Source organism: Microtus pennsylvanicus, chromosome 19 (genome assembly GCF_037038515.1).
Source record: "Microtus pennsylvanicus isolate mMicPen1 chromosome 19, mMicPen1.hap1, whole genome shotgun sequence".
NCBI lineage: Eukaryota > Metazoa > Chordata > Mammalia > Rodentia > Cricetidae > Microtus > Microtus pennsylvanicus.
In genome coordinates, this window is record NC_134597.1 from 35,987,519 (window position 1) to 36,131,697 (window position 144,179).

Genomic DNA, 144,179 nt, shown 5'->3' on the forward strand with positions numbered 1-144,179 from the left:
TGTGAGGTCGAGGCCAGCCTGGTCTACCAGAGCTAGTTCCAGGACAGGCTCCAAAGCCACAGAGAAACCCTGTCTAGAAAAAGAAAAAAAACCCTGCTTAGGTAAAAGCAACTCAAGTGGGCAGGGGTAGGAGACTTTTTGGGCTGTGAGCTTGTTAAGCTTTTGAGCTGGTCTACGTGGTAGGTATGGAGTCCAGTTCAACATGGGCGCCAGATGAAGAAGGATGTTAAAAAGAAATCCCACACTAGCTCAGAATTGAGTTTAATAGAGGGTTATTTATTTAGGGATAGACTTACAGATTACAATCCTCTGCACGAACGGGGAACAAGAACTGAATCATGCCCATGGAAAAGAGGCCGGATGTGCATTTTACATCGGCATTTATAGCATAAGAGGCCATGTCCAAATGGGTGGGTAACTTAAAGGTTATTGGCTGTAGGAATTCCTACAGCAATTTGTGAGTGATTATCATTTGGAGATAACTTCTGGCCTAGGGATGGGGCTTGTGTCCACTTCTCCCCCTCACACTGGAGGCTCCTAGGCCCAAATCTGTGTAGGTTCTGTGCATAGTGCAACAATCTCTGTGAGTTTATATGTGCATTGCTCCTGCTGTGGTTAGAAGATCTTTCTTTCCTCGGTGGTTTCTGTCCTCTCTGGCTCTTACACTCTTTCCTCCTCCTCAGAGTTCCTTGAGCTGTGAGTGATGGGAATTGATGGAGACACCCCAGTTAGGACTGAGTGTTCCATGGTTTCTCACTCTCTGCACCTTGTCCAGCTGGGGGTCTCTTTTTTTTTTTAGTGTTTATTTCTGTCTGTTTCAGGAAGAAATTTCTTTGATGATGGCTGAGCAAGGCACTGTTCTATGAGTGTAGCAGAATGTCGTTTTATCATTATGTCCCCTTAGCAAAATAATAGTATTTGGTTTGCCTCTAGATCCCTGGCCTAGCTAACTGTGGGTTCTTGGCCACTCAAGCAGTATCAGGAATGGGTTCTAGTGGACTTTAAAATCAATCAGATATCAGTTGATTAGTCTCATGAGATTTGTGGCACATCTTGCATGCAGCTCACCATTGCAGACTGAAGAATTTGTAGCTCAGTTGGTGGTTATTTTTCTCTTTGGTTGTATGCTGAGTACCTTCCAACACTGTTGACATTAGTCAGCAGGTATGAATGTTCTATGTTAGCATCAGCTCAACTTCTCCATATTCAATGAGTTGTGTAGGTGTTTTCTCCAGCAATAGTGCCTTACATCTGTTTGCAGAGAGCAACTTATAGTCTTCGCATAGGCCTAGGTTGTCTGGAGGTTCCCATGGGGTACATTTGGCCAACAATGTGGTTACATGCAACTCATTCCTGGTACTGGAGGCTTCATTTGATGGTGAGAGATGCAATTCTGATTTCCCTGTTATTAGGTAATTCGATTTAGATCACCTTGATATATGTATATGTTTTAGGAAATTTCTACTGTATTAGTTTTCCATATAATCCCTCCAATGGCCATTAGTTTCAGCTGTTCATTGTGTATATATACCACATTTTCTTTATCCATTCTTCAATGAGAAACACTGCCATTGTTTCCAGGCTCTAGATGTTATTAATAGAGCAGCAATAAATGAGACTGAGTCAGTGTTTATGTAGTAGGATGAAGTTTTCTTTGGGTTTATGCCCAAGAGTGGTAGAGGTGGAGCTGGGTGTTGAGGTAGATCAATTCTCAGCTTCCTCAGGAACCACCACACTGATTTCCATAGTGGTTACACAAGTTTGTACTCCCATAAAGAATGGATGAGTGTTCCCCTTCCTCTATGTCCTCACCAGTGTGAGCTGTAATTTGTTTTATTGATCTTGGTTATTCTGACTAGTATAAGATAAGATCTCAAGTAGTTTTGATTTTTATTTCCATGGTGACTAAGGATTTTGAGTATTTCTTGAAGAGCCTCTCAGCCATTAGTGCTTCCTCTCTTTTGAGAATTCCTAATACCTGTACTAGATTTTTAAACTGGGTTATTTATTTCCAATTTTTGAGTTCTTTATATTTTTAGATATTAGCTCTTGTGACAGCTATTCTTGGTTGCCAATTTGACTACATCTGGAATTAACAAAAACCCAAATTACTGGACATACCTGTGAAGGATTTTTTAAAATTAAGTCAATTGAAGTGGGAGGACCTACTTGTAATCTGGATATTTAAAGTGGGGAAATAAACTTAATCCATAACTATTAGCTAGGAAGATCTACCTTCAGTCTGGACCACACCTTCTGCTGGCAGCCTACCTTAAGAACATGGAAGAAGGAAGCCCTTCCTAGCAAGTCCATTTTTTCATTTGTGGTTCTGCTTCTTCCCTGGGACCATTGACTGCATTGGTCCAGAAGGATGGAGGGTGCGGAAGTGGGGAACAGGGTTAGAACGACTGTGTGTGTGACAGAGACAGCCTTCAGGAATCTGATGTGACAAGCTGGGACCCTGTGCTCCCTTCTGCAAGTAAATCAATCCCTTCCAAAACAGCTTGACCCTTTCTACTGCACACACAGGAGAACTGATGGGACTTTGACTCCAAGAAAGAAGGTGGCTCATGAGAGAGACCCAATCCAAAAAAAACCAATGCCCTGTACAAGAGGTGACCAAACAAAAGTGTCTAGTTTAAGAGAAATCACAAGAACAAACTCCCATCTAGAAAAGCTGGGTGCATCTAGCTTGTTCTTTTTTATTGTTTGAGAATTCCATACCTGCATATAAGATGCTTTGATCAAAACCACTCCACATTTCTTTTCCACATGCCCCATCCCCAGAGATATCTATTCCCCCCACATTCATATGCTCATTAATTAAATGCACCAAGTCCACTTAGAGCTGCCTGTATGTGAGTGGTGTAAGTCATAGGTAGCCTCTTGGGGGCTACAACTCTGAAGAAAGCTGACTCCTCTCCCAGCAGCCATAGATTGCCACAGCTCTTCAGTTGGAGGTGGGACTTCATGACCCCCCCCACACACACACACTCACACTGGGACTTTGTCATAGAGCTTACTGTTCTCCAACATTTTCTCCTAATACGGTTTCTAACCTTAGATCAATAATACTGCGAGCGGAGAATGGGTTTTTGCATCCAAGATTAATCTGTGGATGTTGTAGCCACAGACTCAAAATCACGAGCGTTAAAACAAGAGGTTAAGGCAGCATTCGGAAGCACAAGTGAGAAGAAACCACCACAGGGCTCAAAGTCCTACAAACAGTTGGTGTGTACAAGCTTAGGTTTTGGTTTTGTCTCCTAGGTAACCTGCTAATTCCAGCATTATCCCTCGACTCAACCCTTCTTCAAATCATGATTTAAGAATACTATAAGTTAGGGAACTGAAACACCTTGGTTCAAATTTCTTCTGAAGGCTCGTCCCCCTAAGCCAGATGAGCTTATGCTCAGGTTAAAAATATTAGATACTAAAACCATTGAGAGATTCAATCTGATATTTAGTCAAAATGCAACAATGAACATAGGAAAAAATTAGAGATCTTTCATCTCTCTTTTGGGAAAATTTTTGTTAAAATTACAAATCTGTTGAGAATACGCTCTACAGTTTATCATTTTTATGGACATCTGTCAAACCATGAATCTTTCTCTTCTCAGTTTTGATTCCAGAACTTGTTTAATATCCATGTCATTTTCTCCTATATGGTGAGGTAATGTTAGCTGTATCGGCCTTGGAAATCTGCTGGAATTATTATCCATTTAACTCAGAAAACACTGTGCACAGTTTCTAGAAAATTGGACTGACTGTTCCTTTTATGTCAGGAAACCTTGGTGTTCTTTCATGTAGCATGAATTCCTTAACACCTTTCATGTGCAAAACAACTGTCAACTATCTAAGGAATGTCAGTATCTAAAAACATGGTCCCTGAGTTGGGGATGTGCTGATGGGATGTCAGAAGGGACATTCTTTAAGTTCATTTTACAGGAGCTCTGGACTCTAAAGAGAGACTGGAATTATATTGAAAACAACCCAAAATACATTTTAAAGACAAATGGTTGAGAACAATAGTTAAGACAGTGAGAGTCTCAAGCCAGAACGCAGTGGTGAAGCTGGCAGTGTGGTCCTTTCTCATCCCACCTCACCACTGACCCTCCTGCTCCACATCCCTCACTTCTCCACACTCATGTACACCTTCATGGGGTGATCCTGCCAGGAGGGCAGGTGGGCCAGGCTCTCAGACAATTCCTTCTGGACAGGCCAGCCCCAGGCTTCAAAGAAAGGGACCAGGTTTTTCTGCACGGTTTCAGAGAACTTCTTCACCCATAAATTCATCTTGCTCTCATTGTCGTTGGGGAGGCCAAAGAGGGTTTGGTATTCAGCAAAGAGCTGGATGAATGGTTCCCACCCAAAGGTCTCCTGGAGCTGGAAAGACAAAGAAAGGGAGGAATATGATGTTGAGCTTGCGAATGTGAATGCTGCCTGTGTGCATAGTCCTAGGTATATCTTGTTATCAGCGACTGCTTCCCATCACCTTCAAACCTGTTGTTTGTCCCATCTCCAATCCTGTGTTTCCATATAAATGCTGCTTTTTTGGATCACAACAGCCCTTGAGAGTCAAACTCTATCCCACAATCTAGGAAAGATGCTCTCTAAAACCCTAATGGATAAAGAGTCACTCAATAAAAGGCAGTTATTATTATTAGCTTTATTTTTTAATGTATTATCCAGATCTTAAGATTTTTCCCCAACCTGACTGAGTTGAGTTGCTCATTGACTGAGACCATATCTCACCCAGTCTTCAAAATCAGTGAAGGGAAACATTAGAGTGTAGCAGCAGGGCTTGCTGTTAAATCCCGACTCTGTGTTCTAGATCTGCTGTTTAAGTGGGTGCTTTTGAAAAAATTGGCTAAATTCTCAACTTACGGTTTATGAACCTCTGTGACTTGTTAGCTCTATAAGTCCCCTGAACAGGGTTGGAATAGACAGTGCAAAAGGTCTGCTGTGGCCAGAAGCTTTGATGACTGACCAGGAAACCAGGAAGCATGTTTTTTTTGGGGGGGAGGGGCAAAAATAGATGCTTACTCACAAAAAAAAGGACTAATTTTATGACATCATTGTTCTCCTATTGCTTGGTTATCATTTATTCAAACAATGCTTCTGCTTCTGGTGAGGTAATCAAATTAGTAGGTATATTTCCTACAATACCAACTTGTAGATATATCTACAGTTATACATAGCAAGTAGATATTTCTCTGCTGTTACAGAGGCTGGTTCCAGTTACTAAACTCTAAAGGTAAGGAAAACAAATTATAACCAAACAATGGCTATTATGGAAGAATTATTAGGAGATGAAGGGCAAAGCCAGTGAGAAGAAAAGTCTGGAATATGACCCTGGGCCTTCCCTTTATGTCAAAGATCAGGATAGTACAGAAAAAAAATGCCATGTAATTTCTCAATATGCTTTCCATTACCTTGTATATTCCAAAATCCTGGGTCTGGAACTGGGAGAGGTTTCACTTTTATCATACAAGTATATGAGCTAAGAGGAGCTATCAATGATCCACATCAAGGGGTGGTGGTAGTGGTACCAGGTTTGGGGGTCATGTAGGAATTGGAGCACTCTTAGGAGGCAGGATACTACATGACTGATTAGTCTGTCAGCATCATCTCCTTGAATTTGTGCTCCATACCTGCAGATATGTCTCCAGCGCTGTCCAGACATTCCAGTTATCCAGGGGTGCTCCCTTCTGAAGATGGTCTCTGATCCTCTTCTCTCGTTCTTCAGGTTTCAATGCAGGGTGGGCCTGAGCCCTGGGAATCCCCAGGACTGTCTCATGCACATAGACTGACCAGAGATTGCAGGTGGCCTCGGTGGTGTGGGGAGGGAACTCCCAGCCACGGCGCTGCTGATTGTGACCCAGCTCATGGATGGGTCCCCACAGGCCCGTACTTTTCATGTCTTCCAAACTGACGAGCTCCTGCACAGACTCCAGATGGCACATGATGGGGTACCCTGAATGCATCCAGCCTGAGGATGCAAAGACAAAGATGGAGCATGAAAGCACAGTTTGCCTCCACTTTCTCCTTCTACTGTTGAGCTTTTCCTCCACAATTCTGCTCATATCCACCGATTCCAGAATATCTGTGCTGTTTGACTTTTCTTCAGCAATTGACACCTTCCCAGATTCAACCAATTAAGGTTTGTCCTCATCCTCACTCTGACTCTAAAGGGTGGGAGGATACTTTACAGAACTGTCCTTGCTGGAATTTAGATCTTCCTTTGCCTGTGAGGTTATGACATGATGCCCTATTGTCCAGACTAGAGAAGCCAGGGTAATGTCAGTTTTCCCACAAATCAGCATTGTTAACCAGAGTTGCATGTCATGATAGAGATAGCTTTGTAGATAAAAATTTAGCTTCCCTATCATAGGGAGCAGGACTCTGAATTGATTCCCTACATTTATGTATCTTCTCTGCAAAGTCCTTGGTTCCCATATCTACCTCAGACTGCTTTATGCACCTCCCCTCCATTTCAGTTTTGATATATGTCTGAGGAAAGTAGTCCATCTTAAATACTCTTTTTGAAAAGATCTTGACAGCCACTGGAGACCTCCCAGCGCCGAGTTTCTGGTCATAATTACTGTCTTAGGAAATTGCATCTTGTAAGATGCCAACGATTGACCATTTATTTGTAAACTTCTTTCATTCACATTATGGTCCACACATTTAGGTCCTTCCCTCTTGCAGTTTAATAATGAAATTATGCTTTACAATGCTTGTGCACTACAAGAAAGGCAAAATAATAACAAAACAGAGTTTGCTTACAGGGAGCACTCCCCTGGAGCACTCACCAGCTGAGATCTGCACATCAGCGACGATTCTCTCAGGTCTTTGGAAAGGGAAGGGCTGGGCTGCCAGCCTTGCCACAGCCTGCATAATCTCATCCCAGAACTGGAGCAGAGGCTCTGGGTCCTCCAGAGTCTTGAGGTTTTCAGTTGGTACTGTCAGGATGATGTTGTCTGTAGCCAGTTCTCCCCAGGGGCCCACGTTACCCTGGATACAGCTCTTCCACTCCTCCAGGGTTGTCTTCCCTGGAAGTACATAGCATGGAACATGGGTACATTTCCCATTGATTGGAGAGGCAGAGAAAAATAGAGAGACAGACATAAAGATGGAGACAGAGATGGAGGGAGGGGGCGAGGGGGACACAGAGGAGTGGAATTCCAGAAGGAAATCCTCGAAAGAATGTCCTGCTAACATTCAGGCCCATAGGCTGTAGGTGAAGGACAAACTACTAGACCCCTCTCTTTTGTACCAAATTCTCCATTGACAAGGGTGATTCTACCTCCTGCCTGCAGATTCATGATGAATACTTCTGTCGTTTCCCCTCTGTTGATCCTTGTTATTCTCCCGCTTCAATCACAACCCTCTAGTCACCAAGACACCTGATGTAAATCTTCCCACAATGCCCAGTACACTCACCTAGCTTGTAGTATGGGGCAGGCACTGCTTTCTGGATGGTAACAGAGACAGAGCCCATCTGACAGTCCTTGGGCACAACGACGTACAGGAGACCACCCCAGAGGCAGGAGACTGACCGCTGGGTTCTGTCCATACAACACTTATAAGTTATCACAGGGGCTCGAGACAGCTTCTCGGCCTCGCTTAGGTCATCAGTGTGACATCCAATCTGCACCTGCACAGGCAATTGCACCACAGGAAGGGAACTGGAGCACCCAAGAAGCATACAGTGTTTTGTTAGGGGCATAAGGAGGGTGGACTTCATATGTAAAATCCCAGCTTCCTCTTTCTGTGATGTTTGCAATCTGTGAAACTCTAGTACTCCAAAGTCTTCCCGACTTCAACATAAGTTTAAGGTTTTCTAGGGGTGTGAAACAGTCCAACAGTGGATTGTTCTTTGATGTTCATTGGATAATTATGAGGCATAGCTGATGAGGGACTCATGGAGTCACACTACTAGGGAGAATCCTGGACTCTTACATTGAACTTAAAATACAAGGTGGCTCAGTTGTTTTATGTGAGGCAGGGCATCCCAGTCAATCCATCATGAACAGATAGTAGCCCTTTCACATGCTACAGAGTCTAGCCAGGAAGCAGAAAACTCCAGAAAACTATCAGCTCTCCAGCTCTCCTGCTCTCCTTTTCCCAATTCATCGCTAAGTGCTCCCTCCGTGGGGTTTCCTCTTTGCCTTTGTCAGAGTGAAGTAGATATTTGGAATGCCAAAATAAGAGCCCCTAACTGTAGTAGGAAATGAGGCTCAGAACTGAGAGGGCAGAAGAATTTAACTTCTGCATAAGTTCATTTCTCTTCATGATACAGGTAATGGGATTAATCACATCCTGTAGGAGTCAAGGTGAAGGGAACAAACTCAGGCCTCTGCATTCAGGAAAAATGGTCAGTACTGGTAGGTAAAATCACTCTTCCTTATTCCTCTAAGGAGGTAAAATTGGAAATCAGGCTTAGGAATGACCTTGCATGATTAATAGCTTGCAGTTTCTGCTGTTCCATCTATAAAAGGGACAGAAGAACCCGCCCCTGGAATCCTTCTGGTTAAAGGAGGGAGATATAACTGTGGTGTGAGAGAGTCTTGGCTATGTTTGGGGCTGTGCTGGTTCCAAGTGTCTAGCCTTACCTTCAGGCCAGCAGAGGCAGCAGCTTCAGAGAGAGAGACCTCTGCGCTTTGTCCTCCCAGAAGGTAGAGACCAGTGCTCATCCAGGCATCACTATCACCTGACAAGACACAGAGAAGGCAGAGTTCTGTGTTCCTACAGGACTGACTCTACCTGGAGCCTCCCACAGACACAGCTTTTCTTCCATGACCTCCAAGTCATCATCCACACTTTTTGTACCCTTTCCTCCGTGGCCTTAATTAAGCACCACCCCAGCTTCCATTGTCTTGGAAGTATGTACCAAAGCAAGGAGCTATCCTTGTTGAGGATCAAAACCTCCCAGGTTCTGCAAAGTCAGCCAAACCCACCTTCTCCCAGGCCAAGAATATTGCCAGCATTCTCTGCCCACTCTGTACCTGGATTGGTTCCATTGATCTCCACAGTGATGGGGTGCTCCGACGGGCAGAGATTGGAGGAGCTGGTCTGAGAGCAATGGCCCTGAGCTAGCTGGGAGCAATCAGTCCCAGAATGTGCCAGCTCTGTGGCCAGATGGAGCATTGCAGCCTCACAGGAGTGACTGGAAACTGGATTTTTCTTGCTCACAGCTGGAAGGCCTGCCTTTCTAAGCATCTTCCTCAGGAGCCGGTGCAGAGACGTGTAAGCAGGAACACCCTGTGCAGGAATCTGGAGGAAGCCTGCGGCATCTACTCCCAACCTTGCCAAATACTTCTTTTCCAAGTCCCCACCCTCTTGGTTCAACACAGCCTGGAACGTAGAGAGAGCCCTTCGAAAGTGATAGTTCCTTATCTCTGTAGGAAGAACGGGGAAAGAGCCTGGGCTGAGGGTACGAGGCAGGATGCTGAGGCCAAATGTGTTGAGGATGATATTTCCAGGGAAACCAGCCAAAGCAGAACTGCCTGTGTTTTGCGAAGCCCACCACCAGGACTGACCACCAATGAGCAACCCCCCACCCTCAGCAACAAACTCCTGTATTTTCTTGGCATCCTGGTCACTATAAGCCCCACAGCAGTAGACACACATGTCATTGGTCAAATGGGACTCCAGACTGCAATTCAAGCCATGATCCAACAATAAGGAATGCAGATTCTTTAGACTTTTGTTCACCCCAATTTTGTCCTTCTGATCTCTAGCCAACCAACGTACAGCATTGAACAAAAAGGGCTCCATCTTAGGAGCTGAGAGCATGGCCTCGTGGGCAGCCAATACCACACGACCACGGCCATAGTGGGCAGCTGCTAGGAAGCAGCCAAGGGAGGAATTGAGCCCCAGAGGGAAGGCCAGGGACCCATGCACCAACAGCTGTGAGGGGACACCTCCAGTCTTGATGTCCAACTCAGAGATGCCATCCAGAAGCTGCTCCTGGTCACGCTCAATCTCCTCCCAACACCTGGGAAGAAAGTGCGAGAGCTGAAGAGACTGTATTCAGCTGATGAGCCGCTCATTCTAGTCCACCAAGTAGAGAAAGATGACATGGTTCACAATCTTTGTTTTTTTACTAATGTTATTTTGGAATTTAATAATGTGTGCCTTATCAACATAGTGTATTTTTCATCATCTCACAATTAATCACATATCATTCAAGTTTGCTATTCCTTAGCAACACACGGAACACCAGTGCTACTCATAATTGAGATTATCATAAATTTGAAGACAGAGGTAGTGGTCTTATTCATATATATTAAAATTCACATTCTCCAAATAAACCCCTTCAATATTTCTTGACTTTAGCTGTCCAAGGGAATATTGTAGCTCAAATTTCATGTGTCTCGAACATTCTCAAAGTGTATAAACAATGCTGGAAAACCCACCATATTGGAGAAAGACAAAACTCATGCTATGCTTCCCCTGGAGTAAGACACATCACACTGGACTCTCCACAGGCTTGCTCAGAAACAGGAGCATGTTACAGTAAAATTGCTCTTTGCTTCTACTTATTTTATATAGCCATATATCTTTTAGAAATCTTACTTAGGGCAGGTGAGATAGCTCAGAGGGTAAAGGCACTTGTCACCAACCCTGATGACCCAAGTTTAATTCCTAGAAGGAGTGAACCATTTCCTGAAAGTTCTCTGACCATGGCATGTGCACCCACTCACCCACACACACATATATGTACATCACACACACACACACACACACACACACACACACACATGTACATCACACACACACACACACACACACACATGTACATCACACACACACACACACTAAGTAAGCGCAAAAATATTAAAAATTCTTACTTTATTCTGACAGGAGTATTTTCTGTCTTTTACTGAGAAGTGGTTAACATTAAACATATATTTTTAAAAGGTTTTGTATTTCAAAATTTAAAAAAAATAATTTCTAGATGCATTAAGAATGAAACGATAGGAGATGGATAAATAAGTCATGTTAACACTATATAGTAAGCAAGTAATTATATGGTATTGGGAGGGCTGAATGGAATGTAAAAATTAGACCCCCCAAGACACTATGCCAAATTTAAAATATGCTAAACTTCAAAAAATAATAAAACTAGACTTTGAAACAAGATCTAGCCCATATTTGTCAAAATGTCTTCTGGGATCATCCTGACTATTAGAACTATAGTTTATTTAAATCATTTTATATAATTTTATCATTTCAAGTTGAAAAACAGTGTACTTTTAAATCAAATACTTTCAAAAGTAAAATTAGTAAGCATGTTTAAGCAATAAGTTAAACACTACTGAAAGGAAGTCTATCCTGTGCCGTGTTCCTCCTTAATTCCACGTCAGCGCAGAGAAAAGCAAACATGGTGTCTCATTTCATCATCTCATTTTCAAACAGACACAGCAAGTGTCATGTGGGTTCAGGGTTCAGTTTTGGTTTTTTCCCCTTTTAGAGGCTCAAGCCTTACTCTGAGTTGTTCTGACACCAGGCTGCAAGAACCGGCAGTAAGACAGGTCACCCTCAGTGTTCCCCACCATCAGGCTTCTGGAACTCTGAACTGCTGGTGGAGAGCTTTCGGAGGAGTGGTCGTTACAGCTACCTGAAGGTTTGCATTCCATGCTGGCACACAGCTGCTATGATCCAGGAGTGGGTCACTCATTGTATTTTAGCAAAGTAACTTGATAACTGTCGTAAGCCACACTTTTGGGGTGATTTGGGTGATTTCTGTCATGGTTCAGCCATGATGGGTTCATATGTTCCAGGGCAGAGACGTGTGGATTAGAAATGTTAGGTAGGAGGACCAGAGACATGGAAGAAACACAGAGAAACAGGATAGTACCGGGAGGGCAACTTCAGTGTATACTGTATACTGAATTCACCCGTGTTTAATTTTCATATGCTTTTATGGGAGGGCAACTCAGTGTATACTGTATACTGAATTCACCCGTGTTTAATTTTCATATGCTTTTACATCCCAATACAAAAGGGGCCGGGGAGTAGGCAAAAGACTGCTTTAACATCTCACAAAGGACAACCAGAACAGTTACTTGCTTCAATATTTGAGACATCATGTCATTACTTCCTAAGTAAAACATCTGATGTTTTGGGCAGGATATGCAGTGAATACACTCTAGACCAAGTATCCTGTGGGGAGCCACTCCTTATATTAAATTTCTTGTTTTAAAATGAAGGACCAGGAATAGGTTTGAAAGAGTAAAGTAAGCTCAAATTCTCTGACCTTTAGTCAAGGTGGAACAGTCTCATATCAGTGCTAAAAGAACTCACTGATGCACTAGTTAATATAGTGTCTGATATACAGTAAGCCACTAACATGCTAGTGATTGTTTAATGCATATGAATACACTAAGAAGATCTGATTATTAGGGACTCTGTACCTGATAAACAAGGAATACAATAATGGTTGTTTTTACGGTCTGAATTTCACCCCACCCTAAATCCATATGTTAAAGTGTAGACTGCAGCACCTCAGAATGTGACCTTGACTGAAAATAGCATCATAGTTAGCTAGGTAAGGACCAAACCTTCTTCAAGTAGGGTGTCTCAATATGGTTGGTGTTCTTATAAAGAATGGAGACCAGAACACTGAGCAAGCATCAAGAAGAATACCAAGGGTCAGTGATGTCCCTAAGATGATGCCTCTAGATGTCAAAGGACAGGGCAGCAAAGATGGCCTTCAACTGCACAGCCTTTCCCACATGCTCAGGAGGGATTAACCTAAAACCATTTTCATCTAAGGTAACACCTCCAAAACCCACGAGATCGTCAATTTCTACTGCTTTAGAAGTGTGCCCTTTGTTACAGCAGCTCTAGCAAAGTAATCCAGGCCTTGGCTAGGTGCAGCATGTACCTTAGCCATCCACAGCATCGTTAGCAGAACCTTCCATGTCCACCTGCTTATGTGCTATTCCCCAGTCACAGTTTTAAGTTTTGCATTACCATTGGTTGTGAATCTTTTTACAGGACCTTGAGCCATTTGTTTCACACAAATTCCTACCTGGTAATGGTCAATGCTTATGGATTATATGAAATACAAAACTCTGAAAGAAGAACCAAGCTGATTACAACCTGAGGTCCTTGGACAAAGGTCTTTCTGCTCCACAGGACTGTGCTGAGGTCAATCAGTACAAACAGGTAGTCAGCTGCTCTTGGAGCCAGGAGGGAAGAAACTTTGTGAATTTATGGCCCTACCCTTCCTTTTAGCAGATGAAGCTGGGTGGGTGATGCAGAAAAGAATCTCCTTGCCTTCAGGACCTTTCAGCAATGATTTGCAGATAAGGAACCTGTCAGGTTTGGGGAGGGAGGTGCTTTGGCCCAAGACTTCTCAACAGGGAACTTTATAGAAACCTCAACAGCAAGGCTGTAAGAAGCAGAACCTAAGCTAGAGATCTTTTCAGAGTTCAGAGTTTAAAGGTGTAGTCAGCCTTTTTCATTGTTTACTGAAACTCAGTCTTGTACTATCTTCCATAATGCAAAGTTCTCTGCAGAGCTAACACTGGAGGCACAGGCCACCCTTTCTCCCGTGATAGCTTTGCCTAAAATGTTTTTCATTAATTTATACAGTTTACAAATACTGTTGAGCTCTGCTTTTTCACACATGGGGCACTAAGGATTGAGGGACTAGGATTTAGTTTCCCTGGTAGGCAGAGAGTTAGGACAGAAGGCATAGCAAAATAATAAAAATGCTGAAATTCCACGTGGCTGGTTTCTTCCTCACCTTCCTAACCAGAGACAAAAGTCTCTCAGTTTAAAAAAAAAAAAACACATGGTGGCTTTTGCTCCTATCAGTAGGGGCCCTGCCAAGGGTCTGACTCAACAAGTTCAGGTCTGATTGCAATGATAAAAGTGGCACAGGTCCCCAAGTGGCCTCAAGCAGTGGGTGGGAGACCACAAAAGGAGAAGTGGGAAGGGGAGAAAAGAGAAGAGCAGAGAGGCAGAGAGAAAGAGAAGGGGGAGGTGTGAGATCAGGAGAGAAACAGAAAAGAGAGAGCTAAGGCTGAAAGCTAAGGGAAAATCTGACTGGGGTGGAGGTGCAGGGCTTGTCTCTTAAAGGGACTGGACAGACCACTACACTGATGTGGAGCTATGGGTAGATCTGCTATTCTGTCTTTTTTTCAAACTGACCAACCACAAGCTAGGGAAGGAAGAATCTTCAAATATTAAAAAAAAAAAAAAAAAACCCACCCCAGACCTCCAGAACAGGCCTCCCTGCTCTGCTTTGTGAAGGGTTTTTTGCTGTGTATTTCTGTGTATATTTGGCCTTTTCACCCCTTATAAAAGCCTTACTTTAGCAGTTGAATCTGTCTGCCGCTATCTGCTATGTTTGAGATTTTGTCTCCTAGAGACTTTTCTTGCCTTTTAATTTTTAACTGACAGGGAAAACAAAACCAATCAAGACCCCAAGGTGGTGACGAAATGAAACATTGGGCAGGACAGATGACATTCAGACCTTGTCCAAGCTGTACATTCTGGTAGACTAGAAACATTAGCAAGTAGTGGTCAGTGGCTAACATGGAGACAGTGCTAGGTGATGTGCCCAGGAGTTGGGAACTATGGTAAAGTGGAACTCCAAGACACTTCTGGTTTAATAGGGCTGGGAGAGGGCTCTGTCCTCAGGGTGTTCATGTTGAGTTTGTATAAGGAGGATCTGCATCTTAAGAGCTAAGAGATCCATGAGAGAGAAAGCACCTTGAAAGTCAAGTGTTGACATATATTGTTTAGATTTTTTTTAATAACCAGGTTTCCAAATACCTTGATACCTTAAATTTTTTAATAAAACAAGACATTTTACGTTGCATGTTATCGTGTTTGCCTTGCTAGAGAAAGCCAGACTATTTTAAAGATGTGTCGTGACCATGAAATGATTCCTTTCCTTCTCCCTCAAAGGACAAAATTATAAAGTCCTGCACATTCAGCAAAAGAAATTGATTAAATTGTTATGAAAAATTTTGACATTATATTGTGACTAAAAATTCTCATTCAGGAGATTCTTTTTAAACATCAAATTGTTTTTAAACAGAACAGAAAGCAGGAGTGTGCAATGCACAGAGACTGAAGACGCATGTGAGTAATTCCTTTGTGAGCAACATGAATGATGATTTCAAACATTCAACCGCTGCAGTGTGGCACTGCTCTTTTTTCAGTTGTTTTTTTTAAATTATGAAAAGTAGCAGTGTGAAAACTTACATTCATAGAAATCGTCTGTGTTAAGGTCTAAATACCCTTGCCAAGAAGGAAGTGTGGAATTTAACAGGCATTTAGCAAACTACATATGAACAAAGTAAGAGATACGGTATACCAGAGAGACAGAATAACAAGAAAATCCATCTGGGGTTGTTTCTTTCTTAGCTTTCAGCACTCAAACACGTAGCATCAATTAGTCAATGAATGGTGCTTAATGAGGTCAGCCAACTTCCTCATGGGCAAAAGGCCAAGAAAAGTGCAAAACTGGGGTTCAGATCCAGGCCTCTCTGACTCAAACATCATGACTTTAGTAAGTATCTCAGAAATACTACCAAGAGATTAAGTGAATAGTTACATAGTAACACATCTAAAAATGCATTCTTCATATCAAAGAATAACATTATGGAAGCCAAGAATGAAACACAAAAATTCTACTAACATTAATTGATCTTTATGAAATGAACTAAAAAAAATAAATTACACCTAAAGTTGCTTGCTAAGGGGAATATATTTTCCTAGGACAACAAAAAACGGAGTGAGATCTACCGACTGCTGATGATTATGACTTATACCTATGAAAACCACTTTTCAAAGTTTTGTTTTTGCTCTAAAATTATAAAAATAACACCTAATGTCATTTTTATTTTTGAAAGTTAATACATTAAAATTCAATTGATAAAGATTAGTGAGTATTTTAATTTTTTGTATTTTTATGGACATATGTAAAATGTATGCTTATATAAAATATATAGATTTTATATTAACAGAAATTATAACACATTTTTATATTATTTGGCAACTTGCATCTTCTGCATATCAATGCTGCCAAATATGACTTTGAACTGTCCTAAACAGATTATAACTTTCTATTCATATCCTTATTAGCTAAAGGTAAAAGTTTAAGTTAGACAGAGTCAGTTCTAGTGGCCTATCACAAACCATGATCACAATTATAATACTGCTGTGTACTTCAAAATTGCTAAGAGAAAATTGCAAATGTCCTCACTACAAGCAGGGATAAACATGTGAGGTAATGGATATGCCAATTCTTTTGACTTAAGCATCCCATATTTATAATACACACACACACACACACACACACACACACACACACACACACACACACACATCATGGCTTCATAATGTACTCCAGATATACATACACATAATTAAAAAAATTTAAAAAGAAATCTCAACATAAATTGTGTTAGCCAGCTTTTGGTCATCATGACTAAATCCTTGGAGAAAATAGCTTAAAGGAGGAAAGTTCATTTCAGCTCTTGGTTAGCTCAGGTCAGATGGCTCCCTTGTTTTGGGCCTGTGCTGAGGCAGCACATCCAAGCTGGAAAAACACCTTGGAGCAACCCTGCTCATCTCAGGATGGCTGGAAGCAAAAGGTAAGACAGAGAAAAAGAAAACGACAGTGAACAATCTACGCCCTTCCAGGGAATGCCTTCAGTGTTCCAGTAGCCCATGTTCTAGTTTCTACCACTCCCCAATAAGGCCAACAAATTATTACTCCATCAGCTGATTAACCTACTTGCAAGGTTAGGGCCCTCATGAGCCAAAAATTCAGGCCTTTGATGCATGCACCTGTGAGGGACATTTTAGCCTGACATCAGGTGAAAGGATGGCGCCTTAACGTGATCAAGAAGCATTTTCCTATTGTCAAGGGCTTTAATAAGGAAAAGTTATTTAAAACGTAATTTTAATGTTGTAATTATAGGGAAACCGCTGAGAATTTAACATGTTTTTAGTTGAAACAATCACCAGTTATACACTGCCTGTTTCCACATTTGTTTTCTCATGTTCATATTCCACCTGCACATGTACCAGCTCCATGAATTTGGCATCGTTTTAATAGAACTGCATGTCTTAATATTGTTTACTGTACTGTGAGTATTTTCTCTCCCCTTGAGGTCTCTGAACACATGATTTCTAATGGCCACATAGTCATCCACTCTATAACTGCAGTATTCACCACAGATTATTAGAGTCCTCTGTTGCAGACAATGTGTCTTTCTGTGTTTCACTGGATAGTGACAGTGTCACTAAGAAATATGTACTGAATACTGCCTCATCCCTTACCTTCTGTCCCTGCCCTGTATTTGTTCTTTATCTCCACTGGGGATGCTTCTTAATGAGGGCTCTGCATACCAATCTCTGTCTCTGTGTAAGCTCCTTAGGAGCCCAGTCTCTAACAGTGGTAACTTGGCAGTGCTAACACATTACACATGCATGCCCATCAGCCAGCCATTCCAATTCCACGGACATAGTGAGGTCATAAAGATGTATCTATCATGATATTCATTGCAGCCCCTCTATGGGAGTAAAAATACTGGAAAAATAAAAACTCATATTGGAAATTCAAGTCTGTCATTAAGGAACTTAAGAATAGATTATATGGTAACTATGCATGGAAACACAATAGATCATTCAGGGTATCTTGGTATTCTGTTTTTTAGCCATGCCCAACTTGATAATCCAGCGTACTGTTAAGTGGAAAGAGTAAGTGGAGAAAAATGGATAGTGTGCTCCACCGCTTCTCAAAGAAGTAGAAAAATACTGATACATATGTAAATGTCTGCTCATGTATATAAAGAAATGATGCAGCATTAATTGACTTAAGCGGGGGAGGGGAGGAGGGAATTGCATGTGGGGATAGAATATAGGTTTAAACTTTTATTTTTGCACTATAGAACTATTTGGCATAACTCTAAAGAGTTAAACAGGAAAATCAAATCAACAAGTGACCAGACATTTCCAGGTACTCAGTGATGTAAGCACAGAAAAGGGAACTATTTTAAAAAGCATCAAAGTTCAGTGACCTAAGTTAATCTATCCCTAGGAAAATATGCTGCAGGGATGAAAGGCACAGGAAATAATCATTGCTATGATTTATTGCTACTAAATATATGTTGCTAATTGCCTTCCTCCCCCCCCCACCAATTGCATCCCGTCCCACTTTTCTTTCTTCTTTTTCCACACTGAAAGCAGTTTTTAAGGAACTTCCCCCACACTATTCTCTGTACAGTCAACTTCTTGGGAAACCCTCCCTGCAAAGGGGAATTCTCTATTTCTCTATACCTGTTCTTAGGAAACCAACAAAGCAAACTTGGCAATCTAGCAAATACTCCTTGGAATTCCCATCAGTCAGCAATCCCACAATTATTTTGCTGTTGCTAGTTTTATCATTTGGATTTTGCAACTGTTGGGTGTATATTATGGTAAAGCAAGTAGTTTATTATGTTGGTGTCTTACAAAATGGGAAAAAATAAAAACGGATCTCTAAAGAGATTATGGAGATGAAATAAAATCCCTGTTGTTCTGAATTCAAATAAGAAGCACCAGTGTGAACTCTGATGTAATTTTTGCTCCAAAAACAGAGAGATCTTTCTTAGTTTTGATCACTCGGAAGGTCTATAGACAATGGCATAGTACAAATATATATGTCCCACAAAAGGAACAGAATCCCATAAGGAATCACTGACACCAGCTCTGAGTTAAGAAATGCACATGAATGACCTGAAACCTCACACACAAAACTATAAGGAAGCCTGGCAATAGTTGTAGGAAGGATTGGTGACATCGCTGTGGTTGTGTTCACAAGAGTTTATGTCTGTGGAGCAATACAGCAGTGCAAATAGAGGGTACCAATATGTGCTATTTGCTCCAAATTAATCTGAAGTGAAACTGTAGATTAAAGGAAAACTCCCTACCCTGAAACCGGAGCTATAAAACAGGCTTACAGAAACCTGCTGTCCACGGAATTTGAGAGCCTGGAGCTAGTTAGTGGCAAAGCAGGTGGTCTGGTTTATTGCTTATGTGCCTGTATCTGCTAAGGGCCTGCTGAAGCCAGACCCTCCCAACTCTCAGTATAGAAGGTGATTCTCAGACTCTGCTTATCATGTTTTCCTGGACCTTCCAGTACTGAGTAGCAGGGCTTGGGGGAGTCAGCTCCTCAGAGCAATCAAGTCTGCTCTTACCATTCTGAGGTCGAACTGCATGTATTCTTCCGTTTTCCTTTGCTGACCAATTTCTTGCTGTAGATGGTAAGACTGACCAGAAGCTGACCATTCTCAGGGGTGGGCCACAACTGCCCAGAGGAATAGTTTACTGCCTCTCTAGTTCTGTGAATACTTACGTTTCATAGAAAATGAAACTTTAAAAAAAGAAAGCCAGGAAGCTTCAGGGTTAGTAGCAGAGATGGAAAATGTAGGTGGAGATGAGGAAAAACAGGTTTCCTTTGTTGAGAGAGGGAATTCTTTGAGGCCACTGAGAGAACTAGGTGCTGAGACTTAATGTCAGGAGACATTTAAGGTGTCAGATCAATGCTTTGGGGCTCATGTTTTCTGCTGAAAGAACGAGTGTGACTTGGAAGCAGGCACAAGCAATTTAGGGATAAAACATCATAGTTGGTCTCCAGTAAAACCCTATGTACAAACACAGGGGCTGGCCCGCAGGTCTGAGCGTTAAATGGGCTACAGAATCAAAGCTTAGGCCAAATCAGATCCGTCTTGGTGTGGGTGTGCCCGGTTAGCCCCTCACCCCCACCCTCTCTGCAGGGAAGGAACCTCAGGCACCTTCCTGGGGTTGAGGGCCCTGGGCACTGCTTCCACTTAGTCACCACTGACATTCCCTTTCTCCCTTGGGGCAGGATTTTGATTTTTTCAGAGAAGTCCATTTAAAAATACCCTCTGCCACCTGATTAAGTTTTCATCACTAGACTATAACTAGAGGTCCATGTAATTTCCAGGACTGCAATGAAATAGGTTCTTTTCTAAAACAGATAAACCTGTGTAGCGTGTATGCTCCAGGAATCACGCCCGGGTGCCAGTATCGAGCCTGGAGCCATGCTGCTGTTCAGGTCGTAACAAAAGGCAAAAACAGCAATGGAAATGCGGACAGAGAGGGAAGCATGGAGCTGGGACATCATGGAGAAACTGCCATAATCCTGGACACCATTTTCTTCAGTCTGTCCTGCTATTTGGACAGAGGTCCAGTCCTGTGTACTTTCTAATATTCTCTCACCTGAACTGTGTGTTAAATTTCTTCTGCTTGAAATACCATAGAATTCCAAACAAGCTTGATTGATGCCTTCCCTGAAGAGCCTAACCAGCCTTTCCTCTCCCACTAATTGTTTATCTCAGGTCATGCCCTTTTCCCTGGGGCTCCTATCAATATCTGATAGAATTCTTATCTATTGCTTTGCTCCCCTGCTGATCTTTCTACTGATATGCTTGGTAGCTCACAGCCTATTCTGGACTTCTGCTACATTCCCATCTGCAGTAGGCTGGGCCCAACTGCAGAAGTCCATATAGATACAACTGTGTTTTAGGACTTATTTAGGACACTGACATCTACGTTTCAGGCACTCCATGTGGAGAAACAATGGCAAATAGGGCGAGCTTTTCTCTGAAGTGTGATTGCTTTCCCAGAGCAGGGAGTGGCCAGGTGGACTGGCTTTTCTTGTGCCTTGAGGCATTTTCGTGACCATGTTTTTGATTTTCAGCAGTTAGAATAATGAGTAAAAATAATCGCTTGCATTTAAATGGACATTCACTGAAGAGGGGACTCCAGCGTTATCTACAAAGAGTTAGAATCTACAAGGGGTTGTAGTGGCACACTCACCTGAGGTGGAGTGGGATCTTGGGTACCTTCTTAGAGACCTTGAATCTGTCTATATCTCCACAGACATCTGTGAAGTACACGCCAGCCACACTTGTCACCTGGTTGCCGGGGAAACTGGACAGCACTTTGTCATGGCCATGTTGACTGGCCCAATACCAGGCCTGGCCCCCGATGAGCAAGCCCCCACCACGCTTCACAAACTGGACCAGCTTCTCAGTCAAACTGTCATTGTAGGCATCAGTGCAGTAAACACCCAGAGCCTCTCCAGGCTCAGGCTGAACCAGCGCCTCTAGACCAGAGTCACCTAGGATGTTTACCAGTGATGCCAAGGAGGAGTGCACTGTGATGGGAGCCCCTGGCGAGTTGAGCCAGTTCACTGCATTGACAAGAAATGGGGCCAAGCCAGCATGCAGCAGGTAGCCCTCATGGGCTACAACAACCAGGCGGCCTTGGCCATAGGAAGAAGCAGCAATGAGCACCTGGCCCTTGTCATTCACCATCACTGGGAAGGCAGCCTCCCCAATAAGGAGGAGTTCACTAGGAATGGGTTCTTTGGGAAGATCCCAGCTGGTCACTCCATTCATGAGGGTCTCAAAAGCAGCATCAGGATTTGTTGCCATGGTTCTTGCAGATGCTGCAGAGGAAGCAGAGACTCGGGTAGGTCAAAATGGATTGAGGAACCTGTTTTAAAAAAAAAAAGCAAGAACGTTATTACAATCCCAATTTCATGACTCAAATACACAAGAAGAGTAAGGATGATAAATAAGGCGGGATAATAAATAAATAGGCATCAATTTCCAGATGCTATGTGGTGATGAGATACAGACCTGCCAAGTGGAAGGCTGCTTTAGACTGACTGACAGGAAAGACCTGGTAAGAATGTGGCCTTGAAGCTGAAACCTGAAATGCTGTGGGAATGGGAAGAACATTTTGGTAAGAGGCACACCAGGGTACCCATAGACTCAAGGGCAAAGGCCGAGGTTGGAGGTTCAAGTTCCTGAATGGCCTGGTGGATCAAATGCAGGAGCTGACCTAGTGTTTCTTATATTTGGTCAGACAAAAGGGTCACATGACTTGTCAGGCTGTTGCCAATGGCTTCCAGATGATCAAATCTGCCCACTCTCTGGCCAGTGATCTTTACAAACCTGCTGAAGGCTGTCTGCTGGCAGCTGAGCTTCTCCAGTACTCCCTGCAAGTTTCTCCCGTGTTTTACAAATTAGACTACAGAGTACTGGCACAGTGAGCCCACCTTGAGGGACCCTCTCTTCTTCCCCTTCTCATCTCCATGAGTGCTGCCGTGGATCGTAGCTGCTACCCCACACAACTTCTCTATCCCCACATCTGAATAGCTCCCCATGAGGGACCTCCTTTCCACTCACATGACTGGCTGGGCAGTCCTTCAATGGCTGTGAGCTGATATCCCAAGTTAGCTTCAGGTATACTGGAGGGAACCATGAACACCTGCCCAGTGCCTTCCTGAGGAGCGTCCTGGGAGGGTCCCTGGCAGGGCTGTGCTCTGCAGGCTCAGTTCCAGGCAGCTAACACTCACCTTGTTCCATTCCCTCCTTCCTTGTCCCCCTCCCCAGGTTCTTCTCTTGGATTTTTAGGGCTTTCTTCCCCCCCAAAAAAAGCCTCCAAGGAGTGGGAAGAACCTGAACAGATCAGACTCAAGTGCCCCTCTTGTCTCCTTTGTTCCTCCTGTTCTCATGAACTGTCAAGAGCTTAAGCTGTCCGTCTCCACTCATGATCACAAGCAGGCTGACTAACCCTGTCTGAGCCTGTAGTATGCATTCCACTTTCATTCAGCACGCTTGCCTAAGAACTCCAGAGCCCTCGGTTCAGCCACTCCCTGTGCGGTGAAAGTCTGTTATGTTAGCCTTGGCATGTCTGTGTGTGTTTCTTCGCCACCGCCACTCCCACTTTCCATCCCGTTTCACCGCGGAGCAATTTTCAGGAAAGTGAACAGTGGGAAATTCAGATGGATCAGCAACTCCAAGTTCAATGTAAAGTCATGTTACGTTTGTCTGAGAAGAAAGTTCTCTCACAAAAACCACTTGGGCAATCTGTTCAGAAACAACAGGCCCACCCACCACTCTGTAACTAAATGCGCTTGCACGCGCGAACACACACCGCTCCAGTGTAAAGAGCAGAGATGAATCAGTTCTGAGTTAAGTAGAAAATTGTACCAGATACATGAAATTAAAAGAGAAACAGACCTGTGGAAGATACACTGTCGGGAATGGCGTCCGGTAGCCTTCTGACACTTTAGGGGTTCCCTCCCAGAGTCGCCCAGGTGCTCGAACATCCAGCCCCACTCTAGAACACGCGAGGACTAAAATACTCACGCGAGGAGGCCGCTGTGCCTGCAGATTTTAGCAGCAGACTGGAGGAGCGCAGTCCGGGTGAGGCCGGCACAGGGGCGGGACCTCCCGGGGACCGGACGCGGAGGGCTGGGCTGTCACCGAAGCAGGTTAGGTTCTCCGGAGAAGAGTTTCCGAGCTGGGTTCCCTGGGCGGGGCTTCCCTGGGCGGGGCCGTGTTGGGTATCCTGGGTGGAGCTTCTCAGGGGCGGATTTTTTCCCGGAGCCTTGCTACCAGGGGACAAGGCTGGTTAAGGGTGTTCTGTTCTGCCTGGTGGTCTATCCAGGGAACTGGGCTGGTTAAGGATGGGCTGTCCTGTGGGGTGGGCTATCCAGATAACTGGGCTGGGTAAGGATGGGCTGTCCTGTGGGGTGGGCTATCCAGGGAACTGGGCTGGGTAAGGATGGGCTGTTCTGTGGGGTGGGCTATCCAGGGAACTGGGCTGGGTAAGGCTGTCCTGTGGGGTGGGCTATCCAGGGAACTGGGCTGGGTAAGGCTGTCCTGTGGGGTGGGCTATCCAGGGAACTGGGCTGGGTAAGGCTGTCCTGTGGGGTGGGCTATCCAGGGAACTGGGCTGGGTAAGGCTGTCCTGTGGGGTGGGCTATCCAGAGAACTGGGCTGGGTAAGGCTGTCCTGTGGGGTGGGCTATCCAGGGAACTGGGCTGGGTAAGGGTGTTCTGTCCTGCGGGGTGGGCTATCCAGAGTAAGGATGGGCTGTCCTGTGGGGTGGGCTATCCAGAGAACTGGGCTGGGTAAGGCTGTCCTGTGGGGTGGGCTATCCAGAGAACTGGGCTGGGTAAGGATGGGCTGTTCTGTGGGGTGGTCTATCCAGGGAACTGGGCTGGGTAAGGCTGTCCTGTGGGGTGGGCTATCCAGGGAACTGGGCTGGGTAAGGGTGTTCTGTCCTGCGGGGTGGGCTATCCAGAGTAAGGATGGGCTGTCCTGTGGGGTGGGCTAGCCAGAGAACTGGGCTGGGTAAGGCTGTCCTGTGGGGTGGGCTATCCAGAGAACTGGGCTGGGTAAGGATGGGCTGTTCTGTGGGGTGGTCTATCCAGGGAACTGGGCTGGGTAAGGGTGTTCTGTCCTGCGGGGTGGGCTATCCAGGGAACTGGGCTGGGTAAGGATGGGCTGTCCTGTGGGGTGGGCTATCCAGAGTAAGGATGGGCTGTCCTGTGGGGTGGGCTATCCAGAGAACTGGGCTGGTTAGGGGTGGGGCTGTTCCTGAGGCAAGGCCCTCGGGAAGCTGAGCTGTTCCTGTAACCGGGAGGGGTGACTGCCCTCGGAGCGCTTCCTGAGGCGAACCTCTTCCTGAGAAGGCTGACGCAACCTACCTGGAGAGAGGACTCTCTGCAAAGCTCTTGATGGACCAAGAGATAAAATTCAAACTCCAAATCTCCAATTAATCAGATTTCGGGGCGAACATCACCCAACAACTGCGCCAGAGCCGGAATCTGGCTCCAACCGACACTGTGCCGAGTCAGAGCTTCACTGTGTTGTTAACCGGCTTCCTGGCTCGGGCGTCAGGGCCTGCCCCCTGGTGGTTGACACTGGCCGTGCATCTGTAGGGATCTGAGGGGAGCACATACTAGACATTTTGGTCTGAGTATGCATAGAAATCTATTCCAGAGACATTGCTACTGGGCGTGATCTACACAGGCAAGACCAAGGTTAACCAAAGTTAAAGCTTCGATACTGCCCGAATTTCTGCCCAAAGGGGGTCAGAAAAATGAAGGTGAAGGGCAGATAAGTGTGTCGGTTTGAGCACAGCTTTGTATAGCAGTGTGTTGTTTATACTTTTGTAATATATTGTATGATTTTGTTTTCTGATGAAAAGGAAGGGGACCGAAAGAGAGGTAAAAAGATACGATGAGAATACTTACAAAGAGACGTTTTAGCTCATTTGGTCTACCACTAGCTATACATTCAACCATTGAGGTTTTTACAATTATGCATTTATTTTTAAAATGACTTATGTGCTTCGTCTTCTATTTGCATTATTAAAAAGCACTAGTTATTATCATAAACACCATGCTGAATTTTCCCAGCAGTCTCTCCGTCTTGTCAAGGCAGATTCCTAGCTCATTCCCTTCATGAGTGAACAGCATCTACCCCAGGACCTTGCTGAGAAGTTGTCCATCGCTTTGCATTTTTATTTTGTGATACCTGGCAGTTTACTTGGCTAGACTCTCGTCCACGCTTTTCTGTGTACACCAGGCACTCTTTCCTGCCATCCACTCTGTGGGGGGAGGGTCAGCACTATAACCAGCTTCTGTTCTAGCACTTCATGTCCTTCCGTGGTCACCGGGGGTTGCCTTCCCTCCTTGACTTCAGCCCACAGCTGGCAAATGTTGACTGTGTTTCTTTTTGGGACTTTATCCAATATATCTTCAGTTAAGTTAAATTTAGTCCAGGGCTGCCTCTCTAGTACAACATCTCATAATAAACTATTAATAATATTAATATTTTGTGCCCCTACCCAAGAATTTTCAAATAAATTTGTAATGCTCAGTATCTCGTAATATAACTATATTTTCAGGGACCGTCTTTAAAGAAATGATTTAGTTGAAAGGAAGCCATTAATGTAGCATCCTCACCCCCTAGACAATAGCCAGTGTCCTTATGAGAAGAAAAGGAGACAGGAATGCAGAAGAAATACTGTGTGATGCCACAATGGCTACCCACCTGTGAGCCGAGGAGGAAAGCCTTAGGAAAAGCAGACCCTGCCTGTCCCCTGATCTCAGACTGCCAAGCTCCAGAGCTGCCAGAAGTGCCTTTGTTAAACCACGCTGCCTGTGATAGGTTATGTCTTAGACAAGGAATAAACATGCCCTCCCCTTACTTTAAACAAGCTAGCGAATGTTAAAGGTATATTCCTAGGAACATTAAGCAAGTAGTTTTGTATTGCTTTCTGGACCTGCACAGACCCAGAAGCAAAGGGAGGGGGTAGTTGGTAAAGTGTTTACATCCCTAACATTTAGATATTCTATACCCAGAATCTGCATGAAAATATTATGTGTGGTGGTTCATCCTTATGATCACAGCGCTGTAGAGGCAGCAAGTGGAGGACCCCTGAGGCTCTCTGGCCAGTCTAGCCTAATTGGCCAGCTCCAGGTCAATGAGAGAGCCTGTATCAAAGGAGGTGGATAGCATCCTTGATGAGGCCATCCTTGGGCCTCCATATGCATGTGCATACACACTTTATCCCCACATGTGTACACACATACATATACATACATACTATATGGGGGTATTTGTATTGTTTGAAGATATATTGTTGTGATTGTTTAACAAAGAGCCAAATGGCCAACAGCTAGGCAGGAGGTATAGTCAGGACTTCTGGGCAAAAAGAAGGACTGAGGATGAATCTAGACATTCAGGAGAGACGGCAGGGAGAGGAAATGGGAGGTGCAAGGTGGAAGAGAGGTAGCACCACATATAAGTAGTTGGTTTATGGCATAGTTAAGGCTAGTTAGGAACAAACCTGAGCTATATGCTGAGATTTCATAATTAATAAAAAAAGTCTTCATGTCACTATTTGGGAGTTGGCCGGTGGGACAGAAAAAGACGCATTACATCATACAAATTGTGTCCAGTTACTGATTTGGTTTTAGGGTGGAAAATACATTTGCAAGGCTCACTTTTATAACCAAACCATGTCTTCCTTCCACTCACTGCCATGAAGAACCAAAAAATAAAGTCTAAAAGAGCAAGTGTTATTAGCAGTAAGAATAAGAAAAGCCAGGGATGTTTATTAAAGTGTGTATATGCATGCATGTTTTCCATGGCCTAGCAATCTCAGTTATAGAAATTTACTCTATGTAAATGGATACATGGCTATTTAACAGAAGATACTCATGGCCAAGTTATTTTAAACAAAGTGACAGTTCAGAATTACTTATTCAAATATCCATACAGTGGTCAGATTTGCAAGTTGTATAACCAGCACTCTTACCACCAAAGCATCTTGGCATCATTACAGTGTCCATCCCAAAGTTCAGTGATGATCACATTAGCTGCCGTGCACTGACTCCCTATAACTCTGGGATCCTAACCTAGACACATGCCATCCACATGGGTAATTTCTGATTGGGCCTCCACCTTTCATTGACACCTTGGTTCCTATCTTCTCCTAGGATTCTGACCCAATTGATTCCTTTAAATTTACTGAATGCCCAGTGCTCCCGCCTCCTTTGTCAAAGAGGAAATTCCCTCTAGAAAACAAGACTTCTTTTTTTTTTTTTTGCTATGTACTATTAGTCATTGCTTCCAGGAATACAGTCCAATGAATTTTGACTAATTTTTTTTTAAAAGTCGTATAGTGGACAACATTAGTTTCTTTTTTAAATGATTTTTGTTAATTATTTCAAATGTATGTGTAAGCTTGAATATATGTATGTTCTGTTGGGATCCAACCTCAACAGGTTCATACGTTCCAGAGTAGGGGCATGTGGATCAGAAATGTTAGGCAGAATAGACAGATACAAAAGAGAATCAGAGACATAGGATAAAGTCTGGAGGGCAACTCAGTGAATGCTGAATCTGCCCTTGTTTATTTCTCATGATTTCTAAATAAATACTCCAATCCAGAGGAGGGGAAGAAAGCAAAAGACTTTTTTGTTTGTTTGTTTTTGAGACAGGGTTTCTCTGTGTAGCTTTGATGCTTGCCCTGGAATTCACTTTATAGACCAGGCTGGTCTGGAAATCACACAGATCCACCCACCTCTGCCTTCCAAGTGCTGCGATTAAAGACAAGTGCCACCATCATCCAGCAACAAAAAACATTTTTACCATGATGCAAGGAACAAACAAAGCAATTAACATCTTAATATCCAAAGCACCTAGTAACCACACCCTAGGTCAAGAGATGTTGGATATTTTAAAAGATGGAAATTTTAAAGTGTTTGACATTCTAAAGGCTGTGGAAGTTTCTAGGATGTTTATATTTTATGCTGTGATGATGTGGGATTCCCTTCTGTCTGCTGTGAATATGTCTTATTATCATTTGTTAATAAAGAAACTGCTTTGGTCTATATCAGGGAAAATATAGCCAGGCTGGAAGAGATATATAGAGAAAGTAGGCTGAGTCAGAGAGACACCATGTAGCTGCCAAAGGACACAGATATCAGATCCTTACTTGTAAGCCACAGCCCATGCCAATACACAGATTAATAGAAATGGGTTAATTCAAGATGCAAGAGCTAGAAAGAAATACAACTAAGCTATTGGTCAAATAGTGTTGTAATTAATTCTGTATAACTATTCAGGTCAGAGCAGTTGGGAAATGGACAAATAGTCTCCTTTTACAAATGGCGCCTGAACATTTGGCAATGTACATTCACATAAAACCTAAGAAAGCTTAAAATGAGTGCTTCTAGACCCCCAAAACAGGAGCCAAATGCAGCTTCTTGGTAGCCACATTATTTCCAGAAAGGCCCTGTTTGCTGGCTGAAAGCAGAGATGCAACCCCTTTAAAAATAATGACTTCCTGGTTCATTCTGGCAGGAACAGCTCTGGCTCTTTTGGGGGGTCTGGCTATGGAGCATTTAAATGGAGTTTGTGAGCAGAGTACTACAACTTGCTTAATGGCGACATAGACCTACAGCATCCCTGAATGTGGGCGGTAAGCATGTCTCATAGAGCTGGCGGTTAACCTACTTTGGCCAATGTTGGATGAGGTGGAGCCAATTAGTCCTAGCCATGCTTCTTAGCATTTTAAAAAACATTCCTGGTCAGACAATGATTACAGATACACAAGAAAAACAGATTTAGACAGAAATAAACCTCTGGATGGGTCACAGTGTGTTTAAAAATGTACGGAGGCTTGGGAGAGAGAAGAAAAAGAGTATAGACAGTTATAAAAAAGTTTAAAAAAATAAAACAAAGTTTTTGAAGAGACAGTAGCAGTAGTATAAAAGAGTACAGACAGTCATAGAGTAAAAGAGGACATACCTAAATAGAGAACTCTCAACAGAGGAACCTAAAATCACTGAAAGATACTTAAGGAAATGCCCAACATGCTTAGTCATAAGAGAAATGCACATCAAAACAACTCCGAGATTCCATCTTACACCTGTAAGAATGGCTAATATCAAAAACACTGATGACAGCTTATGCTGGAGAGATTGTAGGGTAAAGGGAACACTCCTGCATTGCTGGTAGGAGTGCAAGCTGGTACAGCCCCTTTAGATATCAGTATAGCAATTTCTCAGAAAATTAGGAAACAATCTTCCTCAAGACCCAGCAATACCACTTTGGGGTATATATCCATAGGATGCTCAATTGTACCACAAGGATATGTGTTCAACTATGTTCATAGCAGCATTGTTTATTATAGTCAGAACCTGGAAACAACCCAAATGTCCCTCAACTGAAGAATGAATAAGGAAAATGTGGTATATTTACACAGCAGAAAAAATAATGACATCTTGAAATTTTCAGGCAAATGGATGGAGCTAGAAAACATCATATTGAGTAATGTAACCCAGACCCAGAAAGACAATTATCACATGTACTCTCTCAGAGGTGGTTTTTAAACTTAAGGCAAAGAAAACCAGCCTACAAATCACAATCCCCGAGAACCTAGATAACAATGAGTACCCTATGAGAGACATACATGGATCTAATCTACATGGGAAGTAGAAAAAGACAAGATCTCCTGAGTAAACTGGGAGCATGGAGACCAAGGGAGAGGATAGGAGGGAAAGGAAGAGGCAGGGAGGGGAGCAGAAAAAAATGTATAGCTCAATGAAATCATTAAAAAAGTGAAAAAAAGAGTAAAGAAAAATAAGCCAAGTAAAAATGGAATATACAGATAGAGTCTAGATTTGGTATATCATTGTGTTTTCTTTGAATTTTTTTGACTGCAGAGAGATAATTGATTCTGGGGGCTGTGAAGTTAAACCAAAATAAGGGTACATTGACTTCAAAATTTGAGTCTAAGGATATGTTTCTTCGGAAAGAGGTTCTGCTTTTGTTTCAACAGAAGATGAGAATCAGTGGATTCCTTCTGGGATAATGTGGTTTGATGGAACAAGACCTCCTGAAAATTCTCCATGACTCCTAAAACTACTTAATTGTCCACTATATAACAGAAAATTTGAATAGCTGTTGTTACTTTTGATATGTTGGTGTAGTTTTGTAGACTAGAAGACATTATCTGTAGTTATTCCAGTTTATCACTAAACCGAATGATATAGCTTCATATAAATGTGTTGTAATTGTGAACTATAACTAATAGTCCTTGCCCTTCTTCAATTATTTTTAGCCACGAGTTTAACTTAATGTGATCTTGTATATTCTTTCCCATAATGTTCTCAAGAATGTGGAAAAGATTAGCTCTGGTCTAATTTAAGAGACGAAATGACTGAATCCACCGATGTGCTTTGACTGGTGTGAGTCACTGGAGAGATTCACTAAGCCACAGAGATGTTCCAAAACAGGTGTCTCCAGCTGTTTTTAATAAAAAATAATGTGCTGGCCATGAAAGTGCTGCTCTCAGATTTCCAACTGCAGGACATACAAGAGCCAGTCGGTCTCAGCTGGTGTGTCCTTGAAACCTTGGCACCAATACTGCCCAAGGGTTCTCCCAGCCAGTGAGTGAATATACCAGGAATTATAAAGCAGGCCTGGGCACTTCTGGAAGACAAGGGATGCTGCTGATGGTAATTTTAGCTCAAGGACTCCACAGTGGTCTTGAAGAAACTCCATGAGATCTGTATGCAATGTCAGCCTTAGCTTTCTTCTTTCTCCTACATTGCAGTCTAGTGCTACTCCCAGCCTCCTCTCGGCCCCTCATCAGATCAGCTAACAACCACTTCCCTCAATAAATGTCTAACACATGGGATCCTATCTTGGCTTCTTCCTCTTAGAGGAGAGAGACAAGCATAAGCACTATTATAAATATAGCTCCACACAGTCTGATTTTCAAGTCTATTTATGAAAGTTGTCTTCTAATAGGAGCAAGGGGAAAATTATTAACTTGAGCATTTATGGGAGACTCACTATTTCACATTTTATTCTCTGCTACATTTGTGATAACTTTTATTCAGAGTACCTCACAGTCTGTCTCCAAGGATAAGCAATCTGCTTCATTGGAAACAACGAACCTGAGCTCCTTAGCTTCTTTTGGCAGGTGGTCAGTCCTAAGTTCTGGTTAGGAAAACTTTCACATTCTCCTTTGGTAGATCTGTGAAATTAACTAGAACCTATGTTTTCTGTCTGATTGTATTGGAAATGCATGGAACATCTGTGGTGGAAGCCGCTAATACTCTAGTGACAGATTAGAACACATTATTGCTGCAGAGATACAGATTGCTGTCTAGATTTCTTCCTCTAGTAAGAGACAAGGGTGGTCTTACATCTGTAAACTCTGCCACCTCTAGTCATATATAAACCTTAGTATTTATGGAAGACTTGAACTTTTGGGAATCAGCAAAATTATGTCAGTTTGAACCTAACAATTGATGTTTCTCAGACTCTGAAATATCTTATTTACTAGCCACAGTAGACAAATTATCTTTACTCAACAAAACCGATATGATGCCCATATTTTCACAGACATTTCTATGCACAATTTTATTCATGCTGAAGGTATTGAGATACCAGAGGGGTTAGAGGGTGGGAGCTGGCACTCACTAATGGTCAATGTGCCCACAGAAAGGATGGGAAAAATAGTTTAGGGATAGATTGTTTACCTAACCATGTTCAAACCTCTTGGTCCTCAGCACTACAAAACAAAGTTTCTTTGCAAAAACCAAAAACCTCTTGCAGAGGATGAGTAAGTTAATATCCATATGCCTGATGATTAGCACTCTTTTCTGAAAATATAATTATTGATTTCTCTCCCAAAATTTCTTATGATATTAAAACCAATTCTTTTAAATTCTCTTATTATACTGAGATTTTCTGATCATGGGTGTCTTTAATTTCAGCTGAAGCTAAATAGACACCATTCTGGTCGGTGGGATGACGGTGGATGTGGAACGGGAAGCCTGGTATCATGGGACCTGAGTTACCCAGTACTCTAATCTTAGGTCCAGATGAACTCCAATACATAAGACTAAAATGTCCATGTCTGAGTAAACCAAATCATATTTTTAATCAATCTTCTTCATAAGAATTTGGTTTAAATTTCCATTTTCCTGAATGCATCAGATCATCGATAAGGACCCAGATATTATTGTGCTAATGGATAGAATTGTGTTTCCATTTGGCAAAAAGCATAGCAACCACTAAAATGAACCTATTTTGTTCCCTATTGGACAGTAATTTCAGAATGGAGAAGCCAAAAATTTTACTGAAAAATGCAATTTAATTTTGCAGTTTCACAATTGAAACTCAAAAGTTGTGAGTTTCCACTAGGTCAGTGTGTTGGTCAGCTATGCGTTGATGTGACAAGATATCCAAGATGATGAACTTGAAGAAAAGAGGGTTTGTCTGGGCTTAAAGTTTCAGACATTTCTGCTTATGGTCCATTTCCTGTTGCTTTTAGACAAGGTAGACCATGTGTAGTGTAGCATGCTTGTGATCCTCATGCCATCTGGGAAACAGAGAAAGGGAGGAGCTAAACTTCCAACACTTCTTTCAAGGCCACATCTTTAAGGAACAACTTTCTACTAGATCCCTTCTCTTAAAGGGACCTAATTTGTTGGAGTTCAAGCTTTTAACACAGGAGTGTTTTCGGGGGTGGGGATGGGGGCACGTTCATTCTTAAAACTGTAACAGTCAGTGAATCCTACTAATGGTTATTCCTCATTTCAAGACTTTCATTTGGTGGGGGCTGAAATGATGGGTTGGGCATTGCGATTGCTTTCTGTTCTCAAAGAGGAACCAGAAATCAGTTCCCAGCACTCATGCTGGGAGGCTAACACGTAACTCCAACTCCAGGGGATCTGAAGCTCTTTTCTGGTCTCCTTGGGAACCTGCAGACACATGACAGATACATGCGAAGATATATACAAATGCAGAGCGATAAAAATAAATATCAGCATAAAAGATTTACATCTGGAAAAGTAGCTGTTTGCTGATGGCATTCCAAAGCGTCTGCTTTAGTGTTTCCTCTATGTGTTCCGCATACTGTTACTTCCCTACATTATGAGTTAATTGCATGGTGTGCTGCACCATCCCTTTTTAGGATCTGCTTAAATATCACCCTCAGAAGCCTCCCTAGATCACATTACATAAGGCAGCAAATGTGCCCATTTTATGGGCCTCACCCATCCGTCCACTTCCATCCTTAACTACAATATTTTTCTTCGTAATACTTCATACACGACTTCACATCTTCTTCTAGATATTTATGTCCATATTAGAACAAAGCACCCTGAGGACCAGTGTCCTAGTCAACATTACCTTAACTGTACCTGAGAAGGGAATCTCAACTGTGGGATTTCTCACATCAGCATGGCCTTTATTATTATTTGATGTAAAGGGCTCAGTTCCCTGAGGGTGGTATCATTCCCAGGGCAGGTAGGTCATCCTGGTTTGCATAGGAAGGATAGCTAAGCACGGGGCAGTGAGAAAGCCAGCAATCAGAATTCCTCCATGGTTTCTACTTCAAGCTCTTACTTGAGGTTTTATACTCACTATCTTCAATGACAGATAATGCCCTGGAAGTATAAGCCAAATAAACCCTTTTCTACTCAAGCTGCTTTTGATCAGGGTGTTTTGTGATGGCAACTAGAATTGCAAAAGGTTTGTTTTATTAGTTATATTTCTAGGCCCTAGAACAATTGTGATTAAAGTATATGTAAATGCAAATTGTGGTAAATGTAAATATGTATGAATGAATTTACTTGCTGGACTAAAATAGGGTGCTCAAATGTTGGGTAGTTATTGTACAAAAGTCCTAAATTTATGATGATTCTGTGATTTTTTTTAAAATTATTTTTAAATGTGTAACAGTGTTTTGTCTGCAGGTATGTCTGTGTACCATGTGTGGGCATAGTTCTGCAGAGGCCTGAAGAGGGTATTAGATTCCTCTAAACTAAAGCTACAGACAGTTGTGTGCTGTCAAGTGAGACCTGGGAATTGAACTTTGGTCCTCTGGTTGAGTAGCAAGTGCTCCTCAGTGCTGAGACATGCCTCTAGAGCCCCATATAAAGCAGTTTTGATTTTACTTGGGGACGTAATTATCCTGTGGTTTAATTTAGTTTACCAGAGAAGTTGAAAGTCAAATGAAGTCAAAACTTTTACCAACCTAGTTTCCAGTCATACACAGGTTATAAAGTCAGGGAGGTAATTTGAGTACTGATGAAAATATTTTCTAGTACCCTTTATTAGGTTATGCACACGCGCGCACACACACACACACACACACACACACAATCTAATGGAAATGAATATTCAGGTTTATTTTGTGTGGGGCCTACAGAAGTGGGTCCATTCCACTTTGACTGAAGGTCAGAGAGCTTACGCCTACTCTTGCTCTTTGAAAGTTATTGACAAGAGGTCTGCCTTGAGAAGCGACTACAAACAAGATATCCCAACCTAGGGTGCGGTTACTTGGTTTTTAGATATTAAGACTGCCCATAGAGGTGAATCTGCTCCATCTTGATCAAACGTCAGAGAATTCAAGTTCATTCCTGCTCTTTCAGGGAAATGACAGGAGGTTTAACCCAGGGAGTGGCTGCCTACAGAATACTTGGTCTCAGGTGTAGTTGCTGCATATCCTGCCCAAAACAACAGAATGAGTAATTTTTCATTTGTATTTTAATAAATAAATTTGCCTGAAATCCGAGAGTAATACAGCCCCACGGTCAGCGTTATAGACACTCCTTCATTCTAAAGTACTGCAAGCCTGTTAGGCAGGAAGCTTAATCACAAGGCCTGTGAGAACCGCAGGAGGCTTTGTGTTCTGTTGAATATCCACAGAAATAAGAGGAGGTGAAATGTGCTTGAATCTTGCCGACAGAGTAGCTAGAATTACAGGGTCATGGGGTGTTGTGGGGAGCTGCGGGTTGCATTCCGCCACCCAACTCCTGCCACCGGCTAGCTTTACCCGAAATAACAACACACAAACTGTATTCTTTTAAACACTGCCTGGCCCATTAGTTTCAGCCTCTTAACCCATTTCTAATAATCTATGTAGCACCACGAGGTGTGCTTACCAGGAAAGATTCAGCATGTCTGACCTGGTGGCTGGCTGCAGCACCGTCTGCCTCAGAGAGCAGAGCTATCGCGTCTGCCCACGAGAGGGGAGCATGGCGTCTCTGCTCCAGAGAGCAGAGCTGTTGAGTCTGAGCTCACTTCCTCTTCCTCCCAGCATTCTGTTCTGTTTACTCCTCCCACCTATGTTTTAACCTATGAGGGCCAGCCAAGCAGTTTCTTTATTTTTTAACCAATGACCTTCCTCCATCAGTGGAGGACTTGTGACCACTTAGACTGGCACATCAGATGAATCCCTATGTTTGCTGCCCTTGCCAGCTAGTCAACCATATCTTGGTCAATATGAAGTCTCTGAAGGATGTTTTATTTTGGTTTATTACAAACTTTTCCAAGTAATACATGCACAAGGTAAAAAATTAAATAATACAGAGGACCTTGAAATGAAAACACAGTTCCCACCCCACCCCCCTTCTCTAATCCCATTTCCCAGATGCTTTTTAACAATATCTATTTTTTGGATCTTCTTGGTGGCTAGCTTCCTACCTTTAAATAACATGTTTGAACAATAATCTCTTGACTTATTAACTTTAGACAATCTTTAATAATTCACCATTACAAAAGATAAGGATTTAACGTACATCTTCTCCACCTTTCCCTTACCTGGCTTCCTCCAAATGTTTAATAGATATGTCATTTTTCATTCTTTTGAGGGTCTAATGTTTAGCACTGACCATATAGCTGTGTTCCATTAATTGAACAGTTTGTGTTCAACCCCACTTTGAATATTCAAGTAGCTCCACTCTTCCCTCTACTCCTCCTCTCCCAATGAATCCAGCCTCTACTCTGCTGTCCCTCAGCAGGATAATGTCACCTCCCACTTCTGTCCTTTCAGGCTTTGTTCCTAGGCGATCAGAACACTGAAGACCTATAAGTGGCATCTACATTATTTTGGCTAGAAAATACTTTTTACCGAGATAGGTGGACAGATATACATATTTCTACACTCCCAATGTCATATGCCTGTTTCACTGGAAACAAAACTTATCTATCTGCTGCCAATGGCCAATCAAGTCCCTTCTCATAGCCCATTCAGAATCCTATCCCATTCTATCTCCCTGCACAGTTGAGCCTAAATTTCTTGATGTATTCTTTATTTTTTCTTTCTTCTTTTTTTTTTGTGATAGAAGACTGTATGTCTTCCACATCTCCAGATGCCTCATTTACTCAGAACTACTCCGGCACATTCTTCTCAGAGCCCAATGGTTGTGTTTTTTTTCTAAAATGGGTGTATTAGATAACTCCCACTCCAGACTAAGACATCCTGGGTGAGGTCCACCGGTGTCCAGGACCATTTTCCTTCTTTTTTGGGACTTTAATCCTCTTTTTTTTTTAACATGGAAAAATTTCCATAATAAGAGCAGAGGAGGGAAAGAGGGTTTCTAAAGACTCACCTGCCAAAAGCAATCTTTAATTCTACATTACTCTCGACAATCTGACCCATATGGAGTTTCAGAAACAAGCATTTTCAAAAGTAAAGTAAATCCACTGCTCCCTTGACTTCTAGCCTTCAGCACCACAGCAGAAGTTGCCAGACACTTCTCATCCAGGTTTGGCTCAACTGTTTTCCTTTCTCTGGGCACTTCGAATATGTTCTAGCCCTACTGTTTCATTTTTTCTTAGCACTGTACTTAGATGTAGTTGGCATTGGGTCCCCCCATTCTAGTGTTCCTCAAGTCTTTCTTCTCTGTTTATCTATGCTATCTATGTCCTGTCTTCTGGGAACTCACAGTGGTTAAACAGTGATTGTCTATTTCTTTCTTTTTCCCTTCCTATTACTTCATCTTGTTGTGTATGTGGGGAGATTCATTCTATTTCACTTTCCAGCCTATCTACTGAACATTTTTGGCAGTCTTATTTTCTTTAAAAACGTTCAAAATTTTCCCTTTGTATATTATCTTACAAATGCCCTTCAGATCTCCCTGGAGAGATGGCCAAATTTTTAAGGAATTTTTTTCTTTGTGAATTTTGTTTCCTTAAGTTTATAATATTTTTTTAAAAATATTTTTACATCTAAGTTGTTATTTTTGGTAGGAGTCTCCCTTGGTTCCTTCCATGCATGGAATTCCTGTCAGAAAGTCCACATTAAGAACCTGTGCTAACTATTGTCTTTTAAAGAACTCCTGTTTCTCCAGCAAATCTCTCCTATGACTAGAAGCCCTGGGTATGTGAACAGGAGTCCCACATCTCAGAAGAAAATTAACAAAAAGGCTAGGGGGCCACTTATTTCCATGAAAAGAGTATTCTTTGGAACACTAATTCTTCCCTCTCCTCAGGTGGTTTATTTGATTCCTTTATTCAAACAACAATAACAATAACAGCTTCACTAGAACCAATGGTAGATTTTCTGTGTTCTATGTACAAGGGTTGGGGTAGGGTAGAACGGGGGGATCAATTTACAACTGGTACAATTATTTAGTAGCTCGACTTTTCTAGTGTTCAAGTTTCTTTGGGGTTACGATGGTCAGATCAGTGTATTCTGTCTGAAACGTGCCTTCATATTTCCCATTCATTAGCAAGCTTCATTTACTTTATCTCTTCCAGAAATTTGTTGCGATCTTCTTCAACCAAACGCTTTTTTAGTTTTCTTTGCTGAGTGTCTCAATGTCTCAATTCTCTTTTGTATTCCTTGTCTTCGGTTTCAGTGGGGCCTGGGAAAGGAGGGAAGGCAAATGCACAGGTTTAGTCCATCATCTTAAATGGGCAGCACCACTGGAAGCTTTCGACAGGGAAAAAGCATAGATAACTTTACTGAAAAGACCCAGGCTTTTCAACTGAAAGCAGATTAAAGGGGTAGGGTGAGAATGGAAACAGATTAAGCCGGAGGGATGAGAATGGAAAAAGCTTATCCTAAAAGACTGAAGATCCAATTTTCTCTCTGCAAACACGAAGCATTTGGGACTTCCAGAAATCAGGTACTTCACTAAAATAGATCATGATTCAAAATCCAATAAACCCCAAAATGCTCTCACGTACTCAGGGGAGAGTGACAAACAGTCTGAATAACCAGAACCTTAGGAGTTGCCTGATGCAAATGGCTCACCACTTTTCTACAGGGAAGCACTTTAGGAGTCTGACTTAAATTCTCCCTCTCTAGAGATGTTCCGGACAATCAGAGACTTTTTGTCCTGCTAAGGTTAGATAAGGGCTAAGCCTAAAGAACCCATGCTCTGGCAAGCAGGAGGATAAATGTTCTGTGTTACTGATTTGTTTCTTTATTTGGCAATTCAAAGAACCACGATTATGAATACCCAATCTGCAATCAGAATGCTTGGTTTCAAACTCATAGACCTATGAGTTATTAGCAGTGGAGTCCCACATAATTGACTTAATCTCCATAAAATAGAGTTCTCTTATTCATAAAATAAAAGTGATAAAAATTTCTACTTCAAGATTATTGGGAAGAATAAGTGATAAACCTATATATGGGAACCAGTACAATGCCTGGCACATACTTAATAGCACATAATTAAAAATAATTATTTTACAAATATTGAATGTTTGTGTTCAAAATGCCTCAGTGATAAATATCCATGAAATAAATCTAAAATTGAGAAGTTGCATGATAAAAAACACATACATAAACTTTATAGTCTGTGCATTTACCCACTTACAAGTTATATAAATAAAATAGATTAGACTAAAACAAATTGAAAATAAGAGGGAACATGGATTATGCACAACATCAATCCTAGAGGCAAGCACTCATTAAAACTATGAAAGAAACTTTAAAAGAAAATGGGGGAAAACCAAGAGATCTTTGAATGTGTAGTAACTAATGAAATTTGGGTTAGCTCTGTGGAATTATCTTGCTCCAAAGTGAAGTTTTCTGTAGATGTGTAATCAGTAACTCTTGACAGCAATTGTGTCTTGAACCTCTCTGTGGAAACACATCAAAAGCTGGGGATCTATTGTTTGCTAACGCTAAACACTATCTTACGATTGTTCTGGTTTTTGTTAAGATCTCCACTCTGGATTTTACCAAAGAAGGAATTTGAACGGAAAGAACTGGGTAAAGAGGTCAAATATAAGTAGCTGTGAACGACAAAAGAAAAAGGACTGCATTGTGAAACTGGGTGTGGCTGTGCACACCTGTAACACCAACCCTTGGAGGCTGAGGATGAAAGATCACTGAGTTTGAAGTCAGCCAGCTCTATCTAGATAGAGAGGCCTGGTCTCAAACAACCATCGAAAAACTCCATTGTGAGTGTCAAATCCTTTCTTTATATTCATAAAGCAAAGTACCAAAATCATCTTAGGGGTTGGTATGTGTAGTGTAAGATAGGGTAGGGCAGATAAATCATTTCTTTTAAATTTATTTAGTGTGTTTTAATCATTTCTTTTAAATTTATTTAGTGTGTTTGTGTGTGTATCACAGAACACATGTGGCGGTCAGAGGACAACCTGCAAGAGTTGGGTCTTTCCTTCTACTAAATGAGTTCTGAGAATTGAACTCAGGTCTTGAGTCTCGGCAGCAGGTGTCTTTACCCACTGGCCCTCAGTAACAATTATGCACTGTATATTAAAAAAAACCAAACAAACTATAAATAATTTTGAAGGCATTTTGTCTGAAAAAGTGATAGATGCTGGAGTAGACAGATGCATTTTATCCAATTCAGATATAAAAAAACTGTATTCATACATTAGACATTACATGGCATCTTGTTAATATATGCCGGTTTTATATTTTCATATATCAGCTTAAAAACCTTAAAGGGCTATGACCACATCTGTTAATACCACCTAAAAGTGAAGTCTAGCTCTCTAATAATTTTGGGTTAATTATATATGACATTTTCTCACACCCTTTAACTGCTATAATCACTTTTAGAGACATTGCAAAGTTCGGTTCTTCCAGTAATCATATGAAATAGATCCCAATTTATAGGATGAGATCATAGAGCCAACGACAAGTCAAGGATCTTGCTGCCAGTAACATACAAATGGTCAATAAAAGACCTAGCGTTTGGGCACCAGGAGTCTGCTAAGAAAAAGGCTGCTGTTAACTTCTGAGCTGTGGAAGAGAATGACGGGTCAGCAGGAAATGAAGCAACCCTTAGTCGGCATGCACCATATAGTTCACAAGTTTCTTCAAAACCATCAGTCAGACACTCCATGACCACCCCAAGAGGCAGAGACTTCTATACCTATCCCGAAGACAACGGAAAGGCTACCCTCTATGGCCCGTCATGATAGACCAGTGGTCAGCACAGACACAAATGCCCAAGCTCCCAGCACTGGGCCAGTACAGGGTCAGGAGGGTACCTGGGGTAGGGCAAAGGGGTAGGGCTCCTAAACACAGGCCTCATTCCTAAGAAAGTCTGGCTTCACTTTTGTGCCGTGTTCTTAACCCGCTTCATAGAGACAGAAGTCAGGAGTAAGACACAGGAGCAATGAATTAAGAGGACAAAGCCAGAACTTTAGAAGACAGAGGTAGAGGAGTAAACCCCCGCCTCTGCCTACCTCCCCAAACCTCTCTACCTGCCACCTCGACGGGCACTCCTTACATCTGTGTGAGGAGGTACAATTTCATTATATTTTCCTTCCATTCAGGCAGATAGGCTAGGCTGGTAGCCAATTCCTTCTGGATGGGCCAGGCCCAGGCCTCAAAGAATGGAGCCAGGTTCTTCTGCACTTGCTGGGAGAACAACTTCACCCACAAATTCATTTTGTCGACATTGTCTGTCGGCAAGTTGGTCTGGTTTCTGTACTCTGTGAAGAGACGAATAAACGGCTCCCAACCAAAGGCCTCTTGGAGCTAGAAGGGAAAGTTGAGAAAGCAGGTGAGACGCCCAATCTACCAAAATAAGGCACAACACACACACACAAGTGAAGTTAGTCAGATCAGCTTGCTAAATTTAGCTTTTCATCCACCACGGATCATTCTGTGTGTGGGCCTCGGGCCCTCCTCTCTCATTTACTAATCTTAAGAAAAGTGTCGATGCCAGGACAGTGCTTGGGCAGACCCTCAGTGAGTGACAGTCACAGAAGCAGCTCCAGCCATCAGTGTTTCTCACACTGTCTCTGTTCATCTACTCGCGAGATGATGAAGAGAACAACGTGATAAGAAGACAGGGATTTAAAACCGGCTGGGGTGGAGCAATCTCTCAGCCTTCACAGTTGCCAGGTTAAATTCCCATAGCTTGGAACTCCCCCAAACCCTCATCCTAATACTAATTCACAAGGCCACTAAAAATGGTCTTTGGGGGAGTAAGTGAATCAGGTAGAAGTCTATAGATAATTATAACAAAGAACGAGAATTTTAGAAGTTGTCATCTTTAGGAGCCACTGGAAAAAGCTCATACTTGACAAGAGCCACAGGGCCTGTTTAAAAGTAACTTTCATGTGGCTACTGGAATGAGCCTACTCTAGCCAGGGTCACAAGGTTTTGGGGTTCAGGGGCCTCTTGGCAGTTATTAGAACAAACATGTCTTCGCTTCATGGATGAGCACATAAGGAGAAAGTAACACTGAGCATGGACAGTGAAGGGTTGGAACAGGTGGGGGAACCAGAATAAATCATGCCGGGCTTAAATCCAAGATGACGTCACTCCCCAGAGTGATCTAGGGACTGATCCAGACACTGGGGCTGAAAAATTGGGGTATAAAAAGTCAGTTCAAAGGCAGGGTGAACCTCCAGATCCAAGGCAGAGAGGAGTCCTGGACTGTCTATATACAGTGGAATCTCTAGCAAAGCTTTAGCATAGCAAAGCTTTCTAATAGCAAGGAAAAAAAAAATGGGTCACAACCTATCATAGAATGAGTGGGGAGGGCGGCCTGAGAGCTATGAAGTAGGAGAGGTTGGTTTCAATCACTGGTATATTTATTTGGCTTGAAAGTCACGGAGAATAGAGTGTGTTACCATGTAACTCAACCAGATTTAAGATTTCTCAGTACTATGCACTCTTTACCACACTATGGGAGTATAGTTGACGTTATTAACCCAGTGCAGGGCCGTACACTTGGTAGGGTCACACAAAGTACTGCACAGAGAGCCATCATCACGTGCTGCTAGCCTTAGACTCTCTCAGGGACTCCTGTGGCTGAATGTGGGAAGCTGATAAAGTAGGTGGTCCCCAGGGTCACTATCTTATCATTTAACCATGTGATTTTGGTCCCCCCCCCCTTGCCTTACCACCCTGCAGTCTTTCCCAGTACCTGTAAGTATGTTTCCAATGCAGTCCAGGCACTCCAGTTCTTTACATTGGGCCCCTTGCTTAGGTAGATTCGGACTCTCTTTTCCCGAACAGGGGGCCACAGGGCAATATTGGCACGGCTTCGAGGTATTCCCAGGACCGTTTCATGCACATAAACACACCACAGGTTGCAGGTGGCTTCAGTAGTGTGTGGTGGGAACTCCCACTCCTGCCTCTGCTGGTTGCGGCCCAGCTCATGCACAGGGCCCCACAGCCCCTTGGTCCTGATGAGCTTCTCACTGATGAGCTCCTGCACTGATTCTAGATGGCACATGATGGGGTACCCGGCATGCATCCAGCCTAGGGAATACAGAAGAAGAAGGGAGGTCAGCATCCTCTCTTCTCGTCATTAAGTCTGTCTGTGAACTGTTTCTTTTCCAAAGCACACAGTAGCCCCTGGCTCCTTCTAACATCCCTATTGCTCCAAGAGCTCATCTAAGCCCAGACAACTTCCAGGTTTTCTTTGTGCTTGTTCTACAGTGACATTTTCATCTTTCTTCTGATTTGAGCCCTGGTGGAGTACAGGTTGCTGAAGGCCATTCATGCTGCTATTTGAGTGTCCAGCTTTTATGGGGTGGGGTGGTGGTAGTAACCATGTGAGACTAATTTATAACCCTTTCTCAAACTCTCTGAAGATGCCTCTGCCCCATCCTTCCATGTGGGATTACCTACATTGACAGCACACTGCAAGAGATAGTCATGCAGTGTAAAAATGAGGATCTAGAAAAATTTCCATGGTGCTTCCATGCTTGTAGCCACCCCCTTTGGTTAGGCTTCTGGACTCATTTTCAAATAGCTCTTTGTTCTGAGTTTTCCAGTTACCTCAACAACGTTAAGGCCCTCTGCTGTATTTTCAAACTTCTTAAGATACCCAGGTGAAACCTAACAAAGATCAAGTGGCATCTTTTGATTTCTTTGATTACATTTCTTCACATGCTAACTGAAGCTAGTATTTATTTTGATGTAATTTCTCCTATTTCCATTTAAACCACAAGGAATATAACTACATGTCTTGCTAGCAAAAAACCATTTTTACTCTCATTGCTTTAATGGCTGTGGAAAGAAGGAAGAAAATACTTGGGGAAGCAAGTGTCGCTCAGAATACCCACCGACTGAGATCTGTACGTCAGCCACAATCCTCTGAGGCAGACGCAAAGGGAAGGGCTCACCACCCAGCCTCGCCACAGCCTGCATCACTTCATCCCAGAGGCGGAGCAGTGGCTCAGGATTCTCCAGAGCTCGAAGATTTGCAGTTGGCACAGTCAGGATGATGTTGTCGGTGGCTAGCTCTCCCCATGGACCAGGATGTTCCTGGAGACGCCTCTTCCATTCTTCCTGGGATGTCTCCCCTTTCAAGAGAGGCAATAGATTTTGAACCGTCCTTAAGTCCCTTAATTTAAAACATGCTTACAACTTGAACCCCAGATGAGAACCCCAAGATGAAAGCCATCCCTTTTCTCCATCCTTCTTGGATGCCCCTATGGGTATGATTTAATTTACCAAAGCAGAACTTAAAGAAACCAACCACCTCCCTCCACTGGTCTACCCCTGTCTCCTGTACTAAATAGCCCTAGAAACTTCTTCATTCTCAGCTTCCCACTTTTCAGTGTGCCCTTATAATGTCAACTCACCTAACTTGTAGTATGGAGCACGGACAGCGCCCTTCACGGTGATGGGCACAGAGCCCAATTTGCTATTCTGAGGCACGATGATATAAAGGAGACCACCCCAGAGGCAGGTGATGGATTTCATGGGCTTGTCCAAACAACACCGGTTAATCACAAGGGGGCCTCGGAAAAGCTTGCTGGCCCTGGTCAGGTCATCAGTATGACAGCCAATTTGTATCTGAAGCAGAGAAATCACCCTCACAGTCACATGGAGTATGTGTGGGTGGTAGAAGAAAGAACAGGAGATGGACTCAGGAAGGGGATTAGGCTATGACCCCATGTACCATTCATGATGTCATGTATGGTAGTCATAAAATAGCATTTCTTGAGTTCATATGTCCTAAGTTATGAGACGTAAAGTAAGGTAATACTCACTGACTGAATGCTCATAGAATGTCAGGGAACCTTCTATCGAGGTCTCTTAGTCCTAATTCTATTATGTAAGTCAAAAGAACAAATTTTAAGAGCAGAGATGGCTATTCTGAGGCAAGATGATTTACAGAGACCTGGGCTCCAAAATGTATTATTTGATATATTTCGTTATATATCAAAACAAAGTTTCCTCACCATTAAGAAGGGAAAAGGTGTTTAAAAACTGTATTGTCAGTAGTGTGTTATGCAGACCCTATCCAATGCCACCTAGGCTAGCCAGAGCATCGGGGTTTTGCAAGAGCATCGGGGTTCTGCATCACATGGTGAGATGGGGAGTGGCCCTACCTTTAGATCAGCAGCGGCAGCATCTTCAGGCAAGGAGACCTCTATGATTTGCCTTCCGGGTATGTAGAGTCCGGTGCTCATCCAGCAGTATCGCGTGCCTACCAAAGCACAGGAAGGGCAGACTGCTCCATACAGTGCTGCACAGACCCCTCATGACGTCAGCCACTCCTTCCCCCGCAATACTGCTCTGATTCTGCCAAACACTGCCTAATACCCAGCCCTTATCTTCTTGAAGAGGAAGATAGTGAAGGATAGTGATGACCCTCTTCAGGTGACCAAACTTCCCAACACTGCAGCAATCTCATGTCCCTATTTTGCTGATGCCCATAAAACTAAGCTTCCATCCTCCTGCCGGCGTACCTGGATTGGTGCAGTTGACATCCACGGTGATGGGAGACTCTGAGGGGCGCAGATAGAGGCTGCTGTACATGTCTTCAATTTCTGGGACTAGTAGTGAGAGATCACTTCCAGAGTGGGCCAGACCTGTGGCCAGGGAAAGCATGGCCCCCCTACAACAGTCATTGATTACAGGGTTCTCTCGGGTTGCCACTGGGAGCCTATAGCGGCTCAGCAGCTTCCGCAGGAGTCGGTGCACGGACATGTAAGCAGGGACCTCCTCTGCAGGAATCTGAAGGAAAGCTGCCCCATCTGGTCCCAGCTTGGCTAGCCAGCCCTTCTCCACATTCCCTCTCTTCCTGCCCATTATCACTTCGAACTCTGCCAGGGTGGAACGGAAGTGATAGGTCCTTATTCCTGCTTTAGGGGTGCGGAAGGGGCCTGGGTTGAGGCTTTGGCTTGTGATGCTGATGCCAAAAGGGTTGAGGAGCAGGTTTCCTGGGAAGCGAGCCAGAGGGGACACTCCTGGGTTCTTAAAGGCCCACCACCAGGCTTGGGCTCCAACAAACAGCCCGCCACCCTCTGCTACAAACTCTTGCAGCTCCTTAACATCTACATCACTCGTGGGTTCAAAGCAATAGACACTTGCATCACTGGTCAGTTGGGGCTCAATGCTGGTGTCTATACCCCCTACTGCGAGTAGACCACTTAGTGTTCTCAGCTCTGTCTGTACCACAATCTTGCCTCTGCGGCCCCCATCCAGCCAGCGGACAGCATTGAGCAGAAATGGGCCAAGTTTACCCACTGTGAATAACACCTTATGACCAGTTACAACCACTCGTCCCCGGCCATAGCGGGCAGCGGCTATCACACAGCCATGGTAGGTATCTAGCCCTAAGGGAAAAGCCAAAGACCCATGCACTAGAAGCTGGGATGGGAAACAGTCCGAGTTGGTGATGTCCAGCTCTGAGATGCCATGCAGAAGTTCATCTCTGTCTTCTGAGAGGTCATCATCACAACTGTGAAAGAAATACACACTCCTGATTAGAGGGACCACTCTGCATGTAGTTCCTTGAACGCTATGACACAAGGGTCCCAACACTTTCACTAATATTGTTATTTTATTTTATTTTTTAAGATGTTGTGGAAGATTTTGGAGAACATAGAAGATGAATTTTTTTTTTTTTTGGAAAGAGGGCACAACTCTGACCATTCTGTTATGCTCATTTTCAAATCACCAATTCTTCAAAGGAAATTGCACGGAAAATCTTGCTGTGTTTATCAGATACTATATTTAAGGCAGAACAGTACAGACTTAAGTTCACACTTATTCCACCCATGTATGTATTCCAATTGTGAAGAATTAGGTGAGGAATCATGTTTTTATTCTATAATGAGTTTCATGTATATATTCATAACACTAATTTGATAGAAAAAATGGCTGGGATAAAAGCAGAGTTAGTGGTGCCAGTGAACAGTCAGGACCTCAGAAGATGGAGTAGGAGGCGGTCATAAGTCTCAACTCTTATGAGACCTGCGGTCCCCTAGTGGGAGGGAGTACCATGTCTGAACACCGCCTGTCTGCAGCTTGCCCACGAGGAGAGCAGTGCTACATGCTGTGCCATTTTGCTCAGCACCAGTGTTTTTCCTATGCATAAGCCACCCCTCCCACCATGAGGACCTCATTTATGTAGGACACAGCATAGATGGAATCAGCTGAATCAGAAACCTTTGCTAACGGAAGAATCTGGAACGCATACAAGGAAGAGAAGATGGAGAAACAGAAGTGCCAGGATTCTCATTTGTTTGGGAAAATACCTCCCAGGAGCCAGTAGTGATGAGCCAAGAACTTCAGTGCACTTGACAATGGACAAGATCACCTCACCTCACGACCATACATACATATGGTCAACAGGTCTATGAGAAAGTTGCCACCATTACTCACCAAGAAAGTGGAAATCAAATCCAGAGAAAGGAACCTCTCCCCATCTATTAGAATGAGTACTCTCAAACTGCCAAAAGATAGCAAGTCTGACCAAGATGTGAAGAAAGGGGAGTTCTTGCACACTGCTGGGAGGAATGTAAACTGGTAGAGCCATTATAGAAAATGGTTTGCAGAGACCTTGGAAACCTAAAAGGGAGCTGCCGCATGACCTAGCCAACCCTCCATTGGGTATGTACCCACAGCAAGAAGACCGGTGCCTTCCAGAGACTCCATGTTCCTTGTAGCATTTTCACAATAGCCAAGAAAAAGAAGAAAATCTCAGGGTACCCAGTGATAATAAGGGAACATGTTACGTGATATTTTGAGGAAGACATGACTTCATGTCTCTCAGGTAACACTTAGGAATGAGGTGGCTGAGATGCTACCTCTCATTCCATGTTATAGTCTTGTACATTGTCTTCCATAGGCCATCCCTGCCTAATGCAAGGTTGCAAGAGTTTTTGTTGTGGTTGTTTTTGGTTTGGTTCTCTTGCTTTTGTTTGTTTGCTTGCTTTCTGGGCTATCATTTAAAAGTTTTTCAGTTTTTCTTTTGTACTTGAGTCCAGACCTATGTTTGAGTATTGTATGAAATACAATAAGGGTCAAAGTTCACCTTTCCCATTATGGTATCTGGTTGTTCCTGAACTTTATGTTGAGAACACGGCTTTTTCCTCATTGAGCAAGTCTCTCTGAACTACATAATTTGTTTCAGTGGCCGATTTGTCTACCCTTATGCAAGAAGCACAGTATTTCAGTCACTTCACTCACTTCACCTCACTTTGCCACACAGGCATTGTATCATTGCCTGAAGATCAGAGTGCAAAGATAGCCACACAGGCCAGGCAGTAGTGGCACACACCTTTAATCCCAGCAGCCACACTAGTTATCCATAGAGGTTGGGCGGTAGTGATGCAAGCCTTTAATCCTAGCACTAGAGAGGAACATAAAGAGGGATGAGACAGGTACTCGCTCTCTTTTCAGTCTGAAAATTTCGTAGAGCTCTCTAGTGGTTGGCTGATTTGCTTCTCAGATCTTCAGCTTGAACCCCAATATCTGTCTCTGGATTTTTATTATTTATGCTATACATACACCCTCCAAAAGGGTGACCATAGTGCAGTGAGATAGTCTGTGAGAGGAAGGTGAGATGGCTCAATGAATAAAGGCCTTGCTGGCACAAGGGTAGGGACCCGAGTTCAACCCCTGACATTCATGTAAAGGGCAAAGGACAGAACAGACTCTGTTGTCCTCTGATTCCACAAGTGTGCTGTGCTCATGACACTTTATTTTCCATGTCTCTCTCTCTTTCACACACACAAAGAAAAATAATAAATTGTTAAAAGACAGATTGAAAGACCACATTCATAATCCTTTTATTAGAATATATTGTACAATTATTAGATTTTTATTAATAGCTATTGTTATACTCACAATGTACTTCATTTATAAATTAAACTTTAGTTTAGGACTGGAGAGATGGCTCAGAGGTTAAGAGCATTGCCTGCTCTTCCAAAGGTTCTGAGTTCAATTCCCAGCAACCACATGGTGGCTCATAACCATCTGTAGTGAGGTCTGGTGCCCTCTTCTGGCCTTCAGGCATACACACAGACAGAATATTATATACATAATAAATAAATATTTAAATTTTTTAGTATATTTAGGTATGTAAAGAAAAAATCTGCCTCCTGATTTTTAATCTCTTTTTCTTGCCCCACAGTGCTCATAAATGCTTTCTATACAATGATGAATAGAAAGACAGCACCCGTATTAGTCTTGCCTTGTTTTCATTTCTAAGGTAAAAACACGGCTGCATCTTTAAGAATGTTTTTATAGCTGGATACAAAGGCATGCACCTGTAACCCCAGCACTTTGGAAGTGCAGGCAGTAGGATTTATTAAAGTTCCAGGACAGATTTGGCTGCACAGTAAGCTAAGACCAGCCTATGCTATGAGACCCTTTTTCAAAAATCCCAACAAAACAAGGTAAACTAACAGAACAAAGTGAATGCCTCTTTTCAGACTGAAGAAATTATTTTTTATACTGAGTTTTTCAGTGTTTTAGCATGATCAAGTATTAAATCATCTCAAATGCTTTGTGTATATCTATTGAATTGTATAATCTCATTTTCTCCAGTTATCATGCTAAATTAATTTGGGTTCTGATTAACAAACCAGCCATTTATAAGTAGGATAGTTGAGTTTTGTTTTATTCTTTTGTATATTAAACTATTTCAGTTGTTAATATTTAATCCAGAACTTTGTTCCAGGCTATTGTGGTACACATCTTTAATCCCAGCACTTCGGAGACAGAAGCAGGTGGATCTCTATGAGTTTGAGGCCAGGCCAGCCTGGTCTCCAGAGCAAGTAACAGGACAGCCAGAACTATAGAGAACTCTGTCTTGAAAAAACAAACAAAAAGAAGGCCAGCTGGACTGGGTCTGAAAAAGCATGGGATAAAACTGGACTCGCTGACAATGAGGACTGCTGAGAAGTCAAGAACAATGGCACTGGGTTTTGATCCTATTGCATGTACTGGCTTTGTGGGAGCCTAGGCTGTTTGGATGTTCACCTTACTAGACATGGAAGGAAGTGGGAGGTCCTTGGACTCCCCACAGGGCAGGGAACCCTGACTGCTCTTCAGGCTGATGAGAGAGGGGGAGTTGATTGGGTGAGGGGAAGGGAAATGGGAGGTGGTGGTGGGGAGGAGACAGAAATATTTAATAAATTAACAAATAATAATAAAAAACACAAAAAAATAAAAAAAGAACTTTGCGTTTATGGGATATTGCTCTGTGGATTTCCTCTCCCTTTAAAAGTGTCTTTCACTTATTATTTAATTTTGGTGTGTGTGTGTGTTTGATGTGGCCATTCCTCTATCAACCACTTTCTGCCTTATTTTATACGGTAGGGTCTCTTGGTGAACTTGAGCTCACCAACTGAGCTGGATTGCCTGTCAGCAAGCCCCAGACATCCTTCTGCTCTCCTTACTCAATGCTGAGATTACAATTAGACTACCCTGACTAGCTGTCTTCTTTCTTCTTCTCCCTCTCCCTCTCCCCCTCTCCCTCCCCCTCCTCTCCCTCCTCCTCCTTCTTCTTTGGGGAGACTCCTGGGAATCCAGCTCAAGTTCTCATGCTAACACAGAAAGCTGTTTATCTACACAACTATCTTTAGCTAACAGGTGGTGAACACAGGACCATCCAGCATATAGGATGATGAGGTCGAAGTGATGATGATTAGTCTAAGGATGGTATGTATTTCACATTGAGCTTTGCCAATGAACAAACATCTCTAGCTTTTTGATTATTGTTATCATTATCATTATAGTTTTGTTATTATTATAATAGCTATGATATTAAAATATATAATTATATATACTGTATTTTTACATAAACATATAGTAATTATATAATATAATAATAATTATTATTACTATTTACAACGTTTCACTATGTAGTTTTGGTTGGCCTATAACTCACCATGTAGCCTGGAACTTACAGTGCAGAGATGTAGCAATATCTGCCTCCTGAGTGATGGGATTAAAAGCACGTACCACCATACCTTGAAAACTGTATAGTTTTTACTTGCTTTACTGTTAATGTCTTCTAGAATTCAATCCAGAAAACCAACTTCCACACAGAACTGGGGTGCTTTAACTACCATTCAATTAATTTTAGTATACATTGCCTCTTTTCTTATGTTTAGCTTCATAATTTGTGTCTGATGTGGATTCCCATCTGTATTCTGTGGATATGTTTTATTACCACTAGTTAATAAAGAAACTTCTTTGGTCTATGGCAAGGTGGAATAGAGCTAGGTAGGAAAACTAAACTGAATGCTGGGAGAAACAAAGCAGAGTCAGGCAGATACCATGTAGCTGCCAAAGGAGAAAGACACTAGAACCTGATTGGTAGACCACAGTCTTGTGGTGATACATAGATGAATAGAAATGGGTTAATTCATGATATGAGAGCCAGCTAGGAATATGCCTGAACTATTGGCCAGTGTTGTAATTAATATAGTTTCTGTGTGATTACTTGGGTCTGGGTTGCTGGGAAACCAATGCACAATTTCCATTTACATAAAGGCATTCAACGTGGGGGCAATGTGCATTCATTTAATGCCTAAGCTTTAAAAAAAGGGGGCTTCTAGACCCACAAAAAATGGGAGTCAATTCGAGCTTTGTGGTACCTGTATATTTTCAGAAAGGCTTTGTTTGCTGGTAGTGATCAGAGGCATGGCTCCTTTAAGAGAAGGCTTTCTGACTCAGTGTTAGCAGCAAAAACTGCCTGATTTGTGCTGGCAGCATGAAAGGCTCTGGCTCTTCCCAGAATTTCTGCTACAGAGCACTTAAATGGGGTTTGTGAGCAGCTTGTTACAAACTGCTTTATGGCAACACAGTCCCACTGTGTCCCTGGATCTGGGGCAATGAGCATGGCTCATAGAGGTGGTGAATATACATCTGCCATGTTGAATGGGGCAACAGGCAAAGCCACAGCAATAGTCCTAGCCATGCTGCTTAGCATTAAAAAAAAAACCCTCTCCATGTCAGAAAATGATTACAGATACACAATAAGACAGACTCAAACAAAAATACCTCTGAATGTGTCACAGTGTTAGATAAATGTACATGGGTTTAGGAGAGAGAGAAGAAAGAATATAGACAGTCATAGATTAAAAGAGTAAAGATAGTAAAATAAATGTTAAAAAGTAATAGATTAAAAAAATAAGTCCCGTAAAGATGGAATATACACAGAGAGTCTGTATTATGTGTATTACTGTGTTTTCATTGGATTTTTTACTATTAATGAGTTAACTGCTGAAAAACATTTGATTTTGGGACCTGCTAAGCTAAACCAACATGTATATTTTAAAGGTATCATGACTTGAAAATCTGACTCTAAGGATATGTTACTTTGGAAAAGAGATTCTGTTTCTGTTTTTATAGAAGATGAGAACCTGTAGATTCCTTCTAAGCTAATGTGGTTTGATGAAACAAGACCACCCGAAAGGTCTCCATGAACCCTAAAGTTACTTCACCTAACAAACAGCAGGAAGCAGTTTGGAGAAAACTATGCCCAAATTCCCAGAATGATTGTTTATAAATGTTTGTTTTCATTTAAAGAGAAATATGATAAAGAAATGAATACTTTACTTTGGTATGGACTTTGGTTTATTGATATAAAATTTAAAGTCAGTTTTTTATATGTGTATTTGTACTCTTATTTACGGTATTATGTTTATATAGCTCATTTAAAATGCAATGTATAATTAAATATTTCAGATTAATAGGTAATCATTTATAATAGTCAAACTTGTAGTCATGTTAGTTATGGTTTCTAGATATACAGAAATATATTTCAGTTAGATAGATAATCTTCAACACTTCAAAGATCTATAGAATATGGCATTTAAAAAGTTTTAAGAACTTAGACTATACTTGACATACATCTTCTCCTGGCAGTACCAATTACTTCAAGAAGAGGATGGGCACTGAAGAGGCTCCTTATGGTGTTGGTTAGCCATTTGAGGAAGGAAGTGGTCTTGATGGTATGTTATATAAACTGGACATGCAGGACCCACAGAAAAATGACTGCTGAACTTGCCTAAAGAAAGTGAGAGAGTCCTTCAGAGTTCCTACTTCATGGAAGAGTCTGCCAGACATTATAGAGGATACAAACAAAAGTAACTGAAAAACTACCAATGCAGGCAAAACAGTCTTTCAAATTTCCTGCTTCATTGAAAAGTTTGCCAGATATTATGGGCCTATAGGCTGAAGATGAATGCAACAACATTACAAAAGAAATTTGGGTGACTGTCCAGGCAACAAGATGCCTCTGTCTATTTTAGAGTTTTGAAAGTTGCTTATAATTCACTTCCTGTTTACGAAGGTAATATTATATCCTTCTGGTGTCTTTGGTGGAGTTGAAGAAAGTTATAGTTTTCCCTAGTTATGATAAACGATAAATTAGATATGATGCTTTAGGCTCACAAAGAATTTTTCTAACTGTAATTCATGCTTGACACTTATTTTGTTATATGTAATTTTTACTATGTCAAGGTTAAAACCTTCCTTTCTATTTGGACAAAAAAGAGAGATGATGTGAGATTCCCCTCTGTACACTGTGAATATGTTTTATTACCATTGGTTAATAAAGAAGCTTCTTTGGACTTTGGCAGGGTAGAATAGAGCTAGGCAGGAAAACTAAACTGAATGCTGGGAAAAAGAAGGTGGAGTCAGGCAGATGCCATGTAGCTGCTGAAGGAGAAAGATGCCAGAACCTTACAGGTAGGCCACAGACTCATGGTAATATATAGATTAATAAAAATAGGTTAATTTATGATATAAGAGCTAGCTAGAAATATGCCCAAACCATTGATCAAACAGTGTTGTTACTAATATAGTTTCTGTGTGATTTTTTGGGTCTGGACAACCAGGAAACCAATGCACAGTCTCTGTTTACATGTGTCTATCAATAAGTCTGTCCATTTCACCTGAGTTTTTGAAGCATTTGCTGGTATAGATTATGCAAATTCTCTTATTACCATTTTAATATCTGTAGATCCATATTAATGATATTACTTCCCTTCTTTACATTTTTAATTCTCCTTTATTGTCATGATCAGCTTATCTAGTGGTTATCACTTTGCTGATTTTTTTCAATCAAACAATTATTGACTTTACTGATTTGCTCTATCCTACATATATTCAGCACAGAACTACCAATAAACTCTAACAATCTGCAGCTCCTTCTTGCAAATACTCATCTATACCTACCCCAATGATGTGGGAGGTGATATATGCTCTGAATATGTTTTATTGCCATTGGTTAATAAAGAAGCTGCTTTTGGGAAATGGCTTAACAGGGTAAAGTGCTGTGGGACAAAGGTCTGTACCCTGTCACTTGTATTTTAAATAAATGCTGATTGGCCAGTAACCAGGCAGAATGTATAGGTGGGGTGTCCAGGCAGGAAGTAGAGGTGGGTCAACGAGAATTCTGGGAAGAGGGAAGTTTTAGTCTGCAGGTGTCATGCAGACAGAGAGGAAGCCAGACACAGAGCAAGCAAGATGTGATTGCCTCACCAAAAAAAGGTACCAAGCCACGTGGCTAACACAGACAAGAATAATGTGTTAATATAAGACATAAGAATTAATTAATAAGAAGCCTGAGTACAAGGCCAATCAGTTTATAACTAATGGAGATCTCTGTGTGATTTCTTTGGGACTTAACAACTGCGAGACCAGGAGGGACAGAAACTTCTGTCAAAAGTAAAGCCAGGCTGAAAGAGATATACATAGAGAGAGTATGTATGTGTCAGTGAGAAGACACATTGCGACCCAGAGACAGACACCTTTGCTGGAGCCCACCAAAACTTTCCCCATAGACCACGACCTCATGGTGATGCACAGATCAATGGAAATGGGTTACTTTAGGGTATAAGAGCTAGCTGGAAATATGCTTAAGCTATTAGCCAAACAGTATCACAAATAATATAGTTTCTGCGTGATTATTTCAGGGCTGGGCAAGTGGGAATGAACTAACAGCTTCTCCCAACACCCTGATGTTTTCTAAGTCACTTGAGGATACAACTTGCAAAACTCAGAAATCTCTTATAGTAATCTGAAAGTCAAAAGATTCTTCTGTGGATAATATCATTTCACTAATATTCAGGATGGAAGGGACACATATAATGTCAACTTGAAGGCTGGCTCATTTAGATTTCAACATGGTATTTAAATGAATGTGTTTAGGGCACTTGAATATGCGGGCTATGATCACTTGTTGAACATTCATTTCCTTGTATGCCTATTGACTTTGGGAACACACAGGATCACACTAACCAGATATGAAGGGAATGGTACCTAAAAGGGTGACCCAGAGGTTGTATCCCAACACCCTCCTTCTAGGTGGAAAGAGCTGGAAGGACATTCTAAGGAAACACTGTACAGCTACTAGCTCTAGATCCATTTCCAAATTCTTCTGCACTATAATGCATCACATCTTATTTGGCTTTTTAAATGTCTTCCAGATATTGTCATTAGAGATACTCCCATGCCATTTATTCTCAAATCTTTGTAACTCAGTCTTAAGATAAGAAATAATATCTGAAACAATATATTCAATAAATTCTGGGATAACTAATGGGTAAAAAGAAAGATAGTTTGCACTTCTTGTTGAAGCCCCAATTTGGGGTTAAAATGAGACAAGGTGACTTCTTTCCAAAAATAGAGAGGACACAGTTTGTCTGATTAATCTGTTATGAAGATTGATTAATTTAGCTTATTTATCATCCTTCTAAAGGCCTCCCTGGATTCTCCTCACTTTGCTCCCACTAGTTGGAACTAACTTGCTCCCACTAGTTGGAACTAACAGTGTTAATTTTTATGAGAAAGCTAAGAATTTTTATGTATAATGGAAAGTGACCTAGTGACGTTTTCTGCTCTTGAGAGGACCACAGCTTTTAATACTCCACATTCCTCAATCTAATCATACACCTAATGAATGTCTGCTAAGTGCTTATTAATCTGCTGCATGGACAACACCATATGTGTATAAAACAGATTGGGATACACTCTCTGGAACCTTCAGTGAAGCTTGCCATTGTACCAGCATCTGTCATCTTCATTCTTAGATGACCATTTGACCCCAGAGATAAAAGTCCTCTTCCAAAGCCTAGCATTATACATATAACTGTACTGTCTCTTTCAAACTCAACTTCCAAATCTACAATTTTCTGTTTTCTTCCTAAACCCATGCAAACATTTCCAAATACTCACCGCCTTCCAGACTTTGGCCCATAGGATTGCTCTATGATTTTCTTTTCTTAATATTTTCCTTTTCACTGTTAGGAAATCTTCTATGAATCTCCCTGCCAAATCATGGCAATTCTTGAGGTAAACAATATTTTTATTAAGCTAAGTGCTGAGGAATATCAGATTTAGTAGGAATTCTTCTCAAAGAGAAAAGTGGATTGGTCTGTGGAGGTAGTGTCAATGAAACCTTGCCCATCCTGAGACTCGGATTATTTTTTAAAAAAATCTAGGCCGGGCGGTGGTGGCACACGCCTTTAATCCCAGCACTCAGGAGGCAGAGGTAGGCGGATCTCAGTGAGTTCGAGACCAGCCTGGTCTACAGAGCTAGTTCCAGGACAGGCTCCAAAGCCACAAAGAAACCCTGTCTCGAAAAAATAAAATAAAATAAAAAAATCTAATTGACTGTGGCAAATACACGTCTATTCTTTTCTATTAAGTCTGGAAGGAACCCACAGATGGAATCCTGTCTGCATTTAATATGAGGCCAACTTCCCATCGTTGTAAGATACTCACCTAACTAAGACAGGGATCTTAGGCATCTTCTTAGAGACTTTATAGAAACTTGTGTCCGCTTTAATTTCAGTGAAGTACACACCAGCTACACTGGTCACCAGATTCCCAGGAAATGTGAACAGAACTCTTTCATCTTCGCCCTGGTTAGCCCAATCCCAGGCTTGGCCTCCTATGAGCAAGCCCCCTCCGCGCTTCACAAACTGGACTAGCTTGTCAGCCATGGTTTCACTGTAGGCATCAATACAGTAAACTCCCAGGGAGTCATTTACTTCAGGTTCAATTTGTGATTCTATTCCACAACTCTCGAGGATTTTCACCAATGGTTCTAATGCTGGGTGTATGCCAATGGGAGACTTAGAGGAGGAACGGAGCCATCCCACAGCATTGACAAGGAAAACAAAGAGCTGGGTTTCCACCAAGTAGTCCTCATGAGCTAGTACGATCATGCGACCTCTGCCATAGGAAGAGGCAGCAATGATGACCTGGCCCATGTCATTCACCATCACAGGAAATGAAGCCTCTCCAATAAGAAGCAGTTCACATGGGACAGAATCCTCAGGGATATCCCAGCTTGTCACTCCAGTCATAAGGGACTCAAAGACAGCAGAAGGAGTCTCCATGGTTCTGTTGGTTTCTACAGAGAAAAAGACCAAAGACCCAGTTTAGCAAAGAATGATTAAAGAATCAAAACCCAAGCAAGGTACTTCTACCAGCTGTAGTAATGACATTACTGTGTAAAAAGACGGACATTGAGACAACTTGAGTCTCAGTATCCATGTATTTAATTCATCCTCATGATCAAACTTAGAGAGTGCAAGATTTTCTTCTACCACAGAGGGAAACAACACAGAAAGAAGAGATGATGGTAGAATCGTGTCTCCCAAAGACAGTAGTTTGATTTCCTAATCCTCTGTTATCGATGAATGCAACTTGTTCTGGAAATAGGTTCTTGAGGTGCTACCTAGTCAACATGAGGCCATGTTGGATTTGGAAACTGAGGGATTGGCATGTAGCGTAGAGTGCTATTAGAAGATGGAGACAGAGAATGACGAGATGTGTCTGAAGACCGATGAATAACAAAGCTTGCTGGCAAAACCCAGAAGCTATAAGAGAGGCATGGTACAAATTCTACCTCTGAAACTCCAGAAGGAATCAGCATTACTGAAGCCTGGGCAGAAATATTTTAACCCTCCAGAACTGTGACTCTCAATCATCCTAATGCTACAACCCTTTAATAGAGTTCTTCATGTTGTAGTGACCGCCCCCCCCCATAAAATTGTTTCATTGCGACTTCATAACTCCAAATTTGCTACTGTTATGAATTATAAATATCTGACACTCAACCCCTGTGAAAGGGCTGTTTGACTCCCAAAGGATTGGGATCCCCAGGTTGAGAACCACCGCTCTAGAACTTTGCAGATATAAAACAGCATCATTTTTAAGCCACCCTAATTGTAATCATTTGATGTGGACGCCTCTGAGAACTGGTGCAGTGGTGCAAACTGCTCTGCTTTCGCACCTCTCCCATCCATTTTAGTTTCCTTGCTGGGCTTATTAACTTCAGTTGGGAGCATTTAGAACACCAGGCAGAAAAGTCAGGCATCTCCAGTTTCAGTCAGTCCCAAGCTGAATCAGAGAAACACGAAAGCTCTCTGTGGCTGAATACTACATGCCAGACAACCAGAAGCAGAATGTAGCAAATTATGAAGTTATGGCAGATTCTTCCTTGCACCTAAGACATAGCTGAGAAGAGTGTTGCCTGTATATACCAGATCCCAAATACCCTTCATTGGGAGCTTCGATTCAATGCTTCTCTACAATCTTCCACCAGTGTTCAGTCATGTGCACATACTACGCATTTGCTCTTGTACTTGTTCGGTTAAGAGTAAATCACTCACTTATATTTGTGAATAACATGGGATATTCACAAGGGAGAATTCGAATCTGCTGTTGGGTATTGTAACCATCAGACTGAGCATTTATTGATGGTGACTGCACAGTTCTCTTATTTTGCAGCTAATGTTAAGGCTAATGCTGAGCATAAGGAATAATGGCTATGGCATATATTTTTACATATCTCTCTGAATCCCTGGAAAAGACCTTGACCTGAGTGCTTCGATGTAACATGAGGGCCGGCTTGTTGGGGTTTCTGTCCCACCTGGTACCCCACAGCCGGCAAGGCCCCCAAAGAAAATCACACAGAGATCTCCATAAGTTATAAAACGGATTGGCCCACTAGCTCAGTCTTCTCATTAGCTCTTGTAGCTTATATTAACCCATTGTTCTTATCTATGTTAGCCACGTGGCTCAGTACCTTTCTCAGCCAGGTACTTTTCTCATCCTGCGTCTCAGTGGTCTGCACTGGAATGGGAGGAATGGGCTTTCTCCTTTCCAGCATTCTCATGTTCTCATCGTCCTGCCTCTACTTTTTGTCTGGTTGACCCGCCTATACTTCTTGCCTGGCCAATCAGTGTTTTATTAAAATACATTGACAGAACACAGATATTAAATACATTAAAATACATTAAATACATTAAAATACATAAAATACATTAAATACATTGACAGAACACAGACAATTCTCCCACACCACTTCGAATTCCACATCCATGGATGGAAAGACCTCTGTCCCAGGTAGCTAATAAACTCAAGTGCCTGCTGAAAAAAGCTGACCGCTGACTTGTGGCATATCCCTAACTTACAGAATCCTTAAATTTGGAGCTGTGTGTGGTGGTGAACTTCTGAAATCTTAGCAATTAGAAAGCAGAGGCAAACTGCAAGAAAATAAAATCCTATTATGTTACGCCACCTTATGTGCCGTCGTATAATATGGCTACCTCCTGGAACTGAGGCAGTGGTGTGGCCTGTGTCAGGAATTCAAGGGCAGACTTGGCTACATGAGTCTCTGCCTCTGAAACACAAAACACCTTTTCTTGCAGAAAAGAAGAGCTTCTATAGGTAAAATTCTTGAACCTAATGCTTTTAGCTGTTAAATACCAGCACTGACTTTTTACCCCTCTCAGAGAATAGCTAACCAGTCAACAGAAGTTAGGGAGGAACTTGCCCCTTCCTCGCCTTTCCTGGTGTCCATAAATAACCAGGACAGCAGCGCACTGCACAGAGAGAGTCACAGTATGTCCACTCTTCCTATTTCTTCCCATTTCCATTTGGCCACAAGCCCTGACGATATCTTTGCTGACAGTTTGCCAGCACACTGCGATTAACCCAATTTGGTTCTTTAGTAATTCATGTCTGGACTGAAGGAATCTTGTTTCCAAGTCTCTCTTGGGTCTGTTCCTACCCTTATTCTTCTGAAAGGACTCTAGTAACATTTTGTCCTTGAAGAGAAATCTACAGAGATTCACCTGTGTCCACTGGAGAGACCCTTCCCCAGTGTGACTTTCCATACGGTGGGGTGGCAGCTCCTGCAAGTCTCCAGCTGATGCCCTTCTCCCTCGAAGCTATTACCCAAGACAGTGGCAGCTTCTTCTCCCTCCCTCGAGCTCTCAGAGCAGGACAGATTCTACTTCTCTTCCCTTCTTCCCTCAAACTATTACCTAGGACAAACTCTGCTCCCATTTCCGACTTCCTTTCTGCTTCCCCACTCACATCCCGACTGCCACCCTTCTGGCTTCGGGAACTCTACTTTTCTAAGTTAAGTTGTACCCAGAGGAGGAAATTCAAAATTTGCTATGGAAAAAAACTAATCTAAGGCACAAGTCAGACAATAGGAAGAATATAAAGTATAATTAAGGTTATTAAAGGATGAACTGAGATATAGAGGAGGAGGCAGAGTAGAGAAGATGGATAGATGAAGGGGAACATGAAGATAATTAATTGGCCCATCCATACCCCCTTGTAATAAGAGTGGAAGAATTTTAAAAATACATCCATAGATGCTGAATGCCCCCCCAAACCTACAAATGGACACTAGTAACTGAAACCGGGGAGCGGGCATGGATCAGAGACAAGGGAGTCTCCGAGGATCACTTTCATGTATGTGCTCCAGGATCTGAAATTCAGTCATGCACTTAATCAATTTCCACACATCTCCCTAGACACTCCATCGTACCCCAAATGACATCCAGCGGCACATCGCCTCGCACCTCACACATTCCCTTAAGAGAGACCCACCAGACCTCTCTGTGTTGGCCAATGCTTTCCACAATGTGGAAGTCACACCCTCTGAGAAGAGAATTCATATTTATACACCTAACTCATTAGTTGTTCTCTGAGACAGTTTGTGTGTACATGACTTAAATCTATTTGGCATCTATTTAGAATGATCTAGATAATATTTTTAGTGAGAATTTCAAGCCCCTGTGTACGTTTTGAACTTTTTTTCCTGTGGCTAAAACAATAGAGCAGCAACAGCAGTAATGACAGTCATAGCAAAACACTCCTCATTAACTTTCTTATATTGCAACACATAATTTATTAAATTTGCTTAATTTTGACAAACTTAAAAGGCATATATTATCACTTTCTCCACTGTACAGTTTCTGGGGGATAAACCCCAAATCTTTTGAGTGGTCAGGGAATTTGTCACTTGCTTAATATCACATAGGTGGGTAAATGATGAACCTAGGCTCCCAATCCAGGAAATGCAGAGCTGGAGTACAGTTCTTTTAAAAATATTTATCTGTTTTATGTGCATGTGTGTGTGCTGGCTAGTTTTATGCCAACTTGACACAAGACAGAGTCATCTGAAAGGAGGAAGCCTCAATTGGGAAAATGCCTCCATAAGTTCCAGCTGTAGGGTATTTTCCTACCTAATGATTGATGGGGAAGGGCTAGCCCATTGTTGGTGATGCTATTCCTGGCCTGGTGGTCTTGGTTTCTAGTTAAAGAAACAAAACAAAAAGGATGAACATGCCAGTAAGCAGCACCCCTCCATGGCCTCTACATCAGCTTCTGCCTCCAGGTTCCAGCCCTCCTTGAGCTGCTGTCCTGACCTCCTTCAGTGATTAGAATATGATGTGGAGGTATAAGTCAAATAAGCTCCTCCCTCCCCGACTTGCTTCTGATCATGGTGTTTCATCTCAGTAATAGTACCCCTAGTACAATATGTGTTTGAGTAGAATGTACGTTGGCTGTGTGCCTGCGGGAGCTAACAGAGCTCAGAAGGAGTTGGAATCTCTGGATTTGGAGTTATAGGTGGTTTCAAGGTACTATGTGTGTGCTGGAAATCAAACAATAATACTCTTAACCACTGAGCTATCTCTCTACCCAAAAGCAGAGGTTCTTAAGCAGCAAGAATATGTTAGAGTTTGCTAAGTTCCAAGATTTTCTTTATGTGCATATATATCCATGGAAGCCCCAGTTAAACACAGTAGCCTGGTCACATTGGGGATGGAAGGGGGCAAGTGTTTTTCTTCATATAAATTTTCATCCTTTAAATTGCCCCCCCCAGCTCTTATCCTCTCTCCTGTGTGATAGCTGTGGTCCCACTGAACTTACTACCATCTCTGTCCGTGCAAAAGTTATCCCAGGTGCAATCTGTACAGCAGGGAGAAAGCAGACATTCCAATCCGATCACAAAGCAGTCCCATAGCCCCAAACATGGCCTTCCCAGAGGAGGATGTATGAAAAGGGAGGTGTGGCCATCTTGGGGGCAAAGGATCCCTCACAGCTTGCACTTCCCTTTGATTTCAGATCTGCATTCCCTAGGTAGCTGTCATGGATGTATGACTGAGAGATGGATTTGAGGGTAAAGGCACACCTGGGGTACTACTCTATAAACGGCTAGCCTGACCTTGCACTAATATCTGAAACACAATTCTCTGTGTCTTCTCTTTTCCATGTCCCTTTCTTCTAAGAAGGCTTTCTTTCTTTTTCCTTATACATCCGAGACTTTTCCCAACATCCACCATGCTCTGCTAACCTAGAATTCAAACGTATCCAGTTCTTTCTTTGACACTCCACCCTAGACAGTTCCCACCACATCTTTATTTAATTTTAGCTTAAGAAATTGTTTCATTCACACATCGCAAAGAATGTATAATGCACTCAGAAGAATAATACAACAGTTAAAAAGTTAAGCTTTTTACTTGATAAGATTAACAGCATCAGTATTCCAAAGAAGTGTCTCTGGAGTCCCCCAACTTGGATCCCTCCATCCCATCCTCCTCAGGAGTAAAATTAAAAACTTGGGTTTATGGTCCCATGTTCCTGTCTCACCACACTGAACCCTGTATTCCAGGGTTCCCAGGGCTGTCTCCCTCTACCTCACACTTGTTCACTTTTCCCGTTGGCTTACTAAAAACGAGGTATTTGAGGATTCTGACCCGCCCTTTGCCATTAAAAGCCCAGGTGCTGCTTCTTAGCTGTGGGTCTGCTTGCCCCAGAGGGATTCTATCAAATACGCTGTGTGATAAAGATCTATCCACACCACCGGGGCAGCCACAACTACGCTGGAGCCTGACGAAGGCCGCCCCCTCACCTCCTTTCCCTTCCCTCTAATGGCCAGTCTGCAGAGTATGTGGGTGACGTCAGAGGAGGGGAGGGGGCGCTGGAGGAGGGAGGTTTGGCTAGCAGAGGAGGAGGGCAGCCAAGTGGAAAATCTCAGGCTGCGGATTCTCCAGGCCTCTGGACCAGAGACTGCCCTGTCCTCTACACACACCCACACTCCAGGCCCCTGTGAACAATGCGGAGTGGGCCAGCGATCTGGGTCCTAGTGATCCTGTTTGTTAGGCTCCAGAAGCCGTAGGATGAAATGGTGCTTTATCATCAGCTACCTGTGTGACAAGTACGCCCACGCCCAGCAGCGCATTAGATGTGCTACTGCTGGTGGGGCCTGTCTAGAACTCACCCACACAAAGCGGTTGCACACAAACGTCACTGTCAGACCCAGGCCAGTAGGAGCAAGATCGCGGGGTAAGTGGTGTGAGTGGGGGTGGGGGGTGGGATGCTCAGCCTTGGAGCACAGCAAAATCCCCGTCAGAAGGCTGGCAGGAAGCACCAGGCAGCCGCTGTCCAGATCTGGACACACCCAGGCCCGCAGCATCCAGGTCCCTCTCGTAGGTCGCCAGCGTCCCCAGAGTAGCCCTGGTCTCCCGCTCGGCCCGCCTCCAACCCCGGCGTCCAACCCGGGTCACAGGCTCCTTCGCCCACCGACTTTCCCTGAGGGCCACTCACCCTGCGATTCCACCAGTGCAGCTGTCTTTGCGCTGCAAGGGCCGCGGAAGCGAGCGAGCCAGGGGCTTCTCTGCAGAGTACCGCGGTGTCTCGGAGCAGCGGCCAAAAGCCTGAAGCCGAGCGGGGAGGAGACCCAAGCCAGAGAAGAGGAGGGGTTCCTAGCCAGTCTCCTCCCACTTCCTCCGGCTGGAGTGGGAGCCCGAGGGGCGGCGCTTGGCAGGAGACAACGCTTCTTTGTGTCGCTGGCTCAGGCGACAAGGCATTGAGGTGGATTAGGGACACCTAGAGGAGGTCTCATCCTAGCAATGTGGATGGCCATTTTATTAAAACTTCAGTGGGTTATTTCTGTTTACTAGGAAGGTACAGGATGAACCAACCAAGGCATGTGCATTCTGATTTACCGAACGCTTACGCAGAACCCAAATCCCTGTTTAGTTTAGGATGGATGGACCTTCATATATTGCCTAGGGAAACGCACACGAATTGCAGGGATGGTTGAATATGCTTTTGTTTTTGTACTGGGGATGAGAAAGGAAAGAAACCTTTCTTCCTGTCAATACTGTTTAATCTGAGAAATAGGAGAGAGGATACTGCATATTACCACACTGATCTCACCGTTATGTGTGTGACTTTGGTAAATGCAAAAATAACATTTCAAAGGAACAATAGACAGTTGAAGTACTTTGCTCTGGGAAGCCGGTCCTGCCTGACAACCAGCTGACCTCCCTTTATGAGCCGCCTGGTCCTATCTGGGTGATGACTCCAGCTGTTACACTGCCAGGTGTAATAAGTAAAATGCGGAGAAGGGCTGTCGGTGGTGGGACTGATTCAAATCTCAGTGTCACACTTCACCAGCTGTGGGGATTTAAGCTACTCGATCTACACCTCTTTTATTTTCTGCAAGATGGAGATGAAAAATGAATACCTATATCCCAGATGGAAGGTTTAAACAGATGGGCTAATATGTATTCTCAAGAGAACACCAAGCATAAATACAACTGTGTGACTATCTTGACAAAATAAATATTCAGACATCCCAAGATTCAGCGTTTTGTGCTTTGAATCCTAGTAGGGTTGGGATGCACGCACAAACCACACTTTCTTTCCCCATCTCTTTTCAATAGCCTTTCTCCCAAATAAATCATATGAATTCCAATCAAAGTCCCTTCGGCAGGTAGGGTTCAGTGGCAGGTTTTATTTAGAGGGACCAAATAAAATAAAACCAAATAACCAGAATTCAGGTCCTGTCAGGTAAAGGCCATCCAAGAGACAGGAAGTACATACCCTCTCTTGTTCAGGTCTTTGGATTCTGAGGTCTCTGGATTCGGTATATATGCTCTCTCATCCAGGTCTCTGGATTCCCAGCAAGTGAGGAGCTTTGATTTGACAACTAAGTCCCACTCTGACAGAAGTGAGGATTGACAGTTTGTCAGGATAAAATCTCCTTGAGTTGGGGGGTGGGGGTGGGGGAGGCTGAACGTCAGAATTAAAATGCATGCTGCTTATATAAAAATACATATAAACGGTAAAAGTTATATGAGAAGAGTACACGCTAACCTGCTTCCAAGAACGGGGCTAGGGGGCTAGGTTTCAGAAAATGGGGGGGGGGGAGTAGGAGCGGGAAAGAGGAGGGGGAGATTACGAAGGTGAAAAAACGTCAGCAACCGAAAAACTACATTTCCGTTATGTAACTTTGAAATATTTCCTAGTGAAAACTGTCTAAGGGCTGAAATTAACAGACTTTTCTTAATTAAGTTTCAGGGTGGAAAATGAACATATTGAACAAGAGCTGGAGAGATAGGTAGATAAATGCAGACACCGCCGAGGTGTGGAAGTCACAAGACCTCGCTTTTGACCGACAGCAAGCAGTCTTGAGCCCAGAGCTCCGCGTGTTGTCCTAGCATCGCGGGCTCCCAGGGACCTCAGAATTTAGGTCTCTCACCAGACTGTGGCAGACCCCAGCGGCCTTCACCCAGCCCTGTGACTGTGCCTTACAGAGCTCCCTTCCTGCAGGGCTGTGGCAAGGAAACGCACAAACAGCCCAGGGATTCAGTGGTTGGTGTTAGGTGGGCTGCACAGAGAGAGGAGGGGACCAATCCTAGGAGCCAATTGATCACTTTGAGGGATGAGGGCGGAGCTCCGCCAGATGCTCTGGTTTGCCCAGGGCTTGTTTGTGTCAGTTTCTGATTCCCTTAACCCCCAATGCTCGGGACCCAGCCCAAGCACTTATCTTGGGAGTATAGGGCACGCGCGCGCCAGTGCCGCCCTCCCCCCGCCTCTCAGCCGCCACTACCTGATAAGCAATGACTGGGTATTTTTGAGGGTGGGATCTAAAACTAAACCTTGTAGCCATGGCCTGGCTTTTTGCCATGTCCTGCTGAGCCTTATCAGTCTGTAGCTTGTGATCCCAGGGGCAGAACCCCTGGGAAAAGCCACTTAGGTCTTTTCATGGGGGCCCCAAAGGCTGAGGGAGGTCTGTGCTAGTCCTGTACAATCTCCAGCTTCCCACTCCTCAACTTTCTCGTCTCTGTTTCCTCACTGCCGGGTAGAAGATGCAGTTCCCAGACTAGATCTTTAGGGAAAGCAGAGTCAATGGCTAAAGGCTAAATGACACACTACATCACTTAAGACTTAACAACTCCCCAATGCAGAGGAAGTATAAATTAACAACTGTGTTTTTATTTTCCTTCAATTTCCCACTTTACCCAGGTCATACACTGGTGGTCCACAGTGTGATAGTTGATAGCAACTGATAACTTGATGAGATCTAGGAACACCTGGCAGATGGTCCTCTGGGCCTGTCCATAGGGATTATCTTGATTAGGTTAACTGTGAGGGGAAGATTCTGCTACTATGGGTGGCTCCATTCCCTAGGCTCGGACCCTGAACTGTACCAAAAGGAGAAAGTGGCTGAGCACAGGCATTCACCATCTCCTGCTTTCTGACTGCTGACGAGCTGCCTCAGACTCCTGCCACTGTGGCTTCCGCCATGAGGAAGTATCACACCAGACTGTACACTAAAACAAATCCTTCTTTAAGTGACTTTGTCAGTGCGTTTTCTAATAGCAGCAGAAAAGCAACAGATGCACATGGCGTCTGCTGGATTGATAAAATGGAGAAATGGCCGTGAGGTGAGGAACGAAGGGCCGAGAATGACTCCCAAGGAAACCAACCGCTGTCAGATGTAGAAGACTGATCACATTACGAGTTGTCTGTACCACGCATTTTCTCTTCTCCTTCATTCCCAAATGAGTCTCCCTCTTAGGCCTTTTGATTTTTCCCTATATCTCTAAATACCTTCCAAAATTATGTTTTTATTTTAATATTCAGTGTGTGCATGCATGCACACATTTGGGTGCCTGTGGAGGACAGAAGAGGGCATTGGGACCCCTGGAGCTGGATGTTAGCTGTCTATTGTGAAATGAACTCAGATCCTCTGGAAGACCAGCAAGCACTCATAACTACTGAGCCATCTCCCTGGCCCCTCAATGCCTTCTTCAATACATGAGCTGGTTCTTCTTTTTTCTTCTGTCACAGGGTCCCTATTACTAAATCAGTTCTAAGTTCTACACCCTTTCTTATTTCTACTTCTTGATTTCTCTTGTTTTGCTTATGGTTTTAGCCCTTCATACTTCCAAGTAAGGGACACTGCTATAAAATTTTGAAAGCACTGAAGTAACTTTTGAGATAGTAAGTCTATGTGCCAGTCACATGTGAGGGAAGGAACAATCTATTGACAATTTATAGCTTAAAGTATTCTTTCAAAGTATTAGCTCAACTCTTATATTGCTAAAATCTCTCAACATGTATTTTCAGTGAAACTTTTAAAACCCTACTTTCACAAGGAACATGTTATCACATAAAAATAAGGAACAACTAGTTACTCCAAGAACTGGAAAATCAATAACTTTTTGTATTTAAGTTAAAATATTAAGAGTAACATTTTGAAATGAAAGACAAAACTGTTTACTAAACACCCTTAAGTCTCTCTACCCAATAGAAGTGCATACAAATTTTACTTGAAAGCTATAATGACTACCTTAATTGTCATCATAGAACCTTCATCCAGTAACTGATGGAAGCAGATGCAGAGATCCATAGCAAAGCACTGGACTGAGCTACTGGAGGCCAGTAGAAGAGAGGGAAGGGTAATAATATGAGCAAAAGGATCAAGACCATGAAGGTGATACCCACAGAAACAACTGTCCTGAGCTAGTGAGAGCTCACTGGCTCTGGACTGATAGTGGGGTAACCTACATAGGACCAAATTAGGCCCACTGATTGTGGGGGACAGTTGTGAGGCTGGGGCAGTGTGTGACTCCACTAGCAGTGGGACCAGGATTTATCCCTAGTGCTTGAACTGACATCTTGGAGCTTATTCTCTTTGCAGGAATACTTTGCTAAGCCTAGATATAGGGGGAAATGCCTTGGTATTGCCTTGAAGTGAAGTGTCAGACTTTGTTGACTCCCAGTGGGAAGCCTCACCCTTTCTGAGGAGTGGGTGGGGGTGGGGTGAGCTGGGAGGAAGCACGGGCGAAAGAAGGAGAGGGAGTGGGAATGGGGATAGCTATGTAAAACTCGAAAAGATTGTATTAAAAATTCTTAATATAAAAGAAGTATATATACATTGCAGTAGTTTAAATATGAGGTGTCCACCCCAAAAGGCTCATTAGTTGAAGGCTTAGTTCTCAACTCTTAGCTTGACTGGCAGGTGCTTAGATCATGAAGGCTCTCACTTTAGACTCTAAACTAATTGGCTAGTAAGAAGTAGGACATAGTTAGAAGTGGGTCACTTGTTGAGCACCTTTGAGACTTATAGTTCGCCTCAGACATTTTCTTTCCTCCCCTCTTTGCTTCCTGACTAAGATGAGGTGAGCAGTCTCGAGAAAGCCTGCCTGACCACTGTAGTCTTTTCTTGTCTCAGCCCACAGCAATGGAGCAAATCTACCAAGGATTGAAACCTCTAAACACACCAGCCTGAGCAAACAAGTGTTTCCCTCTCTCTCGGCTATTTATCACAGGTATAAGCCTAACACATACAGTCACTTAAAACAGAAAAACCATTTTTACGAATAAAGTTCAGAATAACGTTCACCTGAGGATAAGACAGTGAATGTCCCCAACTGTGATCTGGTTTAATTTTACTTTTGTTTTGTTTTACACATTGTTTTTAAACATTTTAAATACTGATCCAAGGATGTTTTGAGTTTGTAAAAATTCATAAAGCTACATAAACATCTATGCTTCATTGCTGATATATATTCTTGCAAGTATTATGCTAATAGGAGGTTATGGAAGTTATTTTTTGGTTGTAAAATTATTTCAATTAGATGTCCCATGTTAAGCCATAAAAGACTACAAATACAGAATATAAGTGTGTCATTATGATATGAAAGTAAGGGATATGCAAAGTCAAAATAAACTAAAAATAGGGACGCCAAGAAGTAAGCACAGGAACTACCTTTCATCATGACTTTTAAGAACCTTGGAGAATGAATTAAGAGTGACTTTATGGCGTCACGAGCTCACAACAGCACCAGCAAGCTCACATTTGTGAATGGTTTGATTTAAGGCTCACTCACAAGAGGCGACCTTCTTTAGAGTAAGTTTAGCAAGAAATAAGTGACCCAACAAAAAAGAAATGAATACAACTTCCTTATCTCAGCTTTCCTGGAGGATGAGGGGAAAGCATTCAGGATTCATAACTAACTACACATCAGCCACACATATAGATTTACAATCCAAATGATTGTTACTTTTACTAACTGAAAACTCCAAGCAAATAACATATTTTGAAATAGTTCCAATTTGGTAATATTTCAAGTATGTAGAAACTAATACAGACTGTTTCTGGAGAACATTAACTTCAATGTATACAAAGAATTGTTACAGAGGAAAAAAATAAAACTCCACACAAAAGAAGCACCTCACAATGACAGCTGTAGAAAGTCAACAGACATTCCAGGAAGGACCATGAATAGAAATCATCACAAACAATATATCGGAAACAGGTAGAATTCAGAGAAGTGTTAGGCATAGAATATAAACTAACCACATTTAACAGACAGAAACAAAGGAGAAAATGTAAAACAAGTCTGAACATTACATAGCTATATTTATAAGATATCAAACAGAATTAGAAATGAAAAATAGGATAGTTAAAATATAACGTTCAAAATAAAAACAGTTCTTGAATAGATTAAATAGATGATTACACAAAATTAAATGTAAATTATTGCAGTGAATCTAGAACAGAGGAAATTTAATAAAAATTACTGGACTGGCTTTAAAGTAGAGGAAAGCAAAAAATGCAGAAAATGCAAAAGAATGAATAAAAGATATGGAGGGCATATTAAGAAAATTCAACATGTACCTGCTCTGATCTCTAAGTGAATGTTAGAGAAAATCATACCAGAGTAATTTTTAGCAGAAGTAACTGCCATTAATTTTCTATAGTTCTATAGAAGTCCCAGTTCTCAGATCCAGGATGCGAAACACATTCAAACAAGACAGATCTTGTTGTTTATCCTAGTGAACTCAAGAGCAGAAAAAATCAACGGCGTGACAATGGGTGAGTAAGAGCTATTCTAGTGGTCATAGAATTGCGATCATTGGAAAGTAGCTGACAGCTTCACAGCACACAATCTTCTCTGAAACAAGAGACAATATGATGATATTTCAACATAAACAAAAAACTAGGTAATCTGGAATTTCACAGCCTGCAAACTACCTCTTAAACATTTTTTTTCAGGCCAACAAGTAGTGAGAATTTATCAGATCTGATGAAGGGAAATTCAAAAGAATGTATCTTAAGAATGAGGACAAAGATCTGAGATGTTCGGGCATAATGGTGAGAGGTCAGCTGCTCTCACCTTGAGAAACTTATCTTTGGCACAAGACCCATTAAAGATTGAGAGTAAGAAAAAAAAACCCAGAAAATATAGAGTCTCTTCCAAAGAACAGACAACTCAAGACCCTTCGATGAGGGTTTCAAGAGACAAGTCCTTCAGGAACAGAAAACGCAGGACTCCACCTTCCCAAAAACTTTTTCCTCTTGAATATTTTGCCACTCATAGTGCAAAATAACTGAGGCCGCTGTCAGCCCTATTCATTAGCTCAAGATTAGCAAACAAACCGGAGCTCAAACACAGACCTCAGAAGGAGAGCCTCGAAAACAAAGAATAAAAACTCTACCTGAAGATTTCCTTTTTTCTTCGGGTGTTTCCTAAGATACTTGCAGGAAAGACCTCCAAGAAACCTTGTCAAAACGTCATTCATTTCAGAACCTGAAAACATGATAGTGGACAGCAAGCTAAAACAAGAATGTTCCTGCACTCCCGCTGTGAGATGCAGTTGACACAGGAAAACTCACCATTTATCAGTAAGGGTCACGTTTTAGCAATAAAGACCATGTTTTCAGAGCAAAGTCAAACCTGTAGTGGACCAGTACTAATGGAAAGGTGTCAAAGTTTTCTTCTAGACCAGTGGTTTTCAACCTTCCTAATGCTGCAAACCTTTAATACAGTTCCTCATGCTGTGGTGACCCCCAACCATAAAATAATTTTTGCTACTAATTCATAATGTAATTTTCCTACTCTTATGAATGGTATATAAATATGTGTGCTTTCTGATGGTTTTAGGCAACCCCTGTGAACGGGTCATTCAAACTTCAAAGGGGTCTCATAGGTTGTTAAAGAATGTTATCTGTACCTTTATCTCTAATCCTCTTGGATGGCAGCAACATCAACCAGAACCTTAGAATTTTTCATCAACAATGTCTTAAAATCAGTGAAGAGTTGAAGAAAGCTAAGAAGTAGGAAATTCTGCCTAGAACTGAAGAAAAACCACAGATGAGAGAAAAAGATTTTTGAGTGGTCCTGATAGGTAGGAGATGGCTCAACAGATAAGGGCTGGTACTACTATTGTAGATTATGGGAGCTCAGTCCAAGCTCCCACACCATGGCTGCTCACAATCACCTGACTCTAGGGCATCTGACCTCTTCCTCTGGCCTCTGAAGGTGCTGCACCCACATGTACAAATGCATACACATACATGAACTAAAAAAAATCTAAAAACAGTGCTGAACAAAATTATGAGGCATGGCAAGCTGTGTACAATTAGTGTTCTGTGGGAAAGGAAAGGAGAGAAAGAGAAGCAATACGTTGATAATTAGTGTCTAAGAATTACTTAAGAGGGAGGAAAAACATTAAAATACAAACCAAGAATCTGTGAGTTTCTGAGCACAATAAATAGAGAGAAATCCACACTCTGCATAGTGAAGCTGCTGAAAATCAGACTTATAGAAATCTGAAGAACAACCGGAGGCAAGGATACTCTCCACTCAGTTTCCAAAATAGAGCTTGCTTTCCAAAGAAATGACAGAAATAGGCACAGCACAGAATTGGAAGAAACTAACATCTACCAACCAACAATTTTGTGCATAGCAAAAATATCTCTCAAAGTTAAAGGCAAAATAAAGGCAGTTTTAGATAACTACAGTTAGAATAAATTTGGGAGCAGTAGAATACAGTACAGGAACTGCTAAATGGAGCTCTTCAGATTAAGCAAAACTACAAAGACAGAAACACCACACTGTGGGAAGACACAGAGTGTGCTGTACAGAGTCCATGTACAAATGTAAATGAATATTGGCTTCTGAAAATAAACAAACATCAGATCTTGTGATTAACACAGCGGAATGACTGGATTTATGGAGATTAACTGGCTAAAATCTTGTTTTTAAAATAGATAAATATAATAATTTGAGGTTATAATGACTGTAAGGTAAGTCATAAAATGCATAATTACCATTAAAAGTGATAAAAATCATATTATTCAAAAATAATACATGAACTGGGAGATGGCTCAGTGGTAAGAGTGCTTGCTCTCCAATGATGAGGAACTGAAGTCAATCCTTAGCATTCCCTTAAACAACCAGGTGGGGCGATTGGCAGAACACAAACCTATAATCCAGTTCTGTAAATTAGAGACAGGAGGATTCCCTGACTTTCCTTGCCAGGCACTATCACAGAAAGAGCAAGTCCCAGGTTCAGTGAGTCACCTTCCCTACAGGGAATAGGGTGACAGTAGGGTACACATTGTTTCTTGTCTGGTCTCTGTGTATGTGGAAGGTGCTCCCCTCACTCTCTCTGTGTATGTGGAAGGGTGCTCCCCTCACTCTCTCTGTGTATGTGGAAGGGTGCTCCCCTCACTCTCTCTGTGTATGTGGAAGGGTGCTCCCCTCACTCTCTCTGTGTATGTGGAAGGGTGCTCCCCTCACTCTCTCTGTGTATGTGGAAGGGTGCTCCCCTCACTCTCTCTGTGTATGTGGAAGGGTGCTCCCCTCACTCACGTATGCTGGGCCCACACAACACACACATCCGCATCCTCATGAATAACATAAAATACTTGATTCAAAGGAAGCGGAAAACAAACAAAGGAACAAAGAGAAAACAACGCTCAATTTAGGAGACTCGAACCCCATTGTCAGTGACATGTTTGCTTCCTTCCTAACTGATGTGTTGAAACTCAAACTGCTAAGGAAGTGGAGACTTTGGGTTTTCCATAATGTCACAGATGTGGAGTACCTGTGCTTAGCTTTCTTGCAGGAAGAGAAAGAGACCAAGATTTCTCTCATGTATCAGTGGAGATACAGTGAGAATGCACTCATCTAGAAACCCGGAGGCTTGCCCTCACCGGACACAGCACTTGTCCCATCCTTATATGCTCAAGCCTCCAGAACCACAAGGAATAAAGCATATGGAGTATAGCCTACACAGATAATTCAAAATTTATGAAGCAAAATCAACAGCAAAAAAGTGAGAAATGAATCCACAGAGTTAGCAGATTTAAATATATGTTTCTCGCGTATTCAATAAAACAAGGGCCAAGAGATCAGTAAAGAGATAGATTATTTAAATAACATAAATGATAAATTGGATCCTATTAAATGTATAGAACATATACATTACAAATGATAGAAATACATTATTTCAAGAGTATGTGGAACATTCTCCCAAAAGAGATCATATATTGGGCATAAAACAAGTTATATAATCACTGATAATAATGGAATTCAAATAGAAAGAATAATCATTAGAAAATTCTTACTTATTTGAAAGAATATGTTTGTGTGAGTGCACTGGGTATGTGTGAGTGTGCTAGCGTGTATGTGGTATGTTTGCGGGCATGCATGTGCCGTCCTAGTAGTAATGTGTGTGAAGGCCAGAGCCTGACATCAGGCGTCTTCCTCAATCATTCTCTATGTTATTTTTTAAAACAGGATCTCTTACTACACCCAGCACTCACCAATTAGCTAGAATGGCGAGCCAGCAAGCTCTGGGTATCCTCTGGTCTGCAACTCCACTCAGCACCAGGGTTGCAAATATGTGTGCTACCAAGCCCGTCTTTGTACGTGGGTACTGGAAATCTGAACTCAAGTTTTCACGTTTCTATGATAGGGGTTTTACTTATCATGCCATCTTCCCAGCCCTGAAATAATAAGTTTCTAAGTAGCTTAGGTCAAATGAGAAATCATAGTGGAAATTAGACAATATTTAAACTCAATAGTTACAATAGCAAAAATTGTGGAAGGAAAAAAATGTCAACAAAATTTTGAATAAAATCTGACTGCTTGGGGGAAACTGTAGCACTAAGTGTGTGTGTGTGTGTGTGTGTGAGAGAGAGAGAGAGAGAGAGAGAGAGAGAGAGAGAGAGAGAGAGAGAGAACTGAGCTTCCCTTTTAAATTAGCTGGAAAAATAACAGCTTAAAGCTAAAGAAAGTGAATGGAAGAATAATGAACAGACAAGCAGAAACCAAAATTTTAAAAAAAAATCTGCAGATTCACAGGAAACAAAAAGCTGCTTTTAATGAACCTAAGTAAGAAGGATTAGTAAACAAAAGAGGGAGGGAGGGAGCAAGGTAGGGAGAAAGAGAGAGAGAGAAAGAGGGGGAGAGGGAAAGGAGAGAGAGAGAGTGGGAAGGAGGGAAGGGAAGGGAAGGAGAGCAAGCTGTTAGCTGCTTATTAGAAATGCAAAGGCTGTGCTGTCAAAGTCCCAAAGGGCACTGGGAATACGATGAAGAGATGCAGGTATCTCAGTGTAACAAATTATTGAATGTAAACTTGACAGATTCAGATGAATTTTCAATTTCTGTCAAAACAAAATCCATCCAAAATGACACAAGAAGTAGAAATATAAACAAACAACCCTATCCATTACAGCTATTTAATTAAAACTTCAAAGACACCCCACAAGATGTTTAGATCAAGAAATAATCCTTAGTAAATTCTTTAAGCATTTAACACAATACAATGCTAATATACATTTAAAAATTCAAGAATATTTTTTTCTAAAATCCAATGATAAAGAATAAAGTCAGAATATAAAGTACTGCTTTAATATAAGACATTAAAACTCTATGCAAAAGCTGATTGTTGTGGTGCATACCTTGAATCTTAGCACTCAGGAGCAGAGGCAGATGGATCTCTACAGTATTGGGCTAGCAAGAGAAAGACAGTCAGACTGTTTCAAAATGAATCCATGAATAAACATATTGACAAATTCTAAGCAAAATCTTGGAAACCTAAGTTCAGTGACATTTTTTAAAGAGTCTGGAAATAGATATATAATATACAGTTATTTGCTTTACCACAAATCAATTCAATCCATGGATGTCAAGATATGTTTTCAATAACTAATCCTTGACAGATTAGGTAACTGTGTGGAAAAAAATAAACCCTAGCTCACATCTCACGTCATGTACATAGAATAATTTGAAATAAACTACAGTTTTAGTGCCAGTAGGGTATAACTAAGCATAGGGCAGATCTGGGGAACTAGAGAGACAGTTTTTTTTGTTTTTTTTTTTTTAAAGAGGACTCAAGACTAACTAACTACAAGTGTTTTGCTTTGACTACAAAAGTCAAAGGGTATTTACTATCTGGGTGTGAGGGCTCACACCTATAAGACTTGGGAGACTAAAGAAGCAACTTTACTGTGAACTCAAGGCCAGTCTCAGCTACAAAGTGAGATCTTGTTTCAAAATGCGTTATTTTTTTATGACATAATTAAAATTAAGCAAAGTAATGCAGTTATTTTTATTAGAAGCCCTTATTATCAAAGTGAAAAGGCAAGCTGAAACGGAAAGCATATTTGAAATTCATTCACGCACTGAAGAATGCTTATGCATATCCAGAACATGATAGAAATCTATGTCTTACCCCCAAATGAACAAAACACCCAAATACTTACAAAAGAGGAAACCTAAATGGCTAGGAAAGGAAAAACAGAAAAGAAATGTTTCATGTAACTTTGCAATGAGAAATTCCAAATTCACCTTACAATGAGAAACCTTGGTATAATTTTCTGTATTTGATAACTCTTGCAGACAAAGTTTTTACAGGCAAAGTTTTAATGAAAATACATACAATTGGAAAGCATAACAATTTTAAAGATATACATTACGTAATTAGTATAGATTCTTTCCAACCTCAAAAAAAACTGAATTTCAATGCTAGGTTTTGTTTTTGTTTTTGTTTGTTTGTTTGTTTTTTGTTTTTTTTTTTGAGACAGGGTTTCTTTGTAGCTTTGGAACCTGTTCTGGAACTAGCTCTTGTAGACCAGGCTGGCCTTGAACTCACAGAAATCCGCCTGCCACTGCCACCGAGTGCTGCGATTAAAGATGTGCGCCACCACTGCCTGGCTTCACTCCTGGTTTTAATAACTCAGCGGAGTCAGTATCCATCCTATTCTTTGACTACAGGGTGAGGTAGGCTGTATTTACTACACGATATGAAAGAAGCTTCTTATGACCATCTGGAAACCGAAAGGTGCATTTCTGGACTAAGGAGATGTCTCAGTTGATAAAATTCTGGTCATAAAAGCATAAAGACCTGAGTTCAAAACCCCTCACAGAATGGTAAAAAGCTTGGCATAGTGGCGTGTGTAATCCCAGAACCTGGAAACAAGGGCAGGTGTCTGTAGCTCACTGGCTGGCGAGCGTCACCCAATTGGTGAGTTTGAAAATGAGATGGACAGATCTTAAAAAGCAAAGTCTGAATATTGACCTCTGGTCTTTGTATGTACACATGTGCACCCTGTCACACGCAAACATGCACATACTGTATGTACACATGAAGCACATTTCTAATGAAAATCTAACTAAAATAAGACCATGGTGCTAATTATAAGTCCTTAAAGCTGTAATCTAAGACTTTTCATATCAAAGTTTGTGGGATATGGCTAAAATGTAGCAACAGAGCTTCAAAAATTTCAAAGTTTAGAAAGAAAACTCAATGAGATAAGTACATAAATTTTAGACTTTAAAATAAGTGAAAAGCTAATGAGGTTAAAAAAGTGTGTGTGTGTGTGTGTGTGTGTGTGTGTGTGTCTGTGTGTGATAGCCAATAAAGTACACCAAATTCTGGCAAAACGATAAAAAATTGGAATAAAAACATTTGCCCATATTACTAAAGAAAGGGTCATATCAGTAGGAAACAAAACGATTTAAACCAATAAAGATTCTATTCTATGAATATGGAATACATATGTACAGTTTATCAAAAATTGGTGCCATGAGAAAGCCTAAATAGTCCTACAATTGTATTTTAATAATGAAATAATTTTATTTTAATTAACTTAAAAATAAAAACATACAGCTAGTTTTAAAAAGGCATCTTCATCTGAGAGGTCGTGCTGCATGCCTTTAACCCCAGAAGTTGGGAGACAGAAATAGGTGGATCCAGTGAGTTTTAGGCCAGCTTGGTCTACAAAGTGAGTTCCAGGACAGCCAGGATTACAAAGAAAAATCCTGTCTCAAAAAAAAAAAAAAAGCAAATCAAAAAAGGCATCCACTATAATTATTCAAGTAATTAAACCAACAAACCTAAAATCCCCCAAACTTCACACCCAGAAGGTTTTACTAATCAAGGGTGGAATAACTGCAATATTGTACAGATCTTTGTGATAGGCAAGAACACTATCCATACTATTTTGAGATGATACCAGTAGCAGATCAGGACAGCAGTACAGCACAGAACGGGATGACTATAGACCAATGTTTAAATCACACAAATATAAATAATGCTTGCTTTTATGCTATGTATAAATGCTATGACATATACACTAAGAGAGGGTTTATTCTAGAAGTATCAGCTAGCTTACTATTAGAAGTTAAATGCTATATATAGGCCTTGCCACCTAAAAATATTTAAAGAAAAATAATTGTATGATGCTTTCTCTTGTTAAAAAGGTTTATTTTATTTTGCATTATGTGTAAGCGTGTGGGTATGTGCATGTGAGTGCAGGATCCCATAGAGGTGAAAGGTGTTGGCTCCCCACTCCTGGAGCTGGAGTTACAGGGGACAATGAGCTACTCCAGTCCTCAGCAAGAGAAGTAGATACCCTTAACTGGTGAGCCAGCTCCCAGCCCCGTGAATTACACGATGCTTTTAATAGTCACAGAAACAAATGATGAAACATTCACTTATGATAAATATGATCGCCAAATGAAGAATTTACTGGATAGCTATGGAAATGCTATGTTTAAAGTCTATATAGTAAAACCTTCCTAAGTGGCATACCTCTCCAAAGGAGGAAGGGAGGAAAAAGAATTTAAAGATTAGAAATATGCAGATAAGGAGAGAAACAAAATTGTCATGATTTTTAGATGATATTATTGTTCATGTTGTAAGTTTGAAAGCAGTTACAGGTAAATAAAATTAGTAATAAATTCTATCCAATTTGATTGACAAGTAATTAATATATAAAGACAAGTATATAAACAAGAGTAGGGAACTTAAAATAAATATATACACATATGGAAAACTTGATTCATGGAATAAATAACCATTGGAATAAATAACAAAGCAATCAATTCTCATGTTGGTTAAGACTGACTGCCAAATGCAAAACCATTGGCAGCCTTGGAAATCAATGGAAGACAGTACAGTAGCTTAATTTATAACCTCAAGGACACAATTGTGTCCCATGTGTGCCTTTGTGTATGTGATATGCATGTATGTATATATGTTTGTATGTATATAGATGCCCTTGGGTATAGGTTTACTTCTACATGTGTGTTCCTGCTTGTGAAGGCTAGAGGTTAATGTCAGGTGGCTACAGGTGCTTGTGAGTTACCTGCGAATGCTGGGAACTGAACTCTTCAACAAGAGGAGTACACACCCTTAGTGGCTGAGCTGTCTCTCGGCCCCATGAATTACACAAGCTTTCAACAACCACAGAAATAACTGACGAAATTGTCTCCACTTTATTTACTGAGCGAGGCAGGTTCTCTCCCTGGACCTGAAATTAAAAATTTGCTATTCTAGCAGGTAATCTTGCCTTGGTGGTGGGGAGGGTCCCCTCTATACTCTCTATTACAGATAATCTGCCACACCAGCCTAACTTTTACATGGGCGCTTAGTACCCAGCACTGATCCTCAGGCTAGTACAGCAAGGGCCTTTATCTACTGAACCATCTCTCCTGCCCCTTGAAAGATACAATTCTTAAACAAGACACACTGTAAGAGAAAGGACTAGACACTTTGAATTTCTCATTGAGAGACATGGAGAGATAAAGAGAAAGAAAATGTCAGAAGCAATCCAGAAGTGTATATTTGCAGCATATACGATATCTAAATATTGATAGAGGCATGGGTTGCACTAAGAAAAAACTCCAATGTCAATTAAGTACAGAAAAACAACTTACTAGGAGAATACTTACAAACCAGGTTATCAGACATGCGGATAGAACGTAGACCCTTGAGCGGCATTTACAAAATCAGGCTGCCTTGTTAGCTATGCGGATGATAAGTAAACTCCTAGCAGAGTACATCTAGTCCCTACTTGTCAGACTGACTAAAAATGAAATTTGTTATGGCAGGTCTGTCAAGCATCAAGATCTCTCTCTGATCCTTCGTCGGAGGAAGTGCCAGGCAGTCTGGCATTCGAGAAGGAGCCTGGAAATGACCTAATAAAATTGAATATGTACAAATCTTACTACCCACTCATCCTATTCTTGGATGCAAGCTCTAAGAAAACACCTGCGCACATAGTAGGGATGCTAGAAGACATTATCCAGTTGTCATGACAGGCAGTCTTTAGAATGCTCACCTGAAGGCATCCATGCCCTTATAAAATCCACCAACTTGGGTGTGTGTGTGTATGGGGGGGGGATCACTTCTAAGGAAAGAAAAATGACAAAAATAATGGGATGTCACTTTTGAGATTAGGAAAGAAAAAAAGAATCTGGTTCTTGCCTTTCTGCGGCAAGTCCTTACTCTGGGGTGGGGGTGAGGGGAGCAAGATGTCATGTTGTAACGAGCCTCTATAAAGACAGATATGTCTAGCTGAAGTCAGGAAGGTTCCAATTCTCCAACAATCCTGAGTCAGCTCCTATGAGTCTTGAGGTGACTTCAGCTTGAATCAGTAGCCCTTTACTATACAGCGTGACCTCTAGAGACTCCAGCTAAGCCTCTAGTCGATTCTAGATTCACAGAAATGGGCAGATAGCAAGGAAATAGTATAAGTGGGTTTGTTATTTATTGTTGACTTTATACTGATTGCTGTCAGGAAAGTTTGTCAATTAAACAACAAATACATCTCCCAAGCTAGAAACCCAGATATCCAACAGTAGATTAAATACAGAGTATTAAACCATTAAGAAATAAAAATGAACTAATCATAAACTAATCATAATCTCAGAAATGTAGGAATACACAGGATAATATTCATGATCTGAAAGTATGACAAAAGCATAAAAAGTATGTATATTTTACACATAAACATTAAACTATGCAAAACACCAAGCAAGATGATTAAAAGGACAATCACGAAGGATGACATGTCTCAGGGAGGGAGGGGCAGGGAAGAGCCTCTCCAATATGGTGTCCAAGGTCCTACAGTGCCTTATTTTCACCAAAAGATGGTCAGGCATTTTGTGATGTAATATATATATTTCTTAAATTGGTTTGAACAAAGCAAAACAGAAAGTGAAGAGCTGAACTGCAATCAGGCCACACATCGTTTGGAGAACGGACAGGCAGGTGGCTGACTGGTCAGCCCATAGACAGAGACACTCTGTGCTTTACATTTATGTAAGGGGTTCGTTCTCAAACATTCACGATTGACTGTCCAATTGGTAAGATCCTTTTTATTCCTCCCATTTTGTCCTTTGGGGAGCCCTGCTCAGCAGGTTGAGCCAACCCAGGAGGCCAGCTGGGGGGTGTTTATCTGCCAACTGGATAATCCAGCGCTTGCTGCTGCAGGCCAAAGGCATTCCAGACCAGAGTTCTCCGGAATCCCCAAGCCCCGCAGCACCCGGCCTGCGTCTCCCCACCCACCTCTCAGCGCAAATTCACTCCAGCACTGGGAGAGGACTTTTACCTGGGAGCGGGGGCAGGAGGCTCAGCAGAGACCTGAGGCCCTAAAAGAATTCCGTGTGGAGCCTCCCTCCGGTGGGTGTGATAAGAACACCTCTGAGGTTCCTTTGATCAAATCCCAAAGGCTCCCTGCTGAACACAAACCTCGCAGCAAGGAAATGAGGCGGGGGAGGGTATAGGAGCTGGGGTGGGGGTGGGGGGAGGGAGGATGTCCTGGAGAGCGAAGAAAAAACAATAAGGGAACCCTGAAGGAGACACGCTGCAGCGGAAAGCTCAGAAACTGACAGAGAGGACGATCTCCACCGTGGAATACCTCAGCCACCTCGGCACGCCCAGAGTGCCCTTATCAGTCCCCCACGCAGCCAGCCCCTGGACACTCGCCACCCTCTCCCTTTCCCGCTGAGCACCCCACCCTTCTGGCAGTGGACTTTGTCACCGCAGGCCTCTCCCGGTGCAGACATGGTCGCTGACCCCCGACTCACTCTTTGCCTCGCTGTTCCCTGAAGTGTAGGTTCCGGGCACAAGGAAACAGCTACAAAGTGGGCACCAGTGGTCTCCAGAGGGAAGAAGATTCAGGGCCTAGAAGGGAATGGGCGCTGGACCACAGGCTGGGGGACGTGGAAAGTCACTGGCAGAGAAGGGGAGCGAGCAAGTGATGGGCCGGCCCTGAGAACTGATTGGCCACACGGGGGTGTGGGCGGTGCTCGGCTCTCTGCTTCCAGATCTCAGAGGCCCTGTTTTGTGTCAATTTCTGCTCCAAGATGCAACACTATCTGGGATGGAGATGCAGTTCCACCTCCTTGGACGTGCAGCCGGGCAATTTGTTAAATAAATAAATAAATAATTCTTAACACTATGAGCAAATAGAACATCGATAAAATAACAGATCCTTATAGGAAATGATGCACAATACATTAAGAGAAGAGTTAAATCTATAGGTCCTATATTAATTATAATTAAAATGTCAAGTTTTGGTAAAACAGTACGATTGCATCTGTTACATCTTATGTAAGAGGAAGCCTAAGAGTGAAGACTTCAGTTCCTGATTCATGCATCCACAACCATGGAATTGCTATAAAACCATACTTGCTCTGTATGACAAGTTAGGAAAACCGGTGAAAAGCTTGGATTTTTAAAAATAAGTTTTGCTGCATTCTTTTTCCCATGATTACATGTATTTGCATGTGGTGTGTGTGTGTGTGTGTGTGTGTGTGTGTGTGTGTGTGTGTGCGTGTTTGTGCTTGTGTTTTGGGGGGAGCACAAATGCGTGGTGAAAGTATACTATTCCACAGCCTGTGTGTGACCGCGGCGGTCCTGGGGGGCAAACTCAGTGCCTTTACTCCCTGAGCCGTCTCACTGTCCCAAACGTTTGTATTTTGAAGACTTGTCTCACGTTGTCACAGAGCGTCACAGTGGTAACCTGAGTGATTGTAGCCGGGTCCTGTTCTACCCTGGTTCTTGCTGGCCTCCCTCCTTCAACGGACCTTTTAAGGTTCACATCTCTCTCATGCTGTTTACCCCTCTCCTATCCCTCGGATTGTTCAGCATCCTCCCCGAGGTAGATCAGTTTTAGAGACAGCGTAGTGGGAAGATCTTACCAACAGAACACTTGCCTTGTTCTCCCGGCACCGTTTCTTAGCACTTAAAGTTCTGCTGCTTCTCAGAATTGGAACACACAGGCGGATATCTGTGAGTTTGAGACCAGCCTGGTATACAGAGCTAGTTCCAGGACAGGCTCCAAAAAGCCACAGAGAAACCCTGTCTCGAAAAAACCAAAACCAAAAAAAAAAAAAAAAAAAAAAAAGAATTGGAACACACTGGAACAATGTGTGAGAAAAGTCTTCGTGAATTCCCAACAGGCCCTCAGAACTACACTGGGAGTCTGATGCTGCCCCCTTTTCCCCCTCTTCTCCTCCAGGGCCCAGCACTACTTGGCAGAGACCATGTGAATAACAGTCAGGGAAGAGTGGAAGCACAGGAGCTGGGAGAAGGTGGGCCTGTGAAGGACCTCAGTGCTGGAGGACAGTATAGCCTGTGTTTTCTCCAAACTGAGTGAGGACCATCTCTCTGCACTGGCTCTGTGCTTGTGCATCACCAACAGGCCGAGAATGGGGTGGGGGGAAGGAAGTGGGGGAGCAGGCCAGTGATCTGCAGGCTGGGGGGGAAGAGGACATAGTTCATTAGGTTTGCCCCACAAGCAAGACAGGCTGGGTTTGAGCCCTAGAACCAACTAAAAACTAGGTGTGGTGGCATAGTCATCCCAGTACTGTGGAGGCTGGGACGGGTGAAACCCTGAGGCTTAATGGAGAGCCAGCTTGCCTACTTGGCGAGCTTTGGGCCAGTAAGAGACACTGTCTCAAAGCAAAATAAAATAAAGCAAAAATAAGCAACAACAAACACTCAAAGCTACAGTGGATGGCTCTTGAAAAAGTATACTCAAGGTTACCCTATGGCCTCTACATATCAACATCAACACGCACACACACACACACATCAACACACACACACACATACACACACACACACACACACACATACACACACACACACACATACACACACACACACATACACACACACACACACACATCAACACACACACACACACATACACACACACACACATCAACACGCACACACACACACACATCAACACACACACACATCAACACGCACACACACACACACACACATACACACACACACACACACACACACACACACACACACACACACTAGCATATAAGTTTGTCATCACCTTATCTGTGCAAATCCTTTCTGCCGCTTGCATTTTGTAGTTCCTTTGTCCACAGAGGAAACTGGATGGCATGCCTGTGCTCTGAAATGTCAGGGCTAATGCCATGGCTAAGTACATAGTGAGAACAACACAAACTACACATGGCCCCTCTGTATGTGTGAGGAAAGAGGGGCCTTACTGGCTGTCAGCTTTGAGAGGAGAAAGGGTATGGCAAGAGAGCAATGCAGCTGTCTTGGCAGGAAAGCATCAGCTCAACTACAAGGAGCCCTGCTCTGTTGAAAACAACCAATAATCCCCAAACTCCACCTACATCAACAGCTCCCCTCCCACACTCAAATTCTGCTCCACAGAAAGATCAGAATCGTGCAGCTCTCCCTATGGTGGCCATATAAATTAGTGCCTGACCTTTGGAGGCACTTGGATTTGTCATCATGTCTCTAATGGTTCAGTGCATCATGTCCCCCTTGGTGGGTAAAGGGCAATCCCAGCAATGTGGCAACTTGAGTTAAGAAAGAGAGACAGAATTGCAAAACACTTGGAAAGTCTCCAAAAGAAAAGTTAAGGATGAGGCATCTTGTGACTCCCTGGGCTTTTAGCACTAGAAGCAGTAGCTGGCAAGGATTCATACCATAATCCTCAATTCTGAGAGTAGGAGACAGTTGCTCATTTGGATCCCACCTCACATTGAAGATCCAGTGAGTGTCACAAGACAAATATACCCCAGGGCAGGGGAGCAGGTGGCAGGTTGATATGTCCTAGGGCACTACTATTTTGTATGTAGAGTTATTTGTGGCAATGATGCTTGGTGCCATTTGATGAGGAAGTCATTGTGTTCTATGCTTTTTATAGCTTGAGTCATTCTGGTTAATGCTACTGGGCTAGGGCATGTACCACCTGGGTATTTGGAGGGACATCATTCTGTATGTTTCTATGAGAGTGATGAAAACAGATTGCCCTTCTTAATGATGACCTCAATGGAAGAAAAGGGCTGATCTTCCCACAGCTAAGAGATTCTTTTTACAACTGCCTTCTAACTGGTACATTGCCTTTTCATTTCTTTCTTTCTTCCTTTCTTTTTTGAGACAGGGTCTTACTCTGTAGGCTTCGTGTCTTAGTTCTATTGCTGTGAAGAAATACCATTACCATGGTAACTCATATAAAGGAAAATATTTAATTTGCGCTGACTTACAGTTTCAGATGTTTAGTCCATTATCATCATGGTGGGAAGCATGGCAGCATGCAGGCAGACTTGTTGTTGGAGGGAGCTCATTGTTTCACATCTGGATCTTCAGGCATCAGGCAGAGCACTGGCTTGAGCTTTGGAAACCTCAGAACTTACCCCTAGCACACACTTCCTTCAACAAGAACACACCTATTCCAACAAGGCCACATCTCCCATAGTGCCACTCTCTATGAATCAAGTATTCAAGTACTTAAATCTATGGGAGGTATTCATATTCAAACTACCACATTCCACTCCTTGGCCCCCATAGGTTTGTAGCCATAACAAATGCATTTAATTCAACTTCAAAAATCCCCATAGCATTTAACAGTCTCCAACTTGTTTAAAAGATCAAAGTTCAAAGTCTCTTCTGAGATTCATACAATCTCTTATCTGTAATCCCCTGTAAAATGAGATGAAAAATCAGATCACACACTTCCAAAATATAACAGCACAGACAATACATTACTGTCCCAAAAGGAAGGAAAGAGAGCATAGTGAGGAAATACTGGACTAAAGCAAGAAAGAAACCCAGCTGGACAAACTCTAAATTCTGCAACTCCCTGTCTGATGTCAAGATACTCTTCAGTTCTCCAGCTCCTTTCAGTTTTGTTGACTGTGACACACTTCTTTCTCTTCGACTGATTCCACTCCCCGTTAACAGCTCCGGCAGCTTTAACATCTTGGGGTCTCCAACACAACCCAGGCTTCACAATCACAGCTTCCTTCAATGGCCTCTCTGGGCCTCCATGCAGGGACACCACTGTCACATGCCTGGCCTCAATGGCTTTCTTCCGTCATGGAAGGGGATTCCATCACCCTTTCCTTGCGTTCTTTACCCTAAAGCTAGAACCATTTAACCAAAGCTGCCAAGCTCTGCTCCTTGCAGGGTCTAGAATATGGTCCCCTCATTCAATTATATCTTCATTAACTTTCTGTTTTTGATGGTTTCCTTCACTGCCTAAGCTTGGCTGACCTGAAACTTGATGTGTAGACTAGGCTAGCCTTAAACTTAGAGATCCACTTGCCTCTGTCTCCAGAGTGCTGGGAGTAAAGGCATGTACCACCACACTTGGATCTAAGCAATTTTTTAATTCCTTTTCACAAGTTGGAAGCTGGATGGGGTCTTACCCTGAGGTCACCATTTCTTTTATTCCATTTAATATCATCTGTTTTTAATCTGCTCTTCTTGAACACAGGACTAAGCTTCATTTCATTTTTCTCCTCAAAATGTACATTTTGTGTCTTTCTTTGTTCAACTTGTTTCTTTTCATTATAGATATGCATAAGAGTGACCAGTAATAAGCACAAGTCAGAGTCAATACTAGGCTGTTTTGAGATTTCCTCTACCAACTCAATTAATCCTAAAGTCTTCAACATAACCTCAGCCAGATTTTTCAGATAAAGGCAAAAAGCAGCTATATCACGAAATATCACGATAACAGTCTCTAGACCACATACTAAAATTCTTTTCTTCTAAAACCTCTTGAATCAAGCCTCCACAGTTCAAATCACCCTCAGTATCATGTCTTTAATGTTCCTACTAGTATGGCCCACTATGTCCTATTTAAAGCATTCCACTGTTTTCTTAACCCAAAGTCCCAAAGTCCACATTCCTCCAAACAAAAACATGGTCCACCCTGTCAGAGTAATACCCCAGTCGCTTATACCAACTTTGTCTTAGTTAGGGTTTCTATTGCCATGAAGACACACTATCACCATAGCAACTCTTATAAAGGAAAACATTTAATTGGGCTGGCTTATCGCTCAGAGGTTTTGTTCATTTTTATCACGATGGGAATCATAGCAGTGTGGAGATAGACACGGTGCTGGAGACGGAGCTGAGAGTTCTACATCTTGGTCTGCAGGCAACAGAAGGACAACTGTGAGCTACACTAGGCATAGTTTGAGCATATGGATCTCAAACCCTGCCCCCACAGTGACATACTTCCTCCAAACAGCACATCTCCTAAAAAGGCTACCACCTATGAGCCAAGAATTCAAACACATGAGTATATGGGGGCCATGTCTATTCAAACCCCCCGCACTTGGCTGGCCTCAGACTCAAAGAGAACCACTTGCCTCTGCCTCCCCATACTGGGGATTAAAGGTATGCACTACAATACCCAGCCTGAGACAATAGTTTTTACCTTGCATTTGGGTGTGGATAGAAACTAAAGCTCTCCTGGGTCTGGACCTGCTGGCCTTCAACTCCCTTAATTCACAGACCTTTGGCTACTAACTGAAGCAGCCATTGGTTCTTCTAGGTCTTTAGCTTATCAAAAAGCCTAGAAGACCTTTGAATCTGCCAGCCTCCACAACTGTAAGAACTGATTCCTTATAATCAGCTTCTTCATGCCCATTTCTATTTATGGTACACATGTGCACATATGTGTATACATTCAACTCTTTCTATTGTTCTGTAACTTTAAAAATCTGAAAGACAACTTCTCCATCCTCATCCTGGGCTATTCCTTTAAATTTTATCTGTCAAATTATTTTGGATTTGTATTAATTTCAAAATTAGATACACATTTCAATTAAAATTTTTATTTAAGCCTTCGGAGATCCCATGGATCTGTGTCTTGCTTCAACAGTGTTTGGACGGAACAGACCCAGGGCCTCCCTTTGTTAGCTTCCACCGCTCCTCATCTGCAGCCGCAGCCTCCGGGACCATCACCTCGCTGCCTTCTGCTCCCAGGACCAGCCAGCACCGTCTCTTTGCAGGTAGCTCCAGACTGCGTCTCAACCATGACCTCCCAGATTCGTCAGAATTATTCCACCAAAGTGGAGGCTGCCGTGAACGGCCTGGTCAACCTGCACCTGCGGGCCTCCTACACCTACCTCTCACTGGGCTACTATTTTGGCCGGGATGACGTGGCTCTGGAGGGTGTAGGCCACTTCTTCCGAGAATTGGCCGAGGAGAAGCATGAGGGCGCTGAGCGTCTCCTCAAGATGCAGAACGATCGCGGAAGCCGTGCACTCTTTCAGGATGTGCAGAAGCCATCTCAAGATGAGTGGGGTATGTGAGTTCGAGACCAGCCTGGTCTACAGAGCTAGTTCCAGGACAGGCTCCAAAGGCACAGAGAAACCCTGTCTCGAAAAAACAAACAAACAAAAAAAAAGATGAGTGGGGTAAAACCCAGGAGGCCATGGAAGCTGCCCTGGCCTTGGAGAAGAACTTGAACCAGGCCCTCTTGGATCTTCATTCCCTGGGCTCTGCCCGCACAGATCCTCATCTCTGTGACTTCCTTGAAAACCACTTCCTGGATAAGGAGGTGAAGGTCATCAAGAAGATGGGCAACCACCTGACCAACCTCCGCAGGTTGGCTACTGGGCCCCAGGCATCTCTGGGCGAGTACCTCTTTGAGCGGCTCACTCTCAAGCATGACTAGGAGGCCTCTCCTCCCGAGGGGCTCTCACCTCTGCTCTGGACCAGCCCGCCTCAGGACCTTCACCCGAACCTCTCAAGAAGCCACTAGGCAGCTTTGTAACGCCCTGGAGCCCCTCTCAAGTCTTGGACCAAGTAAAAATAAAGCCTTTTGAAGCAGCAAAATAAATAAATAAATAAATAAATAAATAAAATTGTTATTTAAAATTGGGTTTAAGAGCAGTATCTCTAGAATTGTAGGGACAATTAAGCCTCAAAATCAGATTTAAAATCAACTGTTCATGTTATTGTCTTTGTGAATAATTCAACTAGAAAGAAAAGATAATAAAGGCCCACCTTTCTCCCTAAATTCACACAACTGCAGGGACGGTAACACCCATGAGAGTACACTGAGATGTGCCAAGGAGACAGCATGTTCCAGGGAGATACAGAATAAATAGCCTGCAGCTGGTTCTTTAGACACCAATGATGAGATACAGTCTAATAACAGATGCTTTTGAATGTGGAGAAAAATCAACTACCATTTTATTAGAGAAGTGGGAGGCAAAGAAGTATTGGGAACCTCTCCAGATAGAAGCAACCATTGCTGTTAAAACCACCCAAATTGTAGTACTGTTTAGTATGCTGAGAATATTTATACTGAAGCATTTGAAATCAATTTCTTAAAACAATGGTCTAATCCCCTCTGCATATCAGGAAGTCTTCTCTCATAAATAATACAAAACAATCACAAACAGAATGCCTGTCACTGACACATTACCAACACCTAATCTTCAGATTCAATCTGAGGTTGACCAGTTATCCCCCAAATGGCATTTGTAATGCCTGGACCTAGAGCTGCATGTGACATTTGACTGTCTTATCTCTTCGGTCTTCAATTTTTCTTTGGCACGTCTGAAGATTCTGCACACCCTCAGTGCAAGTTCATTCCTCATTAGCCTAGAAGTGAGGCTTCCTCTGCATTTTCAGAACAGAAGTTTAATGAGATTCATCTTCAGAGAAAAGATGGGGAGGTGGGAGGGATTGGCAAAGTAGTGGAGGTGTTCCCAATTATAGGAAGTTTATAGGAACTTTTATGTATAGGAAATTCAGAGCTGTACATTTGTTTGTTTCTTTGTTTTTTTAAAAAAATTAAAGTGTGCAGAGTTTTATTGGCTTTGTTAAATTACATTTTTTCAAAATATTAAGCTCTACATTACTACTCTACTTGGGGGCCACACTGGTACTAGAAACCCCAGCAATCCCCAGCAGCACCTCCTCCCCTAGGGTCCATACCCTGACCACAACTCTAGCAGAAGACTCCTGCTCTACTGGAATCCACCCTTCTCCTCAGCTCACAACTCCATCAGCATACCCTTTCTCTACCAGAGGCCAGTCCAGTACCAGGAACCCCAGGTACCTGAAATTCAGAGGCCTCACCAGTATCTAGAACCCCAGAGGTCACTCCAGTTCCCAGAACCCCAGAGGCAATGCAAGCACTCCAAAACCCAAAAGTTATGCAGGCCGCCAAAACCCCAGCAGAGATGGACTGCCAGACCTAAAGACTCATTGGTCATCAGAACCATAGGCTACTTAGGCCAGAAGATCAGAGAGGAAACAGAAGGAAAGAGAAAACATCCAAGAAACATCCATCCAACAAAGATATACCCAGAAATCAGCCCCTAAACCTATAATAACACTAAATATAGATGACTAGAGACCAGCATAAGAATACAATTAACAATACCCAGGGCAATATGGCACCATCAAAGCCCAGCTATCTTATTACAGCAAGCTTTGGTTGGTTATTCCAACATAGCTGAAGCACAAGAAAATGACTTTAAATCCAATCTCTGAAGATGATAGAGGCCCTTAAAGAGGAAATAAACAAATCCCTCAAAGAAACAAACAAGTGAAGTAACTGAATAAAACTATTCAAGACCTGAAAATAGAAATAGAAGCGATAAAGAAAGCAGAAGCAATCTAGAAGATGGAAAATGTAAGTAAGCACAAAGGAGCTATAGATGCAGACATCACAAATAGAATACAAGAGATGGAAGAGAGAATCTCAGGCGTAGAAGATACAATCAAAGAAATTAACACAGTGGTCAAAGAATAATAGGAATAGAAGAAGAAGGTTCCCAGCTTAAAGACTGCACTGGCTGGTTTTGTGTGCCAACTTGACACAAGCTAATGTCATCAGTTGAAGAAATGCCTACATGAGATCCAGCTGTAAGAGATTTTCTCATTTAGTGATCAATGTGGGAGGGCCCTGCCCAAAGTATGTGATGCTATTCCTGGGCTTGTGGTCCTGACTTCTGTAAGAAAACAGGCTAAATAAGTCAAAGGAAGCAAGCTAATAAGCAGCATCCCTTCATGGCTTCTATATCATCAGCTCCTTCCTCCAGGATCCTTCCCTGTTTGAGTTTCTGTTCTGATTCCCTTCAATAATGAACAGCAATATGAGAGTATAAGTCTAACGAACCCTTTCCTCCAAAACTTGCTTTAGGGTTATGGTGTTTTGTCACAGCAATAGGAACCTTAACTAAGACAAAAGCCCAATTGGAACCTTAACTAAGACAAAAGCCCAGAAAACATTTTCAACAAAAATCATAGAAGAAAAATTTCCTAACCTAAATAATGAAATGCTCAAAAAGGTATAAGACGTTTAGAGAAAAACAAATAGATTAGACCAGAAAATGCAGTCTCCCCATCACATAATAATCATAACACTATACTTACATAACAAAGAAAGAATATTAAAAAGCTGCAAGGAAAAAAGATCAAGTGACATATAAAGGCAGGCTTATTAGAATTACAACTGACTTATCAATAGAGACTCTAAAATCCATAAGTGCATGGACAGATGTTTTACAGACCCCAGGAGACTACAGATGCCTGCCCAGACTAATATACCCAATACAACTTTCAATCACCATAAATGGGGAAAACAAGATATTCCATGACAAAGTCAAATTTAAACAATATCAGTCTACAAATCCAGCCCTACAGAAGGTACTTGGAAGAAAAATTCCAACCAAAGGAGGTTAACTATAGCCAAAAAACCACAGGAAATAAATAATTTCATACTTGTAAAACCAAAAGGAGAGAGGCACCACACACACACACACACACACACACACACACTACCACCACCACCAACAATAATCATCACTACAAAATGGTAGGAATTAGCAATCATTGATCATTAATATCACATATAGCAACAACAACAACAACCACAAAATAGTAAGAATTAGCAATCATTGATCACTAATATCTCTCAATGTTAATGTACTCAATTTCAAAATAAAAAGACACAGGCTAACAAAACAGATACAAAAACAGGATCCATTTTTTAGCTGCATGCAAGAAATATACCTCAACATCAAAGATAGATATTACCTCAGAGTAACAGGCTGGAAAAAGTTTTTCCAAGCAAAGGGATCCAAAAAGAAAAAGTGATATAGCTATCCTAATATCTAAAATAGATTTCTAACAAACATTAAGCAAAAGAGATAGAAAAGGGCACTTCATAGTTATCAAAGGAAAAATCTGCAGACAGAAGTTTCTGTCCTGCCTGGTCCTGTAACTGTTTAGTCCCAAATAAACACTCAGAGGCTTATATTTATTATAAACTGACCTATTGCTCAGGCTTATTACTAACTAGCTCTTACTACTTAAATTAGCCCACAGTTCTAACCTATGTTTAGTCATGTACAGAAGGTACCTTGGTACCTTTTCTCAGTAAGGCATTCTCATCTTGCTTCCTCTGCATCTGCCTGGCACCTGTGTTTCTGCCTTTCCTCTTCTTAGAATTCTCCTAGTCTTGTCATCCAGCCTATACCTCCTGCCTGGCTACTGGCCAACCAGCATTTTATTAAATCAATATGAGTGACAAATCTTTACAGTGTACAAGAGCATTATCCTAGAGCAAAAATCTATCAGGAGGATGTCTCAATTCTGAACATCTATGCCCCAAATGATGTTTGAAAGGGCACCTACATTTGTTAAAAACAAAACAAAACAAACAACAACAACAACAAAAACGTTGCAAAAGCTTAAATCACATATTGAAATCCATACATAATAGTAGGAGGTAGCAACACCCCACTTCCACCAATGTACAAGTCATCCAAACAGAAACTGTTGTAGGAGGCCACAGTAGCTGTATGGCCAATAGCTTAAGCATATTTCTAGCTAACTCTTATGTCCTAAACTAACCTGTCTCCATTTATTTGTGTATCTCCACGTGGCTGTTGCTTACCAGGTAAAGTTCCATCCTGAGTGTCTATCTCCAGTGGGGCTACATGGCATCTCTTGACTTTGCATTTCTTTCTCTCAGCATCCAGTTTAGTTTTCCCTGCCTACCTCTATTCTGCCCTATCAACAGGCAAAGGCAGTTTCTTTATTCATTAACCAATAAAAGCAATACATATACAGAAGGACTTCCTACACCATTTCTCCTTTTCTGTTTAAATAAAAAGGAATGTATTTTTTTAACTTTAACATAGGAAAATTACATATAACAAAACAGGTATCAAGCAAGAATTACAGTCACAATATTTATCATAACTAAGGAAAATTATAACTATCAATTCTTAAATGCCATCAACGACTTCAGAAAGATATTACCTAAGTAAACAGAAAGTGCACTGTAAGCAACTTCCAAAACTCTAGAATTGACGGAGACATTTTGCTGCCTGGATAGTCACTCAAAGTTCTTCTGTATCTTTGGGGTATCCATCTTTAGCCCAGAGGGCCAGAGTATCCAGCAGACTTTTTGATGAAGCAGGAAATTTCAAAGACAGTTCTGCCTATGTTGGCAGTTTGTCAGTCACTTTCTTCTGTGTCCTGAAGAATGCCTTGCAGACACTTTCATGAAACAAGAATCCCAAAGAACTGTTTAGCCTTCTTTAGGCAGGTGCAACAGTCATTTCTCTGTGGATCTTGTATGTCCAGTTCATGCAGCATAATATCAAGCAGTCCAGGCAAGAGCAGTTTCTTGCCCAAATGGCTAATAACCTCCATAAGGAACCTCTTTGATGCCCATCTTCCTCTTGAAGTTATTGGTGCTACCAGAGGGGAAAGACACAGCGGCCAGCAGGAACCTTGCCACTAGACCATGAGCCTCATGGTAAGTATAAAATAATATAAATGGGTTAATTTAATATGTAATAACTTGCTAGGAATATGCTAGAGTCATTGACCAAGCAGTGAGTTAAATAATATAGTTTCTGTGTGATTATTTTGGGAATCTGAGTGACTGGGAAGTGAACAAGCAGCCTCCTATTATAATAAACAGAGAAATAATGGAATTAACATGCATTTTACTCAAATGGATCTAACAGATTTCTACAGAACATTTCCTCCAAACACAAAAGAATACACTTTCTTCTCAGTACCTCATGGAACCGTCTCTAAAATTGACCACAGACTCAGTTTCAAAGCAAGTCTCAACAGATACAAGGAAATTGAAATAAACCCCTGTATCTTATCAGTCCACCGCTGATTAAAGTTGGAATTCAACAACAACAGAAAGAACAGAAAGATTACAAACTCATAGAAACTGAATAGCACCTACTGAATTACAATTGGGTCAAGGAAGAAATTAAGAAAGAAATTAAAGCCTTCTTAGAGTTTGTTGAAAATGAGTGCACAACATATCCAAACTTATGGATCACAGTGAAAGCAATGCTGAGAGGAAAGTTCATAGCACTAAGTACCTATATAAAGCAATTAGAAAGATGTCATATTAACAACTTCACAGCACACCTGAAAGCTCTAGAGAACAAAAAGAAGCTAACATACACAAGAGGAGTAGATGTCGGAAAATAATTAAACTCAGTATTGAAATCAACAAAATAGAAATAAAGAGAACAATACAAAGAATCAATGAAACAAAGAGTTGGTTCTTTGAGAAAATCAACAAGGTAGACAAACTCTTATCCAAAGTAACTAAATAGCAGAGAGAGAATATCCAAATTAACAAAATCAAAAATTAAAAGGGGACTATAGCAACAGACATTGAGAAAATTCTGAGTCATTAAGTCATACTTCAAAAACCTGTAAGTGCAAAATACAGAAATTGAAAAGAAATGGATAAATTTTTTCATAGATACCAGTTACTACCATTAAATTTAGATTAGACAAGCAATTTAAATAGACCCACAACCCCTAAGGAAATACAAGCAGTCATTAAAAGCCTCCAAACCCTCCCTACTCTCTGCCAAGAGCTCAGGGACAGATGATTTTAATGCAGAATTCTACCAGACTGTGGAAGAAGAGCTAATGCCAATACTCAAACTATCCCACAATATAGAAGCAGATGGAACATTGCCAAATTCATTTTATGAGGCCACAGTCACCATGATGCCCAAGCCACAAAAAATTCAAAAAAGAAGAGAATGGTAGACCAACATTCCCCATGAACATTGATTTGAAAACATGCAATAAAATATTGGCAAACCAAATCCAAGAACACATCAAAAAGATCATCCACCATCACTAAGTAGGCTTCATACAGGAGATGCAAGGATGGTTCAATATACAAAAATCTGTCAATATAATCTACCATATAAACAAATTGAAAGAAAAAAAACACATGATCATCTCATTAGATGCTGAAAAAGTCTTTGACAAAATCTAATACGCCTTCATGATAAAGTCTTGGAGCAATCAGGGATATCAGGGACATATCCAAATATAACAAAGGCAATATACAACAAGCCTACAGCCACATCAAATTAAATGCAAAGAAACTCAAAGCAATTTCACTCAATCAGGAGCAAGACAAGGCTGAATGCTCTCTTCATATCTATTCAAAATAGCACTTGAAGTTCTAACTAGAGCAGTAAGACCACTGAAGGAAATCAAGAGGATACAAATTGGAAGGGAAGAAGCTAAGGTATTGGTATTTGCAAATGCTATGAGGGTATACATATGTGAGCACAAAAATTCTACCAGAGAACTGTAACAACCAATTAAAATTAACACCTTCAGTAAAGTGGCTGGATAGAAGATTAGCAAAAAAAAAAAAAAAAAAAAAAAAAGCATTCCTTCTACATAAAAAGGATGAACAGACTGAGAAAGAAATCAGAGAAATAACACCCTTCACAGTAGCCACAAATAATGTAAAATATCTTAGTGTAGCTCAAACCAAGCAAGTGAAAGACAAGTCTTTGAAGAAAGAAGTTGGAGAAGATAGGAGAAGATGGAAAGATCTCCCCTGCACATAGATTGGTAGTATTAACATAGTAAAAATGACCATGCTATTAAAAGTAATCTACAGATTCAACCCACTCCCCACCAAAATTATAATAATTCTTTACAGACCTCGAAAGAACAATACACAATTTTGTATGGAAAACCAAAAAAAAAACCCCAAAAAACCAAAAAAACAAAACAAAACATAGGATAGCTAGAAACAATACTGTACAATAAAAGAACATTCAGAGGTATCACCATCTCTGTTATCAAGCTCTATTACAGAACAGGTGGGGGGGGGCAAAACTTTAATCCCAGAATATGGAGGGCAGAGACACGTAGATCTCTATGAGTGTGAGGTTAGCCTGGTCTACTAATCAAGTTCCAAAACAACCAGGGCTGTTGCACAAGGAAACCCTGTCTCAAACAAACAAAGAAAAAAAGAAAAAGAAAAAAGAAATGACTAACAAGTGGATATCAGACAAAAAAGTACAAAAAAGAAAGACAGGCTATTGGTCACTAAAATAAATAAACAGAATTTTCAAAGCTGAAATGATTTCTTTGGAACATTTTAATTATGAGCCTTGGTTTTGCAAGGACATTAGGACTGAATGGCAGTACCCACTCAGAGCCCATTGTCTTCTGCTTCAGATGGATGGGGTAAAGAGAAATATTTCATTTTGACAAAGTAGGTAAGAAACAACCAAATCTGATCTTCCAGTGAGCTTTAAAGTTTGAGCAAATAGATCACTGCAAAGGCAGAAATAAGATGAGAAATGGGTCCTAGAGAGGGTATTTATATAAGAAAATTTCAAAGCAGCTTCCCTAATAATTCATGAGGTCTGGCCTCAGCCATTTTCTGACCTCAGAGTAAATTAAGAGTTCAGCTTCAGGAACTCGAGCTAGAGAGTAGATGCTTTGAAATGTCAAGGATTAGCTCAGTGCTCTGCCTAAGAAGAAGATGGGCTGAAGAGTTAAAGGAAAAACAAAGAACAAATAAAAATCAGTGCCTCTTACATTTTCCCATTAAAATTTATTTGAACAAGAAGATAAACTAAATATCCTTTATAGTAAGAAAAGCCACTCAATATTATTAAATATCTATCTTTAAAATTTTTCTATAAAAAACAGCTCTAAGTTATGCCTTACTGGCTAATTTAAACTTTTTAAGATTTTTTAGAGCTGACAAGATGGCTCAGTGGGTAAAGGCGCTTGCCTCCACTCTGACAGCCTGATTCAGGGATGGGCATGATGGAAGGAGAAGACCCAATCACAGGTTGACCTCTGAGCTCTGCATAGGCATTGTGACACATGTGTGCACATACAGAATAAATGAAATATAACAGAAAAACACTCAAGATTTTAAATTTTGAAAATAGAGGTTCAGAGAAACGTGCAAAAAGAATGATGCTGAGGTGTAGCTTCACTTATTAGAGACAGAAAGCAGACCTAGTATATAATGCAGAGTTGATGAGTGCTTTCTCACTTCCAGATGTGCCCCTCTGTACATATACCTGTATCATTTTATGTCTTTTATTATGTAAGAGGTCTGCTTAAATGCCAATCCAGACCTAGAACTGGTCCATCACAAGATTCCCTTGTATATTTCTTTATAGTCATGCATATCCATAAAAATATAATTTTGTATATTGTACGCTAGATACTGTTCTGGGCACTGGGAATAAGAAGAGATAAGTTTTAACGATGGCCATGAAGAATTGAGCATGTCTACAGCTGCTGCTGTTGTTCCTATAGTCAGATGAGGCAAATACTGTGGTCTGCATTTTAGATAGTAAATAAAGGCTTGTAGTGATTAAATGATCTATTCAGGGTTATACAACAAAGAAACTATGTAAACATACAGTTTACAATTTTATAAACATCACAACAAAAGCATTGTTCTATGTCCATACTATTACCAGATCTTTTTTAACGTTACTCTTAATTTCTGCATAGCATTTTGTGGTGACAGTCTAGAACACAAACTAAGCAAGGTAACTCATGTCTTACAGATTTATGGCAGAGCCTGCAGTGCTATTCTGTAAAGTCTATGGTATTTATTAGCCTTTCCTTTGTTTTTCCCCCATGAAATTGTTCATATTACCCTGTCTTTTTGTATATATGGTTGCTACATCACTGTGATTTTTATTGGTTTTAGTGCTGGATATATTTTAATCCATTACATTGCTGTGGGCTTTGCTCTGGCTTGCAGTTAAGTTGCTAGGAATTTAATTTGATCTTTTTAGATCTTGCTTTATAAGTTTGTTAGGCAAGAACAGAGTAGCATTTGTTTTGCTTGCTTAATAACCTAATTTTCCAACACTATCAGAGAAAGATGAGTCTTCTGATCTTTTGCTATGAAGTCATCCTGCCGTTTCCATAAAATTCTACAACCATCAACCCATAAAGCTTGACAGTATTTGGGAAAAAGTTTTTCCATACAAACATTTACAGAGTGTCTTTCATACATTGCTCTCAAGCAATGTGGCAGTAACTTATGCAGTGCTGCCATTGCATTAGTTCCTATAAGTATTCTAGAGGTGATGAAAACATGGCAGAAGGTGTACATAGAGCACATCAAATGCTACCCTGTACCTATGCATATGGGTTGAATGTCTGCAGAGTTTGGCACCATATAGTCTGGGAGCTAGTTTCCCGTAGATAACCAACCATGACAGTGATTTTCTTTTGACTGTGTTTTTTGCCTTTGTTGTTCATTTTGTTTTGCTCTTCTCAGGTGCTGGAGATTGAATCCTGGGGCCTGAGCCCAATAAGAAAGCAGTCTGCCACAGGGTTATATACCCCTATGCCTTGTAATGATTCAAGACAGCTAAAATTCACTTGAAAAAGAATAATAAGTTTGGAAAATTTGTACTTTGTGAATATGTAAATTATAAGAAACTATTGTGTCTGTAAAACAGCCAACAGAGTTACTGCATGTTTCTCTAGTGGCTGTTCCCAAGTACCACTGGGTTTGATTGAATGCTCTTCTACAAACCCTTCTTCCAACTTTCTCTTATTGAGGTCTACGAGTTTGTGCTTAAAAAAAAAAAAAGAATGACAGGGGAAAAACACACAGGTTGTGAAAAAAACTGGGTGTAAGTCTTAATGTTTTTAGGAATTGTATGATTGTATATAATTTGATAAACTAAGAAACTTCCCTATGGAAGTAGGAAAGATCGAGGAAACTGAGAAAGGGTGATATTGAGAATTTCCCGGAGAATACCAATAGCCATAAAAGCAATCTAAACACATCTCTATAAGTTGGTGCTAAAGTGTGTAAGATACAGGCAGAAGTCTAATTTGGAACGCTGTCTCAGACGCCATGGCTGGCAGCCTGGGAGGCCTTATCCAGCTTATCTGAGTGAGTCATCTTCTCTAGGACAAGGCTGATGCGAACGGGCAGCTGCAATCGCAAAAAGCTGAGCTTGGTGCCTAGGAAGTTCAAGGGCTGTCTTGCAGTTGACATCGGTAGGTTTCCTTGTGGTTATAGCTTGGGCTACATTTTCAAATAAAATCCAGCTAAACAAATAAAAAGTAAATAAACAAAATCGAGGTTCTCTTTCGTAACTTGTATCATGATAGTTCAACATATAAAAATGAAAAGGAAACGCTCACCACACTTGTTTGCTCTCCGCATTTCCATCACTCATCATTGCCCTCCTCCCTCCCTGGCGAAGAGCCACGGAAGCAAACAAGGGCTAATCTAAGAAGAAAACACATTCCTAAGAGGTATTAACACTGAGGTATTAGCCTCAGAATTGACCAATGCTGGAAAAACGTCCAAAACTCATTTTGCACCGTTGATTCTATGGAGATACCCACTGTAGAATCCCTTGGATCTAAATTTCATAGTGTAATAGAACCCCCTTGCTACCCTGGCCACGTTCAGACTTAGCATCCTTACCAAATCTGGAAACTAAACTGTCTGCTGCCTCTAGTACCAGTTTCATTCTGAGCATTTGGTCTAAAGTATTTCCAAGGCTTTGTGCCAAATTCTGACATAAGAGTACTTGAGTGTCAGAGACTAGATGAGCCTGTGCACCTCTGCAAGCAATGCTGAGAACGTCCAGCTTCTCCTAAGAATTAAGTTCCAAATGTAAAGGGATTTGGAGACACTGGGAAGGAAATAGGATCATGACAGACATCTCTACAACTCACACTGTTGACTATATCTAACCTGCATATTTATTTTCTCCATGTTAGCATCTCCTTTCAGAATTTTATTTATTTATTTGTGTGTGTGTTTGCGTCTCTCTCTCTCTCTCTCTCTCTCTCTCTCTCTCTCTCTGTCTCTGTCTCTCTGTCTCTGTCTCTGTCTCTGTCTCTCTCTCTCTCCCTCTGTGTGTGTGTGTGTGTGTATTCATGTGCACATGAATGCAAGTGTCCACAAAGGCTAGATGAGGTCATCAGAGCTCCTGGAACTAGAGCTACAAGTGACTGTTAACCACCACGCGGGTGCTGGGAACTGAACTCATATTCTCTGAAAGAGCAGACACCACTCTTAGCTGATGAACCATCTCCGTAGCTCTCCAATTAATCTGTTTTCAAAAAAAAAAAAAGTCTCACTATATAACACTTGTTAGCAGGGAACTCATTAAAGGTATGTACCACCATGTTCACCCCAACTCTTTATCTTTAACAAAATCTCTCAGTAAAACAAAGCACTGATGGAAATCAGTAGATGTCCTTGCATAGGCATGAAAGACTCATCTGTTGTTTCTTCAATATTAGATCTCCTAAATAGATACCAAACCCTTTATGGATGCTCTATAACCTGTGGACCAGTCTAAAAAATGCACCATGATAGACAAACAGATTTAAATAAGCTAGCAAAGAAAGGAAGCAAAAGAAGGGCTTAATAAAAATGTAAATATATGCAGGGCACACTAAGAAAGGACACATACATCTTCCTGCAGCATTCTGATTGTTGTCATCATTATGTTGTCCCCATTCTTATGCTTTCTTCTTCAGCAATGATTCCATGGTCTCTTCTCTCTTATCTAGCCGCTCAGCACAGTTTCTTCATTTGAGGGTTAGCCACATCTTCATTTCATGAAAGCAGAAATATTGTGTCAGGAGCCAATTTCCTCCTAAAATCATTACAGGAACCATCACCCTGGGGAGTCTGCAGAGAACCCCACACCCCTAATTGTGTTAAGAATGGTTCTATTGACAGAGCCTACCCCACACCCAAATTGGCTGTTAATGAGAGCTATCTGTTAGTGGAACCCACCCCACATTCCAATCTAGAGAACTAGGTGTGTCATCTCCTAGTTGCGACTTCTTGGCCTACAGTGACCTGATCGAAGGTAACCTGGCTATGTGATCAACGAGAACCACGTGACCAACGTGAACCACGCGGCAAGAGCCCAGAACCCTGTGCCCATCCCCCCAACTCCTTACCCTATAAAAGGTTGTATCTCGTCCCTAATAAACGGAGGCTTTGACAAACTTTGCATGGCCTTCTTCCTGTCTCCTAGCCCATATCTTCCAGGTAGTGCCTCTCCGGGACCCTGGAATAACTGAACTGCCAGGCGGGTTACTAACCCTAGACTAAGTAGCCCGCCAAGGCAATCCACAATATTGGGAGTGGGCACTGAGTGTGCAGAAACTGAATGTCATGTTCTTCATAATCTATTCAAGTACCTTTTTCTTTTGTTTCCTTTAGAGTTTGTTCCCCTCTCCCCACATAGGACAACATTTTCTACACCAGTGCTAGTAAACAAAATTCTCGTGACTACGCTGAGACTATAGACATTCCTGAGGAGCTGTCTGTGGGAAATACTATGGCCCATAGGAGGGGGCAAAAAGTCCTTGAGAAAGGAAACATAAGCTGAAATTCTAACCAATAAAACCAGCCAGAAAATAATTGTTTTGTCAGTTGGACACTGACAAAAATTTAAAATAAATATCTAGTTCAACACTTAATAGCATAAAGGCGTCCTTGAAGGTTGTGCATGTTAAAGGCTCTTTAAAGGCTCTGGAATTTTATTGCTTGACTTGATTATTTTGACCTGCATAGGCCTTTGTGACAATTGATCACTGTGATGAGCAATATCCAGTGTGCATGGTTTTAAGGAACCTGAAAGCTATCCTGAATCGCCCATGTTTCTCTCACACATCAAGATAAGCGAAGGACGCAGAGACAGACTACTTATGCTGAAATTGATTAATTTTTGATATGATAGGTATACCTGAAAAAGGCTATCAACATTTCTTTTAGAACATGATCTAGCTGTTTCTCTGGATCTGGACAAGCCCCAGGTGGGGGACAGAATAGAACCCTTTCTTCTTTTGAGTGGTATTGGCATCAAGAACCAATACTTTGCTCCAATGAATTGGCCCTATAATGTGTTTAGTGGTGGTCTCTACCCATCAGACACTGGGAATATCTCCAAATACTGCCTAATGTTGCCTTGGAGACAAAATCACCTCCAGCTGCAGCCACTCGGCTGCTTGCACAACAAAGCGCCTCTGAAAACATTGATTTCTATGAATATTATACTAATTACTCAATCAATCATACCACGTGGGGAATGGATTCTTTGGCAAAATGTGTTAACTTCCTACATATTAGACAATTGCTTAGTTTTTGATCAAAACAAGTAAAGCAGTGGCTTTGCTTCTAGTTTTACAAGGCATGGCTCTACCCATGCTAACTCCAATGGGAAGCATTACACTCTGGGAAAGGCACTACTATTATACCCAGTTTTACAGAAGTGCCTAAGGCATAGAGAGATTAAGAAATTGCCCTAATGCAACTTCGTAGCACAGATAGAACAAAGATATTGAAAAACAGACTTTTGAACTAAATGCCTGGCAAAACTTGTGAACAACTCTTCGTCTCCTTCACATAGCTACTGTGTTTTTCCTGCACAATGAACCACAAACCTATTCTTTTTATACAGTTGGTACTCTAGCAGCCAAACACTTTGTGGCTGTTTAAAGAACAAGCAAACAAACAACAGCAACAAGAAAACATTCTTCAATACCTCATAGAACCCATTGATTTTCACTACTAGATAAAAGAATAGGACAACTCTGGTGTTTTCATTAATATAAACTGTTCCTGATTAAAGAAACACAAAGAAATTATAGTGAATCTCCATGTATACAAAACTATGTTAGTCAATTTAAACAGCCACCAACTCAGTGCCTGCCCTTCTCCCTCAACCTCCCTCTCGCCTCCTCTCTCCCTTCTGTTTTTCAACTTTATTGAGATCTGCTTATTAGAAATCTATACATTTAATGTGTAGAACATGGATGTTTGACACACCCATGGACTGTCTGACAAAGCTAATATTATATCTCTCTTATCACACAGTTGCCAATTATTTTGAGTATGAACATGCTATTCTCATAAAATTACAATTACACAGAACATTATTGTTAACTACCATCACAATGTGTAAAGATCTACAGAATTTACTCTTCTGTTAACTGAAAGCTTGTGCCTTTTGACCACTGTCTCCTTTGCCTCACTGTCAATATCTGGAAGGTATTTTTTTAAACTCTTACATGGCTGTTTATAAAGGCTTTCACATGCAATAGAAATTACAGGTTGTTTTTCTCAGTATATCATCAAGTTCATCCATGTTGTTAGATATGGCAAGATGACTTCTTTCTCTTCTAAAGCTGAGCAATACACATTGTATGTTTCATACATACATGCACATATCATTTTGCTTACTTTTATGCATCTGGAGACACATTTTTATGACTGAGCTATTATGAAGAGACTGTAATAAATATGATATACATAATCTCTTTTATATAATGATTTCATTTCCTTTGTTTGCACATGAAAGAGTAGCATTGATAGGTTGCACTGTCTTCTCTCTCTCTCTCTCTCTCTCTCTCTCTCTCTATATATATATATATATATATATATATATATATATAAAATTTTGAGGAAAGTCAATGCTGTTTCCCATAAAGACTGTAACTTATGATCCCAACCACACAATATTTCCATTACAGTGTACCCTCCTAAATATTGTAATCTGTTAGCCTTTGAAAACATCACTTTCACAGATGACAGGTCATATTATATTGTGCTGTTGAGTTGCATTTTTTTTTAATTTATTTATTTATTGAGGATTTCTGCCTCCTCCCCGCCACCGCCTCCCATTTCCCTCCCCCTCCCCCGATTAAGTCACCCTCCCTCATCTGCTCAGACAGCATTCAGGGTTCCCTGACCTGCAGGAAGCCCAAGGACCGCCCACCTCTATCCAGGTCTCATAAGGTGAGCATCCAAACTGCCTAGGCTCCCCCAAAGCCAGTACATGCAGTAGGATCAAAAACCCACTGCGATTGTTCTTGAGTTCCCATTCTTCCTCATTGTCTGCTATGTTCAGCTAGTCCGGATTTATCCCATGCTTTTTCAGACCCAGGCCAGCTGGCCTTGGTGAGTTCCCGATAGAACATCCCCATTGTCTCAGTGTGTGGGTGCACCCCTCGCGGTCCTGAGTTCCTTGCTCGTGCTTCGTCTCCTTCTGCTCCTGATTTGGACCTTGAGATTTCTGTCCGGTGCTCCAATGTGGGTCTCTGTCTCTGTCTCCTTTCATCGCCTGATGAAGGTTAATATTCATGAGGATGCCTATGTGTTTGTCTTTGGATTCACCTTCTTATTTAGCTTCTCTAGGAACATGAATTATAAGCTCAATGTCCTTTATTTATGGCTAGAAACCAAATATGAGTGAGTACATCCCATGTTCCTCTTTTTGGGTGTGCCTTACCTCACTCAGGATAATGTTTTCTATTTCCATCCATTTGTATGCAAAATTCAAGAAGTCCTTGTTTTTTACTGCTGAGTAATACTCTAATATGTATATATTCCATACTTTCTTCATCCATTCTTCCGTTGAAGGGCATCTAGGTTGTTTCCAGGTTCTGGCTATTACACACAATGCTGCTATGAACATAGTTGAGCATATACTTTTGTTGTACAATAGGGCCTCTCTTGGGCATATTCCCAAGAGTGGTATTTTAGGGATACAAGGATCCTACCTAAATATAATAAAAGCTATTTACAACAAGCCAACAGCTAACATTAAATTGAACGGAGAAAAACTAAAAGCCATCCCACTAAAATCAGGAACATGACAATGATGTCCACTCTCTCCATACCTCTTCAATATAGTGCTTGAAGTTCTAGCAATAGCAATAAGACAACATAAGGAGATCAAGGGGATTCGTATTGGAAAGGAAGAAGTTAAGCTTTCGTTATTTGCAGATGATATGATAGTATACATAAGTGACCCCAAAAATTCTACCAAAGAACTCCTACAGCTGATAAACACCTTTAGTAATGTGGCAGGATACAAGATCAATTCCAAAAAATCAGTTGCCTTCCTTTACACTAAGGATAAGGAAGCAGAGAGGGAAATCAGAGAAGCATCACCTTTCACGATAGCCACAAATAGCATAAAATATCTTGGGATAACCCTGACCAAAAAAGTGAAAGATCTATTTGACAAGAACTATAAGTCTTTGAAGAAAGAAATTGAAGAAGACACCAGAAAATGGAAGGACCTCCCTTGCTCTTGGATTGGGAGGATCAACATAGTAAAAATGGTAATTCTACCAAAAGCAATCTATAGATTCAATGCAATCCCCATCAAAATCCCATCAAAATTCTTCACAGATCTGGAGAAGACAATATTCAACTTTATATGGAAGAACAAAAAACCCAGGATAGCCAGAACAATCTTATACAATAAAGGATTGTCTGGAGGCATTACCATCCCTGACTTCAAACTCTATTGAGTTGCATTTTTTTAAATTATTGATATTGGGCATATATATGTTTGTGTATACTATATATATACACATATATATATACATATACATACACGAAGAACACATTAACCACTTGTAAAGCATTTTTGAATCACTCCCAATTTTTAAACAAGATAAATTTTTGTAACTGATTTGTTCAGGTTTGGGCATTTTTGATATTAGCCTCTTATTAGCTGGATATAATGTCTGTAGATGTCTCCCCCTATTCTGTTACTCACCTTTTCCTTTTGCCGACTGCTTTCCTTGGCTGCACAGCACCTTTTTGATGTGTTGATATCTGACTTGTCTAGTGTTCCTTCTGTTCTTTATGCTTTTGGTGTCACATCCAAAGGGCAGCTCCCAAGATAAATGCTAAGGATATTTTTCTCTTGTTTTCCCAGGGACTTTTTAAATCTCTTGTTTTAGCCTATAGTCCATTTGGAGTTAATCAAATTTTATTTTCTTTGTATGTGGATATTCAATTTTCCTGACACCATTTGAAGATAAAAATTTCTCCACTGCCTAATGCAGTCAGCTTACTCTGAACAGTAATGAGCTTCCCCAGGTAAATTCCCTTGAGGAAACTGATTGCTTCATTTGCAAGTGGTTATCAATTGGAGATAGCTTCTGGGTTAAGGATGGAACATGTTTTCACCTCTGCTTTCAACTCTAGGAGCCACTGGTGCATTGTCTTCATGGGTCTCATGAAGGCTCTGTGCATGCTGCCTCAGTCTTTTATGAGTTCATGTGTGTGTTGACCTTGGTGTGATTAGAAGGCCTTCTCCCTCCTCACTTTTCTTCCTCCTCTTCTGCAGGGTTCCCTGAAAACTGAGAGGAGGAATTTAATTGAGACATCTTATTTAGAAGTGAATGTCCTGAGGTAGACTCACTTTCTATGTATTGCCTGGCTGTGGATTTCTGTATTTGTTCCCATCATCAACAGGAAGCTTCTCTGACAACAACTGAGCAAGGCCTTTATTAATGGGTATAGCAGAATGACGTTAGGAGTCATTTTACTACAGTCCCTTAGTAGAACAGTAACATTTTCTTTTACTACAGGTCCTTGGCTCTCTAGTCTCAGGCCCTTGGTCACACAAGCAGCTTTTGGTGTGAATTCCATTTCATGCAGTGGACTTTAAATTAAATCAGATATTGGTTGAGATAACTTTATGCCACCATTTCTCTCAAATATGACACTATTGTAGATCAAAGAGTTGGAAGCTGGGTTGGTGTTTACAGTTCTCTTTTTCATAGCGTGTACTTTCAAGTTTCAAGATCACTAGGTAGTTAGTAGGGGCAAAGACTCTAGGTGGGCACCAGCTCAACTTCTCTGTTGTCAATGCATTGTGCAGGTGTTATTTTCAGCAGTGGTGGTCAGTTTTCAGAGAGCAATTTGTTTTGCTGGCAACAGCCTGGGCTTTGGGGGATTCCCATGGGATCCCTTTGACCAGCAACTCAAATTACATACAACACATTTTAAAAGTGGGTTAAAACAGAAGCTTCATTGGGTGACGAGAGATATCCAGTTGATCCCCGGTCTTCCATGATTTGTCAATTTCATTTAGATAACCTTCATATATGTATGTAATTTAGATAGCTTCTACTATATTAGATTTCCATATGACCACTAAAATGCCCCTTAATTTTTGCTCCCTCATTGCCCTCTTTTCTCCCTCTTTCCCATTTGATTCTCTCATTTTAGTTCCAACCTGTCCATCCATAACTATCTATTATCATTCCCCTTCCCAGGCAGATCTGTTTCTTTCCCCTAGACACTCACTGTATACTTAACCTCTGTGGTTCTACAGATTGTAGCTTTCTTATCTTTGACTTAAAACTAATATCCGCACACAAGCAAGCACATACCATATTTGTCTTTCTTGATATGGTTATGTCACTCAGGATAATTTTTTTCTAGTTCCATACATTTGCTTGTGAATTTCATGGTTTCATTTTTAAAAATGGAGTAATATTCCATTGTGAAAGTGTACCACATTTTGATTATTCAGTCATCTGTTGATGGACATGTAGGTTGTTTCCAATATCAGTCAATTATGAATAGAGATGCAATAAATATGATAGAGTAAGTGTCCCTGTAGTAGGATGAAGTGACCTTTGGGTACATTCCCAAGATTGGTATAGCTGAATCTTCAGATACTCAATTTGATTCCTGTTTGACTGAAGAAATGTCTCATTAATTTTCTTCCATTTTTATTTTCTTTTTAATTTTTTAAATTTTTGTTTTTTGATAAAGAGTTTCTTTGCATAGCCCTGGCTGTCCTGGAACTCACTCTGTAGCTCATCAGACTGGTCTCGAACTCAGAGATTCACCTACTTTTGCCCCCCCAAGTGCTGGGATTAAAGGGTATGCCACCACTGTATGATTTTTTTTTATTTTTAGGACAGTGTCCCTCTATTTAGTCCTGGTTGATTTGGAGCTCACTATGTAGACCAGCCCAGCTTAAAACTCACATATATCCATCTGCTTCTGTCTCCCAAGTGCTGGGATTAAATGTCTGTGCCACCAGATCTGGATGCCACACTTCTTTCCATAGTGGCTATAAGAGTACACTCCCACAAGTAATGGATAAGTGCTCCCTTAACTGCATATTATGACTCCAATATGAGATGTCATTTGTTCGTTGATCTTGGCTATTCTTACTGGTGTAAGATGACTATGAAAAATATTTTGATTTGCATTTCTAAGAAAACTAGGGATGTTGATATTTTCTTTAAATACTTTCCTGCCAATTGTGCTTCCTGTTTTGGGAATTTTCTGTTTAGAGCTGTATCCCATTTTTCAACTGGGTAAATTGCTTTCTTGATATCCACTTTTTAAGAACTTTTGATAGTAGCTTTAATACATTTTAAGTGTAGGATACTTTAATACTTTAATACTATTTATGTGTAGGATACTTTAATACATTTTTATGTGTAGGATTTGTAATTGGTAAAAAAGTCTTTTCCCATTCTGTAGGCTATTGTTTTATCTTAATGATGGTGTCCATTGCCATACAGAAGCTTTTCAGTTTTATGAGGTTGCATTTATTAATTTATAAATAAATTTATTAATCTTAGTGCCTGTGCTAATGGTCTTCTGTTCAGGAATTCTTTCCTGTTCTAGTGAATTCAAACTATCCCCACTTTTTCTTCTATCAGGTTCAGTGTGTCTGGTTTTATATTTTGGACTTGAATTTATTTGCATTCTTCTACAGACAGCCATCCAGTTTGACCACCATCATTTGTTGAAGATGCTGCCTTTTTCTCAGTGTGTATTTCTGGCTTTATTATCAAGAATTAAGTATCCATTGGTGTTTGGACGTATGTCTGTATCTCCAATTTTCTTCAATTGATTGTTGTTTCTGTTTTTTTTAACCAATACCATAATATTTTTGTTACTATAGCTCTGTAGTACAATTTGAGGTCAGAAAAGGTGATATCTCCAGCAGTTCTTTATTATTCAAGATTGTTTTTAGCTATTCTGCTTTTTTTGTTGTTATGGTGGTGGTGGTAATTGTTGCTGCTTTTTGTGTGTATGTATGATGATATAAAGCTGAAAATTAACGTCTCAAGATCTGTGAAGAATTGCAATAGAATTTTGATGGGAATTCCATTCATTGAATAATTACATTGCTTTTTGTAGGATGACCATTTTTACTACATTAATCCTATATTGATCCACAAGATCAAGATATCATTCCATTTTATGATGTCTTCTTCAAGGTGTTAAAGTTTTTGTCATACAAATCTTTCACTTGCTTGGTTAGAGTTACTCTAAAGGCATTATTTTTCTGATTTCTTTCTCAGTCCTATTTTGATTTGTATACACTAGGTCTATTTATTTTTTGAATTAATTGTGTATCTCTACACTTCATTGAAAGTGTATATCACATAGGAATCTCCCAGTCAAAGGTGTTTTCTGTATTTAATGGGATGACCATGGAGTTATTGTGTTAAAGTTTTTTTATAAGGTGAATTACATTATCAATTTACATAGGTTGAATCATCCCTGTATATCTGATATGAAGACAACTTGGTAGCAGATCTTCGTGATGCGTTCTTGGATCCTATTTTCAAGTATTTTGTTGAGAATTTTGTATCTATTATCGAAGTTGGTCTGTAATTCTCTTTCTTTGTTTGGTCTTTATGTGACTTGGATAAAAAGGTAACTGTGGCCTCATAAAAGAATTAGGCAAAGTTCCTTCTGTTTTTATTTTGTTGAATAATTTAGAAGCATTGGCATTAATTCTTCTTTGAACTTCTGGTATAATTCTGTGCTAAAACCATTTGTTTGCTTTGTTTTTGGTTGGGGAACTTTTAATGACTGCTTCTGTTTCTCTAGGAGTTATAGGTCTGTTTAAATTGCTTATCTGTCCTTGATTTAACTTTGATTTGTGGTATATGTTGAGAAAATGATCCATTTCTTTAGATTTTCAAATTGGGTGAAGTACAGATTTTTAAAGAATGTCCTTAAGTTCTCTGGATTTCCTCAGATTCTATTGCTATATTTCTGCTCACCTCTATTTTGTCAGATATTTAAACAGCGACACCAGATTATTTCTTGGTCCATTTTCTTAAAATATCTTTCCCCATTCTTTTACCCTGAAATGGTGTCCATCCTTGATGTTAAGCTGCATTTCTTGGATGTAGCAGAAGGATGAATTCTAGTTTTGCATTCATTCTTTTAGTCTGTGTCTTTTTATTGAAGAATTGAGACTGTTGTTGTAAGTTATCAGAGCAGTGTTTGTTTGTTCCTGTTAATTTGTTATTGTGATATGTATTTTTTACTCCCTTGATTTACTGGGCTTGGATTATTTATTTGTTATGTTCTCTTGGTACTCTAAGCTCTTCAAGTTGATTTTCTTCTAGTACTTTCCGTTGGGTTGGGTTTGTAGATAGCTACTGAATAAATTTGGTTTTATCTTGGAATGTATTTCTTTCTCCATATATTGTTATTGAAAGTTTTCTTGAGTACAGTGGTCTGGGATGGCATCTGTGGTCTCTTAGATTATGTATAATATCAGGCCCTTCTGACATCTAGAGTATTCATTGAGAAGTCAGGTTTTATTCTAATGGGTCTTTTTTTATCTGTTACTTAACATTTTTCCTTTGCAGCTTTTAACATTTTTTTGTTCTGTGTGTTCAGTGTTTTGATGATTATGTGTGCCAAGGAGACTTTCTTTTCTGGCCCAGTCTATTTAGTGTTCAGTATACTTCTCACACCTTGATGAGCATCTCCTTCTTTATGTTAGGGAAAATTTCTCCTATGACTTTTGTTGAAAACATTTTCTGTGCCTTTGACATGAGTTTCTTCTCCTTTCTCTATTTCTATTATTCTTATATTTGGTCTTGTCATTGTATTTCAGACTTCCTGAATGTTTTGTGCATGGAGGCTTTTTTATTTTAATTTTTTCTTCAAACAGTGTATCCATTTCTTCTATCTTGTCTTCAATGTCTGAGAGTCTGTCTTCCATATTTTGTATTATGTTGGTAAAGCTTGCTTCTGAGGTTCCTATTCACATTCTCAAAATTTTTATTCCCACACTTCTCTCAATTTGGATTTTTTTTTATTGAGTCGATTTCCACTTTTGGGTCTCAAATGGTTATATTTATTTACTTCAACTATGGGTTTCTGTGTGTATGTTGTGTGTCTTTCATATATTTCTTTAGGGGATTGTTCATATTTTTCTTTAATGCTACGTTATTCATAAAGGGTATGACAAGGTGTTCGCCTTGTACTTCAGCTATGTTTTAATTCTCTGGGCCTACTGTGTTAGGGTTGCTGAATTCTCATGGGGATATCTTGTCATGATTATTATTGACTGTGTTTTTATGCTGATGTCTGAGTATGTAGATTTGAGGATATTGTAATTCTAGGTACTGATATATGGTCTTGTATTTACTGGGTGGGTATTTGATTCCCTGGTTTCTGCTGCTGTTTTCTGGTTCATAGGGATGGTGGCTATTTATTGTCTTCTTGGGAATGCTTCCAGGATCCTGGTAGGTCTGGCCACTTGTGCTATCAAGTGCGATCTGGTTCTAGGTATTAGGAACTGATACTTAGAAACAGAGAGGAGCTGGAATGAGGGGTGGTTGAGAGGGTTCACAGGAGGAAAGAAAAAGAGTGGTCCACCAGAATCTGAGTAGTCTGCTGGGAATGGAGGCAGAGAATGAAAAGAAACCACAGCAGATAGTCTGCTCCAGAACTGAGGATGAGACTGGGGGATTGGATTTGAATGAAAGAGAGGGTGAAGAGCTAAAGTTTTACTGGCCTACTTTCACCCCTGGCTGGCTTTGCCAGAAGGCTCCCAGGGAATGCCTCAGGGAGTTGGGGACTGAGACAAAAGGATGAATGGAGAGGGAGGTAGAAGGAGAAGATTTATATGATCTGTTGGAGATGGGACAGAGAAGGAGGTGAGGTCACAGCAGTTTGTCACAGAACTCAGGGAAAGACTGGGGCATTGGATTTGGAGGAGAAAAAGGAGAAGTGAGGATATACAGGGAGTCTGCCTGCTTCCATAGCCAAAGTGGACAATGGGATTCTAGGGAATGCCTTGCAGTGGATGTAGGTTAAGATAAGGGGGTGAGTGGGGCTAGGAAGGAAGGTTGGGCGAGCAGATCTGCATGATACACTGGAGATGGGAGCAGAGAGGGAGAGGAGACCACAACAGGTGCTCTGCTATAAAGCTGGAGCTCAGACTCTGGGTTTTCTTACAAAAAGCATTCATCAGGCTGAAGAAACCCATCTCAAATTATTTAATGATGTGCTTATTATGACTAGATGTTGAATATAAAAGGTGCTTTTTCTGTCTCCATTGAACCAAGTTTATGGTCTTTCCTTAGTCTGTCAGTATGGTGAATCATCCTGATTAGTTCACGTGTATTGATCTAATTTTTTTTTAAATCGTGCTGTATTATCTTTTCTACACAATCCGTGATTGAATTCATTGGAATGTTGTTAAGAATTTTGTCTCTGTGTTTAGCAGGGATTTGGTCTTACAGCTTTTCTTTGCATAACATTAGCTTTGCTTCTTTTGGTGTGCAAGTAATGCCTGCGTATGAAATCAGTGTGCAATTGTCTTCTCTTCAGTTATGAAAGTATGCTTGTAAAATTACTTTTCCCTCTGTATGCTTGTTTGAGCTAACTTTGTTCTTTTTCTTATTTCTTAAGCTAGAGGTTGTAATCATTGCCAAGCATGGCAATCACGGAGGGCATGGGAGAGAAACTTAATTTGCATCATGGCATCCTAGGAAGCAGAGACAAGGGAATGCCTACATTTACCTCTTTCTTTTTTCCTTGCCATGTTTACTTTATTCAGGTCCCCATTTCAAGGCATCATGTTGCTCACACTCAGGGTTGGCCATTTCCTTGCAACCAATCCTCTGTAGAAATGCCCCAGTAGACACTTCAGTGGTATGTCTCATTCTCCTAGCTGATTCAAACACAGCCAAGCTGGTAATTAAGGTTGACTAGCATAGATATAGCATGTCTGGGTGAATTTTCTGTACATTTGAAAGTAAGATGTACTTTTTTGTTGAGTAGCTCAGTCTACTAGTGGCAATTGAAGCAGACTGTTTGACAGTGAAGCTTAAGTGTTTCAGACCCTCACAGATTTTGTTCCCACTAAAAGGAAAGTGTTCATGTCTTCAACTTCAAAAGTGGATGTGTCTGCTTTCCTTTTCAGTTATTTTGATCAGCATAAAAGAAACATTTGTCTTCATGTACTCTGCTTGAGTATTTAGGACTCTCACTTCTCTAGGCCAACACTGTTTATAAGCCCACTGTGAATATTAAGTAAATTTGAGGCTACACAGATCTGAACAAAAAATTTTAACTAATAAAATTAAATGTTTGAGTATTTGTATTAAGTTATATGAAAAGTGTTATATTAGGAATACATTTTTTTTAAGCCAGGCGGTGGTGGCGCACGCCTTTAGTCCCAGCACTCTGCAGGCAGAGGCAGGCGGATCTCTGTGAGTTCGAGACCAGCCTGGTCTACAAGAGCTAGTTCCAGGACAGGAACCAAAGCCACAGAGAAACCCTGTCTCGAAAAACCAAAAAAAAAAAAAAAAAAGGAATACATTTTTTCTATTTCTTTGTCATAGAAAAAAAGCATTTTGTTTCAATTTTCTACAATAACTACTGATCGGATAGGGTAAGGAATCTTGAGATACTTTAAATATGAGTCAAAAGAAGTAATCTTTTGACACTGAAGAGATGGTCTCTAATGTCAACAACATATACCTAATTTCTCTATAATATTAAGGATTTCAGTTTTCTACTTTTGTCTAATCTAATTGAAAAGGTCAAAATAAGATCAAGATAATAGTTTTTAAATACACTTAAGAATAATTATACTTTCCACAGGGCAGGGAACCGTGACTGCTCTATGGACTGGAGAGGGAGGGGGAGAGGAGTTTGGGGGAGGGAGAAAAGGATGGGAGGAGGGGGAGGGAAATGGGAGGCTGGGAGGAGGCGGATACTTTTTTTCCTTTTATCAATAAAAAAATAAAAATAAAAATAAAAAAGAATAATTATATCTCCAACTCACAAAGAAGAAAATATCTACATAGATGTAATAAAATAGTAGTATTTAATTTTCAGTAATCAATAGCTGGTTACTAATTTATTATAGATAATAGTTTATAGTGTTACATTTCAATGACATCTTTCATGTAATACTTGTTTTCTATGGTTACATTGTTTCCCCTATGCCAACCATAATTCATAAAATATAGGTGTGAGACTCTTCCTTTTTGGTACTTAAATCTAAAGGAGAGTCAAAGAGAAGTGTCATTTTTCAGAACCATGTACAGAATAATTAATATAGATGATCTAATTATGAATAAACAAAGATAACTCAAATTATATTGAGAATGTGATTTGAGGTTTGCTCAGTGTAAAGATGCAGAAAGATAAACAATGCAAACAAAGTTTTTATTTGTTTGTTTGTTTGTTTATAGAGGAACATTAGATATCTGCCAACAGAGAAGAGCAGAATCAGGATGATACAGGGAAGAACCAAAATATAGACTTGCAAGGGAGCATGGTCTCAACAGGGCTTACAGTTGCTATGTTCATTTTTCAAAACTGGTTACCTATGCTAGTAGAATTCTGACATCTCTATGTCATAGAAATGATGTAAAAACTATCCCCAGAACTCTGTCTTTTTATGTTGAAATTATGGATGTGTATATCAATCAAAACATGTTTGAGAATAGCTGCAGGAGCACTAATACTGGAGTGGGGATAATCAAGGCTTAGCTTTTGAATTCTAGCATTTAGATAAACAGAGTATTAGCAAGTACTGTTTTATTCTGCACCTTGAAGTCTCTGGACATGATTCTCCCTTGTCATAGGATCATTAATATCTATCGGTCACTGAAAGTGGAATGCAGATTTTCAGGGCTTAAATGGTTGATGTTAGGAGGACATAAACTCAGAAAGTGAATGTGAAACAATGGGCAATGTTGTGTGCAAGAGGAAGTGAGAATTAGAAAGATAATTATACACAAAGATTCCTTGTCCCCAAATGCCCATGTGCCTGCTATAATGAAGGGATGGATAAAAGCCAAGAGAATGGCAGACAAGGGAAATAAACAAAGGACTAAAATCTTGAACGTGACCAACATGGGGTTAACAGGCAGCCAGTAATCATCACTAAAGAATAAACAGCTGACCTGGTTCAGTCACTAGTTCAAGAATTTTGGGTCTCCAATTAACGTGAACCCATTAGCAGCCCATTTAAAAGACAGAGAGCTTCTGTATTCTACAGATAAAACAACATGAAGCTCAAAGAGACCAAGTAGATTCTTTGACACTCTATAGAAGAAAAGAAATGTAGATCAGGCAAGAACTACTAAGCACTGATGCTCATGTTCTTCCTAGGATGTGTGTCCTTGTCAGTCATCCCCAAGAAGACAGGGCTGTGGTAGAGAAGGGAAGGTGTGTAAGAGGAGCATGGTAAGTCAGGGCTTGAATGATTAAATGAATTTTTTCTTGGTAATGAATGTCCATCTCTGTTATTTCTTATTGCATTTGACTTAGTCTTTTTGATCTGGTATAAGCAATGCTATGTGGAATACCTTTTCTCAAACCTCTTTTAGTCATTGTGTGTTCCTTTATTTAAAGCTAGCTTGTTTCATATAAATAGCATATTTTTGGATCTTTTTACATTGGTTCTTTATTTAAGGGTAGTTTGTTTCATATAAATAGTATATTGTTGGGTCTTTTTACATTGTTATCCTATCTACTTTTTCAGATTTGAGTGAGTGAATCTATTAATTTTATATCAAGCAAAAGAATAAATAGGAGATAGACAGAGGTAGGCTGATAGCAGTATATCATCAAATCAGTTGCGTAGAGCATCTGGCATGATTGAGAGAGCAAAGGAAAGTAATATCACATGGGGATTAGCAAATATCCTCCAAAGATTAACTAGGGAGTATATTTTTTTTAAAAGAGAATTAAATATACTGGCATTCAAAGTGATTATTGATGGATTACAAACCTCATTACTGTCATTTTTTCCAATGTTGCAGATCACTGGTTTGATAGCTTCCCTGTAATGTCTTTGAATCCTTTCTGGTTTTGGTCATGCTTCCGATAGAGGATCTTATTTCATTTGTTTTGGTTTTGGTTGCTTTGTTTTGAATTGTGGTTGTATAGAATGCTTTATAGCATTATACTTCAAGACAGCCTACTTCAAGCTGATAGCAACTTAGCTCTGATTGCATATAAATCTCTACATTTTATGCCTTTATATGTTTTTTTGAGAACAGAATTTACGTCATTTTAAAATATATACTTTAATTTATTGTAAATTGTATTGCTTTGTGTCTTAGTTTTCATATCAATTACTAGGAACAAAATTGTCCTCAGTTCTCTGTTACAACACTAGACTGTTCTGATTTTGGCTCTGTTTTTGTACTCCTGAATTTTGGATGAAACAAACCTGTTTTACATCATAAGCCAGAGAACAAGGTAGGAAAGGAGGAGGCTGTGATCCCATGTTCCTTTCAGGGACACACTCTTAGCAATCTGGGGGATCTTCTACTATATTTCAGCCACTAAAATTTCATCATTTCCCTTATGGAGCAAGTCTTTACTGTACATATCTTTAGGGAAGGGCATTTAGGTATAAAATATAGGAGAATTGAAACTTGAGTCTTGTTCATCATTTCTCTGACAGCCTCAGGCACAAATCTCTGTCTTAGAAATGAAGGTAGGGAAGTGAGGATATAAAGCTTCCAAAAATTGTCTTCCATTATCTGTAGTTGTAATTTAGCCACTATGAGACCACACATGTGCTCACAATTCAGGCTGATTCTCTTGTCCCACATTCAGGTCATCTCCACCATCCTCAACATTCAGTTGAAAGAGGGAATAGCAAGCCTTCCATACTTATGCCTCCCACCTCACTGTGGTTGCCCTGTGCTATAGTATGGCCATTTTCTTCTACATCCAACCCTGCTCCAGCCCCTCTCTTCTTCAGTGGAAGTTGATTTCTCTGTTCTATGAAATTTTGACACCCATGCTGAACCCCATGATTTACAGTCCAAGGAATAAGGAGCTGAAGGGGGCTTGGCAGGAACTACTAGGACAATTCTTTGGGTTTGCATTAAGACAGAAAACCTGAACAATCATGAGCATCACTGGAGAAAACGGCTTTGCTTCTGTGTTCTGCTCCCAATTCAGATATGACAGTCATTGCCATGGAGACAAAGGTGGAGCTGACGTCTCTCGACTGGTGATGTTTTGCAGGAGACTGAGTGACTGTGCTGGGGTGTGGGTGTATTTTTATGTCACGGCAGAGTGTACAGCAGAGATAATCACAGCTGTGATATGACTTCCTGCACTTTATCTCCACTTTATGACTGATAGCAATTGATTCATTCTATTGTCTGCAATTATGCACCTGATTAGTACTATGTAGGATGAGGCCCATGTTTGTTAAAAATAATTTTTACTCAGTTATGGAAAAACAATTTTGGTGTTTCGATTGAGAACAAAATCAAACTGTACTTTTACATTTTAAGACTTCTTTGAAAATAACAAGGAAGTCACATGCAATTGCATGAGTCAATATGGCAAAAAAGGTATTTTTATCAAGGCTGACTAAAATGTTTTTGTGTGGTTCCCATTACTTATGTGCTGCTTGAGTACACAAAAAAAGTAAAGGGAGAAGGGTCCAGTGAAGTCTTATTTCATTTTGATAAGGAGATAAGTAAAGGGTGTTTGCATACGGAGTTATTACTGCCCACAGAGAGGCTGTGTTTCAGATAACATCACACAGCATTCAGTTTGAGAAGAATTTTACTGAATATATAATAGTTGTCACATATATTCATAAAGATGGCACATTGTCCTCCATAAATATGTGTACTTATTATTTACCAACTGGAAATGAAACAAAAATTATCAAACAATTTTTGATGTCTCAAATGTTCACCTTTCTCAGAAACTTAGGAAATAATATCAGCTACCTTAGACACTAAATGATATCTAGAAAATCAGAACTATTATTGATCTAAAGAAAGCACAAGGGTAAGTGTCTTGACACAGAACTCTAGTGTGAAAAATTTAAACTTCATGTAATTCAAAGACCATTTGACATGGACAAATTATTTTGTCTCAATAAATTGAGAAGACATTGAATTGTAATCACAGATACAGGTGAAAGGCTTGCTAGAAAATGATCAGAATAAGGAAAGAAAAAAGCACCAAGCCAACCTTCTAAATTAATAATGGGTATTGAATAAAGAAATAGATATGGATGGGGAAGAAGAGAGGGATGGAGAGAAGAGAGAGAGAGAGAGAGAGAGAGAGAGAGAGAGAGAGAGAGAGAGAGAGCGACCCCAGCTGTAATTAGATTACTAGATTTGATTGGGAATCTCTCCGTTTCTTCCTTGATTCGTAGAGGCTGACCTCACCACTAGGGTAATAATTGAAGACTGAGTATACAAAGTGTGGCATATAGATGATGGAACTCAGCAATGAGTGCATGAGCAGGGGGGATATGTGAACATGTGACTATTGAGACGATAGACAGTTGGCTAACAGCATGGCCAGGGAGATGAAACTGTTGCTGAACACTGACTGTTGATTTTGAAATGTAAACAGTATTATGAAAATGCACTTAGATGTTCATTGACAAAATTCTTTCTCACACACACATGTAACTTTAGAGTGTGAGGAACAGCTCTATGGTCTGTGAGATGATAGATAAAAGCATCCTAGTACCAAGCGTGAGAGCTGACCTGACTCACCAGGCAGGTATGCAGGGTGATTGCTCATCAGACTTTCACATGAGGACTAAAGTTCAAACTCGGACTGTCAGAGAACACCATAAAACCCCAGGGATCAGGCTTCTGTGACCCTGAAGGAAAAAACAAAAACAAAAACAAAATGTTTTTAATGGTGGGTTAGCGGTGAATATCTTTCCACGGAGACAAAGCAACATGGAAGTCTTTCTCTTGAGGGTTAGGAGTGGTGACAGCAATTAAGATTAATGGGGTTCCTGGGGAGGGGGACTCTGTCTGCCTGACATTGTTAATGTAGCCACAACATTATTTTCTGAGATCTGGGGGTGAGCCAATTTGAAGAGACTTGCGAACTTTCTCTCCAAAGGTTTCCTCAAATTTTAGATAAGTCTGAGGTGATTTCAGAACCTCAGAGCTCAAGGAGTCAAAGACTCTTAAACTCTATCATATAAAATTGTCTTGCAAAATAGAGATTAAGTTTCTCTGTTTTTATTTTTTCTTTTTGACAGAAAAAAAAAGGGTTGAGGACATTCCTTCTGGAATTGGCATATTTTCTTTTTATTGAAAATAGATTTTCCCCCTCACATAATATATCCTCATTACAGTTTCCCCTCCCTCTGCTTTTCCTAATTCCTCCCTATCTCCCCTCTCATCTAGATCCACCCCTTCTGTCTCTCATTGGAAAGCAAATAGGCACTCGGGCCTGTGACTCAGCAAGACAGGCAAGTGTCCTGGTCTCTCAGGAAGCTCTGTAGTCACAGATGCAAGCAGAAAAGGCATGATGAACAACACAAGAAAGCCCTGAAGACAAACCCTTTGGAGGTGCTTCTCACGCAAAGAGAACTGTACTGGGAAACCAAACAGATGAATTCCACTGTCAGGAAGTGCGTCAGTGTGCAGCTTATCAGGAACAGAAAGGTCACAGAGTTTGAGCCCAAGGGTGGTTGCTTAAACATTGCTGAAAAAAACCATGAGATTCTGGTTGCTGGATTTAGTCCAAAAGGTCATGCTGCAGGTGATTTTGCTGAAGCCCAACTGAAGTCTGTTAAAGTAAGTAACGTGTCTCCTTTGTCCCTGTACAAAGGCAACAAGGAAAGACCAAGATCATAACTTTTGACCATGGAAACACAGTAATAAATTTTCATATTCTGAAATGAAAGAAAACAAACAGTCTTCTAATGAATAAAATAAATCAAAGTAAAATAAAACAAATCTAACATACCTGCATTGGACAAAATAAACAAACAGAATGAAAAGAGTCCAAGTAAAATCATAAGAAACAAACTCACTCATTTGTGCACTTGAGAATCCCATAAAAACACCAAATAGAAAGGCACACACACAGACACACACAATTGATAAATACCTTTAATCAAGTGGCTAGATACAAGATTACCTAAAAAAAATCAGTAGCCCTCCTATATACAAATAATAAAGAAATTTATTTCTGAGAAAGAAATAAGAGAATCAACACCTAAAGCCTCAAATAATAAAAAATATTTTGATGCAATGTTAAATAAAAGCTATCAGAAGAAGGAGTATCTCCCATGATCATGGATCAGTAGGATTAACAAGGTAAAATAAATCATTTTACCAAAAGCAATCTATAGATTTAATTTGATCCAAACACAATTCTTTTCAGATCTTGAAAGAGCAACACTCAACTTTATATTCAAACACAAAATCCCAGGATAACTAAAACAATTCTTTACAATAGAAACCTTCCAGAGGCATCACCACTGCTGATTTCAATTTCCACTACAAAGCTATAAAAATAAAAACTTAATGGTATTGACATTAAAACAGAAATGTGTGCTGTGCACAATGGTTTTACCTTGTAAAGATTTATTTCTTGTACTTGTTTAATAAAATGCTAATTGGCCAGTAGCCAGGCAGAAAGTATAAGTGGGACAACCAGGCAGAAAGTAGAGGTGAGAACAGGAGAATTCTGGGAAAAAAGGTCAGTCTGCAGTCATGGCTCAGCCATAGAGGAAGCAAGATAGCAAGATGTGAATGCCTTGCCAATAAAGATACCAAGTCACATGGCTAACACAGATAAGAATTATGGGCTAATATAAGTTATAAGAGTTAATAATAAGCTTGAGCTAATATTGCTAATTGAGCTAATATTGAGCAAACTTGAGCTTGATCAATCAGTTTATAATTAATGTAAATCTCTGTGTGTTTTCTTTGTGACGGAATGACTGCAGGACTCGGTGGGACAGAAACCTCAGTCAACAATTAAACAATTAAATAATTCAATGCCTACTGTAAAAAACTATACTGTTCTGGATGATGAAATGGACCTGGGGGATTAGTAAAAAAACTCCAGTAGGAAATAGGAAACATATATTTTGGAAGACTTCTATAAATGATCAAAGACCAAAGCTAAGAGTGTGTATAAATGACATTGTAATTGAGGGATTACTCGACACAGGTAAGAATGTGACTATCATTACTTCAGAATCTTGATATCCAGATTGGCCTCTTCAAGAGGCAGATATTCAATTCCTAGGAATTGGAACCCTATCTCAAGTAAAACAAAGCACAAGGTGGGTTGAATGCCTAAGGCCAGGACAGAAAGGAAGGCTGAGGCCATATGTAGCTAATATTGCAGTGAATTTATGGGGCCATGACCTATTGCAACAATGGAATATCCAGGCTAACATTCCTGCAGTGCCCAAAACTTATGTTTCTGGGAAAGATATTATAAATTATTGTAAACAAAGATCACCAGCTATTCAGACTGTACAAGAACTCAAAGCAACTACCAAACCTTTAGAGGTACTAACAGCCTTGCCTTTAAAACAGTTAACTGAGAAACCCATATGGGTTAAACAATGGCCTTTAATGGAAGACAAACTGCAGACTTCAGAACTGCTGGTACAGGAACAATTAGATGCTCAGCATTTTGAAGAGTCAACCAGCCCTTGGAAATCTCGTGTATTTGTTGTTAAAAAGAAATCTGGAAAATGGAGAAGGGTGACAGGTTTAATATCTGTCAACAGGGTTATCCAATCTATGGGCCCTCTACAGGTTGGAATTCCTCTGTCTTACCTATTACCAAAAGGATGGCATCTTATAGTTATTGATTTAAAGGATTGTTTCTTCACTATACCTTTAGAAGAAAAGGATCAAGAAAAATTTGCTTTAACAGTGCCTACTGTTATTATAATTCTCAGCCTACTAGGAGATACCAGTGAATCATCCTCCCACAGGAAATGTTCAATAGTCTTACCCTGTGCCAAAATTTTATAAAGCAGCCATTGGAAATAATGTAAAGCAATTTCTTAAGTCTATAATTTACCATTACATAGATGACATTTTGTTATCTGACTCAAATGCAGACACTTTAGAAAGAATGTTTAAAGAAGTAAAAAACATTTTGCCTAAATAGGGATTACAAATTGCTCCTGCAAAAATACAAACAGAAGAATTCTGGGAAAAGGAAAGATTCAGTCTACAGTCATTACCCAGATGCAGAGGATACAAGATGTGATTGCCTCACCGAAAAGGAACCAAGCCATGTGGCTAACTCAAACAAGAATTAATAGGTTAATGTAAGATGTGAGAATTAATTAATAAGAGCCTGAGCTACTAAGCCAACAAGTTTATGATTAATGTAGACCTCTGTGTGTTTCTTCGGGACTGAATGACAGTGGGACTGGGTGGTACAGAAATCTCAATCAACAAATGTGGATCAATGGAATTGAATCAAAGACCCAGACATAAATCCATACATCAATGGACACATGATTTTTGACAAAAAGCCAAAATTATACAATGGAAAAAAGAAAGCATCTTCAAGAAATGGTGCTGGTCTAACTGGATATCAGCATGTAGAAGAGTGTAAATAGATCCTTGTCTATGACCCTACACAAAACTCAAGTCCAAGTGCATCAAAGACCTCAGCATAAATCCAGATGCACTGAACCTGACAGAAGAAAATGTGGAAAATAACCTCGAATGGAAATATCTCGAATGCATTGTCACAGGAGATATTTCCTGAACAGAACACCAATAGCACAGACACTAAGATCAGCAATTATTTCATGGGACCTCATGAAATTGAAAAGTTTCAATAAGCAAGGAATACTGCCAATAGGACAAAATGGCAACCTAGAGAATGGGAAAAAACTTCACTAATCCCACATTTGAAGAAGAGTTGATTTTCAAAATATATAAAGAACTCAAGAAACTAGATATCAACAAGTAATCCAATTAAAAATGGGGCACAGATCTAAACAGAGAATTCTCAGCAGAAGAATTTCAAATGGCCCAGAAATATTTAAGGAGATGTTCAACATTTTTAGACATCTGTGAAATGCAAATCAAAATGACTCTGAGATTCCATCTTATCACCTGTCAGAATGCCTAAGAGAAGAAAACACAAATGACAGATCATGCTGGAGAGGATGTGGAGCAAGGAGAACACTCCTCCATTGCTGGTGAAAGTGCAAACTTGTACAGACACTTTGGAAGTCATGTAGTGGTTCCTCAGAAAAATGGGAATCAACCTATTACAAGACTCAGTTACACCATTGTTAAGCATATACCCAAAGGATGCTCATACCACAAGGACACCTGCTCAACTATGTTCATAGGAGCTTTATTTGTAATAGTCAGAATCTGGAAACAACCTAGATGTCATTCAACATAGGAATGGATAAAGAAAATGTGGTAAGGGGCTGGAGAGATGGCTCAGAGGTTAAGAGCATTGCCTGATCTTCTAAAGGTCCTGAGTTCAATTCCCAGCAACCACATAGTGGCTCACAACCATCTGTAATGGGGTCTGGAGCCCTCTTCTGGCCTGCAGGCATACAGACAGACAGAATATTGTATACAAAATAAATAAATATTTTTAAAAAGATAAAAAAAAATAAAAAAAGAAAATGTGGTAGATTTGCACAATAGAGTACTAGTCAGCTGTTAACAACAAGGATGCCAAGAATTTTAAGATAAATGAATGGGACTAGAAAAAATCATTTTGGAACTAGAAAACTCATCTGGAGTGAGGTAATACAGACTCAGAAAGACAAACATGGCATGTACTCACTCATAACTGGACACTAGACATAAAGGAAAAGATAACCAGCCTGAAGTCACAACCCTAGAGAATCTAGGTAACAAAGAGGACTATAAGAGAGACATACACTGATCCCCCTGGGAAGGGAAAATAGACAAGATCTTCTGAATAAATTGAGAGCATAGCAAATAGGGGGAAAGGGAGAAGAGGAGTGGGGAGAAGAACATAAGGGAATGAGAAGGTACAGCTGGGGTAAGGAAGAGAAAAAGCGCAGGAAGGAGATATCATAGCAGATGGAGTCATTATGGGGTTAGAAAGAAATCTGGCACTGGGGAAACTCCCAGAAAATCCACAAGGATCACCCCAGATAAGACTCTGATGTGGGAGTGATTTCTTTCTAATCTGTTGCTTTCATTGGTTAATTAATAAAGAAACTGCCGAGGCCCATTTGATAGGCCAACCCTTAGGTGGGTGGAGTAAACAGAACAGAATGCTGGGAGAAAGAAGCTGAGTCAGGCAGTCACCATGATTCTCCCACCTGACACAGCCACAGGTTAAGATCTGCCCTGGTAAGCCACCTCGTGGGCTACACAGATTATTAGAAATGGGTTAGATCAATATGTAAGAGCTAGCCAATAAGAGGCTGAAACTAATGGGCCAGGCAGTGTTTAAAAGAATACAGTTTCTGTGTAATTATTTCGGGGCATAAGCTAGCCATGTGGGCGGCCAGGTGCCTGGTATGCAGCCCCACCGCTCCTATTGCAACAAGACTCTAAGCAATAGTAGAGAGGGTGCCTGAATTGGCCGTGCCCTGTAGTAAGATTGATAACTACATTAATTGTCATCATAGAACCTTCATCCAGTAACTGATTGAAGCAGATGCAGAGATAAACAGTTAACCACTGGGCTGAGTTCCAGGATTCCAGTTGAAGAGAGGGAGGAGCAATAATATGAGCAAAGGGGTGAAGGCTAGGATGGGGAAACCCACAGAAACAGCTGACCAAGGTAGTGGGAGCTGGACTCTGGACTGACAACTGGGGAACCTGCATAGGAATGAACTAGGCCCTCTGAATGTGAATGACAGTTGTGTGGCTTGGGTAGTTTGTGGGGCCATTGTCAGTGGAAACAGGATTTATCCCTAGTGCATGAACTGGCCTTTTGGAGCCCATTCCCTATGGAGGGATACCTTGCTCAGCCTAGATTCAGAGAGGTCGGCCTTGGTCTTGTCTTTGTGATGTAACAGATTTTGTTGACTTCCATGGGGGACCTCATGCTCTCTAAGGGATGCATGAGGGGTAGGGTGGGCAAGCAGGTGAAGAGAAGGGAGGGGGAACTGGGGTTGGTATATAAAATAAAAAAAGATTATTAAAAAAATTCATCTTGAGTGAGGAAACCCAGAGTGATAAAGACAAATATGGTAAACATAAGTGGATATTAGTTGTAAAATAAAGGATTTTAAGTGGACCAAGAGCAGGTGGTGATGGGAGCAATAGTGACCAGGTGTGGGGCATGGAGGAGGAGAGTGCTGAGGGGAACTCCATGGGGGGCATTTCAGGTCATGCTGAAGCTTGGCACAGGGAAATCACTCAGAAGTCTATGGGGAAGACCCTAGCTTAGACTCCTAGCAATAGTGGATAAGTAGCCTGAAGTGCCCTTCCCCTGTGACCAGATTGGTGCCTGGCCAAACTGCCATCAAATAGGCATCATCCAGCAACTTATGGAAACTTATGGACGCAGAGACCCACAGCCAAGCACGGGGCAGTGTTCGGGAGTCCTGGCAATGGGTGAAAGGGGTGTAGGAGTCAGAGTGGCCAAAGACACCACGGGAAGGCTCCTAGGGACTCACAGAAACTGAACTGATAACCAGTGAGCATGCATGAGACTGACCTAGGTACTCTGCATATGTGTTGTAATTGTATATCTTGGTCCTCTTACTGGACTCCTAACAGTGGGGATAGGGGCTGTCTCTGACTCTTTTATTGGCTTTTGGGAACCTACTTTTCCTACGGGGTTGCCTGGCCCAGCCTTAGTACTTGGGGAGGTGCTTAGTCTTATCATCACTTGATATGACATGTTTTATTGTTACTCATAAGAGACCTGCCCTTTTCTGGATGGAGATGGAAGAAGGTAATTTGGGAGCTGAAGAGGGGGAATTGAAGAGAAAGACTGGGTGGAGAGGAGGGGGGAGAGGAGGCTTCAGCTGGAAGGTAAATTGAATAGAAGAATGAAAAATATGTGTATTTAAATAAAAAACTCATGAAACTGGAAGGTATACTAGATATATACATATATATGTATATGTATATATCTATATGAACTACTTATGTATGCATATTATCTATTGTGGGTTTTTTTTGTTTGTTTTTTGATACAGGGTTTCTCTGTAGCTTTGGAGCCTGTCCTGGAACTAGCTCTTGCAGACCAGGCTGGCCTCAAACTCACAGAGATCCGCCTGCCTCTGCCTCCCGAGTGCTGGGATTGAAGGCGTGCGCCACCACTGCCCGGCTATCTACTGTGGAAAAGGAGAGAAGAAAACAAATATAAAGAGAATAAAATAAGTATAAAAATAAAAGATAATTTTTTTGAAAAAGGAAAAACCTTGTTGTACCGGCACAAAATAAAGGCAATGCAGATATCAAAGAATATTTACCAGTTTATTGTTAAACTTACTGAACCAAAGTTCCAGCGTAGCACAGGTAGCGAGGAACAAAAAGGACGAGCCGCCTCTCCGCGCACCCTTTATTGGCATGGATTCGCCTGAGGCAAACCCCGCCCTCTAAAGGGAGCTGATTTAACCCCTTTATCTCCCCCTTTTGTCTAAATAAGACACAACTAAACCAAATATAACTATAACAATAATAACAAATGATAAATATAACAAACAATATTGAGAGCAAAAGTTTTGCTAAAGAGTAACTACAATTAAATAATCTTCAACTCCATCAAAGATCTGAGAAGGGAGTAAATATTACTTAACAAAAAAGAGATATCCAAAATGTGCAACAAATGACAGAGACAACTGACTGCCTGGGCAATCACCCAAAATCTCGTTTGCAATGTTGAGTCAACCAACTTTGGCTAAGGCCTAACATAACTGACATACCATTCTCAAATGCAAGGAACTTTCTTAGGATTATCCTACCCTGTCTTGGCAAGATAAGACAATCCTGTTTATATCTTAGTCAGTAGTTGAGGTATGGGTTTTTCTTAACCCAAAGGCCAGTTCTGCCAGGAAGACAAGCTCCCAGTGGAGTGTCTTTGGTGCTCAACGTTCTCTCGGGAGTAGAGTGGTGTTGCCAGGAGTAAATTGTGTCTCAATGGCACATAATTCTAGGTTAGATTAAAGGCCATTTTTTACAGCTCTTCAAAGAGGCTGAAGATTATACTATCTATATTGAAAATAATCTCTATGTATCTAAAAAACCTGATTAACCTAAAAATAATATGACAAACATGTAATTCTCAATACCTATCTAATTTGAAAACTAAGGGAATAAACAATTGTGCAATGTATGAAGACAATGATCTTCACTTGTAAACAATGTCATTACTTATCAAATGTAAACAATGTTATTACATAAATAGGACCAGAGGTAGAAATGTACATTGTGATATGATAGATGTATCCATACAATATAAGCATACTCTTATACCAAAATAGAGGTAGGAACACTCACATTCAATATTCAATATATCAATATACAAGAAACAGTACCAACATAATTTTCTAAAAACAGTAAGTCACAAATACCAATCATCCCATCAACCCAGTTAATCCCCCTCTTTTTTATATATATATATATATATATCCCTAATTCCATACAATATCTCCCCATCCCCTCACCTCTAAACCAACCATTAAAAGATGTACCTAACCCTGTGGGCAAACTCTGTTGGGAGAGGGGACGTCGTCCTCTTAGATTGCTTCTAGCTGACATGGGGGCGACGTTCTTCTTAGGGGCCCCTGTGAAAGCAAACGATGGTAAAATTCCCAAATTAACCTTTGACTTAAGAAGACTATAACTAGTCTCTGTGTGTTTCGAGAAGGTCCGGCCAGAGCGTTGTCAAAAATGTGCATCATATGAAATTGTCTCTTGCAATTGGTACCAAAAAACAGATCCAAAATTAATGCTTAAAAAAAAATTCATGACGTCATAAAAACCAGATTGAGTTGATGTTGTGGGGCCCCATCTTCATCCTGGAAACTTCAAAAATTACTGTAGGAAAATATGTTGCTTGTTATGGGAAATTTAAACAACTGTGCAATGTAAACATTAACAACAAGGACTTATACTGACATATAAAGAAAGACACAGATGTGAGGGAAGGCAAAGAAAGTTTATCAAGTATAAAATTATTCTTATTTTGTCCCATTTCATGGCTCCTGACCTGAGACAGAAACTTTGAAATATCTCTTATCAACAGGCTTGGAATTGAAGAAGGACTGAGCCATAGTCCAACTCCAAAACCAGCTCTACACATTTATAAAGAAGTGTTCAATAAAATATATAAATATAGATAAATATATATAAAACCAATACTTACGATACGTATAGAATTTTATTGTTGATGTTTAATGGGTCGTATCTATTTTCCATCCATCAGTAATTAAATATTCAGGGTCCCTCAAATTCTTTGGAGGTGAATATTTTCCTGTGGAGATAAGAAAAGAACCCTGCCCCCATCCTATTAGTAATCCTTACCATCTGTATGTCGGTCATCCTTGTGAATGAATTGTTATTTATCTTTTTTAAGTGACTTTTCTTTCTCAAACCGAACCTTTATTAATTTTGACGGTATCCATAATTTTTCCTCACCTGTGGAGATAAGAGCAAAACCCCTTCCCCAACGCAGCATATCTCCTGGCTTCCATTGTGAGGTCAGTACATCCTTGAAATAAACTGGTTGATTTAGTTCAGCAGACTTTTTCATTATCCAATGTCTTTCTGCAGCCGTCGTTCCCTTCTCGTTAGCGTTGAGAAAATTCAAGGTTAACAAAGCATTATGTAACCTATTTCTAGGGGTGTTTTCCACCCCTTTCTGTTTGTTTAACATATCCTTTATAGTTTGATTTGATCTTTCTATGACTGCTTGACCTGTAGGATTGTATGGTATACCTGTAACATGCTTGATATTGTAATGATCAAAAAACCGTTTCATCTTCCTAGAGACATAAGCAGGACCATTATCTGTCTTTATTTGTGTAGGTATACCCATGATAGCCATGACTTCTAATAAATGAGTGATTACTGAATCAGCTTTTTCTGAACTTAAAGCAGTTGCCCATTGAAAGCCTGAATAAGTGTCGATGGTGTGATGAACATATTTCAATTTGCCAAATTCTGCAAAGTGGAACACATCCATCTGCCAGATTTCATTTCTATGAGTGCCCTTTGGATTAACTCCTGCTGGCAGTGGCGTTTGGTTATAGAAAGAGCAGGTAGGGCATTTCTTCACAATCTCCTTAGCTTGTTGCCATGTAATAGAAAACTCTTTCTTTAAACCTTTGCTATTAACATGATGTTTTTTATGAAATTCAGAGGCTTGAAGCACACTACCAATCAATAATTGATCAATTTCTGCATTACCTTGTGCTAGAGGACCTGGCAGACCCGTATGGGATCGGATGTGTGTTATGTACATAGGGCAAAGCCTGTTCCTGATCAAATCTTGAACCTGGATAAACAATGAGGTTAGTTCTGTATCATCAGGTATAAATTCAGCAGTTTCAATATGTAAAATAACTCTTTCTGCATATTGTGAATCAGTAACTATATTAATAGGTTCTTTAAAATCTCTTAGTACCATAAGAATGGCATATAATTCTGCCTTCTGGACAGAATCATAAGGACTTTGTTCCACCTTACCCAAGTCTTCTGATTTGTAACCTGCCTTCCCTGATTTATTGGCATCAGTATAGAATGTACAGGCTCCAGTTATTGGAGCATCACGGACTATTCGAGGAAGGATCCAAGAAGTTCTCTTTATGAAGTTGAGCCGCTTGTTTTTTGGATAGTTGTTATTAATGTCTCCCAAAAAATTAGCACAAGCTCTTTGCCATGGTTCATTATCTTCCCATAATTTCTTTAGTTCATCAGCAGTGAAAGGCACTATAATTTCTGCTGGGTCTATGCCTGCTAGTTGACGAAGTCTCAGCTTGCCTTTTATAATTAACTCAGAGACTTTTTCCACATAAGTTTTTAGTTTCTTACTTGGTTTATGTGGTAAAAAGATCCATTCCAAGATAATATCATCTCTCTGCATTAAAATTCCTGTAGGAGAAATTTTCGATGGTAATATGACGAGAATACAATCGAGCTCTGGATTCACTCTGTCCACATGTGCCTGTTGTAATTTCTCCTCAATCATTGTCAGTTCCTTTTCTGCTTCAGCTGTTAATTCTCTGGGACTGTTTAAATCTTTATCACCATCCAAGGTCTTGTTCAAATGAATTATTAGATCAGGTGTTATCCCAATAGTTGGTCGTAAACTGGAAATGTCTCCTAACAGTCTTTGAAAGTCATTAAGAGTCCGTAAGCGATCTCTCCGAATTTGTGCCTTCTGTGTCTTAATTTTTTGCAAACCTATTCTATAACCTAAATAATTAACAGAATCTCCCTTCTGAATCTTTTCAGGAGCAATTTGCAATCCCCATTTAGGTAACAGTATCTGTATTTCTTCAAACAGCCTGTTCAAGGTATCTATGTTTGAATCAGATAACAATATGTCGTCCATGTAATGGTATACAATAGATTTGGGAAATTTCTTGCGTATTATTTGCAATGGTTGGTTCACAAAATATTGGCACAGGGAGGGGCTATTTAACATACCCTGGGGGAGGACGGTCCAGTGGTACCTCCTCGAAGGTTGAGAATTGTTATAAGTAGGCACTGTGAAGGCAAATTTTTCTCTATTTTCTTTTTGCAAAGGTATAGTGAAAAAACAATCCTTCAAATCAATAACTATGAGAGGCCATCCTTTTGGTAATAAAGAGGGCAACGGAATTTCAGATTGCAGAGGGCCCATAGGTTGAATAACCTTGTTGATGGCCCTGAGATCTGTCACCATTCTCCATTTACCTGATTTTTTCTTAACCACAAATACAGGAGAATTCCAAGGGCTGGTAGATTCTTCTATGTGTCCAGCATCTAGTTGCTCTTGTACCAGCTGTTCTAAAGCCTGTAGCTTTTCCTCAGCTAAAGGCCATTGCTTTGTCCATATTGGTTTCTCAGTCAACCATTTTAGAGGCAAGGCTGTTGGTATTTCTGAAGGGACATCAATTGCTTGTTCCTGCACAGCCCTAATGGCCGGTTTTGTCCTTTTGTAATAACTTTTAATATTCCTTTCAGAAATATGGGCTCTAGAAGTAGCAGGAATGTTAATTTGAGTATTCCATTGTTGTAATAGGTCACGACCCCATAAATTCATTGCAATATTGGCTACATAAGGCCTTAATTTTCCTATTTGTCCCTCAGGCCCTATACATTTAACCCATCTCGTGCTCTGCCTTACTCGAGATAGGGTTCCAATTCCCAGGAGCTGAACATTTACATTCTGAAGAGGCCAATATGGATGCCAAGATTCTGGGGTAATGATACTTACATCAGCACCTGTGTCCAGTAGGCCAGTAATAAAAATGCCATTTACACACACTCTCAGCTTAGGTCTTTGATCATTTATAGAAGTTTGCCAAAACACACGTAACTCATCTTTCTGATTACTATTGCTTGTAACAGTAGGCATGTGGCTTTCTAATTGTCCTGACGAGGCATGTTCTCTGCAGAAACTGGGAATGTCTGAACCATGTTTGCCATGGGGGCCTGAGAGGCCCCCCCTCTCATGTTTCCTGTCTGTATCAGGTTGCCTTGTCTATCTCTTGTAGACCTGCATTTATTCATCCAATGTCTGCCCTTCCCACATCTTCTACATAAACCTGAAGGCTGATTCCTTCTATTCCTGTTATTTCTAGAAGACGCATTATTATTATTTCTGAAAACCCGTTGTTTACAATTCCTTTTCATATGACCCATTTTGCCACAATTAAAACATTTGGTATTCTGGTGTCTCCTTTTACCATTGGAAATTGCTTCTTCTACCCATGCTTCAGTGCCATAGTCAAATGTGTCAACATCTAGTGTATGCAAGACCCATTCTTCCAAGGACGCTGATCTGAACATTAAAGGCCTCAAGATCCTTTTGCATTCCACATTAGCATTTTCGTAAGCCAAAGACTCAATTATTATACGTCTTGCTTCTGGGTCAGGTATCCCCATTTGTACAGCCTTAGTTAATCTTTGTAAAAAGTCACTGAAGGGTTCTCTCTGACCCTGTTTAACTGTGACAAATGATTCCATTCTCTGTCCTGGGTCTTGTACTCTGTCCCAAGCCCTTAAGGCTGCTGTAGTACACATGGAGAGTATGTTTTCATCCAAATTAGCTTGTTCCTGAGGGTCTGAAAAGAGCCCTTCACCTAGAATTTTATCTAGGGAAACGTCAATTCCCTTCGCCTTTTCCTGCTGTTCTAAAAGTCTAGCCTCTTGCCTGAATAAGCATTTCCATTTTAAGTGCGGTCCACTCTCAAGGACCGCGGAGCTCAGCTGGAGCCAGTCCAAGGGGGTTGCTTTGCTTGTTGTGGCCCAAGATTTTAGCATCTCTTTAACAAAAGGGGAGTGCATCCCAAAAGACATGATGGCCTGTTTAATTTCTTTGAGATCATTCATACGGACAGGCTCCCATGTATCTTCCTTGATGACCCTAGGGTTTCTGGAACCAACCACCTTTTCTGTTGTTATTACAGGAAAGGCATGTAGAGCTGTAGGTAGAGCTTTGTGAAAATTGTCCCGGAGGGATTTATCCACAGATGTAGTTAAAATTTGCCTCTCTACCCTTTGCTCTTCTTCATCAGAATTTAGAAATTCCTCAATCTTTTCAATTCTATTCACCATTGCTTTTTGTAATGTCTGAATCTCCTGCCCAGAATTATGTTCTAAAGCCTTCATTGAGGATTCTAGAGTATGAAATTTGTCCAGTAGAGATAACTTGTCATCTTTGGACATAATTTTTATGGCATAAACCGTGCCTTCTTGTATTGACAATCTTTCTGCCAATCTGTCATAAGCTTTAGACAAAATTCGATTGTCACATTCAGCAGTTTTGATTCTCTCAGTTAACGTTTCAGTTCCTACAGAAAGGGACTGCTGAAACTTACGATCTAATTCAGCTGTTCCTTCTTCCATAGTAATGAATTTCTCCTTAACATCAGAAAGGGACTGCTGAAACTTACGATCTAATTCAGCTGTTCCTTCTTCCATAGTAATGAATTTCTCCTTAACATCAACCTGTACTTTTTTTAGATTTTGTTCAGTTAACCGAGTCATGTTAAACAAAGATTTGTTTTCTTCCTGGAGAACTTCAAACTGATTCTTGAGAAAATTGTTGTCACTCTCAATAGTTTTCAAACGTTCAACCTCTGCCTTAAGAGATTTGATCATTTTTCTATTATCAAACCAAATAGTGCTAAGGAAAATTAAGAATCCCAGGAATATCCATATATGTGGTGTGGTAGACACCTCTTGTAAGATCTCCCAAATGGTGCATTCAAAAGAACTATTGAAATAGGCTGTGGTCACGTTGTCAGACATTATTTAGAAAAGAAAAAGTTCTCTTACCTGTAATAACTGGTTCCTGCCAGTGGTGGCGAAAGAGCCCAGTTGAATCCACGTGTCCTAAATCTGAAATAAAAGGACTCAAAAACAAAATTGAAACAGACACCAAGCTGATAAGTATTTTTTGCCGGGGCTCTCAGGCCGCTGTCACGTGACCTGAGCGCTGGCGGCGGTGGGGGTGGTGGGAGGGGGAGCAGACACAGGCAGCGCGCGCGCCGGCGGGCGGTTGCGCACGGGAAATCTGGCCGGGGCGGCTCGGAACAGAGGCTTAGGCGCTGTTAAAAAGGCTCTGTGGATATCAAACTCACTGCTTGATACTCTAACAAGCAGCAGGGAAAATCGAGTCGCTCAGAATCTCAGCTGTTTCAGCGCGCGCCCAGAGAGACTGCTCAGAATCTCAACTTCTTCCGCGCGCGCCCAGAGAGACCGCCGCAGCGACCCCGGGGTGCAAGAGACTCCGTTCGGGGCCGGTTCTCGGCAAAGCCCCACGGGGGAGGCGCCAGATGTACCGGCACAAAATAAAGGCAATGCAGATATCAAAGAATATTTACCAGTTTATTGTTAAACTTACTGAACCAAAGTTCCAGCGTAGCACAGGTAGCGAGGAACAAAAAGGACGAGCCGCCTCTCCGCGCACCCTTTATTGGCATGGATTCGCCTGAGGCAAACCCCGCCCTCTAAAGGGAGCTGATTTAACCCCTTTACCTTGTCACAATGTTGTGAGTCAAGGTGCCTCCAAAGTTACCGCTGAATTTCTTTTCTTTTGGTCATCTACTCCTGAGCACATAGCTTATCCGATAGAGTAGTTTGTTTTTTTCCAGAGAGACTCCCTTTGAGGAAACTACATTTTCCTTTGCATGTTGTTATTAATTGGAGTGTGTCTGGGTTAGGGATGGGGCATATATTCACTTCTCCACTCGTCTCTAGGGTCCCGTCTGGTGCAGACCTAGGTAGTCCCCATGCATGCAGCTCCAGTTTTTGTGCATATATGCACCGACCATGTTGATTTCAACAGCCTTGTTTTCTTGCTATACTACATCCTCTCTGACTCTTACACTCTGTCTCAACAATGAGGGGAGGGATATAGGGCTGAGTGTTCCAAGGTCTCTCACTCTCTGCATAAGATCTGGGTCTCTGTATTTGCTACCATCTACTTCAAGAGGTAGCTTCTCTATAGTAAAGATCTTTTCCCATTTTGTATATTTGAATAAATTTCAACAGACTAAGTGATGTCTGAATTCCTGACTTTAAAACACCAAATATTAATAGCAAATATAACCAAACCATTGTCTGAGATTTAGCATTAGAAATAAGTTTATTGGATTTCAAACCTTGAGTTTCTTTATTTTATTTTTTCTTTCTTTTTTTTTATTATTGAGAAAAGGAAAAAAAAACAAGTTTCCGCCTCCTCCCAGCCTTCCATTTCCCTCCCCCTCCTCCCACCCTTCCCCCCTCCCCCCACTCCTCTTCCCCTCCCTCTCCAGTCCAAAGAGCAGTCAGGGTTCCCTGCCCTGTGGTAAGTCCTAGGTCCTCCCCCCTCCGTCCATATCTACGAAGGTGAACATCCAAACTGGCTTTATTTATTTTATTTTTAAAAAGAAAACAAACTATCTTTTTTCATTTATACAAATCCCAGTTCCTACTCCCTCTTCTCCTCTCATTTCCTTGACCTTCTCCTCCCATCCCCCCATCCACTCTTCAGAAACGGTAAGGCACATTGCTTTGAGGAAGGTTCAAGGTCTTCCCTACTATATCTAGGGTGAGCAAAGAATTCATCCAAAGAGAACGGGTTCCAAAAAGCCAGTAGAAGCAATAGGGATAAATTCTGGTGCCACTGCCAGTGGCGCTGATGTCTGCCCCAGTCATACAACTGTCACCCATATTCCGAGGGTCTAGTTTGGTCCTATGCTGGTTCCTTCCCTGTCTGGCTGGAGTTGGTGAGCTCCCATTAACTCAGGTAAACTGTATCAGGGGGTGTTCCCATAATAGTCTTGACCTCTTTGCTTATATTCTCATTCCTCCCACTCTTCAACTGGAGTTTGAGAGCTTAGACCAGTGCTCCAATGCGGGTCTCTGCCTCTGTTTCCATCAGTTGCTGGATAAAGGTTCAATGGTGATATTTAAGATATTCACCGGCCTGATTTCAGAGCATGTCAAGACTGGGCCTCTTCTAGAGCCAGGTTTCTGCTATCCTTATAATGGCTCCCTCAATCAAGAGATCTCTTTCCTTGCTCTCATTTCTGTCATTCCTCCATCTCAACTATCCCATTCCTTCAAGTTCTCCTCATCTCTCCCCTTCTCCCCTCCCTTCCACCCTCCCTACTCCCCCATCCCCATGCTCCCAGTTTTGTCAGGTGATCTTGTCTGTTTCCAATTTCCAGGTGGTTCTATGTATATTTTTCTTTGGGTTCACCTTATTACTTAGCTTCTCTAGGATCATGAACTATATATAGGCTCAATGTCCTTTGTTTATAGCCAGTATCCACTTATGAGCAAGTACATACCATATTCATATTTTTGGGTCTGGGTTACCTCACTCAGGATAGTGTTTTCTAATTCCATCCATTTGAATGCAATATTCAAGATGTCATTCCTTTTTACCACCAAGTAGTATTCTAATGTATAAATGTGCCACATTTTCTTTATCCATTTTTTGATTGAGGGGCATCTAGGTTGTTTCCAGGTTCTGGCTATTACAAATAATGCTGCTATGAACATAGGTAAACAAATGCCTTTGTAGTATGATTGAGCATCCTTTGGGTATATGTTCAAGAGTGGTATTTATAGATCCTGAGGTAGGTTTATTTCCGATTTTCTGAGAAATTGCCATACTGATTTCCAAAGTGGTTTCACAAGTTTGAATTCCCACCAGCAATGGATGAGTGTTCCCCTTACTCCACATTCTCTCAAGCATAAGCTATCATTGGTATTTTTGATCTTAGCCATTCTGACAGGTGTAAGATGGTATCTTATTTTTATTTTGGCTTTTATTTCCTGGATGGCTAAAGATGTTGAACATTTCCTTTAGCTTTTTTTGTCATTTGAGATTCTTCTGTTGAGAATTCTCTGTTTAGCTCTCTACCCCATTTTTTTAATATTTATTTATTTATTATGTATACAATATTCTTTCTGCGTGTATGCCTGAAGGCCAGAAGAGGGCACCAGACCTCATTACAGATGGTTGTGAGCCACCATGTGGTTGCTGGGAATTGAACTCAGGACCTTTGGAAGAGCAGGCAATGCTCTTAACCGCTGAGCCATCTCTCCAGCCCCCATTTAGCATTATAATGTCTATTTTCTTGAGTTCTTTGTATATTTTGGAGATCAGTTTTTTGTCTGATGTGGGATTGGTGAAGATCTTTTCCCATTTTGTAGGCTGCCGTTTTGTCTTATTGACTGTGTCCTTTTCTTTACAGAAGCTTCTCAGTTTCAGGAGATTCCCTTTATTTACTGTTGCTCTCAGTGTCTGTGCTACTGGGGTTATATTTAGGAAGTGGTCTCCTGTGTCCATGCATTAAAGACTAATTCCCACTTTCTCTTCAGTGTGATCAGATTTATATATTTATATTGAGGTCTTTAATCCATTTGGACTTGAGTTTTGTGTATGGCGATAGATATGGGTCTATTTTCATTTATATACTTGTTGACATCCAGTTATGCCAGCACCATTTGTTGAAGATGCTTTCTTTTGTCCATTGTGTAATTTTAGGTTATTTGACAAAACTCAATTCTTCATAGGTGTGTGAATTAATATCAGAATTTTCAATTAGATTCCATTGATCAACCTGTCTATTTTTATACCAATAACAAGCCATTAGAGAAGCATCACATTTCACAGTAACCACAAATAACATAAAATATCTTGGGGTAACACTAACCAAAGAAGTGAAAGACCTGTTCGACAAAAACTTTAAGTCTTTCAATAAAGAAATTGAAGAAGCTACAAGAAAATGGAAAGATCTCCCATGCTCTTGGATCAATAGGATCAACATAATAAAATTGGCAATCATACCAAAAGCAATCTATAGATTCAATCCAATCCCCATCAAAACCCCAACTCAATTCTTCACAGGCCTTGAAAGAACAATGCTCAACTTCAAAACCAGAATAGCCAAAATAATCCTGTACAATAGAAGAACTTCCAGAGGCATCACCATCCCTGACATCAAGCTCTATCATAGAGCTACAGTACTAAAAATCTTGACTTTCTTAATGTTCTGTTTTTAGAAGAGGAGAGGAAAAGGAGCTCATATAGGAGGAGTTGTGTTCTTTATAAGGAGCCCTTGTGCAGAGACATGGAGAGTATTGCTTAAAATTATGTGGCATAGAAATGAAATGTTCGAAGACAATTCCAGAACAAAGAAGCAGGAGAAGCTGAACTCAAACTTCACCTATATTATCTAGATAAATGCCAATCTGTTTTTTAAAGATTTACTTATGATGTATACAGTGTTCTGTTTTTAGGCCAGACTGGAAAAGGGCCCCAGATATCATTATAGAAGGTTGTGAGCCACCATGTGGCTGCTGGGAATTGAACTCAGGACCTCTGGAAGAGCAGTCAGTGCTTTTTTCCACCAAGTCAGCTCTCCAACCTTGCTAATCTGGTTTTCACATGAAATTTCACAATTGTATAAATGAATTTCTTACTTTTCATTCTTTTTTCAGATTGCAGATACTTCTAACTAAAGAAATTATAGAAGGGCAGGAAATAGAAAAAGGGAAGATAAACGTAAAACAGTAAGTAACTTTATGATTGAATTAGTGATAGGAAAATATTTGAGTTGTTATAATTCAAAATTAGATTTAAATCTTAGCAGAAAATATGAGTTTCCATATAATCAGTGAATAGATTTATTTCAATGAAAAAAGATTTATTGAATAATGCTTGATTTCTACATTGCCTGTATTGTGCCATGAAGATGTTTGTCTAAAGCATCGTGAACATTTTTTTGGCCTTTGTTTCTTTGTCGTAGAGTACACATTTAGTTCTTAAAAAATTGCTGCAGTGAGTAATTACTAGATAATCCTCAAAGGCACATGAAGGTAATTTTCACTAGGGCCAAACAAAGGTAATTATTTCGCATTCATTTACCTGACAAATAAAATGTCTGTTTTCTACAGACTCATGGCTATGGGCCACATACTGGAGCATGCCCACCCACCTACCAGCAGCCACATTCTTAAAGAAAACTGACTCTCCTTCCCCTGATGACCATCAACTGTCATGTTGATTAGTGTAATCTTGGGCAGGAGTGATGGAACTTTGGTTACTGTAAATTTGTGAGTTCAGTGGTCCTTTTATATCAAGAAGTCAGTATTTTCTCTCAGGTTTCACATCCCTCTGGATCTTAGAATTTCTCTTCCCTATCACCTGTGATGTTCCCTAAGCCTTGGGAAGAGGGGTGTGATATAGATGTCAGAGGAGACCATTTTCCTGAGAATGTTTCAAGAGTCTTTTCCCTCCCCTATTCTTTTTATCCTGCATTATTTCTTTTCTTTTTTCATGCCAGGGATTAAACTGAGGGCCCCACACATGGTAAGTACAAGCTTTACCTCTAAGCTGTGCCCCTAGTTGCAAAGCTTTTCTTGTTGTGTCATTTACTACATCATTATGGCCACAGTGATCATACCTCCTATTACAATTTTTAAAACACAGTAAAAGAAAGTCCTTCCTTCATGATACTCATATCTCAGTCAGTGAACCACAGGTGTCTTATTTCAACATGTTGTTCTGTTTGATGAGCTTGCATAGTTTAGTTTTGAGCACACTGATAAATATTAAAGAATGTCTAAAACTGTGTTATTTGAGGTACGGCGAATATGTGGATACTGTGTTTCTGCAAAACAGGATTTTGTTATTTATCATAGCAGCATGGAGGATGCCTGGCGAACAGGAGAAATGCCTGTAGTTGGATAACTACTGATCAGAAAACATGATGTGGAGTTGTGGAGGAGGAGAGCTCAGTAAAATTGATATGGTCACCATGGTCACTGCTCAACCCCAGTGTGCTCTTGATGCCAGCTATGAGCTTAGCCTTGACTCACTGGCTCTTTTGTCTTGTTTATACAAGTAAATAGAGCAATTATTTCTTTCATTCTATACTTTATTTTTATAAAAATGTCAGTGGGAAAAAATCACAAATTTAGGGTGATCTATAGAACCTACAGATTGTCTATAGCTGTAAAGACCAAGCTCTGGCTTCCTAACTGGAATGGTTTGTCATGACGTCAGTATTTGGACCCTCACATATTATTCATAGTGAAACAAAGAAAGAAATTCAACTATATTTTGATGGAAGATGAGTACAAATTAATGTGACGATACTATTAACTAGAGCGGTGTGAAAACATCTAGTCAACACGTTTCTACCATTTCTGTTTTCAAATGCAGGTTTTATATATACAAATGAATGAAGATAAAAAGAATATTTGTATATTAATTATTTTTAAACCACAGTAAAATTTCCCTTAGAAATAAATAGCAATTATAGTAGATTAAGCAAAATCATGCAAAATATCCAGAAGGTATCTAAGTGTGAGAAACTTATTTCAATAAAAATTATCTGTCTACAATGTGTAGCATCATAAAATTAGCAAAATAAATAAAAACATAGGAACAGATTATGAATTATGTAGAAATTTTTCAATGATAAATTTAATTTGAGAAACACTTAAAAAGTATAGATATGTTTGCACATGAAAACTATGCAGTAAATTTGTGTTTTGAATGACCAATTTGGAGTATAAGATATAGCCTTTTGTCTGGGTAAAGATTACGTGAAGGATATTATCAAAAAATGTACTCCATAAGAGACAGTCATGATAATATATGAAGGTTTGAAGAGATATGTAATACATGACAAAGGAAGGAATGTTTTATTATTGTCAAAAATAAAACACTGTTGGGAAGGAATCCAGTGTGTAGGGAGATAAACGTTGTCATTGGTGAGAGATCTAGAAAATATTCATTTAAGTTGTTTCATCTATTTTAGGGAAAACTCTGAGAGATTTTTGCAGAGTTAATTGAACTTGAACTACAGAATTTAGATAATAATGATAATAAGATCAAGAGGTCTCCCAAGAAATAACTGAAAAGAATAAAGTGCAAGCTCTGAGAACAAAATCTTGGGTAATACTCATTTGCGCCCAGCAAAAGAATTAAAATAAACTACCTCTAACAGAAGAGGAAATTAGAATGGAAGCTGAGCACAAGAGGAACATTGGATACAGTTGAATAGTCATTGCTTAAGAATAAAGGATTACTAAACAAAGATAGAACAAAAGTCTATGGATTTAATGATTGCCTGTCAACATGAGTTTTGAATTTGTATAAGTTAGTGAGTAGAATTTTGCATGGATTAGGCGTTAAGTAATAGGAAGTGAATCTGGAAAGTGGATCCTATCATGAGTTACTGCTAATTGTAGCATACACACATAACAAATATTCTTTTTCTGAGCATAGATTTGCATATGCATATTTTCTATAGTGAGGGAGACGTTTGAAGGAGACAGTTTGTACTCCAGAGGAAAGAAACCCAAGGTTGATAATGAGAAAGAAAAGAAAGGATCCTGAAGGAGGTGGAGAACAGGAAATCAAGATGAGTTATCATAACTAATAACTGGTACCTGCATGTCCAGGAATTCTCTGTACATGCTCATCTCCCAATCTTTATTTCACAAGTGACCACTTCAGCCACCTAGACTATACATGTATGTATGTATGTATAACAGTTTGCTCCAGGCCTTAGAGAGAAGAAGCTGCAAGGATACAAAGAATATGAGACTCATTAATAATGAGACATGGCATTAGTGGAGCTGGAAGTAGACAAAAGGAGCACACTAATTGAATGCTTGCATGTCTCCAGACAGCAGGACAGTGCGGCAGGCACCATTCACTAGCCAATGTTCCACTTTTCCTTTATTTGCGCTGCAGTTTGAAATGGGGAGGGAGATTCACCCTGAAATCCCAGCTTCTGGCAGAGGTGCTGAGTGATCTGTAAGATTAACAGAGAAAATGCCCCCATCCAGCCCAGATTACTACATCATCAACACTCACGTGTTGACATATTTGTTCCTGATGAACTTTTTTGTGAGATTTTTTAGAATTTACATTCTAGACTGAATGTCTTTTAAAATCAGTTAGATGTTTTCAGTCTGCTTGAGGCTTTACAAAGCAACAACCAGGACTGGGCAGCAAAGAGAAGCTGTGAAAAGCAGGTCAGGTTGTGAGGAGGACATCAGAGAGCAGGTGGAAAACACGAGGTTGTCTGGGTCGGGTATGACATACAGATTTCTGGAACTGGCTGTTCTCCTTTGTCCTTTGTCTGATAAGAGTGTTATCAGACAGTGGCGACTTTGCCCTCCAGCTCAGAGATCTTCCTCTGACCACGCTTCTCTTTTCCTGTCCTCAGACTCTTCTCCTCTGCACTGATAAAGGGAATGTCAGTGAATAGCCAGGCACACAGCCATAATGAACCAATTAAAAAAGTTCAATGTAACACATTTCTAGTTAGCATTCATATTATGACATAATAGGTTACTGAAAAGGCGCTTGCCCAGCAAAAGTAATGTGGGAATGTCTATTTAAGTAAGCTCACAGGAAAATCCGTACTTTATTCTTGTCTGGGTGGTGAAGACTTAAATATTTGCTTTTTTTTAAGATCCTCTAGTCATCTACATTCTTGTTTTCTTGGGAGTAGGATACAAAATATAGGATATCTGTTTTTAGGAAAATTTTTAATTTGGTTTCTGTGTGAGTGTTTTGGATACAAGCATATAAGGACACCATAAGACCGTCATGTCTGGAGCCTGCAGATGTTGGAAGGTTTTGGAGCCCCAGGATCAGGAAATACAGATGGTTGTGAGCTACCATGTAGGTGTTGGAAACCACATCCTGACCCATCTCTTGAGCGCATCTTGAGGATAGATTCTTAAGAACAACACATTATAAGGGTGAAAAGAAAAACCACATTCCCTTCCCCAAGTTAAATAAAGGGTGAAAAGATTGAAGGCTTTCAAAAGAGACCATTGGCCCAACTGATGACATATGGGTATATTACACAAGTGAATCAAAAACATTCTTTTCTGTGCTGATGAGCATCTGTTTGGCTTTCACTGCAGACTGACATTTTTCAATGGGAACAGATAACCAGACATGGACGCATGAATTCATCCTCCTTGGCCTGTCCAGTAACTGGGACACTCAAGTTTCCCTCTTTGTCCTGTTCTTGCTGATGTACCTGGTGACAGTGCTGGGGAATTTTCTCATCGTTCTTCTGATCAGACTGGACAGCAGACTCCACACTCCCATGTATTTCTTTCTGACCAACCTGTCGCTTGTGGATGTGTCCTATGCCACAAGCATAGTCCCTCAGCTGCTGGCTCATTTTCTTGCCACACACAAAGCAATTCCGTTTCTGAGCTGTGCAGCACAGTTATTTTTTTCTCTGGGCTTAGGAGGGATTGAATTTGTCCTACTGGCGATGATGGCCTACGACCGCTATGTGGCAGTGTGCAATCCGCTGAGATACTCTGCCATTATGCATGCAGGACTGTGTAGTAGGATGGCTCTTGCATCTTGGGTCAGTGGTTCCATCAATTCAGTCATGCAGACTGCTATCACCTTTCAGCTGCCCATGTGCACTAATGTGTATATCGATCATATATCCTGTGAGCTCCTTGCTGTGGTGAGGCTGGCCTGTGTGGATACGTCTACCAATGAAGTTGCTATTATGGTATCTAGCATCATCCTCCTGATGACCCCATTCTGCCTGGTTCTCCTGTCCTACATCCAAATCATCTCCACCATCCTAAAGATCCAGTCGAAAGAGGGAAGAAGGAAAGCCTTCCACACCTGTGCCTCCCACCTCACTGTGGTTGCCCTGTGCTATGGCATGGCCATTTTCACCTACATCCAGCCTCGCTCCAGCCCCTCTGTCCTTCAGGAGAAGTTGATTTCTCTGTTTTATGCAATTTTGACACCCATGCTGAACCCCATGATTTACAGTCTGAGGAATAAGGAGGTGAAGGGGGCTTGGCAGAAACTACTGGGACAGTTCTCTGGGTTCGCATCAAAACTGAAAACCTGAGGAATCATGAGCATCACTGGAAAAAAGGCTTCACCTCTATTCTGCTCCCAACTCAGATATGACAGTCATTGCCATGGAAACAAAGGTAGATCTGCTGCATCATGACTGGTGATGGTATGCAGGAGGCTCAGTGGCTGTGCTGGGATGTGTGGTGTGGGTGTGTTTCTGTGTCAGCAGAGTGGACAGTGGAGCTAAGCACCACTGTCACAGAGATAACACCATTTATCAGTCTCAATTTTTATGATATGACAATTAAAAAGAAAAAAGAAACCACTAACCGTTTCAATTTGTTGCATGGTTGACGTCATGATCCTTTTCTTGAAACCTACCTTGTACACAAAGTATCCTGTACATGCGTATGTGTCAATGCCTTTCAGAGAAGATTATGGTGTATCCAGGGAACTAGAAATGCATTTCCATGTTGGTTGATTCAAATAATGCATGATCTAGGTAATCAGAGGCAGTCACCATTTGGAAGAAACATTTGTTAAAGCTTTTAAGATGCTTCTGAGTACAGTCATCTACATTCAGCATTAACATTCAGTTAATGCACTCCACTGCAGAAAGGTAAACTGAGGCTCTTACCTAACCCTTAAAGGGAGTTAATCAAAGGTTTTCACATACAAGGATACAACTGAACAACAAAACATTAAAATATTAATAGACCACATTCAA

General features: G+C 40.8%; 4 protein-coding genes across 8 annotated transcripts; 2 read left to right on the forward strand and 2 right to left on the reverse strand.

Annotated features, from left to right (window-relative positions):
* Positions 1 to 2,667: 2,667 nt before the first annotated feature.
* LOC142838282 (TRPM8 channel-associated factor 2-like) lies at positions 2,668 to 23,344 on the reverse strand. Of its 2 annotated transcripts, none has more exons than XM_075953631.1 (8): positions 23,205 to 23,344; positions 20,860 to 21,540; positions 9,009 to 10,000; positions 8,616 to 8,713; positions 7,444 to 7,657; positions 6,813 to 7,052; positions 5,652 to 5,989; positions 2,668 to 4,383 (listed from the first exon to the last, which is right to left on the reverse strand). In XM_075953631.1, exons 2-8 carry the CDS (start codon positions 21,477 to 21,479, stop codon positions 4,129 to 4,131), a joined length of 2,757 nt encoding a protein of 918 aa, XP_075809746.1. In that variant the 5' UTR covers positions 21,480 to 21,540; positions 23,205 to 23,344; the 3' UTR covers positions 2,668 to 4,128. The 2 variants fall into 2 exon arrangements, with proteins under 2 accessions (XP_075809746.1, XP_075809747.1); XM_075953632.1 differs by lacking the exon at positions 23,205 to 23,344 and adding an exon at positions 23,076 to 23,155.
* Positions 23,345 to 35,667: 12,323 nt separating this feature from the next.
* On the reverse strand, positions 35,668 to 81,780 carry LOC142838283 (TRPM8 channel-associated factor 1). 4 transcript variants are annotated; one of them, XM_075953633.1, is made up of 9 exons: positions 81,606 to 81,780; positions 56,605 to 57,238; positions 45,321 to 46,315; positions 44,961 to 45,058; positions 44,208 to 44,421; positions 43,686 to 43,925; positions 42,539 to 42,876; positions 40,889 to 41,139; positions 35,668 to 38,032 (listed from the first exon to the last, which is right to left on the reverse strand). In XM_075953633.1, the coding sequence occupies exons 2-9, from the start codon at positions 57,222 to 57,224 to the stop codon at positions 38,023 to 38,025; spliced, it is 2,766 nt and encodes a 921-aa protein (XP_075809748.1). In that variant the 5' UTR covers positions 57,225 to 57,238; positions 81,606 to 81,780; the 3' UTR covers positions 35,668 to 38,022. The 4 variants fall into 4 exon arrangements, with proteins under 4 accessions (XP_075809748.1, XP_075809749.1, XP_075809750.1 ...); XM_075953634.1 differs by lacking the exon at positions 81,606 to 81,780 and adding an exon at positions 63,742 to 63,943; XM_075953635.1 differs by having other exon boundaries at positions 36,471 to 38,032; positions 40,863 to 41,139; positions 81,606 to 81,769.
* Positions 81,781 to 87,807: 6,027 nt separating this feature from the next.
* LOC142838126 (ferritin light chain-like) lies at positions 87,808 to 88,632 on the forward strand. The gene is made up of 2 exons (XM_075953454.1): positions 87,808 to 88,125; positions 88,230 to 88,632. The coding sequence occupies exons 1-2, from the start codon at positions 87,855 to 87,857 to the stop codon at positions 88,496 to 88,498; spliced, it is 540 nt and encodes a 179-aa protein (XP_075809569.1). The 5' UTR covers positions 87,808 to 87,854; the 3' UTR covers positions 88,499 to 88,632.
* A 53,918-nt stretch (positions 88,633 to 142,550) lies between these two features.
* Positions 142,551 to 143,504, forward strand: LOC142838236 (olfactory receptor-like protein OLF3). The gene has a single exon (XM_075953604.1). The coding sequence runs from the start codon at positions 142,551 to 142,553 to the stop codon at positions 143,502 to 143,504; it is 954 nt and encodes a 317-aa protein (XP_075809719.1).
* Positions 143,505 to 144,179: the final 675 nt, after the last annotated feature.

Coding starts and splice junctions, on each gene's coding strand:
- LOC142838282 (XM_075953631.1), bottom strand. CDS start 21,479: ATGGCAACAAATCCTGATGCTGCTTTTGAGACCCTCATGAATGGAGTG. Junction 7,658..8,615: donor CTGCCTCTGCTGGCCTGAAG/GTAAGGCTAGAC, acceptor TTGCCTGTGCAG/GTGCAGATTGGATGTCACAC. Junction 7,053..7,443: donor TGCCCCATACTACAAGCTAG/GTGAGTGTACTG, acceptor ATGTACTTCCAG/GGAAGACAACCCTGGAGGAG.
- LOC142838283 (XM_075953633.1), bottom strand. CDS start 57,224: ATGGAGACTCCTTCTGCTGTCTTTGAGTCCCTTATGACTGGAGTGACA. Junction 45,059..45,320: donor TGTCAACTGCACCAATCCAG/GTACGCCGGCAG, acceptor GTGCTTTGGTAG/GCACGCGATACTGCTGGATG. Junction 43,926..44,207: donor TGCTCCATACTACAAGTTAG/GTGAGTTGACAT, acceptor CTCTCTTGAAAG/GGGAGACATCCCAGGAAGAA.
- LOC142838126 (XM_075953454.1), top strand. CDS start 87,855: ATGACCTCCCAGATTCGTCAGAATTATTCCACCAAAGTGGAGGCTGCC. Junction 88,126..88,229: donor GCCATCTCAAGATGAGTGGG/GTATGTGAGTTC, acceptor ACAAAAAAAAAG/ATGAGTGGGGTAAAACCCAG.
- LOC142838236 (XM_075953604.1), top strand. CDS start 142,551: ATGGGAACAGATAACCAGACATGGACGCATGAATTCATCCTCCTTGGC.